Consider the following 129,168-nt stretch of genomic DNA (forward strand, 5'->3'; position numbering starts at 1 on the left):
AGGGTGACACGCCTTTGAAGATATGTCATGTCAAAGGCCAGTTCACAAATTCTGTAGGCTTTACTACAACAACCCATAGAGGACACCAAGCGAATAAAGAAAGCTTGGTTGGAGAACCATGTCGGAACCAACGCTTGTCCCAATTAAGCTAGATCAGGTTGGGGAAACCTACCGATCGGCCTATAAAAGGCCGCCAAACGGGATATTATAGGCCGTTCTGCCTATTTTGCTATAGGCCGATCAGGCTATATTTGACCATTATTATTAACATTTCACAAACTATCAATTTCCGCACGAAATGGTTTATTAGATCATAGAGATGAATAGTTAATGGACCTGCTCAGCTTGAAAAAGATAAGTTTTTGGACAAAATGGAAATTTATATAATGTTCAGGAAAAGATGTTTCATTTAAGAACACAATTTTGCACAGATTTTCATTTTGACAACTAAAACTGAATATCTATGTCATTAATTTTCAGTGAAAATTGTCAAAAATAGTGTAGTCTTATATTTAATTAGCAATTTCCAAACTCCTTTATTATGTGATGAAAATGCTCAAAAAGGGTTTGAATGAAAACCTCATGACATCAAAACTTGAATGATGTTAATATCCTCATGCGGAAATGCACCACTTCAAATTTTTTGATAAATATCATAATTATTGGCTGATCGGCCTATAGCAAAATAGGCGGAACGGCCTATTATATCCCATTTGGCCTATTATAGGCCGATTGGTAGGTTTCCCCAACCTGTAGATTAGCAGCCGAGATTGTTTAGTGGCTGTATCCTCACAGGTGGTTGAAGTATTGTGAAATTATTGTCCTGTGGGGGTACGTAAGTGCTTAAACATTCAAGGTAAAGTAAACTTCCCGAATTTTTAAAACGCAATATTGTTGTGTTTTTGAGTTACGGCTACATTGAACTGCAATCACCAGCTGCTGAGGGGATGATATAAATCCGTCTGGGGCCCATGCAGGTAGCTGAAGTTCTGTAAGTCCCCATGGTCCCTAGTATGGTGATCTAATTCTTCAGTTGCTGGTGATCCATTGCCCGTTTTTACATTGTATTGTCCTGCATTATAGCATAAGTTTTTAGTTACGTGCTAGTTATATATCTCTGTCCGTGATACACTAGTAGTTTTACTGTTCATCGTAAACAGTTTTATATCTTCTAATATTATTTATCTTTGCTGAAAATTAATTGTTCTCGTCACGATATGGCTGAAATATTGCCGCTGTGACGATAAATAGTAACTCACCCCCGATCACCCAATTAAGCTAACATCAGCGGCTGATCATTCTGGGCTTGACGTAAACGTCGCTCCATTTCGTCCCAAACTTGCTCAACAGGGGACAGGTCCGGAGAAACAGCTGGCCATGGGTGTACCAGAACGTCTCTGTCCTTGAATGAACGGCGGTCCAAGGCAAATCTCGAGATCGTGTTCCCATTATGTTGAAATCGTCGATCTCGATCTCTATCTAGCCATAGAGATGAGATCGTGTTTCGATGGACACCAAAATGCCTGTACAATTCATTTTGGGCCATTCCAGTCTCTGTAAGCCGTGACGTGACGTACACGCAGTTTAGGTTGAAATTAACGTGTTTTCCACACCATTAAGAGACTTAAATATAATAAACCGTTCTTCAATTTTCAACATCATGTGCAAACTTGAGGTGTCAAAAAGCATGCAAGAAGTGAGTAAGTTCCTTCTGCACAAAGTGCACGTGCCACGCGCGATACGTGACATCAAATTTCATGCAAAGTCTTTCGCTACATGTTTATTTAGGGTTATTTATATCACTTTTCAAATAACTTCTATCATATGCAATTTTATGTTATGCACAGTTCCTTTTTCCGTTAGTATATTTAGAGAATATATTAAATAATATTATTAAATATATATTACTATTGTGAAGAGATGTGATAATTCGTATTTGTTTCCGGAACAAGATACAGAAAAGTAATAATACTGAAAGGTTTCTGACCTGAATAGAGTAAACCTCCCTCCATCAGAGTTCATGCAGAATGCATCAGGAAGGCAGGTGAGAAAGGAAGTTTAGAGAAGAGGGCCAAAAGACCAATCAGAAGACAGGTAGCATCTGACAGGTGGCAAAGGAAGTCAGATTATACACAGTTACATAAGGTGTTGAAGTAGCTAAAAATAGACGGGGAGGTCCAGGGCCTCCTTTCACAATCCTCGATAATCTCCATTCAGGGTATACGTTACGGTCAGGAGTGAGTGAGTATGGTTTTACGCCGCTTTTAGCAATATTCCAGCAATATCACGGCAGGGGACACCAGAAATGAGCTTCACACATTGCACCCATGTGGGGAATCGAACCCGGGTCTTCAGCATGTCGAGCGGACGCTTTAGCCATTAGGCTACCCCACCTCCCCTACGATCAGGAGAGTGATCGTAACGTATGTATATGATATATACGTACCCTGGAGATTATCGAGGATGCCTTTCACAAGTCACTAAGGTAACCTTAGTGAAATGTTAAAGAATGGGAGTTAAGGTTAACCTTAGTAAAGATAGCTTCGTGAAAGGAGCCCCAGGTGAAGCTGGATAAATCAGAGCTATGTACAGGCTGTTCAGGTATCGATCTAAGGGAGAAGAAGGCTGTCAATCAACTGCAGACAAGGACAACATAAACCTTACAACAACATGAAATGATGATGATTGATGAACATACATGTATATGTACCCTCACACATACGATGACATTACGCTTAAGAATATCGAAGTTGACTGAGTACTGCATGTGTCATTGACCGAATGTATATATAACGGTATTAACCGAATAAAAGACTAACATGTAGCCTCTGAAATGACCATATTTTACAGAAAAGACGACTCCTAGATTATAATCATAAGATATGAAGAAAAGGAGCCCAGGGACTTCAATTTCTTCATTTTTCCTGAAACTGGTAATCTAGACCCGCCACATTATTTTATTCTTGCATAGATTCCTTTCTTGGGTATATTTGTTTCAGAGTCTGTGGCAGACTATACGACTGACTACAAATATATTTGTAATATTAGACGAGCATCGGGAAGTGGCTGTGAATTGAAACACTTGAAAATAGTGACAGTTGACAAATCGAATACATGCATACGGTCTCTAAGAGAGCGTACAGAAGCTACGACCCGCAGAGAGTTGCCTCCCTTCCACTAGGTAGCGCAAAATCGCGGGAATTAAGAAAATGGCGGGTGTAGAAGCAATGGAAGTGGAGGCAGTGACAACTCCAGTGAAACCTGCCAAAGAAAATGTTAAATCAACTGGTTATGAGATGCCCTGGTTAGTTTTGACTGATGTGCAACTGATCACGTGATTACATGATCTATCGCGTGTTGTTATTCACGTTGTGCCTCCGATGGTCTGTTTTGACCTGTTTTCGTTCACCATCAAAATGGCGAAAAGAGTAAATATTGACGGGAATATCGGCGATTAATATCTTTGACTGTTTTACCAAAGTTCCATTACTAAGCTACAGTATGATCTGGCATTATGTGAAAGTGAATCTTCTCTTTACGGTCAAACAAAGACACAGTATACTGATGTAGTTTCATAAAGTCTCTCACTCTCAGCTGTTCATAACAACTTGTAGTAAATGAACGACAACTTTTCCAGGTCATAATTAAAAAATCAACTTTATATCAACTATCTATGGCTGTGATACACTCCCCCTCCTCCAAATATACATGACATATTCGTTATCTGTGCGATTTCACAGAGAATCGACATTTAGTTCTTGTAACACATGTGTAAAGAAGTGAATATGATGGTATCATTTGATGCGTCTGTAAATGTGTTAATTTGTGTTTTGATGTTAACCATGTAAATCTCTTAAGATTGAGACAGTCTTGATTTCTTGTTTGTTCCAAGCCACAGATGATGGCTATGAATGCCACTTTTGTTGTTCCTCAGGGTAGAAAAGTACCGACCCACCAAACTATGTGAAATTGTCGGCAACGAAGAAACAATCAGCAGACTTTCTGTATTTGCGAAAGAAGGAAATGTGCCAAACGTCATTATTGCTGTAAGTAATTCATGCTACACAGATTCAGTAGCACTATCTCCAACAGTAGACTCTATAACACTATCTCCAACAGTAGACTCTATAACACTATCTCCAACAGTAGACTCTATAACACTATCTACAACAGTAGACTCTATAACACTATCTCCAACAGTAGACTCTATAACACTATCTCCAACAGTAGTCTCCAACAGTAGACTCTATAACACTATCTCCAACAGTAGACTCTATAACACTATCTCCAACAGTAGACTCTATAACACTATCTCCAACAGTAGACTCTATAACACTATCTCCAACAGTAGACTCTATAACACTATCTCCAACAGTAGACTCTATAACACTATCTCCAACAGTAGACTCTATAACACTATCTCCAACAGTAGACTCTATAACACTATCTCCAACAGTAGACTCTATAACACTATCTCCAACAGTAGACTCTATAACACTATCTCCAACAGTAGACTCTATAACACTATGGGTTAATTTGTACATAACAACTCAAACTAGGTTCTCACAAACTAGTGGCTGCATCTAACTTGGTGCTTAGCCAGACAGTTCATATTCTGACAATCATAATCCTAATACATGGTCAGTAATGTTGGAAAGGGTTCAGTCTTTAGCATTTAGGAAAGAATTTGCTACCAGGTGCAAGGATACTGGTCATGGTGTCAATAGAGCCTGTAACTTTAGTGTAAGTCTCACAAGGCGCTACTCACGGTACTAAGCTGGTTCCCGTCTCCCTTGCGTCACAAACTTGCAATATGCAAGTCGGGGCCCAGCTTACTTCCGGTACCAGATTTCCCGTGACAAGTGTGTACAGTCAGACCTCGTATATCCGAACTTCAGATATCCGAATACCTCGGTTTCCCAAGATTCTTCTCAAACAACAAAATTTTCTAGTTACAATTTACCTCGTATATCCGAATGTTTGGTTTCCGTATCTGAACGGTCAATTTTAGTAACGAAACAGCAAAATATGTACAAATTTGCCTCGTATATCTGAACACCAAGGCTGTCGTCGGCAAGATGTCTGATGTTACCGCTCCTCAACAGTGCTCAATCCTATATCAAAACCCAAGGTCTGATGTCGGCAAGGTATCAAAACACGAAGTCAATCATGTCTACCGCATGTCAAAACATTGTGCTGGCTGGTAGTTCATTCATTGTTTATTGAATATTTATCACAGGCCGTGTAGGTTCATTAGAGAAAAAACAATTAAAGTTTGACATTGAGTTGACACTGATTCAAATCGTTGATTGAGTAAGAATAAATAAAGACGGAGGTGTATGCTAGATATAGAAACAACACAAAGGCGTGGATGGCAGCAGAGCTGTTTCATGATTGGCTGCTGTCTTTTGATTGACAGATGAGGTCACGTGGAAGGCTGGTCAGTTTGCTTGACAATGCGTCTAGTCACAACTGTGAAAATCTTAATCTGACCAGCGTGATTGTCCATTTCCTGCCACCCAACACAACCGCACACATTCAGCCAATGGATGCAATGGATTTGAAAATGTCGTCGACCTCACAAACCTGGAGCTCTTGTTAAAAATCCAAGCAGCGAATAACAACTCTGTCCGTCAACAATCATCAATCGAAGACTTTTTCAAGCCGATGTAATTTATGTTATGTTGTGTTATGCAAGATGTTATGTTAAATAAAGATGTAGTTATGTTTCAATGTTATTTTTTAGTTGTTTTGTTTTCTCGTGTAGCCGACTGTCTAGGTCCTGATTCAGATATCCGAATGATTTGTTTGTCCGAACAATTCAATAAGAAACCAAAGTGTTTGGATAAGCGAGGTTTGACTGTATTCAAGAACCAGTTCTGGTTCCAAGTTGCGTGGGCGCCAACTATGAATTCAATAGACTGGACCAAGTGTTCATTGTTTGTCACTGGGAGTAGTAAGCTTTAGCGAAGTGCTGTGATCTGTATGTTTTACTTTTCAACATGTTCAGTGAAAGGAAAAAGTCAGGGCAAGTGAAGTTGTTTCTCTAATTGAACTGTCCTTGGGTGTTAGCACTGATTATTACATGAATGGAGTTAATTCACATTGTTTGAAATTTAGCATTAAAGGCAATGTTTCCTTGTCATAACCTAATGCCCGAAGATCCTGGTAACAACTGGTCTTGAACCCCTGTTATATTGTATTGTCTTATTTAATTGGAATGTTTTAGCTTTTTTCGCTAGTTTTATATTATATCTGTGATTATCTAGTATTTTTACTGTCCATCGTCGACAGGTTTTAATCTTCAAAATATTTTCACTTTTTATTGTATAAATTGTTTTCATCACGATATGGTTGAGATATTGCCAATGTGACGTTAAATATTAACTCACTCACTCACTCGCTTGAACCCGTGCTTGGCTTAAGAGGAGCTGACGAGTAGCTATGGTCAGGCTGTCAATTGCATAGATTATTGTCCTTGATGTCAATCCCTTTATACCTTCAGTTGCTGGTGTATAAATTGTTCTCGTCACGATATGGCTGAGATATTGCCAATGTGACGTTAAATATTAACTCACTCACTCACTCACTTGAACCCTTGCTTGGCTTAAGAGGAGCTGACGAGTAGCTATGGTCAGGCTGTCAATTGCATAGATTATTGTCCCTTGATGTCAATCTCTTTATACCTTCAGTTGCTGGTGTATAAATTGTTCTCGTCACGATATGGCTGAGATATTGCCGATGTGACATTAAATATTAACTCACTCACTCACTCAGTTGCTGGTGATCTATAGCCTATTAAATTTTTTAACTCACTCACAATCTAAATCCCTTTATTTTCTCACCTGGAATATTGCTGAATGTGGCTAAAGCATAAAATGTAAGACAAGGGCTTGAAGTTAAACATTTATATGTTCCTAGTTTGTTAACCTTAAAAAACCAGGATAAACTCTCCCTAGTAGTGTTAAAACCTATTCTCTTTGTTTTTGTATTATTATAACTTGAGGTTACAGCATAAATTACTGTGTTACTATGGTCACGGATAGGTCACTATGTTTTGGTCACGGATAGGTCACTGTGTTTACGGATGTGTTACTATGGTTACTGTATAGGGTCCCCCGGGAACAGGGAAGACAACAAGTATCCTGTGTCTGGCCAGGGCTCTGCTAGGGGCGTCATTCAGAGATGCTGTACTGGAACTCAATGCTTCAAATGACAGGTGAGTTGACGTTATAGTACTAGACTCATATTTCAGACTAGTGGCTAGATCAAAGAAATTTTACTTGACACAGGTTTCAGACTTGTGGCTAAGGGACCGTTCATAATTTATGGCTAGGGGGGATGGTGATGATTTTTATGGAGAAGCATGTACAATGTGACTGACACCATCCCCCACCCCACCCCACCCCACCCTCCTAAAATTTATGTACAAAATAAGTGACCCCCTTGCATGTCATGTACAACATCAATGACCCCCTCCCTTCCTATATTTTCTAAGCATAATTTAAAACATGTTTTTATGTACAAAATTCCTGACCCCCTAGCTCCCAAGAACAAGATGGGTGACCCCCTTAAAATCATCATCATCACCCCCACCCCCTAGCCATAAATTATGAACGGTCCCTAAACCACAATTTTTTTACTAAACTCAGGTTTCAGTCTAGTTGGGAAAGTCACAGATTGGGCTTGTAGGATTTATCAAGGCATACTCAGACATTCTGCCTCCAGTCTTCAGCAAGTCCTCCTACAGACCAGAGATGGTTTGTTTGATACAGCTATCATTAACATGTGTTGTTGTTTCAGAGGTATTGACGTAGTCAGAAATAAAATCAAGATGTTCGCACAGCAGAAAGTCACACTACCCAAGGGAAGACACAAAGTCATCATCCTGGATGAAGCGGACAGGTAGAAATGTTTCCATGGTTACATAATGCTTTCACTGGTTTCAGGTTATATCAACCCAACAAATGTTGGTACAGTTGTTTTTGTTATTGAACTTCTCTGGTAAATAATGTATTACACAAATGACTTGTGTAGAACTGATGGTTGCATGGTAACTTGCAATGTTTCCAAACCACTGTAGGTTAAAAAGCTGCCGTATCTAAGATACATGGAATCGTCTATTTTTTTGTCCAAATGTTTTAAATAGTTTTTTTGACGCTATTTCAAATAGTGATAAAATCATTTGGTGATTTGTGCTCCAGGACATGATTTTAAATTAAGACAGTAGAATGGTATTTGTCTGGACATTCTCAAGCAATTAAGTCATTAGACAAGGATGGTTCCATTCAGTAGTTAATATACCAACCCAAAAAGCTGTGGGTTGGAATTGATCTTCAGAAACCCATGTCATAAAAGGCGACTAGCGGGACAGCGTCCTCATGCTTTACTGATTTCGTTCATGCATGCAGAGCTACAGATAACTTTTTGGGTCGTTGAGTCATGTACTCGCTTGTGTTCATCTCAGTTGGGTATCCTTATGTTCCTTAGAGTAACCAAACAAATTGTACCCAATTGACTCAAACTCAATTGGGTATTTTGCCATTAATTGTAAAAATATAATAAAATTTAAATGTTAGTTTCCGTATTTGTTATTTTTGTTGATCGGTTAAATGAGAAACAATAAGAAAGCAAGTTGCCAAGTTCATGTGCTGAAATAGAACCTCTCAGTTATTTTATCTATCCACCTGTACACAAGCTAAGATTTGACATTTTTGTGTGTACGCATGTAAGATAAAACTTATTGAGTATTTTATAAAATTCAAGTGTACTTGTACTCACTAGACTTAATAGGAATTCAGTTGTCACATTAATATTTGCGTAATTTACGCAGATACGTAGCTTATCTGTACCTCTGTGCATGTCATCGATCCCATATTGCTTAGATCGATGCTCATGCTGTTGGTCACTGGATTGTCTGGTCCAGACTCAATTATTTACAGACCACCATCCTATAGCTGGAATATTGCTGAGTGCGGCTTAAAACAACAAACCAACAATAGCACTATGAAAGCAGTGTATATTTGTTTCTTCTACAGTATGACAGAGGGAGCCCAGCAGGCCTTGAGAAGGACCATGGAGATCTACTCAAAAAACAACCAGATTTGCGCTGGCCTGTAACTCATCCGAAAAAATAATAGGTGAGCACAAACTGAATCTTCTGCCGTAACTGTATACTAAAGTATTTCACATAAAAATCATGGGAACTCCAGGTGTTCACCATGCTTGGTAGAGTTGCTTCCCTTGGCTTGGGGAGTAGTCTATGAGATATTTTGTTGGAGTGAGTTTAGTTTTACGCCGCCGCATATTTAGTAATATTCCAGCAATAACACGACCAGAAATGGGCTGCACACATTGTACCCATGTAGGGAATTGAATCCTAGTCATTTAGCATGACGGGTGAACGCTTTAACCACTAGGCTACCCGGTTTCACTGGAGACAAATGGCAATGGAGCATTTTCAATCTTGACAACTTCTGATAGGACATTCTTCTAAATCTACCTAATTTGAAAAAAATAGCTTGGGACATTTTGGATGACGGTAACTCAGTGTCCTAGAAACAAACCCATCCGAAATCCTGACCATACCTGCGCTCATAGGTTTCACAAAAGTGGTAAACGTCTCAATGCCCAGAACTGGTTCCTAAGTATGTGTTTCTGTGTGTAGAACCCATCCAGTCACGGTGTGCGGTGTTGCGCTACTCCAAGTTGTCTGACGGCCAGCTGTTGGCGCGTCTGCTGGAGGTGTGTGACAAGGAGGGAGTGAGCTTCAATGACGAGGGACTGGAGGCCATCATCTTCACCGCCCAGGGAGACATGAGACAGGTGAGTCCGCAGGTTCAGGAGACACTTCAGCAAACAGCGAGTGAGTGGGTGAACATTTAACGTCACATCGGCAATATCTCAGCCATATCGTGACAATCCACAAACACACTGGTCTGCTGGACCAAGGACAGTCAATTTTGATCAGGACCAGTAATGTAAAGCTTGTGGTGATTTGACTGGTTAGTTGAAAGTAGCACGTCAAGTGTACTGATTGTAGTTACTTTTACAGAAAGACTGGATGTACATATGGTTTAAAGTGTTAAAATTGTTGGAAGCTCACATGTGGGCTATTTTCTTTAAGAAATGTCTGTATTTATTGGTCTCAGTGTAATTATCATTCTTGTATAAATTGTTCATTTTGATATGGCTTAACTATTGCTATTGGGACATTAATGCTCCCTCATGTATTTATACAGATTTTGTCATTTATTGTCATTAGTTGTCATGTAGTATTGTAGAGAAAGTTTCAAAATATACAGGTCTTATGACAATAAAACTTGAGTTTCACATAGTTTTCTTTTTCCTGCAGGCAATCAACAATTTACAATCAACGTTCCAGGGATTTGGCCACGTAAATACAGAAAATGTATTTAAGGTAAACAAGTAAGAGTCTGTTTTGAGGTTAAGAATTGTATGGGTAATTTTCCACTTGTTCAGTTAAGGTTCACTCCATCCTCCCTTCATTTTGTCACTGTATGGAACGACCCGTGAAGGTCTGGGTTCGAATGAATCTTCAGTAACCCATGCTTGTCGTAAGAGGCGACTAACAGGATCGGGTGGTCAGGCTCGCTGGACTTGGTTGACACATGTCATCGGTTCCCAATTGTGCAGATCGATGCTCCTGCTGTTGATCACTGGATTGTCTGGTCCAGACTCGATTATTTACAGACTGCTGCCATATAGCTGGAATATTGCTGGGTGCGGCGTAAAACTAAACTCACTCACTCACTGTATGTAAACCTTGCAGATCAGAGTTAAAATTGGTCTACACGTACCCATGTTTGGTGTAAGGGGCTAATGGATCAGGTGGTCAGACTCGCTGACTTGGTTGACACATGTCATCGTATCCCAATTGCGTAGATTGATGCTCACGGTATCAATCACTGGATTGTCTGGTCCAGACTCGATTATTTACAGACACCATATTGCTGAGTGTAGCATCAACAAACTGATGTAGAAAATATTGTTATTACTCATGGTTTGCCACCTCTCTATGGCCTGATGGATAGCGTGTTTGTTTGGAGATGCGAAGGTTGGTGTTTTGATCCCATGTGGCGTCATACGATATTTAGAATGGAGGCTGCGTGTTGTTAGGAAACCTGTTGCTTGGCATGATGAGGATAGAACAAGGACTAGTCTGGTGCAGCATTTACCAAACCACACACTGTAGTGTTCCTCTGTTTCAGGTTTGTGACGAGCCCCACCCGGTGACTATCAAGCACATGCTGGAGCACTGTGTGACAGGCAACCTGGACGAGGCGTACAAGATGATGGCACACCTGTGGGGGCTGGGGTACTCCCCCCATGACATCATCACCATCATCTTCAGAGTCTGCAAGAACCAGAACATGCCCGAGTTTCTTAAACTCGAGTTCATCAAAGTAAGGGAAAGAGAATCTTAAGCTACAACATATTGCTTGTTCCTATTTTCTTGATTATTGATTGACCCGTGAAGATCCGGGTTAGAATAAGGGGCGACTAATGGGATTGGGTGGTCAGGCTCGCTGACTTGGTTGACACATGTCATTGTATCTCAATTGCGTAAATCAATGCTCATGCTGTTGATCACTGGATTGTCTGAGTCCAGACTCCGTTATTTACAGACCGCCACCATACATCTGGAATATTGCTGAGTGTGGTGTTAAACAACAAAGAATCAATCGATTATTGGTTGGAAGGGATTTCTTTAATCTTAAATGGGGGACAGTTTGGAGCATCTTCCAAGAAAGTTTAAAAGTCTTTTGTTGCTCAAACCAATAAATGTCTTCAGTTTGATTCAGGCTGGAATATTCAGAAGCCTTGTAATATTGCAAGAATGTTGCTGATATTAATGTTATTATTTCATTGAAATGACCATTGTCAGACTCGTCAATAACGCCAACAGTTCACATAAGTTGTCACTGGTGTTACGATTCAAAATATATATTGACGCCAATTTTCTTTGTCCTAATAAATGATATTTTGGACACAGAAATCTTGGCAAATAATTTCAATTTCCTGGTGGGTGTTTTCCAGGTTTAATGTTGAGTAAGAGGATTTTGTGGTCAAACTCTCTCAGCTGATAGATGCTGCCTTATCCCAATGCTTATCCCAGTCACTGGATTATCTGCTCCAGACTTAATTCTTTACAGTTTACCATCACAAAGTTTAAATATTGTCAAGAAAAACATTCAACAACAAAGAAATATGTTCCTCCTTCTCGATATGCTGTACAAAGCTCCAGAATTCAAATATCCATAGCTAGTTGGCATAAGAATAGTATCTCCCTTCTTAAGCATGAGTGCACAGCAAAGAAGTCCTCGCGTTTATCCATCAGCAACCAAGATGCAGATTGTTGAGAAGAGAGGGGTGGTGGGGTAGTCTAGTGGTTAAAGCATTTGCTTGTCACGCCGAAGACCCAGGTTCAATTCCCCACATGGGTACAATGTGTGAAGCCCATTTCTGGTGTCTCCCGCCATGATATTGCTTGAATATTGCTAAAAGCGGCGTAAAACTCAACTCACTCACTGAATCACTTGTAGAGAAGGGTGGGATGTGATAGAAGTTATGTGCTTTGAATCCTTAAAACATGACGACTATTGTTGGATATTACAGGAGATCGGCTACACCCACATGAGGATAGTGGAGGGAGTGGACTCGCTGCTGCAGATGGCAGGGATGCTCGCCAGGCTGTGTAAACTATCAGCAACTCCAGGGACAGCAGTGGGACAGTGATCCCCATCAGCAACAACGCTCAGACAGCATTCATAGTGCTGGGTTATGGGACCACATGGATAACTGAAGGGCACTGGGCAAATACACCTTTGATTGACCAAATTTCAGACTGTTGTATCCATATATATAAGAACTGAAGTAGCCCACAAGAGGATATCAGTTGGGGTACAAATGAATGCTTTCAATTGATAATACATCTTTACATTTCAAGCTTCATACTGTCATCTTACACGACAGCTGTTACCGTGGTTACAAGTAACATGAGTATCTTTTGTACCGCATTGTGAAGTTATGATTGTAGGGCTTGAAAGAGAATATCGGAACATTTGCAAATATCTCTGATGTTACTGTAATATGTGAAAGTTTGTACTGATGAACATGTCTGTCAGAATGGAAAGTTCATGATTCAACCCACATTATTGATGCATTTAATAATGTTACATTGTTGTAAATAATGCACATACTTATTAAACATCTACCATTTCAAGGATTGTGTTTGTATGTACTGAAATGGGCATTTAGCGTGAGTTTTACAGCGCATGTAGAACACTCCATAAAGATCATGTGTGGGACACTAGAAATAAGCTTAACACATTGTTTTCATGTTGGGAATTGAACCTGGATGTTGCTGTGATGAGCGACTGCTTTAACTACTGGGCTAGTATGGATGAAGTTTCAGCATCAACTGTCACTGTGAGAATTGACAAAAGCTAAAAATAGCAATACACTACGAACAATGCTGCTTATGGCCAAATGATGGTACTGTAAGGAGCCTCGGCAAAAAAACAAGTTATATCACTGCATCAGTGCATGGCTTGGATATATTCCATTTTGTGTGTCTCACTTAGATACAACAAACTAGCTCCAAGTAAAAACACTTCTCTTAAAAATATTTGGTCATAATCGATTCCAGTGAGGACTGATAATAATTTGAATTCATGGTGGGATACAGTTCGATTCACTGCACTGCATACGTTTAGATTGGTCAGGTCTCGTTTGTCGTATTAATCAGCAATGTTCCAGGTGTAAGGTATCGGTGTGTTAATAATGGAGTCGGGACCAGACACCCATTGCCATGCTTGCCACAAAAGGCTACTATGCTTTGTAAGAGGCGACTAACGGGATCGGGTGGTCAGGCTCACTGACTTGGTTGACACATGCCATCGGTTCCCAGTTGCGCAGATCGATGCTCATGCTGATGATCACTGGATTGTCTGGTCCAGACTTGATTATTTGATTACTTGATTAGTTGAGCTGTTTGGGTACTTTTGGACTGGAATTGGAGCTATATAAATGTTTTCATGTTGATGATGATGATGATTATTTACAGACTGCTGCCATATAGCTGGAATATTGCTGAGTGCGGTGTAAAACTAAACTCACTCACTCACGCAGACACCCATTGAATTCATGAGCAACTATCTAAGGAACTGGGACACATGCATCACGCAAAGCTGAGGTCTAAAACACTTAGTCACTTCCAAAACACGTTCAGATTGCTGAAGACCAATTCTAACCCAGATCTTTATGAGGTGAGTTACCTTGCCAGGAATCAAGATCTGGATCCCTCAAGTGATAAGTCTCATCGAAAGGTAATGGTTTTGTTTTGAAGCCGGTTAGATACTGAAACTACCCGGAAGATTTGGACAATGTATTCCATTTATTGATTATCATGTCAATGAAAGAATTGTCTGGTCCAGACTTAATGATCTACAGACCACATTCATGTAGCTGGAATTGTGCTGAAAACAATGTTAAAGGTGAGGTGAGGTGAAATTGGGTTTTACATCGTGCTCGAGAATATTTCGCTCATATGACGACGTGCATGCGTGTGTATGTGCGGCTGCTTGTACTAGCCCAGACTTAAGCTGGTTTTATAGTGCTAGCCCACTGAGATACCATGCCGCAGTGAAGCATGAATACCCCACTCAGACACATTATACTGACTCCGAGCCGACCAGTCCTTGTTGTACCCATTAATGCCGAGCGCCAGGCAGGGACCAACAAGTACCATATTTTAACATTTTTTGGTATGACGCGGTCGGTCTCCGTGCGGATGCTCTAACCACTACACCACGGAGGCAGTCGAAAACAATGTTAAAGCAGATACAGAAACGAAAAGGTGAGTGAATGTTTGAAAGGTTTTATTGTATGATACCCGGGACATGGCATCTTGGTGCTCTCTAAGGCCATCTTTGTGGTATTGAAAGTATCACAGACAATAGGAAAATGAAAAACAGTTGAGATGGAGTAGAATGAATTTGACAATAGCACCAATGCTAGATTGACATTGTCACTCTCCAACAAAACCAAGTATACAAAGCTTCAACAATGACAGAATGTCCAGTTACAACATAGGTTTCAGATCTGTATTAGAAATATTGGTCAACACTGGCTTAACATTTCCCCAAATACCCACTGAAATAACAATACCATAATAATTATTATTATTACTCCGCACCAAGGGTCAAGGCAATGTTGGGTGCCATCAGGATTCTCTGTGATGGTGGTGGTGGTTTTAATCTTTTTAACAGCTAGGTATGTATAATGCCTGAATCTGTGACATGATTTTTCTCTAGACAAAATATATTAACTTGTTTACCCCTCAAATGGCAGTTGATATGATTGCAGTTGATAATTTTGTTTCATTTTTTAAATTTTTGTTTGCTCTCACCTGTACTTCAGCGAAAATTATTCTGAACAATACAATTTCACATGTATCTGGCCTGAAGACAACATAAAGTTGGACCCACTTTTGTGACTTATGATTTTTTTAAATTATCAGACTCAAGACCTTATCCTGTCGAAATTAGACACAAATCACTAAGATGAGGTTCTGAGATTGCTCAAGAACAAAAAAAATTATGTATTAATTTCTTGGCCAAATAAATATTGATCCCTTTAATTTAAAGTTTAAGCAATTTACGTCCAAAGCTGAAGAATTTTGTCTTAAATCTGAAAACTGAAGTGCCATTACCAATAATTCTTGATGCTGGTAAGAAAATATGTGAAAAACAAAATGGCCGCTTAACCTCCATCTTGTGTCAGCTTGAAAAGATATTCATGAATATGATACATTGCAAATTACTCTCATTCATTCACACATCAAATTCTATATAATCATAACACAACTTCAGCATGGCAAAACAGGAATAAATAGAACCAGAACACACTAAAAAATATGTGGAGAGGATAGGCAAAGTGAGAGCATATACACAAGTAATGGAGTATACTGAATGAGACAGTGTCAAGTTCTCCTATAAACGGAGAAAATACATGTACATGAGACACTCAGATCCATTGTAGGACTGGGATCTATTGAAGGTTCTTGGATATTGGGTATAGTTCATGTTTCTACAAGAGAGACATTACATACACCTTGCACTTTTAAAAGTAAAGAACGAAACCCTGCTATGACTTAACACTATTGAGGGTTCTTGGTTATGTTTACATTTTTACAAGAAAGAATTTACATATTTACCATGGAATCTTAAAGGTAAAGACAGAAATAAAGTGTCTGTTTCTTACAGACATTCGTCCAAAGAGTACATTTCTAATATTTTTCTTAAAAAGTCATAAATAAGAACCTGTTTTTAATTGTCATTAGAAGTTACTGAAAATTAGGCCAGACCAATTTTATTTCTTGTGTTACGGATTTATGTCCTCAGAAAACCTAAAGACAGGAGGGAAAAAAACCCAAGTCACCAGTCAAAGTAATATTCCTTTTAAATACTAGTGTATATGGGGCAAAAAACAATCTAAAAAACATTTCTTTTAAGTCTACATTTTTGGCCAATAAAAACATTAGAATTTTGATTTTGGAGCAGGGAAAATTAATTTTTCTTTTCTTTTCTTATTGTTGAAAACAAGAAATAAAATTGGTCTGGCCTTAAGAAAGAACTTCAACCCAAAGCATGTGTGACATTAATGTTATCATACAATTTTACCATGAATTTGCCAGTATGTCACTTATACAAATACACACCATTAATCCATTCCACAAAGATATATTGATGACAAAAAATAGGGGAATAAAAAACTTGGAAGCATACATTTGGAATGAAAATTTTCTATGTAGCCCCAGACAACTAGAGATTATTTACCAATGTAAGAAAATCAACACCACATATGGTGATATTTTTGTAGACATAAAGTTATTTACTGGACTCTACAGTAACCAGTACATCATTAGTCAACATCAGCAGGATAAGTAAATATATTGATCCCTATCAACTCACAATGAAAATATACACATTGTTTAGCTGTAGTGAAGATTCGGTTTTGAAATACTCTGTGAACAACTTGGTCCTATAACCCAACCAGAGGCACCGTATCTAATCCACGGATCCCAAATCAGAAAATACATATATTTTAATTTGCCATACTTTTCCATCTCTGGTAGATTGGGAAAGAAATTGACAGAAATATAAAAATCAAACACCAATTAAAGACAAACCTTATTAAGACATGATCTTCTTGTTGAATCTTAACATCCTCTACTTCAAACAGTTATGATTGTTGTTCAATTTCTCTAGCTAAACTGCCAACCAACTGACCAAACATCTTTATTCCACATTAACATGTACTACTCAACAGAATTGAAAAGAAACACCTGATTCTTTTCTGAACAGAATTCAAGAAAAGACTTTTCACAAGACTCTAGTCAGTCTGTCGTGGGTATTTGATCTCTTGAGCAGCATATACTGAGTAATAGAAAAATTACAAATTTATCAATAATTTACCTGATTTAAGCTATTTGGTTAACAAACATTTGTAAACCATCTTATCAAATGTGAAACCTTATGAGCTACCTAACACATGCACCTGTGCAAACAACTATTGAAAAGTGGTGCCTATTATTGATGCATTCATGCATAAAGTGCATGTAAAAAGACTTAAACATTTGTGTCTAACTAACCCTTTTTTCCACACAACAAAGATTGTTGAACACAATACCTCTAAGCTTTATTTACCAAACATCACCAATTGTGTTGTGTGTAGTTTGTCATGCAATGTTGGGCTTGAATCATCAAATTGTGTAAAATTCAAGATCATGTGCACCGGTTCTTATTACAACCATGGATAATTAATTTATGTAAAAGTCATGGCATAGTTATGAGAAATCTGAGGTATTTAATATTAGAGTAATTTATGTATCTCTAGTTCAACTTTGAAAATTCATAGGACCAAGGTGCAACCTGGTTTAGTCTGGTGCATGGTTTTCATATGAACTTGCACCATGTGCAAGCTATATTAAGTGCAAGTTAAACTGAGTTCTTCAAAGCTCTGGAGCTTGGTTAAACATCAGACTGATGTAAGTGAACGAAGTACGAACTGAATGGTATGAGAAACATTAACATGTCCTTCACTAGGGCTGGCTATAAAGATCGATAATTGGAAATATCGTCGATAGGAAAAAATAGTAAATATTATCAATATGAAAATTGTATTCTTGATAATATCATACATAAACATTTGGGGTAAAACAAAGATTTAATTTATTCATCAGAGCTACAGATAACTCTTTGGGTCATTGAGTTATGTACTCGCTTGTGTTCATCTCATTTGGGTATCCTAATTTTCATTTGAGTAACCAAATAAATTGTACTCACTTCACTCAAACTCAATTGGGTACTTTGCCATTTTCCATTAATTTTAAAAATATAATAAAGTTTAAATGTTAGTGTTTGTTATTTATATTTGATCTTTAATATGAGAAACTATAAGAAAGACTGCAAGATGTCACGTTCATGTCCAGAAATACAACCTCTCAGTATATCTAAGTTATTTTATCTATCCACTGGTACCCAAGCTAAGATTGACATTTTTGTGTGTACGCATGTAAGATCTCATTTATTGAGTATTTACAAAAATTCAAGCATACTTGTACACAACAGACTTAATAGGAATTGAGTTTTCACATAAATATTTGCATAATTTACGCAGATACGCAGCTTGTCTGTACCTCTGATTCATACAATACACAAAGTTAGGACTACATTCATGGGCTGCTTCTATCTTATGTCCAGGACAGTGTTTTGTTAGTAATTCATGCATAAACATATCACCACTCATGTGATGTGAAATATCGTCATCTGTTTCAGACATTTTGGCTCAAAGTTACTGCTCCGATATTTATCAATAATCGACTATCAATCTCTATGAGCTACATCGACAGCCAGTCCTATCCTTCACGGTGCCTGATACACCTTCCACATCCTATGTACAGATGCCAAAACGGTGTACTGGGTTCTGAACACACACTCATAGGGTAGACAATGCATGACATGATAGCTAAACTTATTAAGTCATAAAAGCTTAAGTACAGTATATTGCAACATTCTTCAAATAAACATGAGGTGTTGAGGCTCTCTAGATATGAATGTAAGTGAAACAATTCACCCATGTTAAACCTAACCATATGATACTGTATTTGTCATAATAAGCGACCGAGTTGATGAGAAAAAGTGACAAATGAGGCATTTATTTAGGAGATAAACAAACTGTGTTTGGAAATTAGAGGAAAATGTTAGACCGAATTGATAGTCTCTAAACTTAATTTGAAACCAAACACGTAGCGTGAGGTTTCAAATGGTTAATTTCACATAGTCATGGTGGAATATACCATGTACATGTTAAATATGTTTTCAGAGATAGAATGGTAGTCAATAAACTTAGCTCAAATATTGATCAAGCTAAAAATTTACTTTTGATGCAGTGTAATTATAGACGCCATCTATGAGGGGATCTCAAGGGGTATATGTTCGGATGTACCCTTTATGGAACACTACTGCTTGCTCCCTAAAATACCAGCTAGCATTTGATTGTAAGGTACGTTAATGAAAATACGTATATGTACCATTTCATACCATAAAAACTGTCGGTCATAATAGAGGTGCTTATAAGATTACGCCAAGAATTTTGTCAGGGTGCTTACTATGGCAAATACTTGCTTTCTTTTGCTACACTTTTTCTGAAATCAGATTTCATAATTTAATAAAAATTATAATTCAGACAAGATAATGAAAGATCAAGTTTGATATTCCATATCCATAGTTATTATAATGTATTAACAGAAAAATATAGCTTTACCTTTCCTAAATATTATTACAAAAGATGTTGTCCCTCTGTCTTGAAGCTATTGCAGTCAAATCATGAAACATGACGACATGTAATACTAATATACTGGGTGTATCTTGTCAACATGAGTAGATGTGAGGTGTGACAAAGTGCTGCCCTGACTAATATCTTTGTAAGGCATATTAATGTGCAGTAGCATTCTAGAAATCCTACTCCTCAACTGTGGGTCACGACTCAGTAAGACACCACGTTAATCTCGACAGCAATGTTGACAGTGTAATCTTCTGGATTAACAAATCTCTTCAAAAATCATTTCTTAAGGAACAAATGTACTCTGTATTTCTGTCAAAATGAGCCTGACGCGATATTTATTAAAAAGGCGGGAGAATGTCTTGTTTGCTAGTTGGAGTGTAGCTGAAATTCCTGCACTAAATATACCCATATATCACTTGCTTGATAAATGGTGTTAGTACCTACGCTGAAAAGTCACACTCATTGCAATAAAAAAGTTGACTGTCCATAGAATAGTTTTCCTTCATCTTTACAACTTCTAAAATGCCTCTCAAAGAAGATATTGGAATATAATAAAGCATATGATTCTGTCAATTACAACATGTTACACATTAAGACTTCTAATCTAATGTTTATTGAAATGCTCTGATAAAAGCAATATGGATGAAACACTGATGTGACTATAAATTTTAACTGACTCACTCTGATCGAAGCTGGGTATGTCAGTTAGTGTATTCACAAAATGGTAATAGAATAATTTGGTCCAACTGGTTGATTTCCTTGTAGATGTTTCATGGTTTATATACCCAGTGTCCTTACACTTCCCTGAATACATATCCACTGGAAGGGGAAGCATTGACTGGCCAGTGTGTCTGTTCTAGTCAAGAAATAAAACGAGACTGTTTATAACTGATGGTCATAGGGCTGGGACGGGTTCAAATATTGTTGGTTAAATAAATAATGTACACATATCGTAATTCTTGCATAAATATATCATCACTAATCGGTGATGTGAAATCTGCTGTTTGCATATTTGCTGAAAGTTAATTCTCTGATATTTATTGATCAGTAGGCATGAAACGGTACGCTCTTAACACGGTATGTATGTATTGCGATACAAGGCCTTCGTTTTGGTCCGTTTTCTGTTCAGTATATGAGAACTTACTTCCGGGAAAATAACGTCCGTCTAGCAATGAAATGCATAGATTTTGACAAAATATTCAATTTCTAGACATTTTAGAAAAGGTATAAAAAGGTTAATAAAATGATGGTACGAAAACCGAAACTAAAGAATTTTTGGATTACATTATGGCATACTGAACCGAAGACAAAATACCGCAGTTCTAATAATACTGCGGTATACCGTTTCACCCCAACTGATCGATATTCAGTTAATCATTATCATTCTCTATGACGTGTATCGATAGCCAGCCCTGTATCACAGCAAGGTGGAGAGCAGACGGTCACAGAGCTGTAGCTCATGCTGCAGGTGTTGTCAAGGGAGACACTTTGTGTGATGTAAGCTGACCTCTCATTGGTCTGAACAACCTGTGGCTCCCTCTCACCAGTCTGTCACTTGATTCATTGCTTGAAACTAGCAACAAAGCAGACGATGTATTCACAGGTGATATGGAACATAGCCTATACAAATCTTTGAAGTATTCATGATTGGGTGATTTGAGTAGAATATGAAGTTCCGGTGAACAGAAATATAAAAATATTACCTCACAAACCTTGCCTTAGCCTGTAAAAGTTTAGGATGGCAATCTGTGTACACCAACTCCTAAAAACTCCCCTAATAAATAACACGTCCCAGAAAATTCAAGTCTCATATGCTGTCACAAAAAAGAAATGATATACAATAACTCATCACTGACATACGTCAACCTATGTGCCCTGTTATGTATGAACCTGAGGTGGCGCCACCAGTCTAAGGTAACACTTCGTTCCTCATTCTTGCTTTCTGGAGGATCTGGGTGCGTTTCCGTCTCTCCATTGCCCGGTTGCTGACCGTCTGCTTGAGGGCAGGAAGGGTGACATTGTCTCGCTGAATGTAGGCTATGTCTGGCCTGGAACATCAAAACAAGAGGGATGAAACTGTAAGTTTTCTGTTGCATGCTTTTAACAATACTCTGATATACTTAAGTTGGCGAGTGGCAGTAATCCTATGTCACGACTATGTAATGTTTTTAAGTCATAACTATTTGGGTTATTAGAGCCTAGAGGTGGAAGTGCCCACTTATCACGTTCAAAGTTAGGGTTCAATAACCTATATGAGTACAATGTGTGAAGCCTATTTCTGATGTCCCCAGCTGTGATATTGCTGAAATATTGCTAAAACGGTGTAAAACCATACTCACTCACTCACTCATCACTATGATGAGTGAGTGAGTTTATTCTACGCAATATTTTATGCACTCAGCAATATTCCAGCTATATGGCGACAGTCTGTAAATAATCGAGTCTGGACCAGACAATCCAGCGATCAACAACATGAGCATAAATCTATGCAACTGGGATACATTGACATGAGTCAACCAAGTCAGTGAACCTGACCATCCGATCCAATACATGTTCCAAGAGGGTGTTCATGATTTCAGATTTTATAAGTTTACATCACATCATATTGATCAGGCTGGAAAAATAAATATTCTAGAAATTGTAAACATGTATTATCAAACTTCTTGGAGCTATTATAAGTGTTTACATATCGCTTCACTAGTGAGTGAGTGAGTGAGTGAGTGAGTGAGTGAGTGATTGAGAGTGAGAGTGAGTGGAGTGAGTGAGTGAGTGAGTGAGTGAGTGAGTGAGTGAGTGAGTGAGTGAGTTTTACACTTCTTTGAGCAATATTCCAGCAATATTACTACATGGTACACCAGACACCATGGGCTTCACACTGTCTACCCATGTGGGGAATCGAACTCAGGTCTTTGGCATGATGGGCGAACGCATATACCACAGGGCTACCCCCCCCCCCTCACTTCACTAAGGCAATGAGAACAGTTACAGTAAAACAAAACAGCCATTTAAGAATTCACATATGTATCTCATAAACATTGTCCCTGACTAAATTCAACTTACAGTTTTCTAGTTGGGTGTTTGAAGGGTATCCTAGGTAGTGCTGACTTGCTGTGTGAGTCATGTCCACTTCCATCTTTCATGTCATCCTCGGCGATGTAGGCTTTGGCGAGAAGGTAGGCATCGGGTGTCCACTTGTGTGAATACAGGACATCACGGAGATCAGACTTCAAACTCTCCAGCTGGAAAACACAAACGATAAAATAACTGTAGCCTTGCTCTCGGAATTATAGCTAGTACTGCTTGAACAAGAAAACAAGTTTATTTTGTTTTACTTTTATGTCAGTTTTATTCACTTCCAATCAGTTTCCACTAATTGGGGCATCAAAAGTCATTGAGGATTATGATCCTTACTATATAAGAGTTCAGTGAGGATTGTTGTCATTGGGCTTTTACCTTAGGCCAGCAGACTAGATTTGTTTGTTTGTTGTTTTAATACTGCAATATTCAAGCTATATGGCGGCGATCTGTTGATAATCGATGTTCGACCAGACAATCCAGTGATCAACAGCATTAACATTGGATGTCAATCTCAACGGCACATCGTATTATCAATCTCAACTCCCTGGGGAGTATACACCTCTTGCAGCCACTAGGCGCACCGAGTTATTGTGGCTTTCAACTCATCCTAACGAAGTACCCCTCCACAGCTGGGTGGACTGGGACACATAGTCACAGTATTTTATCCAAGTTCACTGCACATTGCTGTACCCACACCTAGGTGATCGCACATATTCATGTGGCCACCATCTGGTCATATACCAACGGATTCGTGGGTTCTTTTAAGTGCACAGGGTTGTGTACTGTACACTAGGGGTTGTGACAACACTGAAAGAGTCTGCACACAAAGTTGACTCCAAGGCCTTTTACACCCAGTCACAGGTGGGTTCGATCCTGACACCTCAACCTCGCTGGATCACAAGCCTGGCGCCTTAGCCAGCTCGCCCACCGCACATCACAATCAGTCAAGTGAATCGGATAATTGACTGAGAAGAGCACTAAATACTATTTATATTCTCTGTATTTGAAGTGATTGACCTTGATTACAGGGAGGTAATAAGACTGAAGGTAAACATGCCTCATGTGCTTGTTGTTCATTCTGCTGCTGTAGGTGACGAATGACACCATGACTCTCTGCCAAGGTCAGAGGTCGTGACCCCTTCTGTAAGAGGTTGATGGAGGGGGGACTGGGTTCCCCAAGCTGGCTGCTGGGCCCGACCTCCCCACCCTGGTTTATCTGGGTCTTCATGTTCTCCACAGCAGCTTGTCTGAAACAGAGAGTATGGAGTTTGACCTTGACCTTGACCTACAAATCTTGAGGTCCAGGGGACCCAGTTATTTTTAATTTATTTCAGGGTCCTTACAGGAAATATGAGGGTCCTGTAAATGATTGAATTATGGATTTAATAATTACTTGTAATTACAGAATCTTTTTACTGCACGTCAAGAAGTTAGTAAGACATTAATTGTTGTGCAAAATCATCTTCCTGGTCTATTTTGTGTCCATTCCATATATTTGTGCAAACTGCAAAATTCTGTCTAAATGTCTGGTTCATCTGTTTAATCACAGAGTCCAGGCCACAGCGATGGACTAGGAATTCAAGTTATGTGTGTTTCACATTTAACTGTATTCCACTCATGATAGTGGAAGTCTACAACAAAAACAAGAATATGAATCTATCCCCTTGCTTTCCAGCAAGATTTCAAGTCTGAGTGTTGAGCAGAACATTTTAAAGAATGGATATATAACCATGCTTAACATCATATCAGTGGAATTTAACACATTTCATGACTTATATTTTTTTTTAACTGGGATACAATCTTCATGTCCCTTCACTTGGAAACTCATCAGCTTGGCACAGAGTCTATCTGTACATTGACTTACTGCCTCTTGCGCTGCTCCTCGGATTGTTCCAGTAACTGGGTGAGATACGTGTTCCGGTTCCGCGTCTCACGCAGCGCATGCTTCAGCTCCTTGATCTCCTCCTCCAGGAACACAACCTTGATCTCATCCAGCTTCTCCTCTGTAACACAAGGTAACAGTGTCAGGGCAATGTAACACAAGGTAACAGTGTCAGGGCAATGTAACACAAGGTAACAGTGTCAGGGCAATGTAACACAAGGTAACAGTGTCAGGGCAATGTAACACAAGGTAACAGTGTCAGGGCAATGTAACACAAGGTAACAGTGTCAGGGCAATGTAACACAAGGTAACAGTGTCAGGGCAATGTAACACAACCTTGATCTCAAACAGTGTCGTCCAATGTAACACAAGGTAACAGTGTCGGGGCAATGTAACACAAGGTAACAGTGTCAGGGCAATGTAACACAAGGTAACAGTGTCAGGGCAATGTAACACAAGGTAACAGTGTCAGGGCAATGTAACACAAGGTAACAGTGTCAGGGCAATGTAACACAAGGTAACAGTGTCAGGGCAATGTAACACAAGGTAACAGTGTCAGGGCAATGTAACACAAGGTAACAGTGTCAGGGCAATGTAACACAACCTTGATCTCATCCACAGTGTCAGGGCAATGTAACACAAGGTAACAGTGTCAGGGCAATGTAACACAAGGTAACAAGGTGTCAGGGCAATGTAACACACAAGGTAACAATGTCAGGGCAATGTAACACAAGGTAACAATGTCAGGGCAATGTAACACAAGGTAACAGTGTCAGGGCAATGTAACACAAGGTAACAGTGTCAGGGCAATGTAACACAAGGTAACAGTGTCAGGGCAATGTAACACAAGGTAACAGTGTCAGGGCAATGTAACAAGGTAACAGTGTCAGGGCAATGTAACACAAGGTAACAGTGTCAGGGCAATGTAACACAAGGTAACAGTGTCAGGGCAATGTAACACAAGGTAACAGTGTCAGGGCAATGTAACACAAGGTAACAGTGTCAGGGCAAACACAAACGCTAAAGCAGGGGTGGAAATAACCCATTGCCCGACGCCCGAGTCCAGTGTGTTTTTTCTGTCGGGCAAGCAAATTTGTATATCACACTGTACCGGTGTCCAGTTGACTTTCCAATATTAATTATGTTGTTTATTTTAAAAATCAACAAGAAAACGGACGGTATAGTGGAGAAATTATCAGGGCAAGTAATTTTACATGTGCCACTGTACCGGAGTACACTAGCAATTTTAAAGTTATTTCCACCCTGTAAAGATGAAAGAGGAATGTACCCCAATGTGAGGGCAATGTTACGCCAGGGCTTGCAGTATCTGATTAATGTGACACAATGATGGTGGTCTGTAAACAAGCAAGTCTGGGCCAGACAATCCAATGATTGATATAATGAGCATCGTGCTTGGAAATGAGAAATGATGTCATGTACTAGCCAAGTCAGAAAGCGTGTTATTCGCCTCTTACGACAAGCATTTCTAACCCCGATCTTCGCTGTGAGGTGGGTCAAGAGATGAAAATTGTAAGGCTCCATAATACACTGCCTCCATTAATAAGCTGCCCAGCTGTGATATGACTGAACACAGTTTGAAGCAGCATTCATCAAATCTCAACCCAAAGTCATAATCTGCTGAAACTGGGAGTTAAACCCCCTGAATAACACAGCCTTGAAGTCAAGGGGGCAACTCTGCACAGACTGAGAAAATACACAACAAGGGAATAAATGTCACTGATAACCATGGTAACCAATTTGTGCGAAACACAAAAGCCTCCAAAAACAACTAAATCATCTTATCAATAAAAAGAGATGAAATTATAACTGAAGGTGACACTTTCTATATTCTTCAAGATTATAGTAGAATAGCAAGTTCTCCAGGAGTATACACATCTTTGAAATATTAATCAAGAGCAGGTAATATATCATTTTAAACAGACCCCATAGATTGACATATTGCACCTACCCCTCGATCTGACCGATTCCTCTTCCATCTTCGACTGAAGAGAATCGGAGGAAGAATCTGAGAGAAACAAATGTAGGTTACACTCACAGACTATCAAAAGCCCTGATGAACATGAATGATCCCCATAAAACATATTTTTATGACTTGCTTCATGGCCTCCCAACCCCAAATGACGAGTAAGTAAAACTTTAACATTGCATTAGCTTTATTTCAGCCAAACAGTTACAGCAGTTATGTGAGAGAGTGAGTTTAGTTTTACGCCACACTCAGCAATATTCCAGCTATATGGCGGCGGTCTGTAAACAATCGAGTCTGGACCAGACAATCCAGTGATCGACAGCATGATCATCGATCTACGTATAAGTGGGATCCAAGTCAGCGAACCTGAACACCCGATCCTGTTCGTCGTCTTACGACAAGCATGGGTTACTGAAGATCAGTTCAAACCCGGGTAGCAGAGGTCACACTGGTATGCAGCGCTGACTATCAACGATTACAAGGATTGATTATCGTTCACATAACATCTATTATCAATAAATGTCGGTGAAATAACTTCGAGGAAAAAGGTCATGAAGAAAATTTCATGCCACTGGTGAGGGTGCCACATCATCAGTATGCATGAATACAAACAAAAACAGCATTCTGAGCATAATTTAGGACCTTCCCATAACGCAAGACATAGCTTTGTGTGATGTATGTGTAAATGTTGTGGGGGTGGTCCTGTGCATAGAGCCCAGGTCACAAATCAGTTGATGTTAAGCATCATTGGGCGCTGAGAGTCCTTGGATGGGTGATCATGTTTGGCAGCTTGACACAGGAGAGTTTCTAGGACTTCAGTGCTGCCTCACAACGAAGCACATGTGATACATGTGGTCTCACCATAGGCAAATGAGTTTGTTCAAAATTGTCTCTGTTCACCCAGCAGAAAATGGGTACCAAGTGGGATAAGTCAGGTGACTATACCCTTCTAGTGCCTCACATTTCGCCAGTAAGTATAATGTACAATCATCATTAAGAAACGTACCAAAGCATACAACTTTATGGATAACAACTTCTTGTTTATTGCATAGAGTCATGTTATGGTGTAGATTCTTACACCATTATCAAGTTAAAAGGGTTATCCATAAGGTCTTATGCTTCATTATTGTTTCACCAACTTCTAAAATGCTGATCAAACAATTAAGAAACATACCTTTGTCTAGATTATTTTCTTCTTTTGATTCCATCTTCTTTTCACTTCTTGAAGGCCTGCTCTGCTTCTGGCTCATTATTATGCGGAACTGGAGATCTGAAAGTTAGAGGTACAATGATACACTGGTTTTACGATACTATAGGTATCCTGATACATTGGGTGAGATATGATTCGTGTGCTGATATTAAAACTACTTTTTTGTTTCAGAACTTTGCTGCAGGTGAATCATAACCCTGAATTATTTGTTTTCAGAACTGCCAGATTGAAAAAAGGATATTGTTATGCCGAAAAATACAGGCTAGAGGGCGCTGTGAATGTTATGCTATTCATAGACAGCTGGGAAATACCAAGACATTATAGAGTAAGGTACAGTCCGTTTGATTTCATTTGAGACAGATGAATTGCTCACAAACACAAAATCTAATAATTGCAACAAAACCAAATTTTGCCCAGTCACATGAAATTGACAGATCAACTCTGATGACTTGTTTCATAATTTGGACACCTGAAAAAAAAAGTTGTTAAACAAACGATCATTATTTTGTTGTCACTTTTTGCTATTTTTCACGAGGGGGGACAACTTGCTGGTGGAACAGACATACAGTTAAAAAGATAAGGGTATATCCTCAGTCTACCCGTTCATATTACACATAGATGGAATGGTGCTGAGTGCGGTGTAAAACTACACTCACTCACTCACTATCACACACAGAGATTACGATAGATACCGTTTGTCTTACAAGTTGTTTCAAAATGTACCTAAAGAGAAAGCATTTTGAAACCAGTTAGCAGGTCGAACCGAACCACGCCAGCTAAAAAGGGCTGCAAAGGAGGGTGCTGCCCCAGAAGAGCACCATCAACAGGGGTGTGGAAAGTGGAAATAGCGGTGGAGTAGCCACGAATGGTCGAAGCCGCCAAGCCTTCTTCCAAACGAGCTTGCAAAATCTCCAATACTCTGACCAAATCCGCAGAAAAGGGATCTGCAATCCCCCAATCTGAACACCAGCGTGCACAGCGGGACCACCTATCCTCATATTGAACGTTTGTCGAATCCCGCCTCAAAGCCAGAATTGTGTCTGCAACTGCTGCAGGAATTCCACGTGCTTCGAAGCTAGACCTGACAGAGGCCAAGCCACCCACTGAATCCTTGGATTGGGGTATGGCGCGCCGTTCTGAGTGATAATGTCCGGTCGCAAAGGTAATAGAACAGGAGGCTGAGCCAGAAACCTGAGAATTACCTGAAACCAGCTCTGTGACGGCCATAGCGGTGCCAGTAGCACAAGAAGCCGAGGCGGCTGGGAGAGGACCCGGGGAATGAGGCGGAAACGCCCACAGCACCTTGCCCGTCCAATCCAACAGGAAGGCGTCGGAAGCCAACGCCCTCTGGTCCGGTATTCGAGAGCAGAACACGGGTATCTGATTCGTCCCGCTGGACGCAAACAGATCAATCTGGAACGATCCGTGCCGGTCCAGCATCAACTCGTGCGGGGCCATGATACGGCGAGAGAGAGCGTCTGCTCGCATGTTCTCCAGCCCCGGGAGATAAACAGGAAGCACCTGACAGTCGCACTGGCCGCACCAGAGGAGAAATTCCAACGTCTCCCGAAGGAGCGCTAGGGACACCGTGCCGCCTTGCTTCAGGATGTACGTCATGGCCGTACGGTTGTCCAACTGAAGACGAACCATCTGGCCCTGAACATGCTCCCGAAAGTGCTCGAAAACCAACCGCACAGCTCTCAGTTCTAAGACGTTGATGTGAAGGCGGGCTTCGGCTTCGGATCAGAGTCCGGACACCGACAGACTGCCCAGAACACCCCCTAGCCTGTCAGGGACGCATCTGTTTGAACTGTAAGAGCTGGCGTCGGGATTTCCAAAGGGACCCCCTTGGAGAGATTCCCGACATTGGTCCACCACTGAAGGTGAGGAGGACTGTGAGACATTTCTCCAGATCCTCCGAGTGAGCCCACAGACTCGCTAAAGCTTGCTGTATAGGGCGCCCGCCACACTACAGAGATTGTTGCCGCCATATGACCCAGTAGATGGAGCCAAGTCCGCGCTGGTGCCTGGGGCTGGGAGAGGAACAAAGACACCATCTCCCGTACTCTGGTGACCCGGTCGGGCGACTAAGAGACAAGACCCTTGTGAGTTGTGAACCGCGCCCCGAGAAAAACCAAGTCCTGGGTGGGTACCAGTTCGGATTTCTTGAGGTTTATGATCCACCCCAGCCGAACTAGAATGTCTATCACCGTGTGGGTAGAATCTAGGCTCGCTGGCTGAGTTACAGCGCTGAGCAACCAGTCGTCTAGGTAAGGGTAACAACGCCTTCCTTGTGACCTTGTGAGGGTAGCCAGCACTAACATGACCTTGGTGAACACCCTGGGGGCAGTGGATAAGGGGAGCTCTGTCAATTGGTAATACATCCCGTCGTAAGAGAACCGGAGGTACTGCTTGAACGATGGATGAATTGGCACATGTAGATACGCATCCTTAAGGTTGATCGACGTAAGCCAATCGCCGGGCTGTACAGAGGAGGTCACCAAGCAAAGTGTCTCCATCTTGAAGGATGGAACCTCTTGCATGCAATTCAACCCCTTGAGGTTGAGAATGGGACGGAACCTACCGTCTTTCTTCGGAAGGAGGAAGTACGTGGAATAAAACCCCGCCTGTTCCCCGCCCGGTGGTATGCACTCTATTGCAGACTTGTTCAGCAAAGCCTGAACTTCGTCTCACAGTATACCCGCCTACCGGACATGATGGCACCGGAGTGCGACGTATGGGGGGCCTCGCTTCCACAGTGGTAGATGGCCGCCACTGACGGTGGATAGAACCAAGTGTTGCTGGTAGCCTTCTCCCACTCCGGCAGGAATAGAGAGAAGTGGCCCCCCACTGGGACGTGTGGTAAGAGGGCGTGAGTGGTCCCCTGCAGATGAACTGACTGGGACGGACCCACGGCGACAGCCTGCAGGTTTAACGGGAGATCGGGGCAGACCCCCCGCAACTGCGAAAAGGCTGCTGGGAGCCAGACGAAGAGGCCTGCTCCTTGCCCTTACCTTTGGCGGGACGGCTCCTCTTCCTACCTCTACCCAGTGGCCAAAGCCAGCCGGCAGACTCGGGTGTAGGCTGCGCCCCGGATGAAGAATCCGCTATGGGAGCGCGAAACCCGCTGTTGCTCCAACAAGGCCTTAGAATAGAGCAAGGCCAGAACCCGAGTCCCTGCCTGGCGCTCGGCATTACTGGGTACAACAAGGACTGGTCGGCTCGGAGTCAGTATAATGTGTCTGAGTGGGGTATTCATGCTTCACTGCGGCATGGTATCTCAGTGGGCTAGCACTATAAAACCAGCTTAAGTTTGGGCTAGTACAAGCAGCCGCACAAACACATACACACACATGCACGTCGTCATATGAGCGAAATATTCTCCAGCACGACGTTAAACCCAATTTCACCTCACCTCACTCATATCAGCTATCAAGTGGCATTTACATATGTTCATATGTCAATGAATACTTGGGAATAAAAAATGCATGAAACATTTGATACATTCTGTTTCATGTAACACAGCAGTTTTATACAGGATTACACATTCTTCATACATTCATAATTCAACACAATACTTGAAGTATGAAAAGCTGAAGACTAACACATTTTGTTTCTTTCCGTATTTGTTGTTTGATGGGGAAACCAGCAATATTCCAGCTATATGGTGGTGGTCTGTAAATACTCAAGCCTGGACCAGACAATCCAGTGATTGACATCATAAGCATCGATCTATGCAATTGGGATACGATGACATGTGTCAACCAAGTCAGCAGGCCTGACCAGCTTATCACGTTAGTCACCTGTTATGACAATCGGGGCCGTGGGGTAGTTTAGTGGTTAAGTCACCGGGTTCAATTACATGGGTACAATGACAAAGCCCAGTGATGTTGCTGGGCGTAAAACCAAACTCAGTCAGTCAGTGTTATGACAATCAAGGGTTGCTGGAGACCAATTCTATCCTGGATCTTCAGGTTTCTAGCACTTGAAATGAGTGGGAGGTGAATAGGGGTGAGTGGGAGGTGAATAGGGGTGAGTCAAGGTTGGGGAGATCGTAACGGGAGACTTTCCATAATTGCTTAAATTATGACACTTAGACAGTTTACACTATGGCTAATTTTCTCTGTTTGTGACATGAAGACAAGATGAAGCCCAGAGGCTAACTGTAATAGTCAGTTAGCATGCTGTCTATGACAACAACAAATGACTTCCCTCGCTGTTCAAACATATCCCATTACACCAGTGATACGCTTGTCACTCCTCCATACATAAACTCTCTGCATACACATTAAGATCCGATTACTGCATTCACCTCAATATATGTACTGAGTGCTTCGAAAATTGACAAAGGGTCACATATTAAAATCAAAAAAATTCACAATAAGCTGAAATTGCTTTTGTAGATCAAACAGAAGATATAGTAGGGATATTTTTGTCGGGGGTGTATATTACAGGTAATATCGTACTCCCTATATGAACTGAAAAGCTCCTCAATAAAGATGAGCGTACCTCCTCAGGCTCTGTTTCCACAGAGGCATTAAAGCTATATTTTACATTGTTGTATGTAAACACAAAGTAAAAATACCTCTTGAATTATAAAACCACAAGTATTAAACATTTTTTAATCCCTATTTTGTACGAAGTAGCAATCTTTGTTCAAAATGTGCTGGTAAAGTGCTGTTATTAATCCTAGATAAATCTCTGCAATGATCATAAATTATAAGAAACTTGATTTCACTGAAAAATAAACAACTGGCTATATTGGACAGCAGGGTAATGTCTCATACGAGTTGTTATTAGTGATCATGAATTATTAATAACTTGAACACAGCTCCTGACAGTCTGACCTCATTGAACGGAACACTATCTGCATACATTAATATAGGTACATAGACTGGAAGATCACACAATAGCTCTCTCAGGGGACCAGTGTATAAGTGAATTATTAATGCTTGGCAGATGCTGAATGGGATTGTCAGATATACCCCGCAACGCTTGGATAACATTTGCTGTTAATATGAGAATCAAGAGAGATTGCTTTTAACTGTACATTTGATGTTTAAGAGGACCTCGGTTTAAGTTGATTTTCAATATGGCTTCTGGTAGGCATGTTTGATTTGGGATCAAAATGTTTTTATGATTCAATAAGTTGAGGTGATTGCAAAAGTGAAATAGCAAAAATCAATTAGAGATAAAAGTGTGACATTTTCACATTGATTTATTAATGTACTGACTAGTGATAAAATTAATTATTCTAAATGTGTGTTGATTGAAATTACCTGTGTACGCCTGTAATTAATCAATTTAATGCTAATTAGTTACTAAGGCAGATCCATTAAATGTTTCAAAATTAATTTTCCGTCTTTTCAGTCAATTATTGTTTATTGTTGAATCCTAATAAATGCAATAATTTCTGTGAATCATTAATTTAGAAGTCATAGATTTTACCAAAACAGTATCAACATTAAGTATTGCCATAAACAATGATGTCCAAGATGAAATGGGGCTGTGGGGTAGCCAAGTGGTTAAAGTATTCGCTGACTTTGTATCCCTATTGTGTAGATCGATGCTGATGATGTTGATCACTAGACTGACTGGTCCAGACTTCAATAAATTACAGACAGCTGTATAATAAATACAATTGCTAGAAGTGAGGCGTTTAACAAACAAATGTTGGGATTGTGAGTTAAAACCATTGTTCATAATATCAACCACTTGATTGAGTGAGTGAGTGAGAGTGAGTTTAGTTTTACGCCGCACTCAGCAATATTCCAGCTATATGGCGGTGGCGGTCTGTAAATAATCGAGTCTGGACAAGCAATCCAGTGATCAACAGCATGAGCATCGATCTGCGCAATTGGGAACCGATGACATGTGTCAACCAAGTCAGCGAGCCTGACCACCCGATCCCGTTAGTCGCCTTTTACGACAAGCATAGTCGCCTTTTATGACAAGAATGGGTTGCTGAAGACCTATTCTACCCCAGATCTTCACGGTCACGTGATTGTCTTGTCCAGACACAATCACTTACAGACCACCATCATATAGAAGGAATTTGTCAGAGTGTGGTGCTCAACAATAAACATATATATACCACTCACACTTTGCTAAGGATCACAAAAATTCACAACTTTACTTAAACGTAGATTCATAATTTGAAATTGTATCCATTTAAAACTGGATAAATAATAATATGGTAACCCCTCTTTAGGCAAACAGTCACTTTAATTTAACCTAATGCACTTGAGACATGAGTAGCCATAAAATGGTTTTCATGGTACCAATCAACCATTTTGCAAATCATGGAACGAGTCACTGACAAGTACACAACACCTGTCAATAGCAGGTATGGGATCCACAAGATGAAATGACATACTGAAACCTAGGATCCATGCTTACAATAAAGTTAGATATTTTATATCAAATTTGACCCCACATCATAGTTTTCTGTTGAATCCATGATTTGATCCTTAGCAAAGTGTGAATAGTATATATAAAATCAAGATAATAATTGGTAACATTTGTTCCTGATTTGTTTTAACATATGCACAGAAATAAACCTATAAATATCAGATCAGATATTGATGAAATTGATTGTGCTGAATTCAAAAAGGATCAATTTTCAGTTAATCAGTACATGTTAACAATAGAAAATGCATGTAGAGAAGAAAATTGCTCTTCTAGCCTTAAAGTTGAATCCAAGTCACAATAAAAACTAGTAACCACAAACCAATAAATGTTTACGAAAGTTCTAACTTGGAAAAATAAGTTGTATTGCTGACAAGTAAACATGGTAAGTCCCTGATGATCGACAGAAATGTTCAATCAATGTCGACATAAGAATCTCGATGAATAAAATATCTGAAACTTTTACGATCTTGAAGTCAGACATCAATTTTGAGCTTTGCACTATTGACCAAAAGCATCCCAACATCAATGGTGGCAAATTACACATTGTGCCCATGTGGGGACATCAATTTTGAGCCTTGTGATCTTGGAAAAAATGCATGTGCACTTATGCAATAGGGGTGAAACGATACATCAGACCGTGTATCAGAGTTGTCATGTGGCTAAACAATACACAACGTTTCAGCAGCTTCCAGTCCACTAATGTCACACTGCATTGTCCTGGAATGTGGAGGCTGAGTGGGTAAGATTGCTGACTTTGTGTGCAAGTGATTAGGTGCCTGATTCTGAGAGTGTGGGCTCAAATCCCCAATGGGACTCAACCCAACAAAAGTACTAGAATCTGTACTTTACTGAGAAAGTGTAACCCCAAATATAACATGTCACATTTGATCACTTTCTAAATTAGCATTGTGTATTCTGGGCTCCAGATAACTTTGTGGGGGGTATGGGTGTACTGAGACTTCATTTTGAAAGTGGAGGTGTACTGAGAATTTTGAAGGAGTACTGAGTACTACTGATTGATAAATTCCTCCACTAATTTCATCGACCTAAAATCGTGTCTGATCCCGATTAATGTAGACCAGGCTTTTTTCCAAAGAAACTTGTTATTTGTGAGCAAGTTCAGTGACGTTTAGAGTCTCCACGAAGTTTCACACAATCTATAGATTTCTGTTGTGATGTGGTTTTGTTAGTTATAATATTAAACAACTTTTCAGCTATTAAACTTTAGTTCATATATGGCGAAGAAATAAAGAGAAATTAATTTTGGTTTGTTGTATATTTCACAAAGTGCTCACTTACAAGATTACATAATCACTCAGAGTCTATACTGTAAAAACTAGTGTGAAGTTAAGAATAAAGACAGTTATACTATAAGGATGAATATTTAATTCTAATGTGGGAACTAACAGATATTTGCTGCAGACTTGGTGCTATAGGTCACCCTCTGTGGATGTCTAAATAAACTGTTCCACTGTTTCAATACAAGTTACATGGATGAGAAACATTAGTGAGTATTGAGCTTCCCAAACTGTACCCAAGTGGACTGACTGACTGAGTTTGGTTTTACACCGCTTTTAGCAATATTCCAGCAATATCACGGCTGGGGTCACCAGAAATGGGCTTCACTCATTGTACCCAAGTGGAATAAAAACAACGGCTTCAGTGTAGTCTGATGGTTTATAAATAAGAAATGGATGATCATGTTTATGTCAGACTGCGTCGCACTGGTAGGCTTGCTACACCACTGAAATAATAACAAGTTTACTTTTTAATCGGAATTGGTATCTCTTTGCAGATCACACAACCAGTACATCTGTAACCTGGCAACAGAAGGACCAGGATGTAGACTGTGTTGGTAATGTGCTATTCCTTCATTCAGGGCAATTACACAGACCAAAAGTTTTGACCTCTGTTTCTGCAGAATCTATAATGTGGTCTTATTACTGTTGAAATGCAGCTCACCTCTACAAAACCGCAACATTAGTGGAATTTTATGAGTTGGAATTTCTTAACACCAATTCGGGAATTTTTAATGTCATTTGTTGCAGAATATCAACCTTCACTGCAGATCTAGAAAAATCCATGTTTTACCCAACCCTCAAGTCTGCAACTGGGTCACTTCGGTTCAGAAGTCCAAAACACCATTGCATCACCACCATGTCAGTGGTCAGTAAGGATACATTTTGCGATTTAAGCTTTCACCCAGGATAAATTTCTTGGACTTATTTCTGTAGTACCCCCAGTCTGTTTCACCGTGAGACACTAAACCAAAATGTACCAAGCAGTGTGAAATCAACATGAGACACCAGGTCGTACGGAGCTGGTCGCATCATAGAACATCTCTCTATCCTTGAACCGCATTATTTTCACTTTCTCCCTCCCCTTTATGCAATACCAAAAGCCTTAATGAAGCAATTCTTGATTTCCTCAGGTTCCTGTCCAGTTTAAAAGACATTGTTTGTTTCTATCAAAATTTGTATTTTCAAAACCTAAGTGTGAGTTATAGTATCCCATATGATAACATCTCTTCAGGGGTGGAAATAACCCATTGCCCGACGCCCGAGTCCAGTGTTTTTTTCTGTCGGGCAAGCAAATTTGGATATCACACTGTACCGGTGTCCAGTTGACTTTCCAATGTTAATTATGTTCTTTATGTAAAAAATCAACAAGAAAACAGCTGGTATAGTGGAAAAATTATCAGGGCAAGTGATTTTACATGTGCTACTGTCCACCGGAGTACACTAGCAATTTTAAAGTTATTTCCACCCCTGCTCTTCAGCACTCATCAGAGACTTGGAGAATAGCAAGTTTCAAAGAATTATGAATACTCTGTTCCAAATGAATTAATTCAGTAGCCCACAGGCAAACTATTAAAATAGCATGTGATGGTGGGGATCATTCATACCGCATCTTATACATACCTTTATTTTCCCTCTTTAAGGCATCGATTTCTTCATGTAAGCTCCTTAGCACCTCTTGATGTTGCCGTTTGAGAAAAACCAAACTCCTCTCCAGATACTGTGCCCGTTGTGCCGGGTTAAGCTGTTCGTTCATCTCCAGACTCCCGTCTTCCTCGTCACCTTCACGTTTCATTTCCATGCTTGGTTGTATTTTGTCTTTAACAAACGGTTTTGGGTATCTTCGCTTTATCCAGCGTGTTGACTCTGGACCACTGGGGGTAATTGTTCATAAGATGGGGGTAGTGGGTCATGGCAAGGTCGTTGACCTTCTCCTGCACAAACCCCTGCTTCAGCATCCTGGCTTTTAGGAAGTAATTCTTGGAAATACAGGGTTCTTTATATCACCTCATCTGAAAAACAGAAATAAAGATAAAAAATATCCTGGGTTGAGTGAGTGAGTGAGTTTGGTTTTTATGCCGCTTTTAGCAATATTCCAGCAATATCACGGTGGGGCACACCAGAAATGGGCTTCACACATTGTACCCATGTGGGGAATCGAATATGGTGACAAGTGAACGCTTTAACCACTGGGCTACCCCAGCGCCCCTCCTGGGTTGAAGGAAGTATTGCTTGGAAATACAGGATCCTTCATATCACCTCATCTGAAAAACTGGGGTAAAAAGGATAAAAATATTCTGGGTTCTTTATATTATCTCATAAGAAAAATTGAAAAAAGGATAAAAATACTTGCATGGGGCATGTGCACTTGCACTTAAGCAAAATGTATTTCTCTTCCATAAATATTCAACTCCAGGGGGCGGAGGGGTAACCTAGTGGTTAAAGCGTTCACTCAACATGCTGAAGACCCGGGTTCGATTCCCCAATACAATGCATGAAGCCAATTTCTGGTGTCCCCAGCCGTGATATTGCTAGAATATTGCTAAAAGCGGTGTAAACCTAAACTCACTCAACTCCAGGCAAAGAAATATTTTCATCTTTTCACACTTAAAGATGTTAAGTTGTCCCTTAAATTTGAATTTTAAGTTTACCAAATAGAATGATAATTTAGATTCATCATCAAACTAGGTGAATGTCATTTCACCAGGACTAGATAATACACTGTTATTATTGTGAATTTAGTCATTGGTCATACAGATTGGTCATACATGTTTTCGTTCCTGAACACCCACAGTTATTTCAAGACACATATTGTGCATTACTTCTATTCACATGTTCAACATTTTCCAAATGAAATTCTTCAAAGGCACTTAGAAGTTGGTGTAGTAATGCAAGACAAATCTTATGGATAACAACTTCTTTATTTGTTTGTCCACAACGTTTCTGAGCTAGTTCTTGCCCCTTCTTCAGGTGGTATAAGATTTGCCTTGTATTATCCAAATGTTTTTGTGTTTATTTATGATCTCATAATATAAACATTGTCAGGGTTTACATATTGTTTTAAATATTATATCCTGCCATCCACAATTTGGTGTCACTTATGTTGTCACAAACTTCTCCTGTCAGTACATTATATAGACTTCTATGATAATGCAAGATTTTATAATAACTATATGGAGAATGTCTTCTGCCTTGCACAAGTTCTATAAACACCCTATAATAAATAATAGCATGCTATCATGAAACAAACTTGTAAAATTAGTTTACCTACCTATAAGGGCCTTTACTACATTGCAAATGTTGAAATATGACTACAGATTAATCATGTAAATATTTAGTGATATACACCTCTTCACTATTGAAGTCATATACATGATATACTTATGCATATGAAACATTATAAAGTATGAGTTGGCAGTGATAAGAAATTATGTTAATAATTCATCCAACATTTACATTCATGTTGAGATTGTTGATAGCTGACATGCTTTATAAAACCAAACAATAGCATTTATATTTACTGCACAATTATGACGGAATATTTCGGTATAAAATAATAGTATTAATTGATGTTATTAGTGCCGATTTCAACAGCATTCCACAACATAATAATACTGATAGGAATGTTTTTTTATAAAATCAATTATACTCATTGCTTGATATTCAGTGTCATGTATATTTAACTGCATTATTTTATCCTGTGACAGAATTGACACATTCATATCACAATTCAACAGGATTAAGCTAGCAAAAGTTGCATTCAAATATACAAAAATACAAATCTCATTTGTGGACACGAAAAGAACATAAGATCCAACGAATGACGTGCAAATGATATGTTACAGTGTCACAGTATTTTTTTATACCAATGCAGTAACAGTGTTGTGTTATTGTCCATAGAAACTGTACTCACTCTCAGAGTGTGAACGAATATCCTTTCCAAATATTATGCCAGTTTCATTTCAAAACACAACCATATAACGATGCAGGTGCCATATATCATGCGGTGTTTAAGTAGATGACAACGTCCATTGTTCGACTTCAAGAACCATTTTGTTATCCTTCCCCGTCACGGACAGTCAGCGATATTGGCAAGCAGAGGTGCTCAAAGGTATGTGTGGGAGCTCATTGATATGCAAATATATGAATGACTCGTGGTTTCTATTGGACACATAATTTCGAGCACCTGTTAGTTCCGGATTTCAATATTTCAATACGTGACAGTATAAGTGCTAAAACCTAGAAACATTTCAACCAACTGCGATCAGTCGTCATACCTTGTCCTCAAATGCGTTTTGAGATCTAATGAATACAACATCCACCACTTGTCAAGGCCGTTGTCAATGACTCTTCCGACATATTTGTGAGGGTAGATAACTCTTGATTCTTTCTAAACTAAAGTGATCATGTCAACGTCCCAAAATGAAACATAACATATGACAATTTAATTTATATAAATCGAACAAATTATATTTGATGGAAAGACATAGTAATACTTGATAAGTCAAAGCACCTACACCAAAAAAGTACACGTCTGCCGGGCACTCGTCATTGTTTACGGAAGTAGATTACGTCCCTTCTTTCACCAGATGGCGCTGACGCAATGATGGCGGATTGTTCAAAGCAAGAAGATACGCTTGGATAATTATTTGTGAAGATTTTATAAACTTCGGTAATTATTTTGCCACAGCTATATTGGATATTCTGGTATAATAATTTTAATCAAGTACAAATTGTTATTAAGAGGAGTCTTTAGAGCTGAAAGTCATTTTGTGCAACGGGATTTGTGCTGAACATGTTTATTCTTGTTTTTCGTTTTGACAGCGACTTTTGGGGCCGACTTGTTATAACAATTTGTAAATATGAAAGTACTTTTCGCCTTCTTTGCTTTATTGCATCACCGAGGCAGCATGCGAAAGTAAACAATATTCATGTTGATATACTTATGATTTATTGGTGAAATCACAGAATTCATCACTTTATTGATGGTATGCATATTTTTTACGTTTCCATTTTGTTCTTGCATATGGAGGTGATAGAAATGAACAATATGAAGGAATAAGTGGTTTTGACAAGTTGTTATGACAGATAATTGCTGTAGCTGTATGTTATGTTAATTTTCTAAGGAGCAAGAGCAGATCTGATCCAAAAACGTTTGAGTTAACTTTCCCCAACATGTCAGTGTTCACGAATGGTGTTTCAAAGTCACAGGACATTTGGTCCTGTAATTTTCAGATGTCTGTCTGACCCATTGAAAATGCACAGGACCCATGGAATAAAATTAAACACACATTTCAGATTTAATATTTCTTATAACTGACATTGAAATTATTAACAAACATAAGCTTTATAAACAGCAAACAAGTGTCACATGTCACATAAAACAACTTCAGTCAAAGTCATTGTGAAATATACAGTCAGACACTTGGGCCGGCGGGTTGTAGACTTCTGTCTGACCGTTGGCGAATCTGCCGGATTTGTCAGAGGGTCAGACGCTATTCGTGATCACTGACATGTCATATATTTATGTTTATAGTGTCATCATATGGTACATTATATTAGCTGGGGTCCAATCCTCAAAGCTTTCGTAGCTCTTTGTCATTCCTAAGCCTATGAAAACCCCACAGTTACGATAGCTCATAACATTACAGACACCTTATGGATCGGGACCCTGGTCTCCTTATTCCAAACAGAAGTAAACTGACTTGGATCCAGACTTTTTGCAGAGTACTCTCGCTTGTGATGATAATAGGTTTAAAGATGCCAGCCCTAGCCATGTTTAGTCATATTGCATATAAATTAATTATGAACTGGTCTATCTGTCAGCTAAGACATCTTAGGATCTTGATCTCAGAGCATGAACAACTAATTGTACTAGCCTTCTGCCTTTTGAAACTGAAAGGCATGATGTCCACATCATAACTGTAGATGCAAGTGGATCATTCTCATTCCATCTAAAAATAGTAAAATGTCCATGATATCAAAACAATAAGACTTTCGTACCTTGAAAAAACTTAAATTTAGAGCACAACGAAATACGCCTGCTTCGGGAATTTGTATGTGTATTTGTAATACATTGCCCATATAAAATGAATGTATGTGCATTTGGGTTCTGACAGGTTTGGGGTTAAATAATGGAGTCTCAGATGTTATCCACTTTGGTAAAGCCATGATTATGGGTATGGTGCTGACAAATCTAGAAACCCAGAACCATGTGACAAAAGAAATTAGTTTCAGGTAGATTTGACATTTGATGTGATGAAAGTCATTTTTATCACAAATTATCTTAAAACATATCTATTTCCAATTTCAGTTTTTGAATTGATGAGTTATTTATTCCTTTTTACTTTCAGGTGATCACCATGGCATATACCGACTTTCCTCATCAAAATCAGCTCCAGTTTAATCTCAATGTCCCTCTGAAAGCCAAGAACTTGGTTGTGCAGCATCATCATCTACAGCCAGTGGTAATAGAGAAAGTTCGTGACAGGAGAGGGACATTCACAGGAAGACCTAATGTCCTCCATAGCTCACAGTCCTCTTTCCAGTTTCAGTCTGTGTCAGAGGACCGCATGGCTATTGCCATACAAATGGCCAGAAGGGATTTAAAAAATAAGAAAAGTCAGCAAAAGTCTGGCATCAGAAGTCGGTCTCCATCGCCAAAATCTTCTAAAACTCGAGTGATACATAGTAAAGAGTATTTGGAACGGCAGAAGAAGTGGCAAGGGAGGAGTAAAAAGCCTGTCAGTGTGAGGGAACGAGATGTGAACAGGCAACCACGGACAATGAAAACCCAGACCCCATCACAATCCCCTAAACCGTTCCTGAATACCAGAGCAGTCAGTCATCTGCCAGGTAGAATTATATATGCTAATGATTCTATATGTTCTGCATATATCAGGATGATCCTATGAATACACAATGCCATTTACGAAGTGTAGCACGTTATATTTGGGATTACACTTTCTCGGTTTGAGTCCCATCCTTTGAACCCACACCCTCAGAGTCAGGCACCCAATCGCCAGGACACAAAGTCAGCAATCTAGCCCCCTCAGCCACCATGGCTTCCACCAAAGATGGAAGTCGGACAAGTGGTAGTCTAGATCACATACTTTTTGTATCCCTCTGCTACGTGCAAATTGGCCCCACTCCCATGAGCGAAGGCTATTTGAAAACTTTCTAAATGGCAATGTGTACTAGAATCTGTACTTTACTGAGAGTTGTAATCCTCACCCACAAAACTTGGGTTGGCAATAATGGTACACAATCGTAATATCATGGAAACGAAACAGGCACCAATTTATTCTACGATCAAGATGATCAAGGATATTTCCTGTTGAGACATGACTGATTATTTCATCAATCGATCAATCACACCAGCACTAGCACATAGAAGTTATCACCAAAGACATTGTTTTTGCCCAATTGCCTGCCAAGGTTAGTTAGTTTTGGAATCCTATTTTAATACCTGTCTCTATCAGATATTTCCACCACATCTACTGTATTTTTGTTTATGTTTTTAAAACCTTTTCCAGTTACCACAAACAGTCCGCCGACTCGTGACATAGATGTGTACCCACGCTACAAGGTGAGAGAGGACCTGGAGCCCACAGACAACATAGAGAGACTGCAGCTGGAGCTCGAGGGTTATCTCCAACAGATAAAGAAGGTTGGAGAGAAGGCACTGCATGGTAATCATTCAAACAGCTTCTACATATAACACAGATATAACTCACACGGTTATAATATGCTCATTTCAGTGTCATATAAATATCTCATTGTGCATATCTTCTAATGAAGGTATGTCAACTGATAACAGTCTAGACATGGTCCCATGAACTGACAACCCCTCACTCTGCCTGGATTTATTTTCAGTTCAGTATTTTGCAGCCATTGTAGTTAATCAGCTGGGCCGAATCTAGAGGGAGGGTGCCGAGGTGCACTCCCAAAAACAAAAAAACAACAAAACAAACAAACAAACAAAACCCAACAAACACAAAAACTTCATGATTTATGTGGATTTGTTTATCAGTTCAGATATTTTGATAGCCGATTGAATTCATTATAATCAGATCAGTCAGTTTGACAGTCATAATAAGAAATAATCGCTGTATTTTTTACCTCAAAATGCCACTATAATTACTGTGGTCACAGGAAATCATGAAAAATAACGATGTTATTCGATCGTTTAAATACCATGTGTTTGTTGAAATGGCAAGCGGAAAGCAGACAACGCTCTCCCATTTCTTTTTCAGTTATTGAGGGTGACGAAACAAAAAACAGTAAGGGGCAAAATAATTATTCAAGTTCAAGTGGCAATCAGTCTTCAAAACTAAAACCTAGTAAATTATGGAAATTCAATCCAGACTGTGACTGACATTTCATGCAGGACAGGTAAATTAGGAGGTCGTCGGACACGTTGTCCAGCTGTTAAAAGAACAGCGGAAACACTAACCCCCTTCTCCAAATCCCTGATCTGCCCGTGATCAGCCTACAAAAATCTTTCTAGTGTTCTGCTAAATGGTGCTGAGGACAAGTAAGAATCCAGACATTGTAGTCCTCAATGACTAAAAATTTAATCATTGTTGTCCTTGATAACTATTAGCATTTAAGGGTTCTAATTCTGAACAGTTTGGAATGTTTCTTTTTCACTATGATTTGGAACTGAATTTAAGTGACAGTGAGATAAGGTTTTGCACTAGTCCTCTGAACTAGTAGAATTTGATTTGTGTATTCAATTTTATGCGTTTATGCAGCACACTTTGAAGAGATTCTTCAGTACAGTCATCCCTTGCCACTGTGACCCAGTGTGAGAAATAGTTTCCAAATTTTGCTAGCCAGTCGGGCTAGCTATGCCTGATAGTTACTAGCCCACAATATAATTCACTAGCCCGAAATGTGAATGTAGACACAGGTTTCACCATTAAGCTACTAATATGATGAACATTTTTATCAGGCCATAATCTTGCATGATTTAAAGTGTTTTATAACTAAACAAGTCTGAGAGAGTGATATATTTACAAAATGACCCCATGGACTTTGGAGATTTACTGGCTCCACTGGATTTTACTAGCCACGGGTTAGCGGGCCAGTGGCTATTTTGGACTCTGCTGTGACCACAGGGAAAATATTCCAGTTTCATCAGTTGATGAGTTTGTTTAAACATATATGTAATAAACTACACAACAGACACATTACATGATTTTAGGTGTTGATTCCCAAGTTGAAACTTAAAGCTAACTGGTAATAAGTCTGTAACAGAACTTGGAGGGAAACCAACAAACAGATTGAATGTTATTATCAGTTGTATTCTAATAATACAAATTTGAAGGCTATATACAGAAACAGTGATTATTGCAATAAAGACTATGATGGTAATATTAGGCTCACTGCAACAATGGTCAAGTTTCCAAACTAGGCTGAGAAAGACTGATCACCACACTATTGGTAGTATTCAATGAACTTGAGATGTGATGTGAGATTAAAGCCAAGAGTTAGCTCCCCTTATATACATGCAAAAAAAAAGTCTCCAGAAGATTGCCCTGGGTCCCTGGGTCAGAATATTGTGGAAAGGCCCATAGTGTTCTGGTACCCTGCAGTACCTTCCAGAACTCTTAGTACAGCACAAGTCTAGATATAGAGCATGCCACAGTCCTTCGGTTAATGTCAACAGGTACAATGTATTACACTTAGAACATTGTTACACAATGAATAACACCGCCACATGAAAATCAAAATGACATTGTTTAAAGAACCAATAAACTTTGTTTTTTGTTACTCTTTTAACCATTACATATGAAATATTTGTGGTTAGTCTTATGCGGAACACCCAATTTATTCTTTAAAAACTTGTGGTTAATTAATACCGAGCGATTAAAAGTGGCCAAAAAGTCGCCTGCTTCCCTCTCGCCCGCCAACGAAACCACAGACAGGTTACGTAACTCTGTCGCCAGAGCACTGCAGTGACGTCATATGAGGAACGATTTTCAGTTAGTTGTATAGAAAATGTGTAGCACGCTCATCATTTTGATGATTTCTCGACATCAACGACGACATGCCGAATCGTTGCTTTGTCGTCAATTGCTCCTAGGGTCGGGCGATAGTGTCCCCATGCACAGATTTCCACAGGACCCCGCAGTTCATGCTAAATGGGTTATGTTTGTGAGTGCTGAAGGAAGCGTTGTGGAAGCCTGAAACGATATCTTACTTGTGTTCAGATCGCTTCACGGAAGTTAAAGAATCAAAACTACTTACTAGTTGTAGTAAAATATGCATATGATTGATGACCATAAAGAGTTTCTATGACACAACTTGTAACATAACGATTTCTTCCTCGGAAGTGAGGTTGTGGTCGAAGTAACAATAATATTGTAAGTAGTATTATATTGACACTCCACCTCGCTGCCACGAGAGAAATTGTTATGTTATACGCTATGTCATGCAAAATCCTATTGGTCATCAATAAAATATATATTTTACTACTAGTAGAAAAGTAGTTTTGATTTTGTAACTCGGTGAAAACAAACCTAAATAGCATTTATCCTCAGACTTGGCGGATGTTCCCGACAGGGCCGCCATTTTAAAAATAAAAAATCTGTTAGAATTAATGAGATTATAGTTTGTTTTCATCAAGTTAGAAAATCAAGACTACTTTCTACTCGTAGTTAAATATGTATTGGAATCATAACCAAAAGGATTTTGCATGACACAACTTGTAACATAACGATTTCTTCCACGGAAGCGAGGTGGGGGTCGAAGTCACAATACTGCGCGATAAATTTCTTGCTACATTCCCATGGTTAATGTCCACTCACCAGTATGTAGATACTAGTCAATGTGGGTCTTTATAGTTGGTCTTATAATCCTAATTAGTTTATTATCATACTTGTATGTATTTTGAAACTAAATAAAAAGCAGACGATCTGCTGATACTTATAGTGAATTTATAACAGAACTGTAATATCTAGACATTTTATAGTTTGCCAATGTGAATCATAATTCGCACACACACCCTAGTGCATGTTGTCTGTCTCATTACACTTCACGGCGAAAACAATGATTCTGTTGAATGCTACGACAAATGAATAAAAACAAAATGCAAATATTAAAATTAAAACAGATTAAAGTTATAGGAACAATATCAGGCCATTACCTTGTTCGAGGAATGTATCCATCAATATCCACAAAACTGTTCCAAATGATGTGTCTTTTAACAGTTTAATATACGAAAAAGTGATAAATCTTTTCAGGTATTGGTGTATAGTCTCATTGGTCACCCAAGATAGCACACCTGGCAACTAATTGCATAATGTCCGCCTTTCTTTAAAAACAGTAATTTAGTTAGCCAATAATGGGCAATCAATCAATGTATTGCCGATTAATCCTTTGAAAGAAGGACGTTGTTTTTACGCGAGACACCGACACGACAATAGAGTGTATTCAGTATAGATTAGTAAATCTACATACATAAACACTACCTTTGACAATTCCGCTGTGTAAGATAAAAGTAATTAATCAATCAGCGTGTTATCGGTTAATCCTTTGATCGATGTTTATAATGTTGAATATTTACTCCAGACACAAGAAATGCCAAATGGGAACCTTTGTCGGTAATCTAAGTGTGTTACCACTAATTATACCTGTTATAAATTAATTAACTGACCATCAAGTGAATGATGACAAATAACATGTGTAGGTTTATACCACCTAACACGGGTTACAACAAGGGAGTATTAATTGCTGTATTGCATGTGAAAACTTATGGGCCGACACTGTTTTGAGAATACAAACAGATTTTTACATGACATGATTAAATATCGAGGTAAAAAACACAGAAATGGGATCAATTTGGATCAGTCATTATACAAATAGGGCCTAACGACACCAATCGATTTTGACAGAATCGTCTATGAAAACAAGTTGTAACTCGAAACTAGGCAAAGCAGGAGACAAAATTAAATGACAGTAGATTGTGAGAACATATAGCTTTCATTTTCCACAGCAATTGTCACGATTTCAGGTTTATACAAGCCTGTAAACAAGATAATTTAACCCCTAAAATGTAGATGAATTCTGCATCGGCCCTCAAAGCTATTCCTCATATGACGTCACAGAGGCGTGCCGCTCTGATTGGTTGAAATTTCGTTCGCGGGTGAGAATTGTGCACTGTTGTCAAAAAGGTCGATTTAAGTCAATTAAAGGTCGAAATGAGTAGTTTTAATAACGGGGTTTCATTTATAACGATGCCAGTTAGTGATTTATGTATTTGTACCCCCTAGGGTTTATGTGACCTTTAATAAATGGCTTGATCAAGGTGTTATTGTCTTCAATAATTGTCCAGATCCTGACCACTTTGTTCATCGATCCCGAAGTCGAAAGAAAGATGGCTACTTGTCTGACGAGGAAGATGAAGAACGAAGGGTGATAAGAACGGAAGAATTTGCCACCCGTGCAGCTCGGAACCTGTACAACCTGAGACAGCAAGTGCGTCAGATCCAGAGAGACTTGATGAACTTGGGGTCTGACAATAAGGTCAAACAGACAAAAAAGGTGACACTCGAAAACAAATAAATCAATATGACAGGAACATTTTAAAGTTTCAGCAGGATGTATCTCAGCTTTCTCGGCAAATATCATAACCATCTCCTAACTTTTAATTGAAAATTTCTGAGTTATGTTTATTTACAATAATTTCAATTCTAGATCAGTAGATGTGTTTCATATCTAGAGGGTTTTGGTCTATGGCATTCTGATCACTATGGGAATGTCTTGAAAATCTGTAAAATATTATTATTATTAAAGTATTAGTAGTAAGTTGAAGACTTTTTACATTTTACATACATAGGCAATATCTTGGATAGGATTTGGTTATTGGATTTATTAACTTGTTTATCAGGGGTGGAAATAACCCATTGCCCGACGTCTGAGTCCAGTGTTTTTTTCTGTTGGGCAAGCAAATTTGTATATCACACTGTACCGGTGTCCAGTTGACTTTCCAACGTTAATTATGTTGTTTATTTAAAAAATCAACAAGAAAACGGTCGGTATAATGGAAAAATTATCAGGACAAGTGATTTTACATGTGCCACTGTACCGGAGTACACTAGCAATTTTAAGGTTATTTTCACCCCTGTTTATGATTAGATTTTGTAACTTTTGTGTTGGACTAACGGCATTGGGGTAGCCATCATGTTGTTCGACTGTTGCTGACTTCAACAAAATCATGAAAAAGACACACAAAAAACAACCCTTCTTTCCGTCCACAATTGTTTCTGCCTGGATTGACAGTATGTCATTGATCCACAGAGCCAAGCTATGTCCAAACTGGGTGCAGCTCACAGAGGAGCTGCTAGGGCGATTCAAGCATTCGTCACCAACCTACCTCAACAAGACTTACGGAGTGGTCTCCCTTCCTCCTTCCATGAGCTGGCCCTGTTGATTCGCCAGTTGACTCAACTCAGCTCTCAGATCAAGGAGGGCAAGGACAGCCAGGTTCAGACAGAGCTGACCAACATGCTGGATAAAGTGGATGTAAGTTGATGCAGGTCTTAGTCAGGTTCAGACAGAGTTGACCAACATGCTGGATAAAGTGGATGTAAGTTGATGCAGGTCTTAGTCAGGTTCAGACGGAGTAGACCAACATGCTGGATAAAGTGGATGTAAGTTGATGCAGGTCTCAGTCAGGTTCAGACAGAGTAGACCAACATGCTGGATAAAGTGGATGTAAGTTGATGCAGGTCTCAGTCAGGTTCAGACGGAGTATGACCAACATGCTGGATAAAGTGGATGTAAGTTGATGCAGGTCTCAGTCAGGTTCAGACGGAGTAGACCAACATGCTGGATAAAGTGGATGTAAGTTGATGCAGGTCTCAGTCAGGTTCAGACGGAGTTGACCAACATGCTGGATAAAGTGGATGTAAGTTGATGCAGGTCTCAGTCAGGTTCAGACAGAGTTGACCAACATGCTGGATAAAGTGGATGTAAGTTGATGCAAGTCTCAGTCAGGTTCAGACAGAGTAGACCAACATGCTGGATAAAGTTGATGCAGGTCTCAGTCAGGTTCAGACGGAGTAGACCAACATGCTGGATAAAGTGGATGTAAGTTGAAGCAGGCCTTAGTCATGTTTAGGGATTTATGTATATGGACCTGTCCAAAGCCCACATTTGATCCCAAAAATGTCAGTAAAATTGAAATTGAAGACTTTCAAATTCCTGTTAATCAGGCAGCCGCTGCACAAAACGATCTTATTACTAAGGTGATCGTAACTCCCATTCCTTAACACATAGTCTTACGACTGGCGTATCACTTAGGCCGCTCTGTACAACAGCACCATGCTTATTACTAGTGTCTTGGAATTGTAGCAACTTGTACTTTTGAATCCCTTTGAATGTGGAGGTTTTCTGTTTAGAAAAAACCCACCCTTCATAAGGAGGTATTCACATAAAAAGCAGCATGGAACCTTTTAGCTTAGTAACTGTGTAAACAGTGCTTTTTACGTTTATTGATAATCCATAAACACAAAATTGTCAAAGCATGGTAAGACAAAATATTAATAACCCTGATAACAACAATTCAGGATTAGTGACATTTTTCAATACAATAATTATAAAAGACATGCTCCAGCCACTAGGTAGTCCATTAACAAGTTTTGTCTCATTGTTTTGCAATTCCTGAAAACATTAATGACAAAAAATGCTTTGTTACTATTAATGTTAGCCAATCAAATGCCTTGAAATCACCTGCAGACTATTTATCATTAGTTTCAAACTGTTGGCCTTGACCAAATGTAGTCATGTTAATTCCCTGCCTGTTTCCTGACAGGACCTGAACGATGCATGGGAGAGAGAGGTGCGGCAGCGTAGGAACATGAACCGTGAGTCGCCGCCCAGGAAACGCTCTCCAGTCAGTCGCCAACTGTTTGACAGGGAGGAGGAGAGAGTCAAACAGTTCAGAGCACAGATGAGAGGACATGGCAAGGAAAATAAACCAAAGAGTAGGTGTTTAGTTTGGATGTAAATTGTCTTGTTGATGCCCAGAATTTCAAGTAACTTCACACAATTCAGTCAAATATTTCAGTGACCAAACTTTTCTTAACGTTTGAGATTTTGATTACCTGAAACCAACTTTATTTTTTCAGGTGTGTTGAAGAAGACGGTCAAGCATTCCTATCAAGCACCAAAAGTGCAGCCCCGCAAAGGTATTGTGCAGTTATTGACGTGATTGTGTGGTCAAGGGGAGATAACTGAAAACTTTTCTCCCGTTTCTTTTTAACTACTGAATATCACATGTACCACACCAAAAACACTGTCTCCATCATCAATGTGCCATGTTGTAATCATCACGTTGCATATTTTTTAAGGGATTGTGTCTTGTGTGTAATTAGTGTATCTAGTTCTATTCAATGTTTGTACATATTCTGGGACGGTGGGGTAGCCTAGTGGTTAAAGCGTTTGCTTGTCATGCCGAAGGCCCGGGTTTGATTCCCCACATGGGTACAATGTGTGAAGCTCATGTCTGGTGTCCCCTCCGTGATATTGCTGGAATATTGCTAAAAGCGGTAAAACCAAACTCACTCACTTCACATGTTCTATTTGGTATTTTGGTATTACACATTGTGGAATCTGCTCTAGAAAATGTTTCAATTTGACAGTAAGTATAGAAATTGAAGTACAGTCTTTTGTCACATTTGTAGAGAAGTCCCCAGATAGACAAGCCACACTGCGAGCTGGCATCGCTGCCTTGATGCGGGAGCGTGACCCCTCTCTTGAAGGTCGGCCTCGAGGAGGTGTGTCATGGAACATCTCACTGGACAACAAGCCCTCACAGAAGAAGGGTCTGTTACTGCCAGCTAAATTACAGGTGCACTTTCTGAAACTTACATTTGGCATTTTGAAACCACAATCAACTTATTCTGAGATTTCATCCAAAATTTTATGTCTCTAAGGCACTTTATCATTGTATTAAATACATTTCAAGCACTCTGTTTAACTTAATTAAAGATATCTGTGTACATATCAAGCATCAGTTCGTATCCTACAAGCTTTAAGCCTCCTCACACTGGTGGGTGAGTTGTCTTAAAAGCCAGGCTAGTGATCCAGCAAGCTTGAGGTGCGGGATAGAGCCCACCTGTGTCCGGTGTAAAACCTTGGAGTCAACTTTTGTGCAGACTCTTTCAGTGTTGTCACAACCACTAGTGTACAGTACACAACCCTGTGCACTTACAAGAACCCACAAATCCGTTGGTATATGACCATATGGTGGCCACATGAATACGAGCGATCACCTAGGTGTGGGTACAGCAATGTGCTGTAAACTAGAACGATGTCCCAGTCCAACAAGCTGTGAATGGGTATCTCGTAGGTGCGATCACCTAGGTGTGGGTACAGCAATGTGCTGTAAACTAGAACGATGTCCCAGTCCACCAAGCTGTGAATGGGTACCTCGTAGGTGCGATCACCTAGGTGTGGGTACAGCAATGTGCTGTAAACTAGAACGATGTCCCAGTCCACCAAGCTGTGAATGGGTACCTCGTAGGTGCGATCACCTAGGTGTGGGTAGCAGCAATGTCCCAGCTGTGAAACCTAGAACGATGTGCTGTAAACCATGTCCCAGTCCACCAAGCTGTGACTGGGTACCTCGTAGGTGCGATCACCTAGGTGTGGGTACAGCAATGTGCTGTAAACTAGAACGATGTCCCAGCACCAAGCTGTGAATGGGTACCTCGTAGGTGCGATCACCTAGGTGTGGGTACAGCAATGTGCTGTAAACTAGAACGATGTCCCAGTCCACCAAGCTGTGAATGGGTACCTCGTAGGTGCGAAGGATGGAAAAGACGCAATAACTTGGTGCACCTAGTGGCTGTACGAGTTGTATGATCCCCAGGGAGTTGAGATTGATAATACAATGTGCTGTTGAGATTGACATTCAATGACCGAGGGAAAAAATGCCAGCGCCTTGAGCATGTACTGGTTGTGTGGATGTGTGAGCTATATAAATATCCTATGATAATAAAAATAATAATAACCTGTACACTTAGCATCATTAGGAGTTGGCACTGGTGTTATTATGCAGACCTAATTAGGTAAGCCTAAAAGGCAGAATAGAATTGTGCTTGACTCATGCTTCAGACAAGTGGTTTAAGTCACAGGCTAGTATATTAACTGTAGACAGGTGTTACACACTTGAAGCACTAATGTTTAAGTCATAGGCTAGTATATTAACTGTAGGCAGGTGTTACACACTTGAAACACTAATGGTTAAGTCATAGGCTAGTATATTAACTGTAGACAGGTGTGACACTTGAAAAACTAATGTTTAAGTCATAGGCTAGTATATGAACTGTAGACAGGTGTTACACACTTGAAACACTAATGTTTGGTAGAGAAGCACAGGGTTTTACATGACACAGAAAAGTGTTGATTATGCACAAATGTATAAAGTCAGGGAAAAATGAAAGTGCACTCAGTAATCTTTATATGCAAATTCATGACAAGAAATATAAAGGTCCTGTCATTAAAGAAATTATCAAATCTCATAAATCTTATAGTAGGTTACCCAACACCATTTCATTTATTCACAGGAATTGGGGGGCATAGGGTAGCCTAGGGGTAAAGCGTTCGCTTGTCCGGGTTCAATTCCCAATATGGGTACAATGTGTGAAGCCCATTTCTGGTGTCCCCTGTCGTGATATTGCTGGAATAATGCTTAAAGCAACGTAAAACTGAACTCATTTACTGACTTACTTCCCCGAGATTGGTCATTTGAGGTCCTCAGAACTCTATGTAGGTCGTAAGAATCGTGGTATTAGTGGACTGAGTGTTAAAACCGCTCATCATCCGCCAAAGTCGGCAAACATGCTCGTTGACTCATTTATGATTTTAATGGAATATATTTGGAGTCTTGTGCCAGAATATGATATGATTTCCATTCCAGGCTAAGCGGGAAAAACTCCATAGACATCAAGCACAGGCTGTGGCAGACAGCCATTTTGCTGATCCGACAATTGCTGCCAATCGTAAAGCTGTTCTTCCACTTCACAACCCCTTCGATGACGACTCCCGGCCAAACTCAGCTCCATCTTCACCAGGACAGAGGTGTGTCTTTCTTCTCATAATGTGGCGGCGGTGGGGAGTAGCGTGAGTGGTCAAGGTATTCGCCAAAGACCCGGGCCGATTCCCCACGCCGAAGACTTGGATTCGATTCCCCACATGGGTACAATGTGTGAAGCCCATTTCTGGTGTCCCACGCTGCAACATTGCTGGAATAGTTAAAGCAACGTAAAACCATACTCACTCATACAAATTATGTCCAATGATGAAGTTTTCTATTGGTTTTGTGTTGATGTGTCTGTTTCTGTTTAGATATCGAAGCCAGTCTCACAGTCCAAACAGACTTGGGTCCCGTCACCCCTGGAAACCTCCGGGAACCCCGACAAAAAGCCCTGCCACGCCCAAACATCGGAGTCGCTCATTCAGTCCTCCAGGTTCTCGTATGAGGTTCTTTGTTGAAGATGTAGACAAAGATATTGTCAAGTAAGTAGACATGGATAAGATATTGCCAATCCTGAAGGGGACTTCAGGTTATAATTGACCACAGTAGACTGTATTGGTTGTAGAGGGCAGGTGTGGAAATAACCCATTGCCCGACGCCCGAGTCCAGTGTTGTTTTCTGTCGGGCAAGCAAATTTGTATATCACACTGTACCGGTGTCCAGTTGACTTTCCATTATTAATTATGTTGTTTATTTAAAAAATCAACAAGAAAACGGCCGGTATAGTGGAAAAATTATCAGGGCAAGTGATTTTACATGTACCACTGTACCGGAGTACACTAGCAATTTTAAAGTTATTTCCACCCCTGAAAAGGCAGTCATGGATTGGGCAGTTAGGCTTGGAGACTTGGTTGATATCATGTCAGTGTACTGAATCTGCTGGTTGTGAACTGGAATTATAGATTCTGTGAACTGGAATTATAGATATTCAGCCTGATTATGCTGAATGTAGCCCTTGGGAATATCCATGACCTGGTTCACTATCCTCCCACTGACCACTGATTAACGTCCACTGTCCACTGTCCTAGACATCTGACCTATGTGACCCACGAAGGTCCAGGTTAGAACAAGCCTTCAGTAACCCATACTTGTCGTAAGAGGCGACTAACGGGATCGGATGGTCTGGCTCGCTGACTTGGTTGACACATGTCAGCAGTTCCCAATTGTGTAGATCGATGCTCATGATGTTGATCACTGGATTGTCTGGTCCAGACTTGATTATTTACAGACCGCTGCCATATAGCTGGAATATTGCTGAGTGCGGCGTAAAACTAAACTCACTCACTCACTCTGACCTATGTCCTCTGACCAATGTCCTCAAGCTGACATCGTATGTGAGGAGTGAAATACTGTTGAAATAACAGTCAGCACAACTCACTCTCTTAACTAAAGTCTTTTAATGTCATTGCATAGCTCATCATGCTTTTGTTGTATCAAACATCGGAAAGCTCGAAGTATGTACGTAGGTCCCTTCAAGTGCGACTATTTAGACATACAAATGAAACCAGTTATGACTAGGCACAAATTGGAGAAGTTGTGGTGATGGTGATTGTGGATGGTAGTGATGGTGATGTGATGTGATGTGATAAATAATAATAATAATGATAATAATAATAATGGAAATTCATATAGTGCTAAATCCAACCACTACGTGATGTGATGATGATGATGATGATGATGATGATGATGATGATGATGATGATGATGATGAAGTAAAGTCTTCATGTTGCTGCTTTCAGACAACTGTTTCCCGATGACGAGAAACCAACATTCAAGGTAATATACATCCCTTGAACATGTCCGACAACAAAATAATTGTCTCCATTATCAATACTTACATAAAATCAGACTTTTTCATCATATTAAAAAAAATTGAATTAGACAAAAAAATTCTGCTGGTTGTAAAATTGAAGTGAACTGAATTGAAGATACAGATGTTGATAGAATTATTCTAGTGATACATGGAACGCATTGACTTCATATTGCAGCACAGTCGTAAATCAAGAAGTGTTTCATCCCCAAGAAGAAACAGATCACCGAGAGCATCAAGCATGTCAAGGTAATGTATGGGGGTGGCCAATATCGATGTAGTGTAGATAAGTCATTTGTGGACTGTTGGCTTGTTAGACTGAATAGTGGGAAGATGTGTACAATACTAGGGCTGCAACGAATATACTAGTAGGCGAATTTGATATGTTTTACAGGGAGTTGTGGGTAGCCTAATGGTTAAAGCGTAGGGTCGCTACGCCGAAGACCCGGTTCAATCCCCACATGGGCACAATGTGTGAAGCCCATGGTGTCCAGCTGTATGTTGCTGGAATAGTCTGTAAAACCAAATCAAAGTCAGTCAGTGATATGTTTTACAAACATAAAAGTTAGAGTGAGTGACTGAGTTTAACAATACTCAGTAATATTCCAGCTATATGTCTGTAAAGTAATGAGAAAGCAATACATTGCCCTATAGCCTAATGACAGTATCGTAAAAGGCCTTGGCATAATGACCCAATTTACTACTGCATGGCTTGTAATATTCCATTTTGCTTATCTCGCTTAGATTGACAACAAACTAGTTCAAAGTAAAAAAACACTCTCTTCAAAATATTCATAAATATTCGATTCTAGTGGCCACTAGTTTGATTCACCGAATATGCGAGTGCATTGTAACAGCACTATCTAATACTATTATTGCTGTATTTTCAAGACAATGAAATGTTTAAAAAGTCGGTTCAATTCATCCATGGGAATGGTGGGTTAAAATAGGATCCTGTTCACCTATTTCTTTAAAAAATAGGGCAAAGATGGTGTTGTAATTGATTTCGTGTTTTGGTACCTTGATGACCTGGGCAAGGGTCCACAAAGCGATTGTGTAAAACATCAATGAAAATGTTTTAGGAATGCTAATGTATGTTTTAAAATTTCAACAAAATAATTAGATTGTTGTCCCCTATACAGACGGCGAGAACCGCTCCGGAATTCATTTGTGTCGAGCGTGGTGGATGAGGCCAAGAAGAGGATGAAGCCATATCTTAAGAAGGTGCAAAGCTCGTATGCATGTTATGGGGCAGAAACTTCTACAATTCCCTCGGAGGCAGTAGACTTCGCAACCAGCACCTTGCAGTACTTTCCAGATTTCTCTGTCTAAATGTAGTACACATCTAATTATAGCACATCACTGCCTGTTAATAATTCTACAGGCACAATGTACAACACATTCTCTTCCCACAGAGATTACTCCTATCGAATCTTCCTACGTAACCTCTGTTCTAATACGGCCATATTTCCCGGTTCTAGTAAAATCCCCTAGCTGCAAAAATCGCAACACGAATTATCTCCCTTCTTTCTATCCAATCCGATCACGTGTCACATCGACTTGGATCCAATATGGTGGCAGCCATGGAGTTAGTTGATCAACGTGCAAAGGATAGAAGATTCGGTATTTGATGTTAAACTGAAAAGTAGAAACTAGTGTAATAGAGATTGCAGGAATCAATCAACAAGATGTTTTTGTAGAAAGAGGTTACGTAGAAAGATATGACAGGAGTAACCTCTGTGGGAAGAGAATGTGTACAACACTGCCCTGTGACAATGTACAGATCAACTTTTGGATCATTTCTATTATGCATCGCCTGACTTCAGGTAAAACTGCAGTCTACCAAACCAGTATGTCCCTTTGATAGTTAAGTTCAATATAAATTGCACGACTTACTCCATTTACTCTGTCATGATCTCATTTGAATTGACAATGTATGCTTGTTGTAAGGGACGTCTAAGGTGATCTGTTGGTCAGGCTTGGTGACTTGGCTGATATATGTCAATGTATAACTAACTGCATAGATAGATGCTCATAGTCTCAATCACTGGATTGTCTGGTCCGGACGCAATCATAAACGGACTTCCATCATATGGCTTTAGTCCCCTGTCGTAACGGGAGACTATGTATTCAGCAGTCCGTACATCTGTATGTATGCACATCCCGATTCTTGATAACGCGATATCTCATGAACTGTTGTACCCAATGTCTTCAAATTTGTTGACAGCCTACATTGGGGATTACACAGACACCAGCCGATTTGGTTGACCTTGACCTTATTTTCAAGGTCACCACGACACTTTGACCACTTTTCAAATATATGTAAACATGATATCTCATAAAATATTGCACCCAATGTATTCAGTTATGTCGACAGCCTACATTGGGTGATTATGCAGAAAACAGTCATTTCAGGAATCTTGTATGTGACCAAAAAATAGTAAATATGTTATAAACATTTCATTCTCCTTTATCAGCAGGGGACATTGCCACATTAGTGGCAAACACTTGTTTGTTTGTTGTTGTATGCAGCACTCAGCAATATTCCAGCTATATGGCTGCAGTCTGTAAATAATCGAGTCTGGACCAGACAATCCAGTGATCAACAGCATGAGCATCGATCTACGCAATATAGATACAATGACATGCATGTGACAATCAAGTCAGCGAGCCTGACCACCCGATCCCGTTAGTCACCTCTTATGATAAGCATGGGTTACTGAAGACCAATTCTACCCCAGATGCCATTGTATGGTAGGAATAGTGCTAAGTGTGTGATTAAATAACGAAGACTCCATTTCATGATACTACCTGTGGCCCAGTTGTCTGAGGTGCCACAACAATCTGAGCAGGAACGTAGCCCAAAGTCCTGGGTTCAAATCCCAGGTTCTGTCCACACTATACCCACACTCTGTGGCTTTTAACATGGTAAACATCTGTGACAACAGTATCCATCTTCTTGACACAGGGAGCTGCTTCGTATCCTGGTTACCGGAGGTCTCGCAGGTCATCACCATCACCAGACAGAGTGAGTTGGGGAACAGAGATTATTTTGAGCAATTCTTAATAGCCTTCAATAGTTCCTTATGTTTAGCTGTTCAAAATAATCATTGATTCTGCAATGGACCTGGGTCTATTCAATTGAAAGTAGACCTTTAGTGAGGTGAGGTGAAATTGGGTTAACGTCGTGCTTGAGAATATTGCGATCATATGACGACGCATGCATGCGTGTGTATGTGCATGTGCAGCTGCTTGTACTAGCCCAGACTTATAGTGCTAGCCCACTGAGATACCATGCCGCAGTGAAGCATGAATACCCCACTCAGACACATTATACTGACTCCGAGCCGACCAGTCCTTGTTGTACCCAGTAATGCCGAGAGCCAGGCAGGGACCAACAAGTACCATATTTTAACGTCTTTTGGTATGACGTGGCTGGGGATCGAACCCGCGACCTTTCGCTCTCCGGGCGGACGCTCTAACCACTACACCACGGAGGCGGTAGAACTTTAGTAGAGTGACAGGCAGACCTCTTCTGAAATATTTACAAAATAAATGATCAATATGTGAAATCAATCATGTCCAATTTAATTAAAATCTCTTTTTTGATAAGTGTCTTTGATATATGTGTTTCTAAATAAGGAAATGAACAAAAGATCTGATTTTAATGCAATAAAATTTGTGTCATGGGTAACCATGGTAACCAACTGTGGCATCTGGTATTCCGATTCAGATTGGGTTTCAGTGGTACAGATGTGTGTCTGTCACAACTTGATTTTGAGTCAAAATGGTTCCAACATTGCCATCCAAAATCTTTGTTTCAGTCGTTTCAGTCAAGTATTTATGACGACTCCATGACTAGCCAACTGCTTGACGACATCCTTGCGGACACCGTCCATGATATGCATAACATGGATGACAGGGAGAGGGTTCGCAAGAAAGCTGTGTCCATGCAGGATGCGCCTACCCTTGAAACCATATTCCAGAGGTTAGAGCAAATGGAGGTCAGTGAAAACTGAATTATTTTAGAAAAAAATCCCAGAATTCCAAAGCAGTAATTTTTCCAAATCTTGAATAATATTAGTCATAAATTTCCTTTACTTTATTACTCACCTTAGCTCTTGTCTCTGTTTAACCCAGCAAGAACAGGTGGACATTCGACGTAGATGGGCAACGGTCAGCTATACAAACCCGCAGCCAGTGTCCAAGTACTTCACCACAAGTAGGTAGTTAGGTAGTTGTGTACATAGTAGCATTGTATTATGGTGGCAAGCTTCTCATACCTTGTTGTTTGTCAGTGTAGCTCTTCTCATACCTCAGATCAGTCACAGTGGGGGATAAGAGTGTTGAGGGATTTGCCAAACAGAACAAGTTATAGACCACTGAAATGGGAATATGATTGTGTGTTGAGATCTAAATTGACTGTATTCTCTTGATATTATGCAGGATATTAGTGCTATGCTATTGGTTGATGTTTAGTGATGATGACTGTGGTGGTGGTGATGATGTTGATGATGTTGATGATGATGATGATGATGACGACGACATAGGTGTTAATGATGATGAGACGACGACAAAGGTGTTGGTGATGATGATGGTGGTGGTGGTGGTGGTGATGATGGCGATGATGAGGCGGCGACAAAGGTGTTGGTGATGATGATGGTGGTGGTATGGTGGTGATGATGATGATGATGATGAGACGCGGCGACAAAGGTGTTGGTGATGATGATGAAGATGAGACGCGGCGACAAAAGTGGTGGTGATGATGATGAGACGACGACAAAGATGTTGGTGATGATGATGAGATGACGACAAAGGTGGTGGTGGTGATGATGATGATGAGGGGTGACAAAAGTGTTGGTGATGATGATGGTGATGATGGTGGTGGTGATGATGATGGTGGTGGTGATGATGATGATGATGATGAGACGACTACAAAGGTGGTGGTGGTGATGATGATGGTGATGATGATGATGAGACGACGACAAAGGTGTTGGTGATGATGATGATTATGATTTCAGAGGAGGTTTTGTCAGATTATCCCCGCTCTCCACCAGCTATCGAGGTACACAGGACAGGTGGACCCACAACCCCACCCAGACATGTGTAAGTACACACTGCTCCAATATACTGGAAGTACCGCTAAATACTTGAACAGCTGTATTCTTTCTGGCTTAAAACAGAATGACAGTTTACCATTATCTTTGGTTTCGTACCAACACACAAGCTTGTGGGTTCCAACTTGAGTGGAACACATTCTTGTCAAAAGAGTTGCCTGATGATACGATATTGTCGGGCCCACTGGCTTGATTCGTGTTCCATTTGGCGTCTTGATACTCATGCTTTCAATTAATTGATTGTATGGTCCTGACGGTTTTTAACTATCTGCCATCTTATCGCTCAATTTTTGGATAATGGAACAGTAAACAACAAACCTGGATTACTTTGGGCTGTTCACTATATTTGTAGCATCCGTGAAGATCCGGGTGAGAATTGATCTTCAGTAACCCATGCTTGTCATAAGAGGTGACTAATAGGATCGGGTGGTCAGAGTCGCTGACTTGGTTGACACATGTCTTCGTATCCCAATTATGTAGATCGATGCTCATGCTGTTGATCACTGGATTGTCTGGTCCAGACTCGATTATTTACAGACTGCTGCCATATAGCTGGAATATTGTGAGTGTGGCCTTAAACTAATCTCACTCACTCATATTCCAAGCATTAATATTGCTGTAGGAGCCACTTATCATTGTTGAAAATTTGCTACATGGAATCATAATGATCTATATCAATTTAATTTTGGATTCCCAAATCTGCAAACTTTTCCCAGAGTATTGTATCTCAGTATTACTAAACACAAAGTCCATATCAGATATCAGTAATGCCAGTAGAACCATCTCATTCATCTTGTCATGCTCCAAATCAAAATCACCAGAGTGCTTTTGTTCCATCAGGAAATTTTCCCACCAACCCACAGAGGAGCCAATAGTGTTTACCAAAGAATCAAAACAGTCAAAATGGACAGAGAGTTACTCACACAAGGTTCCCAAGGATGCAGATGAGCGGGAGCCGAAGACGGTCCCTAGCATGTGTAGGCCTCGGACAATGTTGTCCATTCCCCAGACGGTGGTCAGTAGGATCGACGACCATCAGGAGGCATACAGCAGCTACCTCAAGAAGATGTCCCATCACCCACAGGGGCTCTTCCAGCCGTGGAAACTTGTTCAGAAGTAAGTTGTCACAAAATATTTTAAAATGCTGAGAAAATTTCAATTGACAGTCGGGCTGGGGATATACCACGATCTTTAGCCTGAGCAAACTTTTGTTTGGCACAGACTAGTTGGCCTTTAGCTATTCCACACACTAGATGAATAGGTTGGTGAGTAGCTGCGGTAACCGTGTTATCAGAAATGAGCGGGCCGCTGTAACTTGATAATGACCCCAAATTGCTTGACGACGGGCCATTATCATGCACATTGTTAGGTGACGTCATAAGGAACTCAACTCTTGATGTTCAATCACCTACGGCTCGTTTGAACTTGGTTCAATATTGACAGTGTTGACGATATTTCTGACTCAAATTTGTCACATGTACCTGTGCCATTATGCACTTTCTTGCCGGTGCCAACCTTAACAATTGTACCATAAATTACAACATGCAGCAATGAAAACATCCACTGGAACTCAACGTTGTTGAGCATCGGGCAGTTAATAAAAGACCTCGGGCTTCTGCAAATGATAATGCCCTGAAAAATAGCGTTACCCTTATTGTATCACTGTCTTTTTGCATTTATCTCACCATCAACTAATTGTTAGTATGAATATGGCATAAAACACAACCTGCTTGTATTACAGGATTAGTGATGAGATTTTCGCAGAGTGTTTGGAAGAGGTAACGGGAGAACTAGACGAGTTCAACGAAGCAATCGCAAACCATTTGTACAAATCAGAGTTCATGGAAGCCAAGGGTCAGACCCCTTCACCAGAAGGTCAGGGCTTCTGTATCACAGATCACGAGCCGGACCACTTCCCCAGAAGCTAGAGCACCCTTACCCCAAGCCGAGGAGAGGCTTAGTGGGAGGGATATGTCTCGTGATGCTTCTCCTAAGCATGTGAGTGTGTCTTCACGACATATTGAAGATTTTGAGGACGAGGAAGAGGACGACGATGAGGATGATGATGAAGACTTTGGGAGTGAGGACTGGCAGACAGATGATGAGGATGATATCAGCTAGTGCCCTGACTGTTGTGTTCATGGCCAGTGAAGTTGATCTGTTGATCAGAATTTCTTCAGTCTAGAGAGGCAGGGAAACAATAAAGCAAAGTTCATGCACATATACTCGGCTATGTAAGATGGTCAAGTGTTGGCTGAAGACTGATAAAGATGTTTCAAACCTTCAAGAAGTTGATAAAGAACTGAAGTGTGATAATTATCATTTTGTACCTGGCTAAAAATAGCCTAGGTATGATACATGTTTAGCAAGCTTGTTTCAACTCATGTCAGTCAGTTATATAGTCAGGGACAGTATGGCCATGGTAGACTAAGGTTATATAGTCAGGGAAAGCTACTATAGCCTTAACTCAGATGTTGACTAAGGTTATATAGTCAGGGACAGCTAATATAGCCATGGTAGACAAAGCTACTATAGCCTTAACTCAGATGTTGACTAAGGTTATATAGTCAGGGACAGCTAATATAGCCATGGTAGACAAAGCTACTATAGCCTTAACTCAGATGTTGACTAAGGTTATATAGTCAGGGACAGCTAATATAGCCAGCAGCAGAATAACTTAACCATGTTATCTAATATGGCCATGGTAGACAAAGCTACTATAGTTGTGCATGGTGGTTAACTAAGATAATACAGTCAGTAATTGACTATAGTCAGTGATCAGTCTAAGTAAACTTAGGCTCAGTATTATTACACTGTCAGTGTTTCAGACAACTTTCAAATCTTTTTAGCTGTGAAACAAACTGAAGATGTGTAACAACATATTCATGTTTTTATCCCTCTGTGTGATTGGAATACCTTTTAACAATGATAGACCTGTTGATGTCTTTCCATACAAAGCTGTGATATTTATTCAGTGGATCTTGTGAATCTACTGATGGAAAGTGACCTGTATTTGCAAACTTACTGCTGACATGAGGAATTCTGCAGATAGGAAGTTCAGCTGGGACTTTTCTGTGATGTGTTTCAACCATGACTTCAGCTGACGGAATCATCAGTGATTGATAACCATAGAGGCTGTAATTACCCATATACTGTTTACCATCCAGATATTATGTATGTAATTATGCATGCATGTATGCATTATTATGTCCACACTTTAATTTCATTTCTGTGTTAAGTGTTGTAACATAAATGTGAACATTAGTGAACAAACAATATATGCTTTTTTTGACAAAATAGACAGACACAGATTCTTCATACATGCTTGAGGGGTGGTGGGGTTGCCTAGTGGTTAAAGCGATCACTTGTCACGCCAATGACCCAGGTTCGATTCCCACATTGGTACTATGTGTGAAGCCTATTTCTGGTGTCCCCTGCCGTGATATTGCTGAAATATTGCTAAAAATGGCATAAAACCAACCTCATATTCATACATGGTTGCAGTCACAAGCAGTATTGTAAAACATGCAGCACATGAGTTTCTGACAACCTAAAGCAACCCAAAAGTGGTGTAAATTCGTTCCCAAACTTGTTTTGTATGCGAGAGTAGTTTTGTTTTCAAGAGCAAGTTCTGTATTCACGTACTAGCTAACACTTCACAGCATGTTCCAACTTTACTAAAAATTTTCATTTGGGAAGGGAATTGTTTCTATAACCAGCATTCAATTGGGGATATTCATGCTCACTAATAATACTGAAAGCAGTTTAAAACCTTGCATGGTTAAAGTAGAGAATGTTAGCACATCAGTTAGCCCTGAACAACAATTACTAATTTAGGTCACCTACACTGTCGGTTTTTGTGTTTGTATTCTGCCTTAGATTAATCATTGGTATTTTTAGATTTGGCGTCTTTACACAAGGTATAGAGTGTCATGTACATTTTCAGTTTTAATAGAGGTCACTAATTACAATTACTTACAGATCTGGGATTTGGTCATGGGTACATATTTAGAGCAGGGCCCTTATTAATTAGATCTGTTCGCAAGCTGTTTTCACAACATCTAATTTATTTCGTAGAACGTTAAAGACAGACACATCATATTTCAGTTGAGTCCTAATTTTACTGTGAGGTGAATGCATAGAGAATAAAACACTGTACAATATATATAAATAAATGTATTTATGTATGAGATAAATAAATTAATACATTTCCTATTTTCTACTGTTTTATAATCCTCATCATCATAATCATAAATGTGGGTACCAGCATTGCACTTGACTCCACACATAATGTTCATGCTCAAAGCACTTGCATTATTACCCTGGTCTGATTGCACTCAAGTTTTATGCTCAGCTTCCTGGGGAGTATACAAACCAATGCCTTGTCAGGCACTATAAGGTAAACAGTCTCAGTGAGTGAAGTTAGTTTAGTTTAAGCCCTCAGTAATATTCCAGCTATATGGCGGCTGTCTGTATATAATCGAATCTGGACCAGACAATCCAGTGATCAACAATATGAGCATCGATCTGCGCAATTGGGAACCGATGACGTGTCAACCAAGTCAGCGAACCTGAACACACGATCCCATTAGTTTCCTCTTATGACATGCATGGGTTACTGAAGATCAATATTGTAACCTGGACCTTCACAGGTCGTTTACAGTCTCAATACCATCGCTTCCTTTGAAGTGAAGTGAAGTTCAGGTATAGAATCGTCCTTCAGCCACCCATGTTTGATATATGAAGAAGGGGTGGTGGGTAGCGTATTGGCTTACCACGCAGAAGACCTGGGCCTATATTTTCGAAGCTCTCTTAGCGCTAAGATAGTCGTAAGTTAATGTAAATGTATGGCACTTACGACTATCTTAGTGCTAAGAGAGCTTTCGAAAATATAGGCCCTGGGTTTGATTCCCCACATGGGTACAATGTGTGCAGCCTTTTTGTGGTGTCCCCTGTCGTGATATTGCTGGAATATTGCTAAAAGCGGCGTAGAACCTTACTTACTCACTCATATGAAGAACCGCCTCCATGGTGTAGTGGTTAGAGCATCCGCCCGGAGAGCGGAAGGTTGCGGGTTCGATCCCCGACCGCTACATACCAAAAGACGTTAAAATATGGTACTTGTTGGTCCCTGCCTGGCGCTCGGCATTAATGGGTACAACAAGGACTGGTCGGCTCGGAGTCAGTATACTGTGTCTGAGTGGGGTATTCATGCTTCACTGCGGCATGGTATCTCAGTGGCCTAGCACTTTTAAGTCTGGACTAGTACAAGCAGCGGCACATACATATACACATGCATGCACGTCATCATATGAGCGAAATATTCTCAAGCACGACGTTAAACCCAATTTCACCTCACGTCACTCATATGAAGCATGTACATTCCTATAATCTTGAATCTTGCCATTTAACCAATGTTCACATCTCTCATATCCTTGCATAAATCAGAAAATCCAGAAAATATATTTGATAGTTTTATTACAAATATATGTCTGGTTCCCAGCACCAAATAAACAGCGACATAGATTCCCAATTGCACCATCACATAGGACGAATGCTCAATTATTACAATCAAAACAACAAATCAATTCAAATATGATTTCAGCAATAAATATACATCATGAAAATTCATAGAATCATATCAAAACCATAAAATAATTCATACATGATGCTGTAAAATAAAGATACACCGATCAACAAGAAAGTTGATTATGATCAATTGTGGTGATCTCTTGAAAATATGGAATTTCGATTCAAGCTTTAAAACCTGCTTTTTGGCATACAATGACATGCATTGCTGGATGCACTGTTAACAACTTAACATAGCTTGTATAGTATTGATACCAATCTGTGAACGCTTTAATGATTCCAGCTGATGTTATTTTTCAACATGAATTCTATACAATTATCACTAATATACATAATGAAGTGAATTGCACTTCGATAACAAAAAGGGCACAAAATGTTTTAAATCGTTTTTGAATTGTTCAACTTCAATTCCAACACAGAGATATGAAGACTGACTCTTTCGAAAAGGCACATGAACAAGAGGTCACCTTGACAGATGGAGGAGATACCAGCACATACAATATGGCAGATTTATGTACACATTGAGCAGTAAATGCCATTACAATCATCTTCAAAACATAAACATAACAACATTGATACCTACCTAGACTAACTGTCGATTCATTCAGGATACATCGCACCAACGTTTGTGTGCTTGTTTTATGCCACACTCCGCAATATTAAAGCAATATGGCGGCCATCCGTAATAATCGGGTCTGGACCAGACAATCTAGTGATGAACAGCATGAGCATCGTTCTACACCATTGAGATATGATGACGTGTCAACTAAGTCAGCTAGCCTGACCCCCCGATCCCGTTAGTCAGCCTCTTATGACAAGAATGGGTTACAGAAGATCAATTTTAACCCAGATCTTCATCACATAAACAACCCTTCCATAATTTATAAGGGTTACTGCAACTAAATGATACCAAAACAAATTACCGATTTGTTGATCTGACGTTTCCTTTTCTCGGGGACAAATTATCTGGATCAGACATTTGCTCATACTTTAAGTTTTATGTTTATTTATAGCAGACATATTCTGAGAGAAACAAGCATTGTCACTAAGGTGACATAATCCCCCGCCGCAAATTATCAAATCAAAATTATAAAGTAATGAAAGTTTAAGATGAAGTTAAATGTCAACAAAAACATTATCTTGCTCTTTAGTTGTTCAAACATACACATATTTTCAAGACTGACTTTGACCTTGACATGAATGTCATAGTGTATGAAATATGCAAAACTAGTACAAAACAAATTGCTTATTGAAAAACATTCAAGGGAGGTCTTGAAAGTCTATAAAGAAAATCCAGTGAACCGTTCTTAAAATATCTTGCTGACAATTCAGGTTAACATTCTGAAATCTTCATAGTATCGTCGCGACCCTAAAAATTATGTGAAGATCACCAAAATTGACTGGGCCCTGGGCCATCCCTAGATGAAGCTTGGTGTCAAATATGGAGAAAATCCACTGAATATTTTTTGCGATATCTTGCTGTCTATCTTAAGCAATTTAACATGCTGAAATCTTCAAAGTGTCTCTGTGACCTTGAAAATTAAGTGAAGGTCACCAAAATCGACTGGGCCCTGCGCCTTCCCTAGATAAAGCTTGAGGTTGAATATGAAGAAAATCCAGGAAACGGTTCTTGAGATAGCTTAACATGCAGGTTAACATGCTGAAATGTTCAAAGTGATCCGAAAAATTAAGCCATGACCTTAAAAATTATGTGAAGGTCACCAAAATCGACTGGGCCCTGCGCGGTTCCTAGAGATAGCTTAACATGCAGGTAAAACGTTAAAGTCCCCTTGTGACCTTAACATGAAGGTCAAGGTCACCAAAGTCCCCTTGTGACCTTGAAAGGAAGGTCAAGGTCACCAAACCTAGGTACCAAATATGAAAAGAATATAGTGAACGGTTCTTAAGATATTCCAATTCATACGTACGTACGGACGGACGGAGCCTAACACTATATCCCCCGCTTCGCGCTAAACGCGCGACGGGGGATAAAAAATAAGGGATTGCATAAAATTTCAGATTTTAATCACGTCAAACATAACAGACTTGATTCATTGTTTTCAGCTCAAATAAAGTCAGTATCGAGTATGTCCCCCACGTGCTGTCATAACTGTCTGGTAACGTCCGGGCATACTTCCAATCAAGTTAGGGGCGGTGGGGGAGCCTAATGGTTAAAGTGTCCGCTCGTCACGCTGAAGACCCGGGTTTGATTCCCCACATGGACACAATGTGTGAAGCTCATTTCTGGTGTCCCCCGCCGTGATATCGCTGGAATATTGCTAACAGCGACGCAAAACCATACTCAATCACTCCAATCAAGTTAAGTCATTTAGATATCATTTTCAAAGATAGATGTGATCCTTTATTTTTTTTCCTTCAGTATATTTGGTCATGTCAAAAGTTAAACTTTCAAGTGTAAGAAATATGTATGGCTAGTTGTCGACCATCTAAACATAGCATGTTGTCATTGTTAATTTACTTACCACATACTGCCCCACAAGTAATTTAATAAGGATAGATGCTGAAATTATTCTTTTGAGGGTTAAGTGGAAACATTCAACATGATACCATGGTTGCCATAGTAAAAAGATATGTAAGAACCTCTGAGCACTTCTGGGGAAAACATTACTGGGATTGGTTACATAAAACTTCAGGTACAAAAACCTAAATATGTCATTATAAAGATTGTATTGTGATAATCAAAGTAAGTAATAGACAAGGGCCACCATGTGTCCAAATACACCAAAATGTGCATCATACCTTATTGCACATACTTCTTGCATTTCAGATTGCATAATCATGCACACACACATATAGTATGGTAATTGTGAAAAATGACATTTTCAATATGGCTGCTGTGGTGGCCATTTTCTGGCCAGTGCTGTATCTGTTAGAGACACAGTGCTGAGATCATCTATGCCAATTTTCAGTTTCATAGACCGAGACGGAGGACATGTTAAAGTTCACAACAGACAGACCGAAGACTGACGAAATGTCATTTAGTTTAGCAATTTCTGATAATAAAACAAAAACAACTCTTTTGTCCCCATCAAAATACAGCAGGCATTTATTGTTTGTCAACTATCAGTCCAACTAACAATTCACTCACCTACTTTCTGCAATGCAAATTTTAAGCTAATGTTATAGCATTGTGTAATCATCAGTAAGTTAAGTTTAGCGAAAAATGTATTTTTTTTCCACAAAGTAGTACCATAAAATATTCCAACAAAACATTCACAATTGAGCAGTTTACCTCTATTCTGACAAATACAGTAATTGAATGAAGATCAGCTGGTGGTTGCACTGATAATTTCTGATAATTAAACAAAACAACTCTTTTGTCTCCATCAACATAATAGCTATTGTTCACTGTTTGTCAATTATCAGTCTAACAGACAATTCACTGACCTACTTTCAGCAATGCAAATTTTAAGCTAATGCATAAAAAAATAGGTGAGGGATGCTTGAAGAGAAGCAGGTCAAGATGTTTACCACTTGGATGAAATCTACTGGCATGGGTATAGAGCTGAGAAACATATTCAGCTTTCGAAACCACAATATTAGGTTTCTTGCATTCAACTCTTCCAGGTAATTAGAAGATATTCAGCATTTGAAACCACAATATTAGGTTTCTTGCCTTTAACTCTTCCAGGTAATTAGAAGATATTCAGCATTTGAAACCACAATATTAGGTTTCTTGCATTCAACTCTTCCAGGTAATTAGAAGATATTCAGCATTTGAAACCACAATATTAGGTTTCTTGCCTTTAACTCTTCCAGGTAATTAGAAGATATTCAGCATTTGAAACCACAATATTAGGTTTCTTGCATTCAACTCTTCCAGGTAATTAGAAGATATTCAGCATTTGAAACCACAATATTACGTTTCTTGCCTTTAACTCTTCCAGGTTCATAAATATGTCAATATTGTACTTCATAACTTCTGAAATGCCTCTCAAAGAATTTGGAAGCATTGATGATGTCACTGAGTGAGTGAGTGAGTGAGTTTAGTTTTACGCCGCACTCAGCAATATTCCATCTATATGGCGGCAGTCTGTAAATAATCGAGTCTGGACCAGACAATCCAGAGATCAACAGCATGATGCAAAATTGGGAACCGATGACATGTGTCAACCAAGTCAGCGAGCCTGACCTCCCGAAGCCGTTAGTGACCTCCCGATCCCGTTAGTCGCTTCTTACGACAAGCATGGGTCACTGAGATCAATATTCTAACCCGGATTAATGATGTCGTTAAGGAATAGGAATATTACAAAAATCGGCATTTATAGGAGTCTGTTATTCTTATAAATATGCTAAGGGCTGACTTCATAAACATCAACATACACTGCATAAAACACTTCAACATGGTGCTTGCAGTCATGTTTGTTGTTTGTTTGTTTGTTTCCTCACACAGCAAGTTTAGGCTATATGATGAGAGGTCTGAAAACAATCTCGTCTGGACCAGATTATGCATTGACTGACATCGTGAGCATGAATCAACACAACTGGGACACAATGACATGTCTATTAGGGGCAGAACAAACCATTTTGGGGGTTGCTCAATTACAGCAAGGTCACAAAAAAGTCACAAAGTGAAATTGGGGGTTGCTTAAATTTATTACAACAGTATTGTGTGTGGGAGTGTTTTAAAATAAATAATAGTTCTTTTTGGGACATGTCACTTAAAATATGGGTAGGGCTGCCATGAAAAACATGACAGCAAATTGGGGTGTGCCTAAATTTATCCCAACTGTATGGGGTTTTAGGGAGTGGGTCATGAAGATTGTATGTGTAATATTTGGTAACTTTGATTCTCCACTTCCCAATTGTAACCAAAATAAAGAATATACCCCAATACACATTGAAAAAAATGTTACATGTACTTAATGGGGTTCAATGGCAAACATGATACAGTCCCCAATAGGCAATTTTTCAACATCTTCAAACAAACATCCAACATCCATCTGTTCAGGCTTTGAGTGAAAAAACACAATTCCCCTCCACTTGAAAATCAACAAATAAAAATATACTATATCACCCAAAATTGTCTTCCTCAGAAGCTATCACTTGGGTGAGATCAGTGAAATTGCATCACAAAGCTTTTCAGACCATTGTGACATCATCGGTTACCATGACATCACAATGAGATGATATCACTATCTCTCCTTCTGAAGCAGTTACCTGTAATTTTGTATTGAAACGATATTACTGGTCATAAACTGATATTCAGTAAACTGTTTATAACGAAATGGTTATAACAATCTGATTGATATAACAAATGTGTTTTTCCCTTCCAGTTCATGCACATTTGAGTTAAAAAATGTACAACAAATTACGGTTATAACAAACTAACATTAGATCCCTTCAAGTTTGTTATAACATTATAACATATATTCTTTATTTGTTATCCATAATGTTTGGTCAATATTGTACGTCCCAACTTCTAAAATGCCACTCGAACAGGTGATAACATAATTTACTGTCCTTGGACAAATGATTTAGGATCAGCAATAGAATTTCACTTGAGTGTCTAAACATTGTCGACAACTGACATAGTTGTCATTGAAGACAAAGTCGGGGGAAATGTTCTACTTGCCAACTTCAAGAATAGAACACTCATAGCTGGAAGACTGTCATAAGTACTTCATGGATTTGCAACTCTATTATATATTACTGCAATATACAAGTTATATTGATGTAACACATGTTTTGGGATTACACTTTCTCAGTAAAGTACAGATTCTAGTACTTTTGTTGGTTGAGTCTCATCCGGGATTCGAACCCACACCCTCAGTCAGGCATCTAACTGCCAGCACACAAAATCAACCATCAAACCCACTCAGCCACCGCAACCTCCAATACAGAGTCCACCACGAGAATCTGTACTTTACTGAGAAAATTTAATCCCAAATAAAACATGTGTTACATTTGACCACTTTCTAAATGGCATTGTGTATTCATAAGTTGTATTGATCTAAAACTATGGGAAAATTATCACAAACAAAATAACCAGTTGTGCTGATATTCTTGTATTTTCTGATTGACGAGAAATAGCAGAATCTGTACAGTGCCCCCAGCCTACATGTTTCTCCCTTACAAAATCTTTGCTGTCTGAATTTATAAACAAACGAGCTAGGGTATTTTTAAGTATTTTCTGGGAAATTGATTATAAAATCTACCCTACAGAATATTGAACAGTCAACTCTGAAGTGCAAGTTCATATAAATATGAAGGTGCCTTTTGCTGCTTCAGGTTGATCAATCCAAGTTCTAAATGTATAAATGTTTAAATATGATCTTCCTACCTAAAACAGCTTCAAAAATTGATCCAACTCACAGAGTCAAACCTATTTTGTGTTTGACTTCATTTGAGACAGATGAATTGCTCACTAACACAAAATCTAATAATTGCAACAAAACCAAATTTTGCACAGTCACATGAAATAGACAGACCAACTCTGATGATTTGTCTCATAAATTTGGACACCTGAATAAAAAAAATTGTTTAACAAACGATCATTATTTTGTTGTCACTTACCGCTATTTCTTACAAGGGAGGACCACTTGCTTGTAGAACAGCCAGATGTGCGAGTTGTACGTGTGAAATTCAAACATCACTGCACGTGCTTGTTGATTACCTGGCTGTTCTACCAGCAAGTGGTCCCCCCTCGTAAGAAATATCGGTAAGTGAAGTCAAACGGACTACCGGTATATGCAATATTTGACAACGTACAGAGTTCCAACTCCTGGTATAACATTAACATTAACTCAGGGCAACGCCCCAAACCAGCATCATTCACACAAGAGATGCCATCAATCCTATATTCCTAAGACTATTTACATATATCCCAAGTATATCCCCGTAAAAAAGAACACTGTCTCTTCAAAAATGACCCAGATACACATGTATATTTATAAATTCACACTGAGGAATAAATCGTTGTTAGACTAATAAAATATCACATGATATCACCGTAAACATTGTAAGTACATCTTAATGATAATTATAATAATAAATTTGCAGTTTGTACAGATAGAGAGAAGGTGAAGGTCATGGGTCCGTCCCTCTGTCATGAACAACGACTTCTTCATAAAAACTTTGTTCCGGTAAATGTTTCCACCGTCTTCGTAACATATCTGAAATATAATGAACCCTCATTATGTTCAGTGTAAACAAATTGTTAATATTTGAGGAAAGTATTCCACAACAGAGAGAGATGTTCATTCTGGGAATCAGATCTATGTAACAACAAGTGTTTGCCACTTGTAAGGCAATATCCCTCACCACTATAGAAGAATGAAATATAACATAATTACTAGTTTTCACCTTTTGGTCACCTAGAAGATTACCTTTTGTGTGATGTAGTTTTTAGTCATGGTCATTTATCAGAATCTTCTCCTATCTCTGAAGAGATTCAGGAATATAGTAGATTTGAATGTACAGATGCTGATGCACATATCAACTGTCAGTATCACTGTGTATTAGGACTGGGACGGGTCCAAATTTTCTACCCGGGTACCCTACCCCCTATTACCCTACCCTACCCTGATACCAGTCATGGCAATTCTTGACATCAAATTTCTAAGAAATGGCAATATATTCTTCAGCTCGGGAGGCTAAAATCGGTTACAATGTTTTATGAAATATCACTTTTACATAAGTTTGAAAAGTGGTCAAAGTGTCATGGTGACCTTGAAGATAAGGTCAAGGTCACCCAAATTGACTGGTGTCTGCGTAATCCCCAATGTAGGCTGTCACCGAATTTGAAGACATTGGGTACAACAGTTCATGAGATATTGCTTTAACAAGAATCGGGACGTACGTAGGTATGCTGCTGAATACATAGTCCACAGTTTCGCGTTGCGGCAGGGGACAACTAGCCCATTAAGAATAGACAGACCCCAACTTCTGACTACCCGTGAAGATCCAGGTTAGAATTTGTCTTCATTAACCCATGCTTGTTGTAAGAGCTGACTAACAGGACTAACGCCATCGGATCCCAATTGCATAGCACGATGCTCATGATGTTGATCACTGGGTTGTCTGGTTCAGACTCGATTATTTACAGACTGACGCCATATAGCTGGAGTATTGTTGAGTGCAGCGTTAAACACGAAACCAACCAACCAACATACCTCCAACACTTGTGAGTGCATGACTATCTTGAAAACTCCACTTCATGTAATGAATTTTCTTCCTGTAGCACATGCCTGTGCACCATACACACAGGCTGAGTAAACACAACAGGAACACCATGCACATGAACGCTATCTGTGCATCACGAGCTCTGTAACAGAAGGATGACTCACAGTTTACCACCACACTGAAACGACACAGCAGGTCCACCTCTGTCTCATGCATGTGAAAACCAGAACCTCTGTCTCACATATCTGATTATATCAGTTAATCATTAGTTAGCAGTTAACCTTTAATTCCTTTGTTGTGTGTATCCATTAACTGTAAACCATCCAATCCTTTGTTTTAGTAACTTATACTTCTGTTCATAGAAAACTATTACAATTGGTTCCCAATTGTGTAGATCGATGCTCATGCTGTTGATCACTGGATTGCTGGTCCAGACTCGATTATTTACAGACCGCTGCCATATAGCTGGAATATTGCTGAATGTGGCGTAAAACTACACTCACTCACTCAGAAAACTATTACATCATATGTTCCATATGCTGTGTGGTACAGTACACATTTTCTTTCATCCTCTGTAGCACATACTCTATATTAAACCCTTACTTACATCCTCTGTAGCACATACTCTATATTAAACCCTTACTTACATCCTCTGTAGCACATACTCTATATTAAACCCTTACTTACATCCTAGCACATACTCTATATTAAACCCTTACTTACATCCTTACATCCTCTGTAGCACATACTCTATATTAAACCCTTACTTACATCCTCTGTAGCACATACTCTATATTAAACCCTTACTTACATCATTTGTTCCCTATGGAATTTGGTAATTAACTTCCGCACTGCAGAGTAGTTCCCCTTCGCTGTCCATTCATCTGGCACGGGATAAAATGTTACAAATGCATCCTCATGGCGTGACACACTTGTGTTATTGGTCCTTTCACTTCCAGACACTGACCGTTTCGGTCTTGGCGTTGAGTCAGAGACTCCTAATACTGTTATACTGGATGCTGTGTCAGCCTCGTCCTTCTTCTCTTGGACAGAAACATCCCTTTTTCTTCTATGTATTTTGTGATATAAAATGTCAGTTCCTTTGGATATCTTGTTCTTTGTATGCATGGTGGAATATATCTTATCTTTGGTATAGTTTGTCTTGGAAGACTTTGATTGTACAGCGGAAGCATTGTCAAGTGTTCCATCTTTTATTAATGGAAGACTCTTGCGTTGGTTTCGAAACTTTGAAGTTCGAAGCATGTGCCATCTTTTCTTAAACCAGCGAGGCTCTGTTGCAGTCTTTTCAGAAGGTACCAAGGGTTTTCTATTGTCATGAAAATGCTGCCATTTCAGCATATTTGTCTGCTGAATGTCAGATTCAACAACTGGATTCCGACTTGATGGAATGTTTTTGTATATCAATTCTAAACGTTTCTCCTGAGTGACATCCCTTCCCAACTGCACTTTACTACTGACCATCTGAAAAGAAAACCCCCCAAAACAAATATGATTATTATTTACATAACAGGTTGTAGAGGGAGTAATAAGAAAAGTATAATACTTTAAGGATAACAACTTTTTTATTTTATTATGATGCGACGTTTGGTATAGCTTCTTATACCGTTGTCAATCAAACAGATGTGAGGAGTAGTTTGCATTTGTGAACACAACAATGTTCCACAACTGATTTTCAGCAATACGCCTGTAAATTTCACTGCTATTTTATCCTTCATACCTAATAGTGACTGTTTTGGCAGATAACTGAGACTATGTCTTCTATTGTGTTGACACTTATATTTGCCACAACTAAAGCAACTTTATATCAAAAGGACTTTTCCACAATCATTTGAAAAAGTTCATGAAACATTCAAGTTGGACTGAAAAATTTAACTTATATTAATGATTGCATCTATGAAACATTATTCGTGAATACAATAGACTGAATTTAAACAATATAAAGTTAATTTGATTATTTACACTCCCATACACAGTACAGTAAGTAGAACATAAATAATATGTATACATCATCATCATCATGATAACATCACCATTAACAATCATTTAAAATACATCTAATGCAGCAGTCGAGAATGTTGAGAACAGCTTTGTGTTATATAGAAATTATTGTGCAAGAGTTATTTTTAAATAATTAATCAGATATTTGCCATCGTGGATTATTCGAGTAGAATACTCAGTTTAATGAGTCATTGTTTACACTGGCATAGTCTAGTAGGAAGACTGTTTGCTCGTCAGAGCAAAGACCTGGGTTTGATTCCCATGTTGGGTACAGTGTGTGGAGACAGTTGTGAGTTGGCTGGACTCTTAGGGACCGTTCATAATTTATGGCTGGGGGGGTGATGATGATTTTTATGGAGAAGCATGTACAATGTGAATACCCCCCCCTAAAATTTATGTACAAAGTAAGTGACCCCCCTGCATGTCTTGTACAAAATGAATGACCCCCCCTCCCTCTCCCATAGGTTTTAAGCATAATTTTAAAATATTTTTATGTACAAAATTGCTGAACACCCCCCAGTGCATGTGTACACAACTGATGTCCCCCCTACATCCCCACGATCCCTTATAACTTATTGCCAAACCTCATTGTGACGAAAATGAATGACAACATTACGAGATTAAATTTTGATTGTGACAATCAACATAATACCACTGCTGATATTGTGACTACAAGCAGAGACAATCGTGATTTCATATACGATATATCATATGGTCAGCTGACGTCTCTACTGGACCTAAAACTTTATCTTGGTTTCTGTCCGAACTAATTTACCTACGTGCTTGTCAAGCATAAACCATCTTACCTTTGACGCAAGCACTATACATACGACATATGTTATGTACTTCAGAGGCCATATCTCACAAAACATATTAGTTGATGGACGCTAACATTAACTGTTTCTTAAAATTGACATGCTGGAGCTTTTGCCTCGTCACGGATCAATAATCCAGGGGAGGCCACTCTAATTTTCAGCAGGTGCCCGTTGTTATTTTGAAGCCAACATAAAATATTATGATATATGAAGTAAGGATAAGATCTGCGAATGAACGATTACTTTATTACAATAATTGTACAAACGAAGAACAGAATATTAATGAGAAGCGTATATTCTATCCTTACCTCAACTTCTTAAATGCCACACAAAAACGTTATGGCGTTAATATTGCCAGAAGCACATATAAAATACTCATACCGAAATGTACTGTATATTCTCATAAAAGAAAACGGTAAGTAATAGTGATTCAGTGAGCGAGTATGGTTTTACGCCGCTTGTAGCAATATTCCAGCTACATCACGACGGGGGAGACCAGAAATGGGCTTCAAACATGCGGGGAATCGAACTCAGGGCTTCACAGCGTGACGAGCGAACGCTTTAACCACTAGACTACCCCACCGCTCCGGTTGATTAATATGTTTACATAGAACACCAAACCACATATCTCTGACGAAACATATTATCGTTGCTGCGTTCAGTTGGAAAATAGCCTACGTGAAGTCTTGCAAGAATTAAAATATGTATGACAATTCATTATATATTAACCGTTTGAGTTAACCGTTCAGGACACACTGACTTCCCAGTACTTCGTGCATATCACAAAAATGGGCATAGATCACGAAAGATATAAGATTGGCATATCACAAAAGATGACTAAAATGGGCATAGATCACGAAAGATGACTAAAATGGGCATAGATCACGAAAGATGACTAAAATGGGCATAGATCACGAAAGATGACTAAAATGGGCATAGATCACGAAAGATGACTAAAATGGGCATAGATCACAAAAGATGACTAAAATGGGCATAGATCACGAAAGATGACTAAAATGGGCATAGATCACGAAAGATGACTAAAATGGGCATAGATCACGAAAGATGACTAAAATGGGCATAGATTCCAGTTTCTCCAATATAATGTTCACCATACACCCCGCACGAAAGATATAACAATTTTGCTAAAATTTATGTTGGCATAGATACGAAAGATGACTAAAATGGGCATTCAGGGGCGACGGGTTAACTTAATAGCTAGAGCGCCCGCTCGCCACACTGAAGACCCAGGTTCGATTGACCACAAGATGACTAAATTTAAAATGTGTAATGCCTTTATGTCGGTATAGGGAAATACAGTGCAGTCCCAGCTATCACTATAAACCCGGCATTAGTCCGGACTAATAAACACCCACCGCTATACATGCACGTCGCCATTAATCTGAAGAACAGTTGCACTTAAACACCAGACTTCGTACAATAGCTATGTATCTTAGCTATAGCGTCCCTGGACAATTTTGCCGAGGGAAAATGATTATGAGAGCCTGTTTGAACATTTCAGTCCAGACTTTCGTTTGCATGCCCTATTTCATATGGCGTCTTACATTATACCTTATCAGGCCAGGAATTGTACCACCTGGTCAGTGACTCACATCATTGCTACCTGGATTGTCAATATATTCTCGGAAACAAAGTGCGTGAGATTATATCAGTATAAATATATGTGTGCGTGCGTGCGTGCGCGCGTCCGTCCGTGTGTGTAAATGAAATGCGACAAAGCAGCTGGGTATAAAATTAAATGTATCGGATCTTATTTCAAACCATTAAAATAGCAATCGTTACGTCTGTACTATGTATGTATGTATGTGTGTGTGTATGTGTGTATGTGTATGTATGTATGTATGTATGTATGTATGTATGTATGTATGTATGTATGTATGTATGTATGTATGTATGTATGTGTGTGTGTGTGTATGTATGTATGTGTGTGTGTGTGTGTGTGTGTGTGTGTGTGTGTGTGTATGTATGTATGTATGTAGATATACAGTTCAAACTGAACATACGGAACTATTTCAGGATTACTCGGCAACAACAGGTAACATAACAGTACATTAACCGTTGCAATCATATTTAAGTAAATCTACACGACGAATGGCTGACAAAGCCTGAGCCTCACTCCTCTGATGAAGGTCAAGAATAGTCAGGGCCCTCCAAGATCCAGACACTTTAGCCTAGTGGTCTAAACGTTCGCTCGTCTCGTCGAAGACCCGGGTTCGATTCCCAATGTGTAATGCTCTGGTGTCCCCTTCTGTGATATTGATGGCATATCGATAAGAGCAGCGTCAAACTGAACTCACTCACTCACTCACTCACTCACCCACTCACTCACTCACTCAACTCTAGCCTTTACATTCTGAAGCAGTTGCCTACATTAGCGGCGTACAGGCTGTTACCATTTGGAGGTGTCCACAGTGGGATTCATTTGAATCCAGTGCAATCCACAGCAATCTATTTTCAGCTCAAGGGGCGTTGCGTACCTCGTTTGAGTTGCGATGTGGCTGATTTCAATTTTAACTTAATCACTCTTCAGGTGAGACAACAGATGTATCCACTGTGTTGACTTAGGAGATTATCCTATTGTGTTTATATTTTGGAAGTGATTATAGTTGGTTGAACGCTGCTAAATGAAACTATAATCGCTTCCACAATGTAAACACAACAGGATTATCTCCATTCTACCATGACATATGCACCATGAATAAAACGCGTTTTAAATATGCACTCATTACCCGTGTGTAGTGTTTTGACACTACTGGGACAGAGCCTTTTAAATGGTTTCGCCCATACTGGGGGTGAAACAGGAAAAAGAAACAATTTACATAGTGTCAAATGTTTTAATTATTTCCACAACGAAGTTTTCTTCAAATCCAGACAATCCAGTGATCAGCATCATGAGCATCGATAAACGCTAGGATACGATGACATGTGTCAACCAAGTAAGCGAGCCTGACCACACAATCCCGTTCGTCGACTCTACGACAAGCACTGTTTGACCAATTCTAACCCGAATCTTTACGGGTTTCTATCCACCAGAGAATCGAAGCGGAAATATTCCAACCCGTAAAGGATTGGCCATGGTATTGGGCTGTTGATATCTCAACCTTTTTGTGACCCTCCAGTGTTTTTTATGAAGAGGTTGGTTGACCAATAACATGCATAACAACTTAGATTTTTTGTATAAGTTTTTAGTGAGTTTTACATGGAACCACCGTATCCATGACAACTACATTTGACCTCTCAGAAATGGTGGTTGTAGAAGTGGTGTTCACGCTGAAACATACATCACACCATGATACATAAAAAACCGCACATGTGAGAGTGAGTTTAGTTTTACGCCGCACTCAGCAATATTCTAGCCATATGGCGGCTGTCTGTAAATAACCGAGCCTGGAAAAGACAATCCAGTGATCAGCAACATGAACATTGATCTGCGCAATTGGGAACCGATGGCATGTGTCAACCAAGTCAGCGAGCCTGACCATCCGATCCCGTTAGTCGTGTTACTAAAAACGGCGTACAAATAAACTCACTCAAAGTAGAATCCGTTCGTCGCTTCTTACGTCAAGCATGGGTAACTGAAGATCAATATTCTAACCCGGATCTTCACGGGTCGCACATGAAGGAAGATTTTCAAATCTTTCATATATATACTTAATTTGAACTTGATTTCTTTGACAGATACTGGTGTATACATGTCCAAATATTGATGAAACACGTTCTTTATGTGCACATTCAGCCTGGATGGATTCCATTTTGAATTAGTCACCTGCTATATGTGCGTGTCTTAATGGTTGGTACCCGTGAAGATCCTGGTTAAAATTGATCTTCAACAACCCATGCTTGTCGTAAGATAGACTAACGGGATTGATCGTCTGGTCAGGTTCGTAAACTAGATGACGTACAGGCCGCTGTCATATCTAGTGCGGCGTTAAACAAATAACAAACATGTAATGTGGAAAACTAAATTGGTTAAAGAACGCAAACAGTTATTATTTATATACCCGTTTTAGATTATCAGTGTGCAGATCATGTCACAAACATAAAAACTGAAGGATGGGTGTGGAAAGAGTAGGGGAAAACACGTGCAAAGTCTCTGAGTCAACTAAAAATATCCTTCAAAAACATCATATGTACATGTAACAATCACTTATCATTAAGTGCAACCAAAGCATTACAAAAACGCCATATTTCCAGACAGCATAACATCACCTTTGGCCGGATTTCCAAATATTAGATACCGAAAGCCTGTCAGTTAACTCAAAGGAAATAACCCTTGTGTTTTACAGTGATGGCTTAATCATAGTCACAATGAATTATAGGCTGCTATGTGTTTTCAACTGTGATTGAGTAATTGAAATACTAATATTTACCAAATATAATTCTAAAGGAGCCTTTCTTCAAGCAGTGATTTAAAGCCATACATAGCTAGATTTGCTTAGATAATAGACTTCATATAAGGCATCATAGATATTTCACAAACATGGTACACGACCCTTAGCCTCATTAGCGTATTGCCTCACCACTTGCGACTTAGGCGTTGGCAGATGTAAATGTTACTGGAGATGTTGGTCCCCGCCAGATATGGGTGTTTGGTATGTTTAGTCTGTAGCCCGAACCCTGCAGTGAATTTTCCTGCAGATTTATATAACGGACGCTGAACCATAGGGCGTAAACATTACAGTAAGGGCTGTGCGGAAGGGGGGAATAATATCGTTCTGTGACTATGATACAGCAGAGACCATACAATAGACTATCATATGGTCTCTGGATACAGATTGGGACAAGATATGGAAAACAAAATATTTGGACAACAGACCATTGTTTGGGTCTTTTAATTGTAAATATGATTCATATAGCTTAACATAGATTTCGATATCCTTCGAATGTACATTTGGTTGAAACTGGAAAGTATACATTTATCCCGTGACAAGAACGAATGTTTACTTATAATTCAAAAGTATACCAGCACGAGTATCCGTTTAGTCTTTTGTCTTCTACCCGTCCCTACATACGCTCAATCACGTGTTTCCCAGGTCACGGAGCATCAGTCGTTTAGGGGCCCGTATTGCAATTCTCGTGCGTTTCTATGTGTTGTTGACGTGGCAGGGACGCCTTGTAACATCACTATTTGATTATGATTCACAGACACACGCTCATGATATGGTTGGAGTCGTGCCACGGAATTAGCAGATATTTATCATGAAGGATTTTTAGGTAGGTGGCTTGGAACTCGCTTATACAAAGTCCTATAGGTTCGATCAAATTAATATTCGTGTTACAGCTTCTTTTCTCTTAACATGCTCACGTCAAAACTGATTTAAATTCTAATCGAAGATAAAAGAATAAGACAATAAAAAGTATGCCAAATTATCGTTACCATGACAACCCTGTGATATTTCACCTTATGTAGGAGAGGAATAAATACGATGCAAGGTATGGCGGTACTAATGCAGATGATAGTGTATGTGGTAAATTTCAATAAGTTGCTGCAGTGCTATCCCTTATCACTGGGTATCTATACAATTATATGTGTGATGGAGGAGAACATGCGTCGCTACTTTTCTCAATAATCTGAATACATGTATGTAGCGTGAAACCAGCAGATACCTATAGAAGAAAGTGTTTGCCCTACCTGTAACAACCATGTCCTGTGTCTATAAAGGGGATATAATGTGGGAATGAATGACATGTACTTTTATCTGGGCCCGTTTATGATGATACAATATTGCGATCTTTCACAATAATCTCTCTGGCTATCAGACTGAGGGTACTATTTAAACATAACAGGTATTTCTATTATTGTATTTATACAGTAACATTCATCGAACTTTCTCCATATACGTCCGCCAGATACATCGCACACTACCCCTTTAACTCTTGATCTTCTCAAACGACTGTTGCAAGTTCGAAGAATCCTGGTCAAAGTAGAAAGGTCTGAAGACTATTCCCTACAAATCTGTAACTTACACATTGTACCCTAACTGGGTAGAGCTTCAGTTCGGAGAAATATCAGAAAGACAACGATGCAATTATCTCCAATGTTGTAGAAAGCACTCCACTTACTAAGGAAAACAATAACCCACTGAGATATTGCATTCTTATCGGAAATAATATTTTCGTACCTCTCAGATCTGAACTTGAACACGCGAGGTCTGCTTCTATGTCAGGCTAAAGGTCTGCAAGATGTTTAGCAACACTGGGACGTAATAGTCATAGGCCTGCTCCAAACAACGGAATATATATCTTGTGAGAAGGACTTCTCCGACAGGGAAAATTACAGCAATGCATCATCACATTTATTTGTGTGACATTTGCTTTCGGAATCTGGGTTTATGGATCGTCAATTTAAACAGGACAATCGAGACGAATTTCACAAAAGGCACGGAGGCCCAACATGCCTATGGTATACTCAGAGAACGCGCACGCCTGTGCTATCGCTGAAGGGGTAGTTGTCGGCACAGGTACTACAGATATGCACCCCAGGTACGTTTCTGTATACAGACATGTACCCTAAACAAAGTCAAACTACAGAAACGTACCTGGTACCCTAAACGACGGACGAGTCCATATTCCGCGACCCAATACCGAAACCGTATGTAGTTATTCCCGTTCAGCTGATTGCGAGTGGTGTACGTTGAGCACCGTGAAATATTCTTTATACTGTGTATGCTCTTATATAACGCAACCAAATGCATCTAATACAACAGTATGACAGTTCCGATTTCTGTATTCTGATTATGGCCAGGGTACATTTCTGTATACAGAAACGTACCTGGGGTACACATCTGTAGCACCCGTGCCGACAACGACCTTTTCAGCTGTGCTAACCGGTCATAATCGCTACACGATAAAACTCACAGAATATTTAATTGTATATGGCGTTGTTTGTTATCGTATACGTTTGTGTTAATGAAACAAATGTGGACAACTTTAAGTTCATGTATGGCGTTATTACAGCAAAGGCTGTGCGGAAGGAGAAATAACATGGTTCAGGCACTGTGAGACTATTAAGAAAGGTCACATGCAGTGCGATAATATTCTAAATTGTACTGCCAAAACTATTTTACAGTACTGATGCGCGAGCTGAAGAGAAATTACGAGTTGGTTCGTGTAGCGTATTCGGCCGTGCTCCAAGAGAGATAAAGTGCTATTCTGTTGGGACAGCTGTAGGGACACCATTCTCTTCCCACAGAGGTTACTCCTGTCATATCTTCCTACGTAACCTCTGTTCTAATACGGCCCTTTCATGGTGTGAGCGTTCAAGACTCGTGATTGGAGGCAATCAGATTGAGTTGTGCAATCAGCGACGTTGTTTCAAAAGTGATCATTCGCAAGGCCTCGGTAATTTCCATATACTTCGAGAAAACTAAACCTCTTCCCCTGCGCGATGCGCAAACGTTTCTTCTAGACAGAACTCAGTCATGTTATGGCGGATCAGTGGCGTCGCCATCGCCCTCGTTGACAGCGGACAAGCTAGCCATTAAACGTCTTGTGTGTAACATCAACACAAGTCCCCGGCAGATGGGGGATATTTGTGGCCTCACATTTGCTTGTGTTAGTCAAGTTGAATCTAAGTCGATGTAACACGTGTTCTGATTGGATAGAAAGAAGGGAGATAATTCGTGTTGCGATCTTTTGCCGCTAGGGGATTTTACGAGAACCGGGAAATATGGCCGTATTAGAACAGAGGTTACGTAGGAAGATATGACAGGAGTAACCTCTGTGGGAAGAGAATGTAGGGACACTTGCAAGGACAAAGGGGCAGCTCATCGCCCTTTTGTTCACTAATCACAAGATTTGCCAACACCGCAGACAAAGCGTAACTGATACTGGTAGCAAGAGCGAGTGCAGCTTAATAAGCCATGTTAGATTGCGTAATACCGGTTTCTTAGTCAGGCTCTTTTGATGATAAGAATAATGAGGTCACGTGAACGTTGATTTCAAACGTACTAAAATGTGTGAAAATGAAATTACATCATCAAAGTAATTCACATGATGGAAACAAATGATCATCTTGCTTGAGCACAGGTAACATGAAGGTGAAGAACCGTTCATATACATAACCCTGAAATCCGGTATGATACATAAATATCTAAGGTGTGGAAACATTTGCAAATTAGAAAATTTACATGTGTTTCCCCACCTAAGTAAATTTACATGTGTTTCCTCACCTAAGTAAATTTACATGTGTTTCCCCACCTAAGTAAATTTACAAGTGTTTCCCCACCTAAGTAAATTTACATGTGTTTCCCCACCTAAGTAAATTTACATGTGTTTCCCCACCTAAGTAAATTTACATGTGTTTCCCCACCTAAGTAAATTTACATGTGTTTCCCCACCTAAGTAAATTTACATGTGTTTCCCCACCTAAGTAAATTTACATGTGTTTCCCCACCTAAGTAAATTTACATGTGTTTCCCCACCTAAGTAAATTTACAAGTGTTTCCCCACCTAAGTAAATTTACATTTTCCAACCTGGGTAAACTTGGAACAAAATCGTAAATTTCAGCACCCATTGAAATTCAAAGGAATGCATCGGAAATACTGTATGATCATGTATTTACTGGGGTATCTGTTTTGCAATTCATGTTTGGAAATACCTGACAATCCGGTCATGGCATACATAAACGAGGTACATGTGCATACGAAAATGTACGGTGAGCATATGTTTCAAAGGTATAGATTCATATGAAATATATGCCCGAAGTTAGGAAATATCTGAAAACATACGTAAATCCGGTCATGGCATGTATTTCCTACTGTATTTACATTTATTTCAATGGTTTACTATCCGGCTTTTGGTCCTGTGTTTGTTTGCGTCAATTAATATATCCCCACAATTAAATGTTTCTGTATTTCACTTGTCGTTTAACAAAACCTCAAATTCGATCATTCTTATCATATAACTAAGCCCTCCCTCAGGAAATACGGAATTTACAATGGTCGTAAAGTTCCGTACACCCTTTCAAAATACTATACCCTGTAACTAATAGTATGTTTTCACAGATGATGTAGGAACGTAGCTGTGTATACAAGATCGTGAAGGATTAACGTTGATATAGGGTTGTCGATATTGTCAAACATGTAGGGATATGCTCACGCTGCACTGCTTAACTCTGGCTTCATGAAGAATTTAACAATAACACGCAGAACCACCAACATAGTTACAGATGCTTTTATTATGAGTTTAACATAGAGTTGCCGTATCCATGTCAACTATTCAACCCACAGGATGGTGGTTGTCGGGATGGTTGTTGTCGGGATTATGTGGAGGCTGAAATATACATTCATATATATAGCATATATAGAGATATATAACATATATACATATATTTAGCATATATAGAGATATATAACATATATATAGATATATAGCATATATACAGATATATAACATATATACAGATATATAGCATATATAGAGATATATAGCATATATACAGATATATAGCATATATACAGATATATAACATATATACATATATATAGCAGATATACAGACATATAGCATATATACAGATATATAGCAGATATACAGATATATAGCATATATACAGATATATAGCAGATATACAGATATATAACATATATACAGATATATAGCATATGTACAGATATATAGCATATATACAGATATATAACATATATACAGATATATAGCATATATAGAGATATATAACATATATACAGATATATAGCATATATAGAGATATATAGCATATATAGAGATATATAACATATATACAGATATATAGCATATATACAGATATATAGCATATATACAGATATATAACATATATACATATATATAGCAGATATACAGATATATAGCATATATACAGATATATAGCATATATACAGATATATAGCATATATACAGATATATAGCATATATACAGATATATAGCATATATACAGATATATAGCATATATACAGATATATAGCATATATAGAGATATATAACATATATAGAGATATATAGCATATATACAGATATATAGCATATATACAGATATATATATATATATATGCAGATATATAGCATATATATAGATATATATATATATACAGATATATAGCATATATAGAGATATATAACATATATACAGATATATAGCATATATAGAGATATATAGTATATATAGAGATATATAACATATATACAGATATATAACATATATACAGATATATAGCATATATATAGATATATAACATATGTACAGATACATAGCGTCAACGACAGAGAATGAAGAGTGTCTGTTATCTGACGAAACACGATTTCACTAGGTGTGCATTGTGAAGAAAATGATGGATGGATAACTGTAAATCAATGTAGACAGCAGATGTTTGCAAACATCCCACCATTTTTGTTGAATGTATGTAATATGCATTTCATCTACTTTGAAAGGGGCGGTGAGGTAGCCTAGTGGTTAAAGCGTCAGGCCGAAGACCCGTGTTCGATTCCCCACATGGGTACAATGTGGGAAGCCCCTTTCTGGTGTCCCCCGCCGTGATATTGCTGGAATATTGCTAAAAGCGGCGTAAAAGTAAACTCACTCACTCACCCAACTACTTGAAAGGCTATAGCGATGCCATGGAAATAAACACCGGAACACTTATGAACATCCGGGTTATTTGTTTTTGTGTCAGGCCGTTGCAGTAAGCCTTATAAATGTCCCTGCCTGGCGCTCGGCATTAATGGGTACAACAAGGACTGGTCGGCTCGGAGTCAGTATAATGTGTCTGAGTGGGGTATTCATGCTTCACTGCGGCGTGGTATCTCAGTGGGCTAGCACTATAAAACCAGCTTAAGTCTGGGCTAGTACAAGCAGCCGCACATACACACACACACGCATGCAGTCGTCATATGAGCGAAATATTCTCAGGCACGACGTTACACTCAATTTCACCTCACCTCACCTCACCTTATAAATTAAGGAAGGGTTGTTTAAGTGATGAAGATCCGGGTTAGAATTGATCTTCTGTAACCCATTCTTGTCATAAGAGGCGGGAATTGGGTGGGTGTTCAGGCTCAATAACTTGGTTGACACATGTCATCATATCAGAATGGCTTAGATGGATGCTCATGCTGTTGATTACCGGATTGTCTGGTCCAGACTCGATTATTTACAGTGTTGTATATGAACTTGTATGTGTAAAGCATACTTCCCTTCATGCTGATTTAAAATAATACTGTGCTCACCACTCCAGTGTTAAAGGTAATTCATCTTCTATAATGTACTGAACAATACATCCAAGAGCTTAAAGAAACATCTACGATATACATTTTAATAGATTTCAATGACGTTTATAAATAATAAATGTTCGATGAGAAATGTTCATAATTCTATCATCAGTCTGAATATCATTTGTAACACAATATTCAGGTCAAGATAAGTCGTGGAGTGATTCCAGTTAGAGCAACTGGTCGCCATGTTCCTATGCGTGTTGTGAAACATTGTTAAATGGTTGCTTGGCTGTCATCGTAACCCGACAGCCTGGAATGTTGCAATTGGTCATCATATCGACCACTAGTTTTACACAACACAGAGGCGCTGCTATTAACACCAAACAACCCAAACTAATTCAACATCAGCCGGATATTAATAATTTCCAGGAAGGACAGGTGACTTATGGAACATATATAGTAAAACTACAGCAACAATGAAATAACGTATATTGTATCGTGTTACTATGCATAATATGGCTGGCACGTACATGATGGATGTCTTCTTTGCAAATGCAGGCGTCGAGGTTGGTGTCACAGGAGATATGTCCGTTGCAGTGGTTGCATTCAGAATTACACCAGCTGTCGCCATTGGTTGCTTCAGCGACACACCCCTTGGCGCACTCGTGGGATTGGGCATCTGAAACAAGGAGTGAGTGAGTTTGGTTTTTACGTCACTGTTAGCAATATTCCAGCTATATCACGGCGGGGGGACATCAGAAATGGGCTTAACACATTGTACCCATGTGGGGAATCGAACCCGGGTCTTCAGCGTGACGAGCGAACGCTTTAACCACTGGAGCTGCCCTACCGCTCCCTGAAACAAGGAATGTAGAGGGAGCATCAGACTTAACCAGGACTCGAACCCACGATAATAGGTTCCTTGTACGTATAAGGGACACAACTCCGCATATGCAATTGCGGGACCAAGTCATCAAGGCCATGTATGTAAAACCACATTTAAAATCAGAATCGAAACCGTCATTTGACAAAATCTAACATTTCAGTTTCATTTGAAGTCATGTTTTTTTTTGGACAGCAGGGTATTTCTGTTACGGCGTTCAAGTTTCATGTTAATAGATACCCGTACTGGCGGACGTCTTATAGTACAAATTGTTTTTTCCTTTTTGCGAAACCATGAAACCTACAAACAAAATCGGGGCGGTAGCCTAGAGGTTAATGCGTTCGCTCGTCACACCAAAGACCTGGGGTCGATTCCGTACATGGGTATAATGTGTGAACCCATTTCTTGTGTCCCCCGCCGTGATATTGCTGGAATATTGCTAAAAGCGGTGCAAAACCATACTCATTCACGCACTCACTACAAACATAATCAGGGGGATCTGGGATTCGAACCCAAACTCACTCTAAGGGAGGTAACTCTGAACAACGATACCGTACATAGAAGAAACATTATACTTGACGATCAATCAGTACTTTGAACTTTGAACAATTAATATAACGTTTTGCGTTATTCATTGCGAAAAGCTTCCAAGGGACACATTTTCTGAATAGCTCCAAGAGTGATGATTTAAATGAATATTAGAATATCCATGTACTTACAAGTGGTGGCCACCAGCAGGGCACACAGGGCGAGGACAACGAAACACTTCATGTTTCTGGATGATGTAGGGAATCTCTACGGCCGAGCGTCTTATATACTGGCTGGGTTATCGCTGTGGGTTAAAGAACGTAGGTGCGTCATATGTGGCCATAGTTTTCAGGAGCGTTTTCTTCCACGACACCTGAATAATCTACGACAGGTGGCTTTTGATGCAAGTGGCCTTTGTGGGCGTTTGTGCAGCCAGCGACTGCGATGTGAAGCATATCAAACATAGTTATACACGGCAAATCAGTTCTCTTGAAAATTGCGACTAACGTTAAAAGTTTGAGTGAGTGAGTGTGTATATTTTTACACCTCTTTTAGCAATATTTCAGTAATATCACGGCGGGGACGAGTGTGAAATTTTGTATTGTATTGTATTGTAATACTCAATTTTGCAGGAGTTTCGTATAAGTCGTGTGACACACTTGCGAGTGTAATAATTTCTTTATTGTCCATTTTATTCATGTACATTTGTGCAGTAAAACACGGTAAGCAAGTGTGACTGCCCTGTTCATTGACGTCACGTTCAATTGTTCAATGGTTGCTGGGCAAAAGTGATATGTGCACCCTTGCACATATCATATATATTACACTGGTTATGTTTCACCATATAATAAATAGAGAATACTACACGAGGTCTCATTACATACGAATTATACGAAACGAGTGTCCTTCCTATGGTATCTGACCGAGCGAAAGCGAGGTCAGAAACCATGAGAAGGTCACGAGTTTCGTATAATTCGTATGTAATGAGACCGAGTGTGGTATTTTATTTATTACCCACTCCTTACATGCATTGAATTGACAAAATAGCATATTTTTTGTTATTTTTATGGTTTCAAACCGAAACAGGTTTCATGAAGAGGTTGCGGAAGAATTTTGTTCTGTAGTACACTTTTTTGCATGACGTCACACTGTAATGACGTCACTACGCCTTGCTCGTCTGCCCCTTTGGTAACCGACGTCACGATGCATGTCAGTTGTCACCGCCTCGTACATAGAGAATACTACACGAGGTCTCATTACATACGAATTATACGAAACGAGTGTCCTTCCTATGGTATCTGACCGAGCGAAAGCGAGGTTAGATAACATAGGAAGGTCACGAGTTTCGTATAATTCGTATGTAATGAGACCGAGTGTGGTATTTCATTTATTACCCACGTCTTACATGCATTTAAATTAACAAAATAGCGTATTTTTGTTATGTTTTTTGGTTTCAAACCGAAACCGGTTTCATAAAGAGGTTGCGGAAGAGTTTTGTACTGTAGTACAATGTTTGCATGACGCCACACTAATGACGTCACTGCCATGGTAACCGACGTCACGATGCATGTCAGTTGTCATCGCCTCGTACAGCCTCCTACAGTAAACTACTCCGTTGCACCTCGTTTCTTGGTTTCCAGTTGCTTCATTCGGCTAACATCACTGGTGGAAACATTGCGTTTATGTTTTTCGACAGATATAATGTCTCAGTTCGTCTCACAATTAAACAGCGACACAGCAACGTTCGCAATGTTTACATTCCCACAATGCATTTAAGTTGTAGAATGAATGAATTCACGTGTTTGTTATGAATGAAAAAATAGTTACGTCAGAATGTGACCTAATTGAGAGGTCATCGGTTATCCAATCAAATCGTTAGAATTTCAGGTCAAGTCGTTACGACACATGTCAATGCGATACGACACTCGTGTGACGTACGAGATTAATATGCAACTACCCATACGTTGACCACGTGGGTAATAAAGCCTCCTACATTATACTACTCCGTAGCACCCCGTTTCTTTGTTTGCAGTTGCTTCACTCGGCTAACATCACTGGTGGAAACTTTGCGTTTATGTTTTTCGACGGATATAATGTCTCAGTTAGACACACATTTAAACAGCGATTCGGCAACGTTCGCCATGTTTACATTCCCACAATGCATACAAATTGTAGAATGAATGAATTCAAGTGTTTGTTATGAATGAACAAGTAGTTCCGTCACAACGTGACCTAATTGAGAGGTCATCGGTTATCCAATCAAATCGTTGGATTCTCAGGTCAAGTCGTTACGACACGGGTCAACGCGATACGACACTTGTGTGACGTACGAGATAAGTATGCAACTACCCATACGTTGACCACGTGGGTAATAAAGCAGCATATGTTATCAGATTTTGTTCTCGGTAGACGCTGTTCATGCTTTCTCAGTATTTTGAACCAATATTTTATGCAACGAAGGGAGAGTTTATATATAGTGGGTATCTTCCACATTCTCCATACACCATATAGTTTGGTGTTGTAATGTTAACATTAAGGAACTTCTTACATGCCAATAGATGTATTGTTTTAATCGGTTCAAGGTCTGAAAACCCCATAGTTCTGCCCAATACAAAAGCATTGGTTGAATCTGTGCATCGAAAAGTTTAAAAAACATCTTTGGTGTTATTGGCGCTAATGTATTGAGTGATGAAAGTAAATACACCACACTCCGGCACAGCGATGACATAACATAACATCACTGCCACAGGCAAAGGACAAGGTATGATAAAGGCCCTTTTTGGCCCACAAAATTTCATGATATTCAAAGTTCTACAACATGATAATTTTAGCATAAAAAACGCTAAATAAATTGTTGAAATTACCTCCATATGTTTTTTTTATACGTTTTAGTGCTGTTTTTTTCCTCTTTGAAGACCTCAAAGTTAACCTATTTTACAATATCTTCGAAAAACCTGCATTTTCATATTTTCAGAGTGATAAAAAAGTGTGAGCAAAAGCTTGACCCATCCCAATTTTTTCACCACACATGAAGAGAGTAAATAAGAATGCACTCCTAAAAAATTGTGGTGGGTCACGCTTTTGCTCATATCAAAATGTTTAAAAAAGTACATTTTTTCTGTTGTATGAAATTGCCCCAAACAACATCTCAAAAATAAACATTGGCGTAAAGTAATATCTCTGAAAACTATTCGTCACATTTACACAACTATACCATGATTCATTACTATTTTGAATGTTTTAGAGCACTAAAATGAACTTATCAAACATGTTTATTAACAAATTTCAATATCGTAAGGGGCTCTCAAGGCTGATTACTTTGAGGTAAACAAGGGTAGTTTTTTGGAGACCCTGTTGATCACTGCTGGAAAAATAAGAAGACATCAGAAGATTTTTTCAAAATATGATCAGGCAGCATTCTAAAGGTGAGAATCTTTGTAATTATGCTAGAATTTTATCATATTTGTTCTATCATCTGTTTAGCAAACCCCTCTGTGTCACCTGTCACTGTCAAATAACACTGGCATTCAACTGGATGTAACTGTGTATAAACATACACATTTTAACAAAAATAATGTACCTTGATGTTTTCTAGGATATATCAGGCTACATTTAATATTGTTAGAATAAGAACATTGTATCAAGGTCTAGCAGATTATGAAAAGCAAGCAGACGTCAAGTGACACATTGTTGCAAAGTGTAATATATAAGCTTAAAGTGAAAAAGAGTAACAGTAGAATCTGTAGCCTAGTGGTTACAATGATGGCCTCTTAATTTTTTTTTTTCTGTTATCAGACATTCAGGTTCAAATCCTAATGTTTTTTTTCTTTTCTTCTTTTTTTTTCTTCAAAAGTTAAGTTAAACATTGTAAATTGGCTGACAAAACTTGTGCACGTGAAATACAAATTTTGTAAAAAAATCTTAAGTTTGGTAATGTAAGTTACACTGTTCAAACAAACTTGAATTAACATCATGTAAATCTTGTTTAAGCCTGAAGATACTGACTTTTCCACTTTGTTCCCACACAATAAAGAACCTGCAGAAGGTAAGCATTGTTTCAAAATGTTAGTATGGTAAATATTTACAAACTGTCCAGAGCTGTTAATTAGTGGTGCACTGATCAAACAAATAATTAGTTTATGGATATTTTGTGGGCTGCCAGTCAATTACCGATAACCAAATCACATAATCAATTAAAGCGTTCACTCTTTCTTCTTAAAAATATGTTTACAGAATCAATGACTATTGGTTTCAATTGTCATATTAAAACTGAGGACTGATTACCTTTGTTTTCATGTGCTCTAACAGTTGTATTTATCTTATATCTATAATTGATCAAACAGTGGCCTCAACAATTGATTATGCTTTTGGAGGTCAATTCCCTTCCCTATATAACTACACTATTGACATGTTTAGCATTAGAAAAATTAGAAAGCACCAATTTCTTGAACATAATGATAATTCTTTTATGATTTCAAATATTTGTTTTCAGATAAGAGAAATCTGCTTGGACTGATTTCAGGAGTGTCATTTCATGAACTGGAAGGTGGAAGGTAAGCATAATATGAGTGCTAAACAATAACCAATATTTTTTTCTTCAATTTTCTAATTTAATGTGACAGAATTTCAGAAATACTGATGTCTCAGTGGTCATTTAATCTGCATAAGCCTTCAAGGCCAGACTACTGACATTTGAAAATAAAAAAGTAATGTTACCCTTGAATAGATTTATAATATCAAAGTTTTAAAACAGAATTTTCTTTTGATATAAAGTCATCTGTTTTCAGTTGAGAGAAGATCTGGGTATGGCAGACACCAAAACAATATGCCAGTTTCCAGCAACTCTAGTGATACACGGTTGAATGCTGCAGTTCTTGACAGTGATTCAGAAACTGATTCAGAGATTGATGACCATGTGGATGAAGAGTGAAAGTGGATGTTTTATATATCTTTGCAGTGAATGAGTTGTGAATAATTACTTGTTGAAGATTTTTGAATACTGACTTTTAACACTTACTTGGTGTCAAAATCAAGCTGTGCCAAGAATGTAATTTCACCTGAAATAGGCCCCTTTGAGGTCAAAACCTGTGCTTTTTAGTGCAACATGATTGGTTATTATAACAACATGTTGAGAATGAGATGTTTACTGTATATATTTGCATGAATGTTGTAAATACTGACTTTTAACACTTACATGGTGTTAAAATCAAGCTGTGCTGAGACTGGATAGTCAAAAGACGAACCTTCTTCTCCACGTAGATGGCCTGCATGAGAACTGCTTCCTCTCTCGCCCTCTTCGTCATGTTGCCCTTCAATTTCCTCGCTGCAACTTCTCCAGTGTTGAGTGGGTGTGTGGTCCTGACTCTTACCTTGTTGCCTCGAGCACCTTCGTCAAACTCCACTTTCTCATCCATGTTGCAGAATCATATTGAATTTCTGGTGACATGGCTATTTTATAAGAGCAATCTATCCTACTTCAAAACTTCTCTTAGTAGCTGTTAATCCAGTTACAGGGGAGTGAGTACAGTTAACGGAACAGCTAGGCGAGGGACGAGGGGTACTAATTAGTGGCTTGAAACAACAGGGGCTAGGGGGACGGGGGCTGGAGGAATGACGTCGTGAAAAGTTGTTACTGTATTCGAGTACAAAACTATCCACTAACACAAACAAACAAGGGTGTAGCAGGGCCAAAATATATTTAATATAAAACTATAACCTCTATTTATGCCTTATTATCGTTGATATATTAAAAACTTATAAAATATTGACATATGATAGACAAAAAATATATATATAAGGGACTTAAATAGTAAGTGAGTGAACAAGACTTGGTTTTAAAGCCACTACGATCAGTGTTCGAGTTAGAATCTATGTAGCGCCGTTTTTCGGGGGATGACACCAGAAATGCGCTTCACACATTGTGCCTATGCGGGGAATCGATCCCCTGTGTCTTCGGCGTGACGGGCAAGCGCTTCAACCACTAGGCTACCCCATTTTGTTTATGCAAAACAGTTCAATATAGGCGGATCCAGAGGGGGGTGCGGGGGTGCGCAACCCCCTTTAGTCCTGAAAGTTTATTAATTGACCATTGACGCTCTCGTGGAATTGATGTGTGCACCCCCATTTCTCAAAGGTGAGCATGCTATAAGTTTATTAATTGACCATTGTACGCAGGTAGTCTTAGTGTTAAGGTTGTGGAATTGAAGTGTGCACCCCCATTTCTCAACAAGTGAGGCATGCTAGTATAGCCGGGTAAAATACGCATATAAAGCCTTACTATTAAACATGATCTGGGAGAGATAGCTACAGCACCTGTAGTAAATAATTTTGGAACGGCAGCACGACATTTGACAAAGTATCAGTATTTTAAATTTCTTACCAGGGACAGTCGGGTTTATGAAAGAAGTGCTTTGAAATAACTTCTTTACCGTTGACACGGTCCTCAGCAAAAGCATTGTCAAATGACGAGTCTATATATCTGCGGGGCAAATATCATAGTTGAGAACATAAAATCATTCGCATGTTTAGTCGGGAGCTTCGATCGTTGCCATATTTTCTAGCGGTTATCGGAAAGAAGGCAGAAGCAAGGATAGCCTCCCTTGCGCCACGTTACTTCCGTAAACAAAGATGACCGACAACACGTTTGGAACGGATTTAAAGCTCTATTCCATGCTCAAGTTGCATCATGCTTTGTGGTACTGTGTATTCCTGGTGTGCATTCAGTGTGAAGTGTGTAATAAACGGACCTTCGTGGGATATTATCTTCAACAAGGCAACGTTTGCCTCAGAAACTCTTCATCTGTTCGAAGTAACAACACTTTCGACAGATTAATCTCTTCATTTCAAACATGGAAATTCGCACCACGTCAGATTCTACACGAAACATTTCCCATAGACCCCGAAAAAAGGAATTACGTAAGACAGGTGAAAAATGTGTTATTTTCTGAGGTCAAACCAGTTTCATTCCAGACTCAAACAAAACTAGTAGCGATATCGGACGACGCTTTGAGAGATATCTTGGATCTGGATACAAATATTTCTACTGAAGCACAGTTTACTGATTTTGTCAGCGGGGCGTACCTCCACCCAGGGGCCACGCCCCTTTCCCACAGATATGGGGGTCACCAGTTCGGGAACTGGGCAGACCAGCTCGGTGACGGTCGGGCAGTGATGTTGGGCGAGTATGTCAACAGGGGCGGGGAGAGGTGGGAACTGCAGCTGAAGGGGTCGGGCCTCACCCCCTACTCACGCCGTGGGGACGGAAGGGCTGTGCTCAGGTCTTCCGTCAGGGAGTTCCTGTGTAGTGAGGCAATGCATTATCTAGGTGGGTGTACACATTGAGCTCGATCATTTAAATATGAAGATTTGTTAACGCCGCATAATTCTAAATCCTGGGGGAATACACAGTTAGAACTGGTTCCCAACAACAACATATGCGTGTCCAAAAGAGCTGAGAAGACTTAATAGCCGTATTTACGATTAAACCCGGAAACAACCAAACGAAGAAACAAACAAACAAAGAAATAATGCAAACAAATGATTCAAACAAATAGATAATGAAATCAAATCTTATAAATATATTCTTAGAAACTACTAACTTCACAGAATATGTATTTTATCATTGAATTAATTTTGCATCCATTTTGCAGGTATACCCACAAGTCGTGCTGCAGCGCTTGTCGTAAGCGACGACCCCGTCACGCGAGACCAGTTTTATGACGGTCACCCCCAGACTGAGAGGGGTGCTATTGTACTTCGCCTGGCTCGAACATGGTTCCGGTTCGGTTCTCTCGAACTGCTGGCATACAAAGGAGAAACAGACCTGTTGAAACAGTTAACTGACTTCGTCATACAGAGTTACTTCCCTTCTGTTGACTGTGCTGATGGATCCAAATACCTTGCATTTTATAGTGAAGTTGTCACCACTACAGCTGATATGATCGCCAAATGGCAAAGCGTTGGTTTTGCTCATGGTGTTTGTAATACGGATAACTTTAGTCTTTTATCGATCACGATCGATTATGGTCCGTTTGGTTTTCTGGATGAATATAATCCCAAATTTATACCCAACACATCAGACGACGAAGGGATGTACAGTTACGAACGGCAACCAGATGTTGGGATGTTCAATTTGAATAAATTGAGACAAGCTCTGCACCCGTTATTAACCGACAAACAAAAAGCTGAAATGCAGAGTGTTTATAACGGATATGCAGATATCTACAAAAATAAATTCATGGAGATTTTCCGGAAGAAATTGGGGCTGATAAATTCCGATAGTGATGATGAGCAGCTGGTTGCGGTATTGTTAAAAATGATGGAGGATACGAAATCGGATTTCACTATGACATTTAGACAACTCGGAGAAATATCTCTATTTGATATGGATAACAGCAATATTGACGTCAAATACTGGGCTTTGAGAACATTACAAAAACACGAATGGTTCTCAAGATGGGTTCAGATATACACGGAAAGAACAAAGTCGACCAATATTTCCGAAATCGAAAGACAAACTTTAATGAATAGTAGTAATCCGAGATATGTTTTGCGAAACTGGATAGCTCAGAATGCAATATCTCTTGCCAATAGAAACAAATTTGAGCAAGTACGGAAAGTGTTGCGTGTTCTCAGAAATCCATTCACATTCCAACAAGAGGCTGAGGAGAGTGGCTTTGCTGACCCGCCGCCATATTGGGCCGGTTCTCTTAAAGTCAGTTGTTCGTCATGAATGTAAAACTTTGGCATAAATATCAATTTGTTATGTTTTCAAAACACGGTGTACAGTTGTTGTTTTTTGTAAGTGTTGGATACATGAGTGGGCGGTGGGGTAGCACAGTAGTTGAGGTGTTCGCTCACCCGCCTGAAGACCTTTGTTCGATTCATGACGTGTGGACCCAGTATGTGTAGAGGCCGTTTGTATTATACGCGATGATCGTAATCGTAGCTAGAACAATACTGTAAGTAGTGTGAAATTCTCTCATACAAATATCCAGATTTGTTTTCGCGATATTACTCCAAACACCGTTTGCCTTTCCAGTTGGAACTGTTCCCCAACATTCTGAGACGACTTAATGGACATGCTTGTCAGGTTCTGTGACTTGGTTTAAGAATTGTACCCTCAATGAATGTGTCGTTCACAGTTCAAACACCGGTTTGTCTGGTCCAAACTCCATTACTTACATTCTGACGTGATGCATCTTGAATATTGCAGAGTAATGCGTTAATCAACCAACTAACTAAAGCACAATTCAGGTCGATGATTATGTAACATTTCACAATCATATGATCCGATTCGATTGTTTGATTGATTGTTGTTTAACGCCACACTCAGCAATATTCCAGCTATATGGCGGCGGTCTGTAAATAATTAAGTCTGGACCAGACAATCCAGTGATCAACAGCATCAGCATCGATCTACGCAATTGGGAACCGATGACATGTTTCAACCAAGTTTGCGAGCCTGACCACCCGATTCCGTTAGTCGTGTTGCTAAAAGCGGCGTAAAAATAAACTCACTCAATGTAGAAACGCCTGAAATGTGGAAGATTCAAGTAATATTAGGAAAAACCCATGAACTGATTTGGACACAGTGTAGGGCGCTGTGACATAGATGTGATATTGCTGATTAGACAGTGTAGGACGCTGTGACCAAGACGAGATATTGCTGATTAGACACAGTGTAGGGCGCCGTGACATAGATGTGATATTGCTGATTAGACACAATGCAGGGCGCCGTGACATATGTGATATTGCTGATTAGACACAGTGTAGGACGCTGTGACCAAGACGAGATATTGCTGATTAGACACAGTGTAGGGCGCCGTGACATAGATGTGATATTGCTGATTAGACAATACAGTGTAGGGCGCCGTGACATAGATGTGATATTGCTGATTAGACACAGTGTAGGGCGCCGTGACATAGATGTGATATTGCTGATTAGACACAGTGTAGGACGCTGTGACCAAGACGAGATATTGCTGATTAGACACAGTGTAGGGCGCCGTGACATAGATGTGATATTGCTGATTAGACACAGTGTAGGGCGCCGTGACATAGATGTGATATTGCTGATTAGACACAATGTAGGGCGCCGTGACATAGATGTGATATTGCTGATTAGACACACAGTGTAGGGCGCCGTGACATAGATGTGATATTGCTGATTAGACACAGTGTAGGGCGCCGTGACATAGATGTGATATTGCTGATTAGACACAATGTAGGGCGCCGTGACATAGATGTGATATTGCTGATTAGACACAGTGTAGGGCGCCGTGACATAGATGTGATATTGCTGATTAGACACAGTGTAGGACGCTGTGACCAAGACGAGATATTGCTGATTAGACACAGTGTAGGGCACCATGGATGGTGGCCGTCTAATCAGCAATACATAGATGATAGCTGTCACGGCGTTTCATGTGACATAATTAATATCGCTGATAAGACATCTATGTCACGACACAATCAGGGGCGTGACGCTAATCAGCAATATGTAGGGCGCCGTCGTCTTTGTAGACACAAGCAGGGTTCATAGATTACACTTAGTCTAATCAGCATAGATGTGATATTGCTGATTAGACACAGTGTAGGGCGCCGTGACATAGATGTGATATTGCTGATTAGACACAGTGTAGGGCGCCGTGACATAGATGTGATATTGCTGATTAGACACAATGTAGGGCGCCGTGACATAGATGTGATATTGCTGATTAGACAGTGTAGGACGCTGCGACCAAGACATAGATATATTGCTGATTAGACACAATGTAGGCCATGCACATAGATGTGAGTGCATAGATGCAGGGCACAGCATGATTATTGCTGATTAGAGACAATGTAGGGCGCCGTGACATAGATGTGATATTGCTGATTAGACACAATGTAGGGCGCCGTGACATAGATGTGATATTGCTGATTAGACACAATGCAGGGCGCCATGACATAGATGTGATATTGCTGATTAGACACAGTGTAGGGCGCCGTGACATAGATGTGATATTGCTGATTAGACACAGTGTAGGGCGCCGTGACATAGATGTGATATTGCTGATTGGAGACATTGATGGGCGCCATGGCATACCTGTGATGTCGCTGATAAGACACAGTGTAGGGTGCCATGCCATGGCCGCGATAGTGTCTCTTCCATACCGAGACTTAACGAATACAGGACATAAGGAACTGCAAGTGTGGGGTGGTGTCACTTACAACACGCGACTTTTGTCATTTATGTTATTTTTGTGATGTACATGTATATATACTATCCCCAAAAAGAAACGCATAGGCCAGAAATCTGTTGTGAAAATGTTGTATTCTAAACATGTATAACTCGTCCACGAATAGACTTTAGTGCATGAATTTTTACACCAGTTTAGAAGAAGGTAATGTCTGTATGGATATTTGTAGATAACTGAGACGTTGAGCGCGATGATGACGACGTAGCACGGTCCCGACGTCGGATCTCCTGGCTCTCAGACCAATCTCTTTCAACCTCTTCCGTACAGTTTGACCGGATATCCTCCGAAGTCCAGGCACTCTGGCTGCTGTGCTGTCACCCGTGGCAGTACGATCACGCAAATGTAGTACCCGGATGTACCGATCTTAGGCTGCAGTGGTAACTCGAGGTCTGCCTGTACGGGGACGGTCATTCGTTATACCTGTTTGGTTGTAACGAGCTGCAAGCCGTGATATCGTGCTCAGACTAACATTCAGACGCCTGGCAACAGAAGATTGGAAATCTCCAGCGTGCATTCTTTCAATGGCGATGTTCCGTGTCGCAGTGTCAAGACGTGGCGTAGTGATTTGACCTTGAAACTCCTTCAAAACGAATGCCAATTTGCGAAAGTAATCTGGATTTTTATTGCCAGACAGTGCATGCTCTTTGCTGCACAATTTCAACTGGAAGGTGATTTCTGTTGCGTTGTGGCGATGCCTTTTAAATCCTTGTAAGAAACTCTACAAAATCAACATTTTCAAGTAAAATCGATTTTTTACTTGTGCAGTTGTGTAAAATCATGTTATCAACACTTTTGTTACATATTTTGACTATTGTTTGAACACAATAGGTAATTAATAGATTTTTTAAAATGCAAATCGCCTATGCGTTTCTTTTTTGGGATAGTATAGCTTCCACATCTTTTGACAAACTATTTGAGAAATGAAATTCACGACAAATCTCACTTAAATTGACCCTGCAGAAAGATACACTTTATCAAAGATCATGACATGTAGGACAAGTTCCAAATATACCTTTCATGTCAATCTGTGGACTTGATACAGTTTATTCTCAGTGGAGGAGACGTATTTCTGTCTCCAGTGTTGTGACATTTCAGAAATGCCCCAAACTGATCTATCTGTGTACACGGTTCTCGTGTTAAACGGTATATATAGTCCACTGCTGTGGGCGCTTTTAAATGCCATCTCGTATCTTTGATTGTAAACTATTTCTGTACAAAGCTATGCATTTAAGATCGCTGGCTTTAACAGATTTATTTTCATGCGTGTGTTTGCCAGCTGTGGGCTTCCAATGTCATAGATATTTTCGGAGGAATGCTCACGTTAACGCTTGTGCTCTTTTACCTAATGTGAGGAATGAACTCATTAACTTAAACATAATAGACGTCTTCACTCAATGTTATCTGTCCGCTTATTGGTCAGTTAACATTTACGGGCTTCGTTTGACGTCAGTGCCCGCTCATACAAAGGGAAGCTGATTTTGGAAACACTTCAATCTGTATATGTTACTTAATTAACGTTTCTTTCGTTGTCCCAAATACTGACTCAGACAAAAGAATAAATATTGTGGAACTGGGTTCTCCCCCCAGGAAATACATGGCGAGTGTTAGCCATGACGTTGTTACAGTGCATTTCTTACATCGCTGAGTTAGGGTGTCATTTAATTGTGGTTGAATCGAGAGAACTGTATTATAGCTTTTAAGTTATGGTAAACTATGCATCCTTCTTTCGAACCTCGACGTTGCATAATTGAAATGATTGTTCGAGTATTTTTAGAAAACCTCATTAGACAGTTATAGCTTCTGAGCAAAAGACACGTTTGAGTTATATCACTGTGTGGCAATTGTTGCGGGTCCAGGAAATGTTCAACTCATGAAATCTATGAGCAAAGACCGACAAACCTAGAAAATAACTTGGGAAATGAGTGAGTGAGTAAGTTGAGTTTTACGCCGCACTCAGCAATATTTCAGCTATATGGCGGCGGGCTGTAAATAATCGAGTCTGAACCAGACAATCCAGTGATCAACAGCACGAGCATCGATCTACGCAATTGGGAAACGATGTCACGTGTCAACCAAGTCAGCGAGCCTGACCACCCGATCCCGTTGTGATCCCCTCTTACGACAAGCATGGATTACTGAAGATCAATTCTAACCCGGATCTTCACGGGTCACTTGGCGAATGTGGTATTCGAAACCACAATTATACATTTCTGTCGCGCCTAAGGGACGCAACTCTGTACTCGAGACGTCAAAGTGACCAGTAAGGGTAGATAACTATCTATGTAAAGCTACAAAACACTCTTAAGTTAGGTACTCAAGTACTCAGGTGATCGAGTGTACAGCGGATCAATCGCCATGGTTACTAAATCGTTGTCCATCAGGTATGTTTTCCATCTCGAAACGTGTAAGCAAACAAAAACAAATCAGTGCAAACATGTATGTACAAGACATACAAAATATTTTATTGATATGAAAAATTAACTTTTTCGTAGTTTGTAATAGTTTTGTATTTCCTTAGTTAAATTCTGTATATAATTTCCGATTGTCGATCGCATGAAGGACGTATATGGAACTTGAGGTAACACCTGAATCTTTGGTCGTTTGAAGTTGCCGTGCGCGTTGGATACCATGCACACGAGTTCCGGGTCACTGACGTGCATGTCCAGGAAGTTGAACAGCCTTCTGGAGGTCTCGGTACTGCATAATGAGGAGTGGCCCATCGAATTTCAGCCAATCAGTGTTCATGTCCACCCACCCACGTGACTGGAGAGAGACGTACGTTAGCGAGCCTGTAAACCAATAGATTTAAATCAGTGGTGTAACCAAATCGCGTTAACATGGATACTCGTCATTAACATCTTGTAAACCCTTAATTGCCAGCTCTTTACCTGCCAAAAATACCACCAGTGTCATCGTTATTACGTTAGAGGGCCACCCGATTATGTTGCTGTCAGGTGATTTGAGAGAGAAGAGTCTGGCGTGGCGTCTCAACACGGTGAGCCACGTATTTACAGACATAGCCGAGTACTTCACCACCTCACAGCCATGTGTATAGCTGTTTGTTCTGCCACAGACTAACGCCGGTTCTAGCCCGATGAGATACCAAGCCGCTGTTCACGATAGGTACCCCATTCAGACACTGTGTGGTAATTCAGAATCCACAGGTCCACTAAATTCTTTGAGAGGCAGTTAGAAGTTGGAGTAGTAAGGAAGGATCCATAAATGGTCATACTTCGTGGCAAAACCGTTGTTTTATTCCCTTTAGGCCAAACTTGGTAGCATGTGGCATATTTCTTCTTTCTGGACTTTACACACTCCCAGCAGATGCTCTGTCCACAAGTCTACTGGGGTTGTCAGACTCCCAAAGTCCCACAAAGGTATACATCTCATTAAACACAACTGGTTGTACGACACTTCAGATGATTCCCTAAGGTCTCGACAAGACTTCTAATTGAAAGAAGTACAGTGATGACTTGGCTTAACTACTGTCTCCTTAAACGAGAAGACAGGCGGTGGCTGAGATCTCGGAGGCTGACTAAACAACCCATTCATTCATTCATTCATTCGGTCGGTCATTTGTTCTCACTTTTGCGAAATGAAACAATGTGCAGTGAACCGGTTGAAAGCCTTGAAGAAAACGTGTCATATGAGTAAAATATACATCCCATCCAAAATATTTATACTTGATCCCGACTGATATAGATAACCCGATGATTAATGCAGGCAATGGGTAAGTCCCAGGTTCGATTCTCGAATGGGTACGGTGGTTGTAAACCTATCTGTTGTCGGATATCCCATGCCCGTCCTTAACCTACCTTTGGCAAAGTCATGTGGAAGGGCATGACCTCTGTGACCCCCATTACGCCGGTTGAACTCCGCCAGGAGGGAGTCGAAGGGGTCCTGGATGAGGAGCACGGCACGGGAGAACGCCCGGCGATGTTCACTCCCCCACTCGTGGGTCTTCACCATCACCACCCGGCCGTCTCTCACCCCCTCCCCGGGGAAGCCATGCTGCTTCAGTGTGACGTCATTGTACACACTTCCGGTTGCAATACCTGCAAGGTGAAGGTCAAAATGAAAATAATTTCCCATGCAATAGTGATCGTTTTAGACGCACCCAATACCCTACCGTTACCACTGTTCATAACAACAGTGAGTGAGTGAGTGAGTGAGAGCGCGTGCTCGTTTCCATTATGTGAAAGGTGAATAATCTGCAGCGGGACGACAATAAATTTACATCACAGTTGGTTTGTCTCCATATTAACCATTTTTTAGTTTACAACAGGTACAACTAGCAAGTTCCAGAGGCAGAGGAATTGGTGATATCATTTGATTGTGATGTCATGGCGACGATCTGCACAGAACTGTGATTCATTTCCACTGAAGTCTCCGAGGCATTGCTTGATCTCACTCAAACAATACCTCCTGTTGAATCCAGTTGGGTTTTTTAAAAGGAGAAAAATGGTTTACATTGTGTTCTTGAAGGTTCATTATAGGTATATAAGAGAGACAGTATTTACATGTTTTGTTTTGTACTGCTAGGACACGTTGACATTTGTCAAACAGGGTCACGGTGATACCAGAATACAGCTCTTGTTGTGTTTGCTATCGATCTTTCGCATGATAGCGTCCTTAACGTCGAGGGTCAAGGCCAACGCGTTTAAACTCAATGAAGTTATTTGGAAGGTCATTTATTTCGTGATTTACCTCAGAGACGTGATCCCGGGCGTCTGAAATACATTGTGAAGGAAGAAACGCATATTTTGACTTGGTGCAAGGATAACGGAAACCCTTGTCATCAGCTCCATCGATCCCATGGCCGACTTCAATTTTAGGAGATAGAACGAAGACCGAGGGCGCGGGACGCGTTTATGTACATCCTAATCTTTATATTGAGTGGGGAGATCACTGGAATGATATTTATTCATCGATTTTGCATGATGATGTGGTTCTCATGTCGTCTTTATTGTGATCTAAGCCTGAGGGCCATTGGTTATATGCACACGCGTCCATTAAACGTACTCCAAGGCGTGGTAACAGACAGTGAGATTCCATATCAAAAGTGTTTCCATTCTTCAAATAAACCTTGCCGATGGCTGCTTTTTGTCCACAACTTGCGTTCGATTAAGTGTTGGGCCGAACCAGCTGGAGATCTGTCGGTGGGTCATGCTTGAGATGCAGATATTCTGCTAGTGTTAGAAAGGCATTTGAACCTGGAGAGTGTATTGAATAATGTTTAATGGATAAGGTGCCGTGTTTACCAGACTTCATGTCGTGGTATGTAGCTTGCAATATGGTAATATTAATGTGGGTCTGAAACGTCTGTCAATATATCAGTGAATTTGTAAGACGAATAACGATAACGAGATAGTTGAAGTTTGTTATTCATTATTCGACATTCGAGGTTTACCAGTACCAGGTTCACGAGCGTGATATCTGTAAAGGTGTCTGATATTCCTCCAGTATGCACCAGGGCTCTGAAATCTATATATATTGGTGGACGAAAAGAAAGCATTTTGCTCTTCAGCAGTGCTGTTTGACAAACGAAATAGTTTATGAATCTTCATTCAGGAGTATTTTTAATCGTACAATAAGTGTCTTTTTAATGTATGGCTAGAAGGCCGGGTGGGACAACTTAGGAATGGCCAGCGAGTCCTAACTTGACACATAGAAGGAAGCGAGCTACAAAGACATATTTTATATCATTGGAAAGATCTCGAGGAGATGAACTCAAAAAGTTCATGTGCCAGTGCGCGCACGTGTTCATAAGCTCACAAATGGGCTCTGAAAATGCATTTCTGCAGAAATTACTGGCAGAATTAATTTTTCCGCAGAAATTTCTGGCAGATTTTTTTTTTCCGCAGAAATTTCTGGCAGAATTTTTTTTCCCGCAGAAATTTCTGGCAGAATTTTTTATTTCACTACCAGAATTATCTTAATTGAAAAATATTAGACACCATTTTAGGATAATTCAATATGGACTTTATTTAAATGATGTTACTTTCTCCTGTAAACAACTTCAAGTTGGAGGGGATAATGGTTCCCAGAAGTAGATCGCCGCACAAATCTTACAAGGCATATTTTAACATCTTATCAAGACGAAATGAAAATAAAAATAATATGGTGATTTTTTATACATCTTTTATTCACGTTCTGTATAACATGAGTTTCACTGGACGAAGTTACAGTCATTTCATGTTAGACATGAGCCCTGTTGCCAAATGTTTCAGAGATAGATCCTCTCGGAGAAATATGTGTCCTATATATATATATATATATAAATATTTGTCAGGGTTGAGATTGCGATCTGATCGGAGATTCTACCAGTAGAGACTTCGCAGTCTTTACCAGTATCCTACTAGTAGAGATTGAAATCGGATCCTACCTGTCAGATCCGATTCTACCAGTACAATTTCCAATTTCCAAATTCAACTGGTAGAAACCCTGATTGTTCTGTAGGCAAACAACACTTTATTTGCTGAACAATAATATTCATTTGTTATGCATGTTATTTTAATATGTGAAAAATGTAAAGAAATTCAAATAATTCCATATCAATGTATCTCACTTTAATACAAATTGCATTAATTGATAATGTCCTAATCATGACCATTTTGTTGATACAAACTATGGTTTCACATATGAAAAAATCATATGTAGGATCAGAATGGAGCTTCCACTGGTAGAGATTGCAATTGCATAGGTTATTCTATATAATAAGTTTCTACCAGTACAGACTCCGCTTGCAATCTCTACCCTGGCATATATATCATCTCTCTATATATACATTGTATATAGTTTAGGTGAATTAATTCATGTATTCAAATCATTGAACGCTTATTATTAGCATATATTCTGAACAACATGAAAAACCCTCAGTCTTTTCCTATAAATATAAATGCATTCAATATGTTTGGACACATACTAGATACATAATAACAATATTTGATCATTTACATATTCCTAGAAATGCCTCCATCAACACGCTCAACATGACCAGCGTACCGAACTGAGATGATAAACAATACCTAAGCGACAATGTATCACTGTTCAAAGTGACAATACCCGAGAAAATCTAATTGTTTTCACACCTGATAATTTGTTGTTTATGGGGCTGTCCCTACAAGCGGCCACCGTCCGGTTCGGTTGTCCCTGGTGGCCACAGCAATTAACAATTGCGTAATCCAGAGAGCGGCCACTCAGGGGAAAACACCAAAACAATGTCGGGTGGTGCCGCATGGACAATACACGTCTTTTGGGTTCTATCCAGTAGGTTTTATCGGTTCAGTTAAACACCAGATGATGATATTTTGTTGATTGTAGGAAGACATTAACAGAGAACTTTGTAATGAAACATACATTGGGTCCGCACAATTAAATTTCACAAGATATAACTTTATAAATATTCTCTTTCATGTATTCAAAATACTTTTTTCTAAACGATGCATAGTTTGATAGTTCATGCATGTATATTGTGGTATTACACAAATATGATATTAAGCAGCATGCGCAAACATATTTAAGTCATATGTCTGCACCCCCAAGTACTTACAATGTCGTATCGGAAATATTCATTGTCCTGCAGCAACAACAGGTGTGCATTGTCTGCCGATTTCAAATAACAATATCAACCGGCATACCATGCAGATTTTATGTGGTACAGGAAAAGGTAGGCAACGGCTCAGTGTCCAAGCAAACATATGTTGCTGGGTAATCTACGATAAGGGTTACTATAATTCATTGCAAATGACAAAACTCTATTAGAGAGGGGGTAATCATAATTATCAAAAGGAGCAGGTGCCCACTCTTTGCACAGATCAGACTTTACAGGGAATAAGTAAAACAACATGTAGGCGTGCATCAAAGGGATTAACAGCAACAACTATAGGATAGGGTAATAAAGCAGTGACAACAGGGGGGAAGTCAAATGTCCAAGAGGTAGAAAATATACATGGCTGGAATGCTCTGCTAAGTTGTTGCTATCAGTTCATTGTATGCAGATGGGATGAGATATCCTTCATCTCTGTTGATGGAGGGCTTGTGTCCGCGGATTTGAACTGCTTAATCCATGTTGATGTATATATAAGTCTGCTACAGCACCTCAGTCTCGCTTGACGACGGTATAATAATCTATACTGAAACGCCGCATCCTATATAATATAGACGTTGTCATCCATGAAGCGAAAATGTGTTGAAGGAACGATATGAATGTAAGTCACTAACGTGAGGCTCTAAAATCATATGGTGGTGTGCAAATCATATGCGTTTAATTCGTGATTGGTATATTTTCTCATGATATTATTGTATGAATAATCGTTTCCTTTCACACTCGTATTACAACACAAATCATAAAATAGATAAGATCTATATATTATGATCTCGGTAGCAACAGCATGGAGCGTGTTGTTCAGTGACAAAACAATGTGAAAATTCATCGAGGAGATACTTTGTCCTTAACCACCTCAGCATATGTACTATACTTCACGGCAATGACGATTTATCTCCTTTAGACAATGAAAACCTTATAAAATCCGTTCAGAATTATATAACTGAAACTAACCGCTTTACGGAATTCAAGTAACAACCTATAAACATAAAATGCACTTGGTGTCTTGTTCTTTATTTTATTTTCTTTATTTTCTTTTGTTTTGATTCATTCATTAATGTCCTAATGTCTGCTCCATAGAATTAAGTCAAGATAATAACGAACTATATGCGGAGAAGCATTGACATAGGCCATATGGCCTGTTTGTAATCCTATTTTCATTTTGTTATGTCGTGTATTATGAAAAATGTAAACATTAATGGAAATTTTAAAAAATACTGTTTAAATCACAATACTGTATAAATCTCGAACAACCTCTGCGTTTTGCAGGTATATATCGTAGCTCTTTCCAAACGTATTCATCAAGTTTCATTCACCATTTTATCCAAGAAAATTTTGATACCTTTTCGATAGAACGTAGACATTATAGTTTGTTGGACCACTGACTTCAAAATACTGACTTTTGGCATTTCATTTGTGCAATGGTACATTATGTTTAGCACTATCTATGTGCACAAACCGGCCGTTTCAACACATTACCTGAAGAGATATTTTCATAAGCAAGTTTTGCTCTTTTACTGATCCAATGTATAGGTTGTTTATTGCAACGGCAGTGTTAGGTAAACAAGAGATGTGGATGAATGAATCATTAGGACTGGTATATTTTCAAACAATTTAACACGATATTTTGTAGGAATCCTGGGTGACTAACATCATTTCAAAAAATCAGTGGTGACTCGACATTCACAATTGTCTCTAATTTCCCAGGAATGCGACAGCAACATTTCTAATAAAAGCATACGGTCTTTTTGATAGCAACTTCTTGTTAATTGCATAGAGCAACGTTTCTGTGTAGGTTCTCACAGCATGTTCAAGCTAACGGTGACAAAAACCAAGTGATCGAATGCTGTGACAAACATCGTGTACTTGAATAACAAGGGGTAGATAATTGGACGAGGCCAGGTGGGAAGTAAGAACAATAAATAGCACAGTCATGAAGCCGATAAGCAGGACGGATTAAGTTGTAAAAACAGTCATAAAAAACGGGTGCTGATTGAAGTCTATAGCTTGGTCAGCTCTTCGTAGGCTATGGTATGTAGTACCCTTCGTCTGTCACTACATTCACAGCGCTCGTCACACGTTGCTTTATGCAAAGAACAAGAAGTTGCTATTAAGAAGCCGCATGCTAGAATGCCAATGAAACATACAATCATAATTGCTGATCATGACGTTGTTGTATAATTTGTATATATATATACAACCTACTTTATCTGACCTCGTACACCTGAAACATAGTGTATCGAATAGGTCCAACACAGAACTGAACCAAAACATCTAATGTCATGATGACATTGCCTAAATTCCTCAAACCGGTCTTTGAGGTAATAACAGAAGTGTATATAGTTTTAGTTTCCTGATCATGAATCAGTTATTGTCATTCTGATGCAAATACCCCAAACCCAACAAGATCAGATCCAGATCAGTTGATCACACTGATTGCTAATTACCTAGAATAAACAAGAAGTGGCCCACACGCAGGTGTCTCATAAATTATCTGATACAGGTGAAAGGACGGTTAAATACACACTCTCCCAAATAATTAGCCTTTACGAGTATTTACTTCTGGGAACCATTTCCCCTCCAACTTGAAGTTGTTTACAGGAGAAAACAACATCATTTGAAGAAAGTCCATATTGAATTATCCAAAGATGGTGTCTAATCATTTTCAATTAAGACATTTCTGGTAGTGAAATGAAAATTTCTGCCAGAAATTTCTGCGGGAAAAAAAAAATCTGCCAGAAATTTCTGCGGAAAAAATTAATTCTGCCAGTAATTTCTGCAGAAATGCATTTTCAGAGCCCATTTGTGAGCTTATGAACACGTGCGCGCATTGGCACATGAACTTTTTGAGTTCATCTCCTCGAGATCTTTCCAATGATATAAATTATGTCTTTGTAGCTCGCTTCCTTCTGTGTGTCAAGTTAGGACTCGCTGGCCATTCCTAAGTTGTCCCACCCGGCCTTCTAGGTTTCCTAAATTTGCTAACGGCTGAAGCGATGGTGTAAATCCAGCTAGGGTCCATGCAGGAAGCAAAAGTAATGTAAGTCCCCATGGTCCCTAGTATGGTGATCTACCTTCAGTTGTTGGCAATATAGAGCATGTTTTTACCTTTTATTGTCATCTATAGTTATACTGTTTTAGATCTAATTACTAGTTATAAATTCGAATCTGTGATGATCTAGTTATTTAACTGTCCTTCGTTGACAGGTTTTTACTATTTACCATTAATTACTATGTATAAAATTAATTGTTTTCGTCACGATATGGCTGAAATATTGCCGATGTGACGATACATTTTAACTCACTCACTCACTCACTCATTCAGGAGTAGGAGAGACGAATAATAAAAATCAGAGTAGTCCAATAGTCCAATGGGTTACCGGTATAGGTGTCTGCCAGCATAAATATAAGAGCATAACTTACAAGAATGAAAGTGAGAATGTACTTTCTTAGCCTGCGACTTTTCATAGCCCTTGAGCACTAAACCATATCATATTGGCCATCTATTACTCTTCCAAGCATTTTCTATTGTTCAGTTTTCACATTTCGAATCTAGAAATTTGTCAAAATAACTTTTAAACCCAATTCTGGTTTGTAAATTGTTGTAAAAATTTAGGAATTTGATATCTGATATATCAATGTCGACTTCCAATTAGTCAAAGTTTGCGAGGGGACGTTCTAGCGTTATCAGTAATGGCATGTCCTCAGATCGGTCTGCACTGGGATCTGATTTTTGTGAGTTTGGATTTCTGTACAACAGAAGCATTGCTGAGATGGCATGTAGATGACCAACAAGTGAGCTTCAACTCATGTTCTAACCAATATGTACTCACCTCTCATCTTCTGAAAAGTACAGATGCCTTTTGTTCGAAGTACTGCTCTACACCACAAAAGTCAAAACATTGTATCACATGCAGGGTTATTCATGGAGTAGTTATATAATGATGGTTCGGGACCACTTCCTCTTATAGGCTTATTTCTACATAATTCCGCTCCCAGCGCCTAGTATAAAATAGTGATTTTCGAGCAGACATCGTTCGATGTACAGCCGAACTTGCCAGACTAGGCCCTTTTTCGCTAGGGCTACCCATTGTTTCAGCAACTACTGATTAGACCTCGACATGTCGAGTGGAGTCTCCTTTATTGGGGGTCTCGGAAACTCCCAACGTGTCAACGTGAAAATAGTGCTGTACATCGAACGATCGAAAATCTCTGCTCGAAAATCACTATTTTATACTAGGCGCTGGGAGCAGAATTGCGTAGAAATAAGCCTATAAGAGGAAGTGGTCCAGAACCATCATTATATAACTGCTCATGGGGTAACACTTTTCCAGTTGCGATGTAATGTTTATGTGGATAGTCAGTGAGGGAGTGTGGTGAGCTATATTTGGACTTGTGTTACATTTAGGCTGAGTTCTGGAAGGTATTACAGGGTATTACAACACTATGGGCCTTTCCACTATATTCTTACCCATGAAGGGAGTTCAGGAGTCGTTTCGTAAGGGGAGTTAACTCTTTCCACTCATCACACATTACGTTTCCAGTAACAAGATTACCAACAATTGTGTGGAGATAAGTCACATCCTAGATATTCAGCCTATTTTGGAAACTTGAGCATTGTTGAGGTGAATATTTCTATATCTGCTTTTATTACTATAAATACTGTTTCTGTATTACATTGCCTTGAATTTGTACTCGCACTGTAATACATTTGAGGTGATCTGTATTAATTGTAAACTCTTGTAATTAATTGTTAATTATATCAAATTGCTTTGTTCTTTGTTGGTGCACATCGAGTTCCTTTAGGGACTCACTTCCGGGTACATTCCATTTCAACTTGGGAATCAACTGGTAACATTTGAAAATTATTATTTATGTTTAAATATCTACTACAAATTTAAAATATTTCCCAGAAGAAGAATCGATTTAAAGCACTGCTACCAGGCTCTGTGTCAATCGGAACGGTTAGATGAGAGCATACATAATTCTGATGTTACAGTCCAATTCAATTTAGGTTCCAGAAACGGTTCCCCAGAGGGTACTGTTTCTACCATCTACGCCGACAGTTCTACATTTACAGAATCTAAAACCTGTATTTATGTGCATGTAAGTTAGAATAAAAACTCGATATACACGCAAGACAGTTCAAAATCTTCAAATGTGACCACGTAACGCAGCATTATCTGTCAACTTAAGTAAAACTTCCTGCTTGGGCGATTATGAGAGCTGTCTCATTTTATGCCCCGACCGCTGCATAATTTGGTGTCCTCTCAACTCTTTTGCTGCATCATGTTTTCATCACCAACAATTTCATCACCTTCCACTTCAACGTATCCCTGCAAGCCACTGTTCACCCACCCCAATCGTTACCTGAAATATATTACCAGCCTTTAGCGTATGAATTTGCATTGGTTTTCATTCACAAATATCTCAGGCTAAACTGAATTATTTTCAAACTTTTTCTGACTTTGTCAGAGAGACCAGCGCTCAGGGAAATGAAAGAGGACATGGGTTTGACTTGCTGCGACAGATATTCCAATTCTTCCTATTTAAAATGTGACATTCATCGTTTTTTCATGTTACTCTTAAAAACTTTAAAAGAGAAAACCACGAATGTTCTCCTAACTCTCTTGTCTCCGGGGGAACGTTCCGTCTAAATCTTATTGATTCTTTTCTCAAGCATACTCGTTAACTCTCTGCCGCCACCATCGATCAAGTCTACTTAAACGAAGCGAAAATGATCAAAATGAATCATTTCACGTACTAATTAAGATAAATTACTTCAGAGTTTAATTTCCAATATATTATCCATCGATCTCCCGTGAGAATCGAAGACAGTCGTTACAGGCGCCATAATTCATTGATATACTCTCGGCATCCAACGCGTGAAGGTTTCAGTCAAATTAATACTTATGTGTATGGCATACTGCTCTTCACCATACACAGCCCTTCCCAACGTATTTCCCTTCCAATAAAACTGAGATTTAATTAACCGCCCGCATTACTATCCCGGAGTCTTGTCGAGGGCCAGTCTGTATTGAGAGAACACTTTATCAAAATCTGTCGGTGAGAAGAAGCGTAAATTGTTAGACGCTTTAACAGAGAAATCCATATTGGCGCCTCGTGTTTAAAGCCGTTGAGGTGGACGGAATGAATAATGAGTAGGTCGAGTTACAATACGGTGCATACATGGAAGAATGTAGTTTGTTGTGGTGTTTTCGAGTCAAGGGAGGCGTCCACTTTCAGGTTACAAGGGAAATTGTTTGATTGTTGTTTCACGCCGTAATATGTAACATTCGCAGTATAAGGCGGCGTAGACTGACATCTAGTCCCAGAAAGATTGGAAATATAAACCTACAAACAATATCCAAATGGAGCCCAGAACAATCCTTAAATCAGGGTAATCTACACTTGCCAAATCATTCTAAACTTGAGTAAGGCTCCTTTTTAATTCATTCTCTAGGTTCTGTTAGACAGACTAATCGATCGGTCTGACCTTCAAGTCTGACCAAACAATATAATGGTTAACATAAAGAGCATAGATCGACGCAAATGGGATACGATGACATGCATCAACCAAGTCAGTGAGCCTGACCACCAGTCCTGATCGCCTACGTCCCCTTTAAAACAGGCATGTGTGGCTGAAGATCCCAATCAGGATCCTATCGAGGTAAGTAACTAAATATTCGCGAAAATATGATGCATCACTAATCCTCTATAATTAACCATCTTGTTATTCAGAATCATCGCCATACAAGGGATATTCACACTGTTTTAACGGTATAGCAATGGACAACCGTTATGTTTATTTCGAGAGCTGTGGAAAAATAGTGGACTCTAGCTGAACACGGACACGCAAAGATCACTCCCCGGTTGAACATGTACAAACAGGACCATGATGCTGTTAATATGGAACACTATGTGTGGGAATATAATGTCATACTTTGTCATGCGATGTCGCCTTTGATCTTCGTTGAAAGGTACAATGTCAACACGATGTCATCATGGGTCTAGGCCGAGGTTACAATGTCATCACAGTGTCATGCGATGTCGCCTTTGATCTTCGTTGTAAGGTACAATGTCAACACGATGTCATCATGGGTCTAGGCCGAGGTTACAATGTCACCACAGTGTCATGCGATGTTGCCTTTGATCTTCGTTGTAGGGTACAATGTCAACACGATGTCATCATGGGTCTAGGCCGAGGTTACAATGTCACCACAATGCCATGCGATGTCGCCTTTGATCTTCGTTGTAAGGTACAATGTCAACACGATGTCATCATGGGTCTAGGCCGAGGTTACAATGTCACCACAGTGTCATGCAATGTCGCCTTTGATCTTCGTTGTAAGGTACAATGTCAACACGATGTCATCATGGGTCTAGGCCGAGGTTACAATGTCACCACAGTGTCATGCGATGTCGCCTTTGATCTTCGTTGTAAGGTACAATGTCAACACGATGTCATCATGGGTCTAGGCCGAGGTTACAATGTCACCACAATGCCATGCGATGTCGCCTTTGATCTTCGTTGTAAGGTACAATGTCAACACGATGTCATCATGGGTCTAGGCCGAGGTTACAATGTCACCACAATGCCATGCGATGTCGCCTTTGATCTTCGTTGTAAGGTACAATGTCAACACGATGTCATCATGGGTCTAGGCCGAGGTTACAATGTCACCACAATGCCATGCGATGTCGCCTTTGATCTTCGTTGTAAGATACAATGTCAACACGATGTCATCATGGGTCTAGGCCGAGGTTACAATGTCACCACAATGCCATGCGATGTCGCCTTTGATCTTCGTTGTAAGGTACAATGTCAACACGATGTCATAATGGGTCTAGGACCAGGTTACAATGTCACCACAATGCCATGCGATGTCGCCTTTGATCTTCGTTGTAAGGTACAATGTCAACACGATGTCATCATGGGTCTAGGCCGAGGTTACAATGTCACCACAATGCCATGCCATGTCGCCTTTGATCTTCGTTGTAAGATACAATGTCAACACGATGTCATCATGGGTCTAGGCCGAGGTTACAATGTCACCACAATGCCATGCGATGTCGCCTTTGATCTTCGTTGAAAGGTACAATGTCAACACGATGTCATCATGGGTCTAGGCCGAGGTTACAATGTCACCACAGTGTCATGCGATGTCGCCTTTGATCTTCGTTGTAAGGTACAATGTCAACACGATGTCATCATGGGTCTAGGCCGAGGTTACAATGTCACCACAGTGTCATGCGATGTTGCCTTTGATCTTCGTTGTAAGGTACAATGTCAACACGATGTCATCATGGGTCTAGGCCGAGGTTACAATGTCACCACAATGCCATGCGATGTCGCCTTTGATCTTCGTTGTAAGGTACAATGTCAACACGATGTCATCATGGGTCTAGGCCGAGGTTACAATGTCACCACAATGCCATGCGATGTCGCCTTTGATCTTCGTTGTAAGATACAATGTCAACACGATGTCATCATGGGTCTAGGCCGAGGTTACAATGTCACCACAATGCCATGCGATGTCGCCTTTGATCTTCGTTGTAAGGTACAATGTCAACACGATGTCATCATGGGTCTAGGCCGAGGTTACAATGTCACCACAATGCCATGCGATGTCGCCTTTGATCTTCGTTGTAAGGTACAATGTCAACACGATGTCATCATGGGTCTAGGCCGAGGTTACAATGTCACCACAATGCCATGCGATGTCGCCTTTGATCTTCGTTGTAAGGTACAATGTCAACACGATGTCATCATGGGTCTAGGCCGAGGTTACAATGTCACCACAATGCCATGCGATGTCGCCTTTGATCTTCGTTGTAAGGTACAATGTCAACACGATGTCATCATGGGTCTAGGCCGAGGTTACAATGTCACCACAATGCCATGCGATGTCGCCTTTGATCTTCGTTGTAAGGTACAATGTCAACACGATGTCATCATGGGTCTAGGCCGAGGTTACAATGTCACCACAATGCCATGCGATGTCGCCTTTGATCTTCGTTGTAAGGTACAATGTCAACACGATGTCATCATGGGTCTAGGCCGAGGTTACAATGTCACCACAATGCCATGCGATGTCGCCTTTGATCTTCGTTGTAAGGTACAATGTCAACACGATGTCATCATGGGTCTAGGCCGAGGTTACAATGTCACACAATGCCATGCAATGCGCCTTTGATCTTGTTGATGTACAATGTCCACGATGTCATCATGGGTCTAGGCCGAGGTTACAATGTCATCACAATGCCATGCGATGTCGCCTTTGATCTTCGTTGTAAGGTACAATGTCAGCACGATGTCATAATGGGTCTAGGCCGAGGTTACAATGTCACCACAGTGTCATGCGATGTCGCCTTTGATCTTCGTTGTAAGGTACAATGTCAACACGATGTCATCATGGGTCTAGGCCGAGGTTACAATGTCACCACAATGCCATGCGATGTCGCCTTTGATCTTCGTTGTAAGGTACAATGTCAACACGATGTCATCATGGGTCTAGGCCGAGGTTACAATGTCACCACAATGCCATGCGATGTCGCCTTTGATCTTCGTTGTAAGGTACAATGTCAACACGATGTCATCATGGGTCTAGGCCGAGGTTACAATGTCACCACAATGCCATGCGATGTCGCCTTTGATCTTCGTTGTAAGGTACAATGTCAACACGATGTCATCATGGGTCTAGGCCGAGGTTACAATGTCACCACAATGCCATGCGATGTCGCCTTTGATCTTCGTTGTAAGGTACAATGTCAACACGATGTCATCATGGGTCTAGGCCGAGGTTACAATGTCACCACAGTGTCATGCGATGTCGCCTTTGATCTTCGTTGTAAGGTACAATGTCAACACGATGTCATCATGGGTCTAGGCCGAGGTTACAATGTCACCACAATGCCATGTCATGCGATGTCGCCTTTGATCTTCGTTGTAGGGTACAATGTCAACACGATGTCATCATGGGTCTAGGCCGAGGTTACAATGTCACCACAATGCCATGCGATGTCGCCTTTGATCTTCGTTGTAAGGTACAATGTCAACACGATGTCATCATGGGTCTAGGCCGAGGTTACAATGTCACCACAATGCCATGCGATGTCGCCTTTGATCTTCGTTGTAAGGTACAATGTCAACACGATGTCATCATGGGTCTAGGCCGAGGTTACAATGTCACCACAATGTCATGCGATGTCGCCTTTGATCTTCGTTGTAAGGTACAATGTCACATGATGTGTTGATTGATCTACGCCATGGGTTACGATGTCGCCATGTCATCACAGATCTCGCGGGGTTATGATCTCACACGATGTCATCATAGGTCTGCGTTGTGGGGTTACAATGTGACCACAATGTCATACGATGTCATTATTGCTTTACGTTGTAAGGGTATGCTGTCACCATGATGTCATCGATGATCTACTCCGGGGAGGCAATAACCTCACTCTGGCCATTCCATTGAAGGAAGTTGATAAACATCAAAAAGCTCATATACAACATATACTCACCATATCACCAATTCCGTTTTAAGATGCCAACATTTCAAACGAGGTCATACATTTTCCTGAAACCAAACAAGGCTGAATCTTGATTTAGATGTTTCGAAGCGTTTGGGGACAATGATAATAGATTTCACTAATAGCACTGGCTAAATCGCTCACGGAGTGGAGACATATTTAGAATTCTACAGACATACGGTATTGGACTGTGTAATTATCGTCTCTGGCGGTGCCATTTTACTTTGCGGAACCAAAATTGATCTTAATTCAGCAATCATTGTACAAGGACGTCAATTATTTTGCAAAAGACATTTTCAATTCCGGGATATAGATGTTACCGAGGAGACGGGGATGTAGCAGACGTGTAGTCGAAGATGTTGCTCAGCAGACGTGGCAGACATGGACGGCATAGAGGTGTTATGCAAACGATTGGTCTAGACATACGTGCACTTTCTTATGCATTGTAATCAGATGTGCCGTTTGATGTCTGCTGCATCCAATTTAGATATAACACATCGCGCATACCAAATAGTATACCCCCGTAAGGAAGGTCAAACATTTATTAGAATCTGTTGACGGTGAAGAATTCACTGAGCGAATGTAATCATGTTTCATCTAGGTTCTTTAATTGACAAACGTGTCGTTTTATAGCATGGCGAGTCCTACATTAATATTCGATATGAAAAGTATTCAACGATATGAGTTTTTTTAATGAGTTTTATGTCTGTACAGAATCACATGTGTTCCAATAAATCAGTTCATATGTATGTATCGTATACTATTGATTTTACTATATGTATCAAACCAAATCAATATATCAAGTTCTGACATATCATTAAGATATATTCAGTGTTAACAGTTCAGCTGTCTTTCTGTAATAACAAATACGTGAGCTTAATGTGGAAAGTGTGGCTGTGCCCTCAAAGGGGGTTGAAGTAGCGTAAAATTATTGTCCTCCTGAGAGGGTACGTAAGTCCCAAAGCATTCAATGTAAATTTAAATCTACTGTAATTTTAAATCGCAGAATATATGTTCTTTTAATTTGTGGCTTGAAAATCCAAAATTGCTAATAGCTGAGGGATGGTGTAAATCCAGCTAGGGCCCATGCAGGAAGCAAAAGTACTGTAAGTCCCCATGGTCCCTAGTATGGTGATCTACCTTCAGTTGTTGGCAATCTATAGCCCGGTTTTATATTGTATAGTTAACTATAGTTAAACTGTTTTAGATTTAATTACTAGTTTTAAATTATTCTCTGTGATAATCTAGTTATTTTACCGTCATTCGTAGGCAGGCTTCTCTAATTTACTTTTACTTACTATGTGTACCAATTAATTGTTCTCGTCACGATATGGCTGAAATATTGCCGATGTGACGATAAATTTTAACTCACTCACTCACTAATGTGGAAAGTTCAAAACGTATACCACTTTGGTAAAACCCAAGAGTATAGCTAAGGTGCAGATGGACCAATCATTACAATCCTGGAGGATATCGGATTCGAACCATTGATAATTGGTTTCTGGAAAGCCTAACGGTCGCAGGTCTCCAGAGGGATGTGCTTCACCTTTTGTGCTTGCGCTCTTCATGAACCTTGAGCGTTGAGGCAACATTGATGGTGGCGATGATGATGATGGTGAATGCTGCTGATAATAATGATGATGGAGGTGATGATCACGACAAGAACGACGAGGATGATGACGATGGTGATGATGATGATGCTAACGATGCTAATGGGACGTCGTAAAGACTTGACTCAATGGACGTGAGGACTCAGGCTTTAGGAAACATGTTGTAGTCATATTCCTGAAACAAAATCACATTGACATTCTTTCAGAACATTCTGTTCATCAATATTTCACAACTTCAATGTCACTTGTGCACACTTTTTCCAAACTAATTTACCATCACAGTAGGCCGTCTTAGCAAAGTGCCAACATTTTGACAGGCTTGCAGTTCGCGCCACAAGGACATCGTCTGCTTTTACTGGGTTCATGAGATGCACTCAGTACCGTCCACCAAGGCCGGGAAAAACACGAAACACGAAAAAAATCAATATCCCTGTAGAATGAGCGTGTAGGTTATTACTTTTTAAAATAAACTCATAGAGTATTCGAGGACTCTTCCTGTCTTCCACCAGACAAGGGACACGCCAGGTGTGCCCGGTGGGTTCGTTGCGTTGTAGGACGAGCCAAGTTATTACTCTAGAATCACGTTTTGGCTGTAGTTTCCAACACAAGCTGGTTCTGTGGGCATACAATTTTGGATGATGTGTGTGTCCTTCATGTTCAAGACAGTCCATGTCAAAGTGCATCAGACATGTCAATAAATGTTAATAATGAAACCTCATTATTGGTAGAGCGTTCCCTTGGATTGGTTTTTAATATTCATCCGTAATAACCGGGCATAAGGGTTATCTGCCCTTAGTACATTGAGGTCGTGCGATGTTTGGTACATCAATGTAAGATTTTGCAGTGTTTAAATAAACCACCAGACATTAATTTTGATCATGAATGGCGTATACCTTACGTCTGTCTGTATGACTTTTCTGCCCAGTTGTAATCAAGACTGATTATTCCCTGGTGTCGACGATTGATATGCCACAGTTCATTGTGGCTTAACGACAGAATCATGTAATCTTTGTGATTATAAAGTATTTTTTTCTTCAATTATATAAATTGAAAATGTCAACTTAAGAAAATATTCAGTCTCTGATATCTGCAGAAAAGGATTCTATTGGATGTGTGAGGCTAAATAGTGCTGAGAAAATATAAATTGATCACTGAAATATGCACACCATGCATACCGCCTACGACAGGTTTGTAATAAACCACTAGATGCTAAAATCATCTTACATACAGGGCGAGGTTTTTGTACCTGACAATGACTTAACGTCACAATCCAGGAAACGTTTTGAATATTTTAGAAATATTTTAATTATTTATTTAAATCTTCATCATCAATAACTAGCCCCGTCAATCAAATGGCAATGCATGGTGACACCAGGTGTTCGTGAAATGCCTGTCGTTCCTTGTGTGTTGCACCTGTAATTCACAAAATTGGACACAGTCGACAATGGCTCCGACCTTGTAAGTGGCGGCAACTTCTTTGACGTTTGGTAAGAGATGTGACGTATTTAGCTATAACGTTGTCTCGCGCCCGCACAACCATGTTGTCTGCTACAGGGTGGAACTAGATTATATTTAGCTTTGATATTAATGTAGAGCGTCACCTATCTTCACAGGGATGTGGTAACACATTGGACTTATGTGATGGGTTCCTAAAATGCAATTACTGTATTGATTTAATTGACGTGGTTGTAAATACATGTAATTGGATTATTTATATTCAATATTAAATATCTTGTGGCATCAGTTAGGCGCGTAGTCCAAAGCACTAGTCCTAAGTACATTTGCACCTATTTTATCTCCAACCTGATCTCTGTATATATTTTAAGTTAACAGGTAACACATATCAAGTTGATCACCTGCAGGTAACACATATATCAAATTAACCACCTGTAAGAAATACATATATCAGGATGATCACCTGCAGGTAACACATATATCAAATTGATCACCTTCAGGTAACACATATATCAAGTTGACCACCTACAGGTAACACATATATCAAATTGATCACCTTCAGGTAACACACATATCAAATTGATCACCTTCAGGTAACACATATATCAAATTGATCACCTTCAGGTAACACATATATCAAATTGATCACCTTCAGGTAACACATATATCACATTGATCACCTTCAGGTAACACATATAACAAATTGATCACCTTCAGGTAACACATCTATCAAATTGATCACCTATAGGTAACACATATATCAAGTTGATCACCTACAGGTAACACATATATCAAATTGATCACCTTCAGGTAACACATATATCAGGTTGACCACCTACAGGTAACACATATATCAAATTGATCACCTTCAGGTAACACATATATCAAATTGATCACCTTCAGGTAACACATATATCAAATTGATCACCTTCAGGTAACACATATATCAAATTGATCACCTTCAGGTAACACACATATCAAATTGATCACCTTCAGGTAACACATATATCAAATTGATCACCTTCAGGTAACACATATATCAAATTGATCACCTTCAGGTAACACATATATCAAATTGATCACCTTCAGGTAACACATATATCAAATTGATCAAACCTTCAGGTAAACACATATACACATACCCACAGGTAACACATATATATCGGGTTGACTCACCTACAGGTAACACATATATCAAATTGATCACCTTCAGGTAACACATATATCAAGTTGACCACCTACAGGTAACACATATATCAAATTGATCACCTTCAGGTAACACATATATCAAATTGATCACCTTCAGGTAACACATATATCAAATTGATCACCTTCAGGTAACACATATATCAAATTGATCACCTTCAGGTAACACATATAACAAATTGATCACCTTCAGGTAACACATCTATCAAATTGATCACCTATAGGTAACACATATATCAAGTTAATCACCTATAGGTAACACATATATCAAATTGATCACCTTCAGGTAACACATATATCAAATTGATCACCTACAGGTAACACATATATCAAATTGATCACCTATAGGTAACACATATATCAAGTTGATCACCTGCAGGTAACACATACATTAAGCTGACATCCTACAGGTGACACATATATCAAGTTCACCACCTACAGGTAACACATATATCAAACTGACAGTGAATGGGAACGCTGTACGTATTATAGGATTAGTGGTGATAAGTGTCATATGAAAACACTCATGCTTTTTATTCGTGAAAGACGTAATATACAACAAATACAAATGAGAAACAGTTAAAATGTAAAATGTGTGAGGAATTATAAACTTTCGTCTAAACAACTATACACTTTTGTTCCATTTTAAGACAGATTCATCAGCATTGCTTAATGACAATTAAACCCTAATATCCTGTAAGAATGTATCACCAAGACGGTTGTAAGAGGTGACCAATGGATTCAGTGGCCATGCTCGGGGCATTGCTTGTCGTCACATCCCGGCGGCAGTCACTGGATTGTCTGGTCCAGATAAGATCATTTATGATCTATTGTCATACAGCATGAATACTGTTGTTCAAACATTAAAGAATAAACAACAGACGGTAACTGGAAATTAAGTGACACTGCACGCAGTGACAGAACACTAGGTCATGTCTTGTCACGGAGACAGGGTACCACGCGTGAAAGACTGACGGTTTTGTACATCACGAGAGATGACCTTGGAAGTTGAATCTAGATTACTGACGAGTATGTACACATGCAACTACCGTCGTCTTCATCGCACCTAACTGTACTTCCGTAAAATGATGAATAAACTTTGCAGTTTAGGGAAGTGACCTAATGAAGAAACTACACAAGACTTTAATGCCTGTTTGAGCATACAATTATCACCATGAAATATACGTCACCTCCAAGTTTGCACAGGGACGTGTTGTTATTTAACCGAAGTACATAAAATACATTACATGATACAATTAATCATGAACCACTCTCACAGGGTCCAATTGGCAAATTGGGGCTATTACGTCACTTGAGACGTAAGGTACATGTTTCTCTGCGCATGCGTTTCTGGTGAATGCCAACAATCTGTTGTTCGATTTTTACTGAACATTTGACAGAAAGACACAAACAAAATCAGGATACCGACCATACTGAATTTTAGTGATATTTTGTTTAGACCACTGACCACACATTGTTACATTAAGAGACCCTCTGGGAAGACTCAAACCGGCGTATGGTAGCCATTCAAATATGATACGTAAACTCCAGAGAGTAATCAGTTTCGATTTTGTCCATTCTGCCATATTCATTATCAAATGGTTGTTCCCTGGAGTTATAATCACTTTTAAATGCAAAGTATTTTAAGAGAAAGACATTATGTCTACAATGGCTTGAACCATTGGAACTGGATGGTACTCGAGTGTCTCCCCGTGAGAAGGAGACACGGAGGGCAGCGAAACATCATCTCCTGCCAGCAGTGATGTCGGCTTATGTTCTCGACAACAGCAGACTGTGACGGATAACTCAATAACATCTGCATTCTTTCACATATATTCCTGGTAGGGCAGCAATGGACTCTTACTTCATTTCAGCTGACAAGCTATTTTAGATGTCATATTTGCAAGTTACTACGTAATGCATTTAATTGAAAGGTGCAGTTCATACGTGAACTAGCAACTCCCCTATTCTGATCGCATCGTTTATTAAAATACAGTTTCTTGTAACAGTGTTTTATTAACTGACAAAAGGGTCATGGATTCATTAATTTGCACATTAATGCGTAGCACAATTTGTTAGAAGGTGCAGTTCATAAATTAACCAAGCAACTATCCCATTCTGATTACGTGCACGTTTCTTACAATACAGTTTCTGGCATCTGGTATTTTGTTGATTTCCATACTGCCGTGTTGGGTGAATTTTGAAACATAATGTCAATATTGTCCTGTTGGATGGGTGTTTAAGTATAAATGTCCATATTTTTATTTAGCATAAATGTCCATTTTCCCTTGCTAGACGCAGCTTTAAGTATAAATGTATATATTGCCTTGTTGGACTAATGTTTTACCACTATTGTCAATATCAATAAAAGCATTAAGAATAAAAAAGTTCATCTATCTATAGACTGAATCTAATCATTCTTACCATATATCAAGAAATGGGAAAACATTAATCGCATGCAATGGTCAAAATTATTAAACTTCTTTACTGGAAAGAAATATATACAAATGAGATATTCTTGAGGTTCATCGGTCAATACGACAAAATTATTCGTTCGGCCGGATTTCCACCCTAAAAAATTAAACACAAAGTCAATACTAAATAATGCAGAATTCCCTTAAAAAGAATTCAATTAACAGGTTAAATAAAAAGCCAAAAAAACAATTGATTTACGACTTCATATGAGCGAGTGAAATTCTTTGACATTGTAATTAGACAGAGATTGCAATGTGCCAAACCTGGCAAAAATGCCTTGAAGCAAATTTACCAGGATCTAATCTGGCCAAAGTTTCTGCAAAAGGGAAAGAAATTCGTGGGTGATTGGGGTGATTATATGAGCTCGTCTTTCATGGTTAATGAAAGTTAGTGTGTTTCTGCGTACATTTTCCTAGTGGCAAACACTGAACTGTCTGGTCTTGCCTCGATTATTTACCACCCACCTCCATACATCTTAAAACACATGCACACATACGTACTCATGTATATGGCAATAATATTGACTGATAGAGTGTTATATTACGCCAGTTTTAACACTACTGTGTCAGCTCTACAATCTGGCATGCTGTCTAAACCGGATTATTTCTTCAGTCCCGATGAGTGCCGGTTTAGACAGCTTCCACTGTATTCCGCTAATATCACGGCGGTCGGTACAAGAAATAGGCTGGACACATTATACATATGTGGGGAATCGAACCCTGGACTTCGGTGTGACGTAGAAGCTACTGAAATACTTCTCTACACCGACTGAAATATTGACTTAGACGTAAAACAACATTCTCTCATTAACTCGCCGATTCACTGGGCTGATTAAAGGCACCAGACAAATCTACAATGTCACAAAAGTATGTGGAAAGGCATCCATAAACATGTCTTTCAATGTGAATGATTTGCCTGAAACTGTTGTTATGTTTAATTTAAAGTATTGCGTTATTCACCCCACGTAATGGGGGAAACATGTTCTATGGGGCCACGAGGGAGGATGAATGTTTCTTGTGGGAACACCATCCCTTCCCAAGCCACGGTTAATGGTAAATCGTGCATGTATTAAATATAACAGAACCGGTCTGCCAGACTAATGTGCCACTTGAACGTGAAGACTGACAGCCCAGACTAACATCTGAAATCAGACAAACCTAATCGATGAGTTTTAAGCACCCGCTTGAAGTAAAGTCAAGTCATACATTTGACCAAAAAGTAAAATACAATAAAACATTAAATTCCAGGCAATCAACTTTAACAATCTCAGACATGAAACAAACCAATTTCCAGTTTAGGATGTCCCAGAAATAGATCAAATAAATTTTTAAATCGACGTCCACCAGTTGTAATATTGAAATGCTCATGGGAATCAATGGACGTACTCAGGTTGTTTTGAGTTAAGCTTGTCTCGCACCAGCGACTCTGAAGTAGAAAGGAGATCTGGATTTTCGTGCACGGTTGGATGTTGGAAAGAACGCCCAACCCCGTTAGTTTCAATGTCCAAAGAAGATTTTCATATAGGGATGTTTAATAATAAATGACGGGGTTATGGCTCGGGAGTTGATCGTAGCGATCGATTTAAGAGTATCGCCTGGAGCAGACCTGACAAGGAATGAAGTAAGTAGTCTTCAACCTCAAGATTGGTAGTGTTGAAGACGTACTTAGAGATTCAGAGTAACTGATTTGATGATGGTAATCAAGAGGAACCTATGTGGTCTGAAAGTAGATTATTATGTTAAGGGATCAAAGCAAGCCAAATGCTATTTAAGTGATTACAATGGACTTTGTGCTGTGGTCATTTTCAGGCTGATATTCGGCTTCAGCATGAAAGGTCACCCGGTCATCTGTTGTGGGATCCGATCATGTATTCAACGTTGGCGTTGTCAAACGGCTATATACGGCAGGCACAGATATTTTTGCGCTTTATCTAGTTGAGTTGCGTCCCCTGATCATACTAGGATCCGATCGGCGTTTGCGTTTGCGTCTCAGGGTGTGCACAATAACTAGGGAAGTCAGGTCCATTAAACTGCATCGATGTATTCAACGTGTAACATTACACTACATAATAAGCTAACGCTATAACACTGATACTGTTCACAGGCTCCTTTTGTCTCGGTTTGGTCGAATATAGTTCCATGTAAGGCGGGTGGATGGATGGATTGACGGGTGGATGGATGGAATGGTGGGATTTGGGTGAATTGATTGTGAGTTGTGCAGGTGGTGAGATGGATAGATTGGTTTAAAAAGTAACCTGAATGGTTGAAAGATGGATTAGCAGACGAACGAACGGATGAATTGAAGTGTGGTGGGATGAATTGGTGGATTGATGGATGGATATAAAGATAGACAGACAGAGAATGACATGATAGTGCCAACATATACATTCTATATACATAACTGGATACATAAGCGTCAAAAGCCCCAGTAATAAATGACATAAATATATATCGTCTACAAAATAGGTTGATTACAGATAAATCTATGTTGACAAGATCAGGTTGTTCCAGAAAGGGAAAGTCATCGGTCACTCAGACAGTAGTGGTAATTACTTGCAAGATGAAAGCCTTGAGTAGACTCAATCAAGGAGGATTGGAATGGGTTATATTGCTGGATAACCTCATTGATTAGACAAACACGGTATCTTTCGGAGAAATATTAAGTCCTACCAATATTCAGTAATCATTTGACATTCACAAGAAGCGAAATCGTGTGCAATATTCACTGTGATATTTTGTGTGTTATTGACTGTGGCTCAGTTTACAGAGAATGATCTTGGAGAAAATTACCTTTCTGGGCTGGATGCTGGACGAGCGTTAGTGTTAGTAAAGTCATCATTTAGTCTCTGTTACAGTGGTATGCCGCTGACGGTAAAATAAGATACTTGATGTTACCTTGCCTGGTGCTCGGCATGAACCTCGTGTGAACAGTTGTAAATCGTGACCTTTTCACTTAAAATAACCCAAATTTTGCACACAATATTCGCTGACGATCATCAATATTTTAGGGATATTATTGCAGTGAACACTAAGCACATGTTTTTATAAGGTATCTCACAAATATTCATGGCCCGTAACTTTTGTGCGTTCAGTATTTATATATTTATGAATTATGTATATATGGTAAGAATAATATTA

At 39.6% G+C, this 129,168-nt stretch overlaps 6 protein-coding genes and 1 long non-coding RNA gene across 7 annotated transcripts; 4 read left to right on the forward strand and 3 right to left on the reverse strand.

The window, feature by feature from the left end:
* Positions 1-3,067: 3,067 nt before the first annotated feature.
* Positions 3,068-13,246, forward strand: LOC124254004 (replication factor C subunit 2-like). The gene is given in 10 exon segments (XM_046687870.1): positions 3,068-3,304; positions 3,935-4,046; positions 7,113-7,219; positions 7,804-7,905; positions 9,039-9,090; positions 9,092-9,140; positions 9,668-9,825; positions 10,355-10,420; positions 11,232-11,426; positions 12,640-13,246. Coding segments are annotated over 10 exon segments (1,056 nt in total). The 5' UTR covers positions 3,068-3,209; the 3' UTR covers positions 12,760-13,246.
* A 5,493-nt stretch (positions 13,247-18,739) lies between these two features.
* LOC124253999 (coiled-coil domain-containing protein 74A-like) lies at positions 18,740-40,306 on the reverse strand. Its single transcript, XM_046687855.1, is given in 9 exon segments — positions 18,740-21,920; positions 22,933-23,111; positions 24,008-24,197; positions 24,815-24,953; positions 26,802-26,858; positions 27,994-28,089; positions 37,362-37,581; positions 37,583-37,750; positions 40,256-40,306. Coding segments are annotated over 8 exon segments (1,134 nt in total). The 5' UTR covers positions 37,697-37,750; positions 40,256-40,306; the 3' UTR covers positions 18,740-21,781.
* A 27-nt stretch (positions 40,307-40,333) lies between these two features.
* LOC124254014 (protein moonraker-like) lies at positions 40,334-63,365 on the forward strand. Its single transcript, XM_046687880.1, has 20 exons — positions 40,334-40,410; positions 42,092-42,593; positions 43,274-43,429; positions 48,079-48,287; positions 49,044-49,268; positions 50,560-50,731; positions 50,876-50,935; positions 51,431-51,597; positions 53,671-53,831; positions 54,099-54,269; positions 55,527-55,563; positions 55,776-55,846; positions 56,740-56,821; positions 58,566-58,625; positions 59,422-59,601; positions 59,738-59,819; positions 60,619-60,703; positions 61,555-61,830; positions 62,456-63,146; positions 63,241-63,365. The coding sequence occupies exons 2-19, from the start codon at positions 42,101-42,103 to the stop codon at positions 62,640-62,642; spliced, it is 2,874 nt and encodes a 957-aa protein (XP_046543836.1). The 5' UTR covers positions 40,334-40,410; positions 42,092-42,100; the 3' UTR covers positions 62,643-63,146; positions 63,241-63,365.
* Positions 63,366-69,653: 6,288 nt separating this feature from the next.
* On the forward strand, positions 69,654-90,066 carry LOC124254032. The gene is made up of 3 exons (XR_006892368.1): positions 69,654-69,756; positions 88,191-88,197; positions 90,054-90,066. It is a non-coding gene; the product is annotated as an uncharacterized LOC124254032 (long non-coding RNA).
* On the reverse strand, positions 72,932-77,396 carry LOC124254024. Its single transcript, XM_046687890.1, has 4 exons — positions 77,274-77,396; positions 75,260-75,930; positions 74,439-74,590; positions 72,932-73,439 (listed from the first exon to the last, which is right to left on the reverse strand). Exons 1-4 carry the CDS (start codon positions 77,337-77,339, stop codon positions 73,354-73,356), a joined length of 975 nt encoding a protein of 324 aa, XP_046543846.1. The 5' UTR covers positions 77,340-77,396; the 3' UTR covers positions 72,932-73,353.
* A 6,449-nt stretch (positions 90,067-96,515) lies between the features above and the next one.
* LOC124254036 (protein adenylyltransferase SelO-like) lies at positions 96,516-98,678 on the forward strand. The gene is made up of 2 exons (XM_046687909.1): positions 96,516-97,227; positions 97,553-98,678. Exons 1-2 carry the CDS (start codon positions 96,531-96,533, stop codon positions 98,632-98,634), a joined length of 1,779 nt encoding a protein of 592 aa, XP_046543865.1. The 5' UTR covers positions 96,516-96,530; the 3' UTR covers positions 98,635-98,678.
* Positions 98,679-103,792: 5,114 nt separating this feature from the next.
* LOC124254080 (WSCD family member CG9164-like) lies at positions 103,793-106,417 on the reverse strand. Its single transcript, XM_046687956.1, has 3 exons — positions 106,408-106,417; positions 104,962-105,201; positions 103,793-103,935 (listed from the first exon to the last, which is right to left on the reverse strand). Exons 1-3 carry the CDS (start codon positions 106,415-106,417, stop codon positions 103,793-103,795), a joined length of 393 nt encoding a protein of 130 aa, XP_046543912.1.
* Between the last annotated feature and the right edge of the window lie 22,751 nt (positions 106,418-129,168).

This window comes from Haliotis rubra, unplaced genomic scaffold, assembly GCF_003918875.1.
Source record: "Haliotis rubra isolate DU_JTF1 unplaced genomic scaffold, ASM391887v1 Scf1148, whole genome shotgun sequence".
Classification (NCBI taxonomy): domain Eukaryota; kingdom Metazoa; phylum Mollusca; class Gastropoda; order Lepetellida; family Haliotidae; genus Haliotis; species Haliotis rubra.

Excerpts from the sequence above, each read along its gene's own strand:
- LOC124254014 (XM_046687880.1), top strand. The coding sequence starts at position 42,101 with ATGGCATATACCGACTTTCCTCATCAAAATCAGCTCCAGTTTAATCTC. Across the intron at positions 43,430-48,078 it reads TGGAGAGAAGGCACTGCATG|ATCCTGACCACTTTGTTCAT; the intron begins GTAATCATTCAA and ends ATAATTGTCCAG. Across the intron at positions 54,270-55,526 it reads GTAGACAAAGATATTGTCAA|ACAACTGTTTCCCGATGACG; the intron begins GTAAGTAGACAT and ends TGCTGCTTTCAG.
- LOC124254024 (XM_046687890.1), bottom strand. The coding sequence starts at position 77,339 with ATGTTTTGTGAGATATGGCCTCTGAAGTACATAACATATGTCGTATGT. Across the intron at positions 74,591-75,259 it reads TTCCATAGGGAACAAATGAT|AGCTCGTGATGCACAGATAG; the intron begins GTAAGTAAGGGT and ends CTTCTGTTACAG. Across the intron at positions 73,440-74,438 it reads TGCACTCACAAGTGTTGGAG|ATATGTTACGAAGACGGTGG; the intron begins GTATGTTGGTTG and ends ATTATATTTCAG.
- LOC124254036 (XM_046687909.1), top strand. The coding sequence starts at position 96,531 with ATGACCGACAACACGTTTGGAACGGATTTAAAGCTCTATTCCATGCTC. Across the intron at positions 97,228-97,552 it reads TGAGGCAATGCATTATCTAG|GTATACCCACAAGTCGTGCT; the intron begins GTGGGTGTACAC and ends TCCATTTTGCAG.
- LOC124254080 (XM_046687956.1), bottom strand. Across the intron at positions 103,936-104,961 it reads TCCACATGACTTTGCCAAAG|GCTCGCTAACGTACGTCTCT; the intron begins GTAGGTTAAGGA and ends ATTGGTTTACAG.